Consider the following 123,609-nt stretch of genomic DNA (forward strand, 5'->3'; position numbering starts at 1 on the left):
TTGCGTCTCCCTCCCACCCTCCCTATCCCACCCCTCTAGGTGGTCACAAAGCACTGAGCTGATCTCCCTGTGTCATGCAGCTGCTTCCCACTAGCTATCTATTTTACATTTGGTAGTGTATATATGTCAATGCTACTCTCTCACTTCGTCCCAGCTTACCCTTCCCTGCCCCTCCCGTGTCCTCAAATCCATTCTCTACGTCTGCGTCTTTATTCCTGTCCTGCCCCTAGGTTCATCAGAACCTTTTTTTTTTTTTAGATTCCATATATATGTGTTAGCATATGGTATTTGTTTTTCTCTTTCTGATTTACTTCACTCTGTATTTCAGACTCTAGGTCCATCCACCTCACTACAAATAACTCAGTTTCGTTTATTTTTATGGCTGAGTAATATTCCATTGTATATATGTGCCACATCTTCTTTATCCATTCACACTGATGTTTCTTTTTGTGTGTTTTGATATATGTAGCTTGTCTTCATTTGCATAAAATAATTTTATAATTTCTTTGTAACCACCCACTTCATTTAAACTTTGTGTCCATCTCAGTAGCTGATAAATATTGGTGGGTTTCCTTAAAATCAAATCTCATCCCCTACCATTACTATTCATACTGCAAAAACAAAAATTCATCACAGCATTATTTCTAATGACTGAAAAAGGGAAACTAAATATTTAATAAACTGAACAAACAAATTTGAGCACATCTAGTCAATTAATATTGTGAAGCCATCAAAAATATTAATTATGCGGTGACACAGGGAAAATGTTGTAGACTTACCTAAGTGAAAAAGCAGGTTCTACGACTATATATACTATATGATTTCAATTTTATAAAGTTTAAAAATATGTGTAAAAAGACAAAAGAATATTCACCAAAATCTCAGCATTAGTTATCTCTAGGTAGAAGGATTACAGATTTTTATTTTTTCCCCTGCACTCTTTAATACTTTCTAAATTTAATCAATATTACTTTTATAAGCAGAAAAAGATTTTTAAAAATGCACTCTCTGACCCAATAATTTTACTTCTATTATTCTTTATGAAGGAAATAATCCAAAACACAGGGTAAAAATTCATAAAAACTGAATACAAACAAACTCAGTATTCCCATCCCTGCGAACATATCCAAAGAAGGGGAAAATTTCATGAATGTGGTCATTCAAACTTATCTACTCAGTTAAAAATAATATGTAAATAATTTCAATAGGGAAATGGTTAAGTATATTAGAAAATAATTTGAATGAATTTTATGCAGCTACTAAAATAATTGAGATTAGAACATAGGAAATATGTATTAAAAACTTTGAGTAAAAAGAATGTTTACTATGATCAACACTATGTAAAACACTGTATATCTTTACATAAATACTGGAAGAGGGAAATTTATGTTGGATGATGGGATTATGGGTAATATTTTACATTTTATTCAAGGATCTTATAATTATGTCCTTACAAATAAAATTCAGAGGAGGAGGTAGAATATATTGTGTGTGTATGGGTGTGTGTGGGTGTTTGTGTGTGTGTGTGTATACACCCACACACACACCTCTCTCTATCCTTAATGATAAATAGTAATCAGTAACTTCCAAGAAACAGGTACTCAAATGGCACTCAAGCTTATTTCAAAAGGACGCCATAGTTCTAGTCTTATCTAAAAGTTAGAATTTCAAATCTATTCCTTAATTAACTAAGACCAATTACAAAAAAAACTTACCATTTCAGTGATGAACTCTATGACAAGGTCTTCAAGAATATCTACTGACTCAGTATAAGGATTCTGGTCATCCCCAAACCCATACATCATACACCGTACTGTAAAAAGAACAATCATTTTTGTTTAAACAAACTTGACCAATATTTTTTCAAATTAGAACTAAACCAAGCTATAGAAGATATTGGTATAAAAGTATATTTACATTGTAGTTCTTGTCTCCAAGTCTGGATTTTGGTGTAAAGGGTATTAACCACTAGCTCATAACCAACTGTTCTTACCTAGCCTTCCCTAGGTAGGAACTCCCCTTCCCTCCTAGCTACTGAACCCTGATATCAATACTCCTTCCCTAATCTCTATTATCTACTCACCAACAACTCCAGAATACCTTTAAGTAGGAAACTTCGTAGCAGGGAACAGGATGAGTAGCAATGGTTTAGCCTTTACTGGGAGTGTTTTCAGGTGAGGGGGAGGTCTTGGAAAAAAGAAAGCAAAATCCTTTCTGATACTACCATAAGGAAGAGGACATGAGAGAAAGTGCTCCAATTACCTTCTTATAGGAAGAACAGGTTAATCAAAAGGAGAAAGCAAAGGGCTTACTATACAGAATCTTGACATTTTATTCCCTGGATCAAAGCAACTGCCAGCAAAGCCCTTTCAGTCTTCATCTGAAGGAACCATAGAAAATGCAAAAGAGAAGAAAGGTCTACAGAGTAATGAAAATAACTGCTAATAGCTAAAACTTATATAGCCTTTACTACATGCCAGGCACTGTTGTAAGCTCATTTAATCCTCAGGACAATCCTCTGAAGTAGAAACTACTATTATCCCCATTCTACATAGATGAGAAAATTGAGGCATAGAGTTTAAGTGATTTACCCAAGGTCACACAGATAGTGAGATGGAACTTGAATCTGAACCCAGATGATCTGGCTCCAGAGTCTATACTCCTACCCACAACACTTCTTGGTAATTTAGGGCAGATGGGATCCATATGGATTCTTATGCTATAGCCTATAAACTCCCAATCAGTCCATGGACAAGCTTTGAGAAGTCCTGGAACCCTACTGAAATTATATGTAAAAATTTTATACATTATTTGTGTGTGCATTTTTCTGGGAAGAAGAATCAACTCTTAGCAGATTCTCAAAGGGGTATATAAATACTGAGAAACTCTGTCATATGTTAGAAATGTTTTGCATCTTGATCTGACTGGTGGTTACAAGTGTATGTATATATGTAAAATTCATCAAGCTGTTCAATGAAGACTAGTGCAATTTATTGTATGTAAGTTTTACATTTAGAAAAAAGGAAAGAACTCCTAGAACACTTCTAAAAGTAGGAATGAGTACATTAAGAATAATTCCTATTTAGGAGAAGCAAAAGCAGGCAGAACTAAGAAGACAGTAGACCAGGCCTGCGGAAGAAAAGAAAGGGGTGACCTGGAAGCCAGTCTAGGATAGAGAAGTACCCCTAGGGTTTATTCTGGCAAGAGCCTTTAGGTCCAGATACAGGAGGGAGAAAACAAATACAGGAGCCAATATTTTCTCCCCTCTCTCTTTTTTGGATTCTGAAATTTTTTTGTTTTTTTTTTGTTTTGGTTTGTTTTTTTAGATAATTTCAGACTTAGAGAAGAGTTGCAAAAATAGCACAATGTTCCCGAATCCCTATATCCAGTTTCCCCGTATGTTAACATCTTACACAACCAAAGACATTTCTCAAAACTAAGAAATTAACACTGGTACAAATACAGAACTTATTCAGATTGTACCAGTTTTTCCACTAGTGTACCTTTTCTGTTTCAGGATCCCACAATATTTAGTTGTCATGCCTCCCTAGTTTCCTCTGTTCTGTGACAGTTCCTCAGACTTTCCTTGTCTTTTTTTTTTTTTTAATTTATTTTTGGCTGCATTGGGTCTTCGTTGCTGCGCACGGGCTTTCTCTAGTTGTGGTGAGTGGAGGTCACTGTTCGTTGCGGTACGCAGGCTTCTCATTGCAGTCGCTTCTCTTGTTGAGGAGCATGGGCTCTAGGCATGCGGGCTTCAGTAGTTGTGGCTCGCAGCCTCTAGAGCATAGGCTCAGTAGTTGTGGCGCACAGGCTTAGTTGCTCCGCGGCATGTGGGATCTTCCTGGACCAGGGCTCGAACCCGTGTCCCCTGCATTACCAGGTGGATTCTTAACCACTGTGCCACCAGGGAAGCCCTTCCTTGTCTTTTATAACCTTGACACTTCTGAAGAATACTGGTCAGTTATCTTGTAGAATGTTCCTCAATTTGGGTTTGTCTGATGTTTTCTCATGATTAGGTTGTGGTTATGCATTACTAGAAAGGGAATCACAGTGATGATGTACCTCTTAATGCATCATATCAGGGGTATGTAATGTCAACATATATTACTGGTGATCTTAACTTTGATCACTTGGCTAAAGTAATGTCTGCCAGGATTCTCCACTGTAAACTTAATATTTTTCCTTAAATATTTTGAGGAAGATACCTTGTCATTAACATTCTGATGGGGAGAATTCATCAGTAGGGAAATATACTTCACTGAAAAAGGAAAAACGTATTAGACAGGAAGTATGTAAACTGCATTTGGTTAAAGGGTCTGTAAAGACATAAACAAACAGAAGTGAATGCTTTGAAATTTTGTGTTATATTAGCAAAAAATTTTTTTAAAAAAGAAGGTCTAGGAGAACAGATCTTGGTCAGTAAGGCATAGGAAGATTCAGGTAAGACAAGGAAAAGGCTGTGAAGATTCCGAATTCTTGTCATCACTCTGGGATGCTCTGGTGTAGGAATCCCCTTCTTATGCCGACTTAAGTAAAACCACGTACAACTGGAGTAAATAACATCAGAGATGGAATAAGGAGTGGTCAACTTAAGGTGAGAAATTGAGATATAGAAAGGGATTTGAATGGCAAAAAAAAAGACATACTGACTCTGTAGTTTCAAGAGCATTTGGGAACTGCTTACATCGGAACCAGCATAAATAAACCAGGTGATGTGTCGCCTCATCAGGACTGGGAGATGGAGAGCACTTTCTCACGGTGCCTTTCAGGGGCTGTCCTCGATCATCAGTAGTAGCAGCAGCTCTCCTTGCTGCTGCCACAAAAGGTCTACTGAGGGAACAGACTAGACAACCAAAACCTTATAATCTCTATGCCACTGGACTGCCTCACATTGTTCACCATCTTCCTGCCTTGTCCATTGCCTTAGTCCAAAGCCCCAACTTAACTCCTACGCTCAGCACCTGTTCCAGGATCCAAAAGAACCTTCGGCTTACAGTCAAAGGAGTCCCTGTTCCTACTGCTGAAAGGTAAGGGACGGGGAAAGTAACAGAGGTATGTTCTTAGGCCCTGAATTGAAACACTGATCACATCTCTTTACTTAAAAAAAAAAGTATGGGGGTGTGTGTGTGTGTGTGTGTATACACGCATATATATAAATACATAAATTGGGGTTAGGATTATTACTATCTATGATTCTCAGGTTAAACAGAATTTATATGCAAGTCTGAGAATATTGTCCCTACAAGGAAACACATTCAGAACAATAAACCTTTGAACCGACATACCCAAAAGTTTTTATCTATAAAAAATCATTGTCAAATACTACTTACATTCTTTAGAAAAAAGTCTCTTTCTTTTACCCTGTCCACCTTCTGCACCTCCTCCAATTTCTTCATTTTCTTCCTCAAACTAGAAGTTAAAATGTATATATAGATACGTCAAGCACTGCTTTTGACTTTTAATAATTAACATTTTTTTCCATCTTCAACACTGATATCATGCCAGAAAGCCTAAATAAAGCAAGCAGCAAAAAACCATGAAAATCTTAGCATTTTAGGGGCCTTACAACTATCCTGTCCAACTTCAGACTCATACAGGAATGGCTTCTACAATGTCCCCAACAACTGTACTGCCTCTCCTGCAACAGTTCCAACGACCATACGTTCTTTTTTTTAACCAACAAAGTTGGCCTATTTCTAGACAGTTTTACTATTAAAAGAGTTGATACTGAATCAAAGTAAGCAAAACTAGTATTTACTAAGCACTGCTTACACAGTGCTAAGAACTTTCCTCAAGTAAGACTTAAGCCTATTTTATGACATGAAAACCGAGGCTCAAAGTTAAATAACTTTGCTCACAGAGAACAGAGATTTTGAAACCCATGTTCCCTGACTTTGAGTCCATTATTTTTCCACTACTTTACAATAAGTATATAGTTTTGTTAGCAGTTGAATTGTTGGTTCATAATGAGGGCTAACAAATACTAGCTTTGTCCTCTGATGATTCTCTAGGTGTTTCAAAGGGTGTCTGGCAAATATGGACCAAAAGCAAAGGGCAGGGGACCACCCTCCTACTCTTCCTGCCCCGCGTCCTAAGATTAATCGGAACAAAAAGCCTAGCACGGGGTGAAGTCCCCGATTCTCTCGGCTGAATTCACTAAGGAAAACAAACCCGATTCTCTACTCGGCCTCCGCTACTGTGCCCGAGGGAGTGAATAAAAAAGTGGGATGGAACAGAAGCCGTCACTCACGGTGGGGTCTTCTTCTTCATCTGCCATCCCAGCAGCCAGCCACCTCCAGGGCACGCCCGCCTCCCACGGAGCGGGTTTTACTACTTCCGCGGCCTCACTTCCGGTGACGCGAGGAGGCGGGGCGGGGCCTAGTTGGAACCCCGCCTGCGGAAGTGGAGCGTGCGCGTCCCGCCCAGCGGTGGAACCACAACAGTACTAAAGGAGGGAAGGGTGACGTCTTGGCAAGAAGGAATTAAAAATTAGCAACGAAAAGGAAATCACTGGCTAGGTGCCGTGTATCTCGCTGTCACCTTGAACTTGCTTCTGCGTTATCAGATCACCGCTTCCTGATTCGGGACTGCGAAGCTTTGGATCATTGAGGGGCTAGCCAGGGGTGTATTTAAACAATTTCAACAACTTAAGAGTTCCACTATGATTTATTGCCAAGCTTATTGGTTATTGGGGATATTGTACTTCGCTACCAGTTCTCAAGGGAATGTTATCTCCCCTTAGACTGAGGATTTAATTTTTGTGGGTTTGTTTGTTGTTTTTTTAATCAGAAAAGTGCTTGGGAAAACCAGGGACATTAGAAGGCTAAAGCTAGGGATATAAGGTGTTCTGCAATGCAAGAGATGATGTCACACAGGGAAAGATTGTTCCACAATACACTATTTCTGAATGTCCTGCTAAACATTCCTGTGAGTGAAAAATCTGTTCATGATTAGCTGGGCCTAGAACATAACTTTGTTAACATATAAACACAAAGCATTTTCCTATGCTTTTAAGGTACATTGAATTTTCTAGGAATGCAACTGTGAGATAGTAGAAAGTACATGTATTGGTCTCTGCTCACCCACCCTACCCCTCTTCCTGGCACAGAGCTCCTAAAACCCTTGTAATTTGCTAAGTGATAAGAGCACTAGAAGCAGCTCCTGTTCTAATGAGGCAACTCTAGGTGGACTTCTGGATGGCTCCTGGATGGGGGCTGGTCACCAGAAAAACCAAGCCATGATTAGAAGCTTGGAATTTTCAGCCCTCTCCAGAGCGGGGAGAGGAACTAGAAATGAAGTTAGTAATTAATCATGCCTATACAAGGCACAACAATTGCCTTGTATTGCCTACTAATTCCAACAGTAGGAGGTTCAGAGAGCGTTCAGGTTGGGGGGCACATCCACTTACCTGGAGGGTGATGCACCCCCAACTTCATGGAGGCAGAAGCTCTGTGCTCAGGATCCTCTCAGACCTTGCCCTATGTGTCTCTTCATCTGTATCCTTTACCATACCCTTTAATAAACTGGTAAACGTGTTTCCCTGCATTTTGTGAGTTGTTCTAGGAAATAACCAAATCCAAGGGGGAGGAGGTCATGGAAACCTCTGATTTTTAGCCAAGTCAGACAGAAGTTGTGGGTAACCTGGGGACCTACTACTTTCGATTGGCATCTAAAGATGGGAGCAGTCTTGCGGGACTGAGCCTTTGATCAGTGAGATCTAACGCTATCTCCAGGTAAATAGCATCAGTATTGAGTTAAATTGCAGGACACCCAGCTGGTGTCACAGAATTGTTTGGTGTGGAGGGGGGGAGGGGGACCCACATATTTGGTCATGAGAAGTGTCATAAGTGAAGTGTTCAGTGTGAAAGTAAAGGAGAAAGATACACGGGAAGGAAAAAGCTGAGAGTTTTCCTCCAAACAGTGACTACCCTGAAATTGGAGAGATATAGTACTTTGTTTTATTTGCAACTTACCAAGAGCTGTGAAACATTTCAGGAAACAATGTCATGAAAGGCTGTATCACTTGTAATAGTTTGGATAGCCAAAACTCACTGGAGTCAGTCTGCATTTTAGCTCCTGCATTCATGGTGACTCTACATATAGGTGCAAGCATCTGAAATCATTATACCCCCTAGTGTAGTCATACCTGAGCATTTACATATTGAAACACATATTATAATTTACTGTCTTTATTTTACTTTACATTATAGTTAGGACATTATATTTTATAGTTACGTGGGTAGTTAGGTTAGTTATTTATTACTGTGAAACAAATTATCCCAAAACTTAGTGGTTTAAAACAATGAACATTTATCACACAGTTTCTGTGAGGAATCTGGGCGCAGTTTAGCTGGATGCCTCTGGCTCAGGGTCCCTTATGTTGCAGTCGGGGTGTTGGTTGGGCCTCAGTCTGATCTGAAGTATTGATGGGGAAGGATCCACTTCCAAAATCACTCACGTTGTTGTCAGCAGGATTCAGCTACTTCAGGTTGTTACATTAAGGGCCTCAGTTCTTTACTGGCTATTGTCAGAGGGCTCCCTCCATTCCTTGCCATGTCAACTTCCTAGGGCAGCTGGCTTCTCTCAGAGCAGGTGAGGGAAAGAACCAGGAAGAGCACCCAAGAACACAGTTTTTTTTGTAACCTAACCTTGAAAGTGACATCCCATCATTTTTGCCCTATGCTATTCACTAGAAATCAATAAATGCAGCCCACACTCAAGAAGAGGGGATTACACAAGGATGAGAATACCAGGAGGCAGACATCGTTGGGGGCTATCTGAGAGGCTGCCTACCATAGTAGGTTATATTATTTGTGAATTTCATTTCAGAATAATAAAGGAGACATTATATTTGTTATTTAAGGAGGTTTGTTGGGTCTGAAAGGGTTGAGAACTGCTATGTTAGGTAGTAATGAAACGCTGGCCTTGTCCAGGGAATCAGGTATAAAATATTCACAGTGTCCATTATCAGGGGAATGGATAGGTAAAATGTGCTGGATGTATACCAAGGTGTACTATACAACAATCAGAAGCAATAGACTAGCAACATGGATAGAGCTTAGAAACATAGTGCTAAATTTAAAAAGTAAGAAATATGAGATCTATAACAAAAGACCATTTATGTATATTAAACACATATACACACGAAAAATACATATTTTACAGGAACATATAAAAAAAGCATAGACATAAAATACATTAGGAAGGTTACAGGGTAGGAGACATAAGAATAGGGATAGGGCTTCCCTGGTGGCGCAGTGGTTGAGAATCTGCCTGCCAATGCAGGGGACACGGGTTCGAGCCCTGGTCTGGGAAGATCCCACATGCCGCAGAGCAACTAAGCCCGTGCACCACAACTACTGAGCCTGCGCGTCTGGAGCCTGTGCTCCACAATAGGAGAGGCCGCGATAGTGAGAGGCCCGCGCACCGCGATGAAGAAACGAAGACCCAACACAGCCAAAATAAATAAATAAATAAAAGTGAAAAAAAAAAAAAAGAATAGGGATAAAGAGAATGCATAAGATACATAACAAGTGAAGGACTTGGGAAGGGTCAGTTACAATAGTATGGCATGAACTGTGGAGTGTGAATAATTCAACATTCTGAGCCTGAGATCCAAAATGTAAAGGGAAAAAAAAAAAATGCAGTGTTGTGAGCAGAGCAGAAATAAAGCCCAGAGAGTGAAAAGTCATGGTGTGCTTCTAGAGGATGTTTCAGGTGGGTTGCCAGAGTCAAGTTTGTTGGGTGGAGATGCAGAAAATGAGGTTGGAATGAAACTGGAGTTTGAGTTTGTGAAAGGCCTTGAATATTCTCTTCAGAGACTGAACTTCATTCAAAGTGCAGAGTGCCTGGGAGGTCTTTAAGCAGAAGAGTCACATGACCCATCTTTAAAAAAAAGATCACTTCAGCAGGGAGACCACCTAGGATGAGAGCTGATTAGAACATGAATTAAGACGAAGGAATTTTAGGAGCAGAAATCACAGGACTTTGTGTCTGGATGAATCTGAGAGCTATGGAGAGGTTTATATCCAGATGGAATGCTATTAATATGAATTGGAAAGTAAAATGGAAAAGCAACTGGGGAGGGAAGGAAATGAGTTCAGTGTGAGTGTGAGAGTCTAGAGGTGTCCTGTAGACAGATGGAGGTGCAGGTCTGGAAATCCAGAGAAATCAGAACTAGAGAAAATGGCATGGGAGACATCAACGCGGGGGCAATAGTTTAAACACTGCACAGAAACAAAAGTGAGAGAAGGGAGGCAACGGGCAGATCCTCAGAAAGAGTACATCACGGGACAGAGAGAGAAGAAATGGTCCAAGAGGCAGAAAAAGATAAAAGAAGAAAAATGAAGAGGAAGTGAGGGAGGAGGAAGGGAAGAATATACAGTTGACTCTTGAACAACATAGGTTTAAACTGTGTAGGTCCACTTATATATGGATTTTTCTCAATAAATACCTACTACAATAAATTACTTTTCAGCATTACCTTCATGAACTCTATAATCCAGTTCCACAAGGCCACTTTCAATTATTCATGCAACAAATATTTATCAAGCACCTGAACAGCACTTGCTATGGGACTGTTGATAAAATGATAACATAAATACACAGTTCAGGGTTCATGAACCTTACAATGTAGCAGGGAGACATGAATAAAATAGATATTGTATGCTTTGGAAGATTATGATGGGGAAAGGGGACCCAAGAAGGTCAGAGAAGACTTCCTTGTGCAAATAACATTTGAGCTGAGAACTGAGAGATGAATGGAGTTAGGCAGTGAATGAGGAAGGGGAAAGTGGGCTGTGCCCCAAACTTATACCATCTTCAAGCCTATGGTTACACTACTCCTTTCCCACTAGGATACCTTTCTTTTCTGTTGAAATGCTACATGCCTTTCAGGCCCAGCTAACATGTCTGCTCCTCCATCAAGCCTTCCCTGAGTGCTCCAGCTGAAAGCACTTTCTCTCTTACACTCCCACCAGCACTTACTTTTCATTTTCCTTCAACACTTCTTTCTAATGTATTTTCTGATTACTTATACACACAGCTTGCCTCGTACACTAAATCTTAAAACTTACTAAGAAAAGGGTCTGTTTCTTATTCACCTTTGAGCTCCCAAAGGCTAGCACATTCCTCAGACTCCCGGAACAAATATTTGTAGCATAAATTAATGCTTGTTTGACATCCCTTTTCAAATATGTTGTAATTCAATGAAGCTATTGTTGCAAGCTGTGCCTTTGGGACTGAACTTACTCTTTGGTTAAACCACAATCCCATAGTCATGGTCCCCATGACTGATTAGTGTTTGCCACAGGGACTGCAACAACCCTAACAAACGGGCAACTGTTCTTGACTGACAGGTGTTTGGCAACAACTGCCCGTCCTCCAGTGGAGGCTGAAATGAACTGAGGAAGGACTGTCCAAATTGAGTCCCCATGCAGTGGGGCTCTATTTATCCCTTGCATTTGGGCTGCGAGAGACAGTGACCCAGGCTTTGGCGTGAGGCTTTGGGGCTTTTCAGGACAACAGAAACACTAATGCTTGGAACAAAATCGTCAAAGATCAATATCAATGGACAGCATCCTAATTTGAGGCAGTGTGATAACAAGGGGAAGGGAGCTTTGAAGTCAGACAGACTAGCTCTGTGATCTCACCCATGTGCCTTCTTTGAGCCTCAGATTTCTCACCAAAAAACTATTCTGCAAAACAGTTGTGAAGATCAAAGATAACGTCTTTACACATACAATGCCTGTGCTCTACTAAAATGTGTTTATTCATCTATCTTCCCCAATACAGTTTGTACCCTGAGGACAGGGACTCGTTTTTTGCCTCTACGCCTGCAAAATTTAGCAAAGTGTGTAAATATTTTTGAAACAAATGAACAACAACAGTGATAGCTAAGATTTATGGAGCACTTACTTCACGCCAGATATTGTTGTAAATAGTAATTTATTTAATCCTTCAACAACCCTAGAAAGGAGCAACCATTATGACCCAATTTTACAGAAAGAAAGCAGAATATAATTTTTTAAAATATGAAATTCTTGGTATAACTAATTTTGAAATAAAAATCTGGTGAGACTCACTTTACTCAATAAAAAAGGTAAAAAAAAAAAGTTTTTTTTTTTGGCCACGGCACCTGGCTTCCCTCGCCCTTGGCGGTGAAAGCGCAGAGTCCTAACCACTGGACCGCCAGGGAATTCCTGGTAAAATACTTTTTAAAACCTGGAAATGAAAAAATACGGTGGAAGGAGAAAGAAGGAAGGAAATAAATGTAAGAATGGGAAGAAAGAGTAGGAAGAAGAAAGACAGACACATGGAAAAAGAAGAAACAGTAAGATACTGTGGACTATCACTGCCCTTTGAAATAATAAGTCGACAACTAATCACTCTTCCCAGTTCTTCAACTGTGATTTCTTTATTCTTAAACTCCGAGAGTGACAGGGGATGAAAGACTTATCTTTCAGAGCATGACACAATTGGAGTGGTTTCCATCCAGTGAAAAGATGAGGAGACAAAGTTATCTCCAAAAGAGGATGGCATGAGCAAAATGTGAAAGCAAAGAGTACATTTGAAGAGCACTGAACAGTGTTTTCACAGCTGAAGCTTGAAGTCTGCCTATGGGAACAGTGAAAAATTCTGCTGGAAGGCCTTGAATAGCAGGGTAAGGAGCTAGACATATGTTCAGCAGGCAGTCGCTGCTGTTAAAGGAAACAGCAGTTGTGGTCTGGAGCAAAATGTTCTAGTTCTGAGTTCAAAAGACCAGAATTATTGTTCAAGTCTGATACTGGTTAGTCCTTACCCTAAACCTTAGATTATCTCTAAAATAGGGGTGATAAGGCAGTTGTAAGGATTAAATAAGGTATTATGACAAGGTGTGTTCACTTTAAAAAGTAAAAATGTTATACAAAAGTAAGTTTTCACTGGACTTCCCTGGTGGCGCAGTGGTTAAGAATCCACCTGCCAATGCAGGGGACACCAGTTCGATCCCTGGTCTGGGAAGATACCACATGCTGCAGAGCAACTAAGCCCGTGAGCCACAACTACTGAGCCTGCGCTCTAGAGCCCGTGCTCTGCAACGAGAAGCCACCGCAATGAGAAGGCCGCGTACTGCAACGAAGAGTAGCCACCCCCCCCAACTGCAACTAGAGAGAAAAGCCCCCACGCAGCAACGAATACCCAATGCAGCCAAAAAATAGAAGAAATAAATAAATAAATAAATTGAGGCATAATTCAGTGTAAAAAAAATAAGTTTTCACTGTTGTGAGGATTTAATTGATGCTTGAAGACTGAAATGGTAAAATCACTAAAGTGATGGATGTAGAAACGAAAAGGGGGCAATTGGAACAACATTTTGGAAAAAAAAGGAGTTAATCGATTCGAAGATAATTTACAAATTCTAAATTCAGTGATTAGGGGAAAAGGAATATTAACCACAGAAACAGGGAAATCAGAAGGGGGTGAGTATGGCTTTAAACATTTCAGATGTCAGAAGAACATCTGCTAGAAATGTAGGACTGGAGCTTGGGTAGGACATCAACTTAAGACCTGTGCACGGGGAATTCCCTGCCGGTCCAGTGGTTAGGACTCCGCCCTTTCACTGCGGAGGGCTCGGCCACTTCGCCAAAAACAAAACCAAAACAAAACTCTTCGTAGAGGTGGTAGTTGAAGCCATGGAACATAATAGGTCACCAAGTAAGGGTTAATAATGAGAAAAAGAGGGTGAGGGTATCTTAGGAACGTCTATGTTTACGTGGAAAAAGAACCTGGGTAAAGAGAACAACGAAGTGCGGGTCAGGGAGGATAGCACAGTTCCATAGTATGTAAGAAAGGAGAAATTTTTTAGATGAAGATGAGCTACATGATTCAGTCTAAATTAGGGAACATTAATTTGTTTAGGACCTGGTTAGAGTAGCTTGGGGCTTTTATCCAGCTTTGGTGCAGGGAACTAACAGTTGCCAGTGATGATACTAGTGCTGATACTGTTTTAGATAACTATTGATGAAAAGTTCAAAGGCCAAGACAATTAGGGATTTTTTATTGTCTTGTTTTTGAGTAGTCCTTAGCAGTTCTTTTGGGCAGAGGGATTCGTGTATGTATTTGCAAACATTTATTTGCTTTGTCTTATTTTGTCCTGTATGTCTTCCCTGTTTTTTGTTTGTTTGTTTCTGCATTTAAGCACGTTTTCACAAGGAGTCTGTCCTGCATCAGACTTTTTTTGGCTTGCCTTTCTACTCCAGCTCCTAGGAGGCTTTGGTAGCTTTTCTTCTGCGTAACCAAGCAGGCCGCAGCCAGCAGATGGCACTATAGCAAGAGGGGCAGAGGGTCCCTTTAAGACCTGACAACAACTGCGGACTAGTAACTTTACAGTTTCAGCCTCGGACGATTCAGTTGCACTTTCGCCCGGACTCTAATAAAGCAGGTCAAGCTGTGTGCAATTAAGAATTTCAGTGTACAAAATGGGATCTGCGGCTTTGTCTCCTCCATCCTGCGCCACCATTAAACTGAAGGTATCGTCAAGTTGTGAAAGTGTTGTGAGAAGGGCTGTCCCGATATCGCCGTTTCCTGGTTAAAGTGGCCAAGGTGACCCCACTTTAACTAAATACAGGAGACAATCGAGACTATCCTGATAGTTTAAAGAAAAATTCATACAAATAGGCAATTACCTAAGCGTTTCCCGACAACGTGCAGCTTTTAGCATACGAAATTCGCGACTTGTTTTTGTTACAATGTTCCTAATTTCATTTCAAAGTTCAGACACAGCCTCACTATCCAGATTTCCATAAGGAGTAAGAAAGATCCGCTGCAGTTCCGGAGGCCGCAGGGACGGCCTCTAGACCGCTATTGTCCGGGTTCTCTTACGTGTAAGCTTGAGACGGAGGCCTCTGTTGCAGGTGGGCTGCTCCTTACAGACACACCAAACGCACACACACAAACAGAGCAGCCGCCATAGCGGAAAACAAAGTGCAAAACTGCAAGCCTTGGACTTCCCTGGTGGCGCAGTGGTTAAGAATCCGCCTGCCAATGCAGGGGACATGGGTTCGAGCCCTGGTCCGGGAAGACCCCACATGCCGCGGAGCAACTAAGCCCGTGCGCCACAACTACTGAGCCTGTGTGCCACAACTACTGAAGCCCGTGTGCCTAGAGCCTGTGCTCCACAGCAAGAGAAGCCACCGCAATGAGAAGCCCACGCACTGCAGCGAAGAGTAGCCCCCATTCACCACAACTAGAGAAAGCCTGTGCACAGCAACGAAGACCCAACCAGCCATAAATAAATAAAATAAATTTATTTTTAAAAGAAACCAAAAAAACAAAAAAAACTACAAGCCTTTACCTTTTTTTTTTTTTTAATTTAATTGTTTATTTTTTGGGCTGTGTTGGGTCTTAGTTTCTGTGCGAGGGCTTTCTCCAGTTGCGGAGAGCGGGGGCCACTCTTCATCGCGGTGCGCGGGCTTCTCACTGCTGCGGCCTCGCCGGTTGCGGAGCACAGGCTCCAGACGCGCAGGCTCAGTAGTTGTGGCTCACGGGCCTAGTTGCTCCGCGGCATGTGGGATCTTCCTAGACCAAGCCTCGAACCCGTATGTCCTGCATTGGCAGGCAGATTCTTAACCACTGCGCCACCAGGGAAGCCCAAGCCTTTACCTTTTCAAACACAACTCGAGCAGGTCAGGTTACACCCCAACACTAACTCTGCAGGGGCACCCAGAAGAGATTGGTTACCATGGCCACGTAGGAAGCCTCCCGGATACTTTTCTTAGCTTTCTTCTTACACACACCTACTCACGAGATCTCCACCCACGCAGGTCCCTAGCTCGGCAATCTGCTAGCCACGCCTGATTGCGTTCGGCGCTCGCCTCTCTGCCCTTGCACCTGCGTACTACGGCGCCTGCCCGTCGTCGCGGCCCGGATCGGGAAGTGTCAAGCGGGAGCTGGGTTCCCCCGCCTTTGCCGCTATCACCGCTGACCCCCCGGACCCCAACTCCAGGCCCGGGCCCAGCCGCCATGACGAACGGTGAGAACTAATACCCAGAGCCGAGGATGGGAGTGCAGTACGAGTGGAAACCTGGCGGGCGGAGCCGGGACTGACGTGGCCGTTCTCCCCGCCCCCTCCCAGCCCAGTTCCCCTTTGGTCTGTCGGTGCCCCAACTCCTGTCCCCTATACTCTTCCGGGGGTTCCCCCGTTCCGTGCCCATCTAGAACCCCCAGTGCCTCTTGTGCCCACACCCGTAGTCCTTGGTTCCCACACTGTGCCCTTCTCCCTTCCTAGAAGTTCGTTCTGACCCTTACAAGCCACTTCGCGAGGCCAGTCCCGGTTGACCTATTGCTTTAGCAGCAGGAAAAAGAGGATCCTCCTCACAGCCCTCTGTGTTCTCAGACTTTTGGAAAGTAGGCTCGTTGGGATGACCGATAAATCACACAGGATTTTAAGCCCCGTACTTTTGGGGGGGGCGGGGGTGAATGTAGATCCTAAAAAAAAAAGTTCTCCTTGTTTTGTTAAAATGTCGGGAAGCTTTCTCGTATTTGATTCTAAAGTCCTGCCTGGGCGATCCCATCTGGAGACCGTGGCTAGTGTTGCAGCGGTCGGATTTAGACACTGCCTCTTCTAAAGATGATGTGGCAGTTGCCACCCTGTTTATCTGACCTAATTTTCCAGGCCTCTTCAAACATTTTATAGACATGATTTCTGAATTCCAGGGAAGGGCAGGAAACGATGACTTTGTGGTCTTTGGAGTCGATCTTACAGGAAAAAAGATGTCAAGACCTCTTAGGCAGTATGATTTGAAGGGCATAGGAAAGCATTTCTCAAAAGTACCTTCTCCATAAGCCTGGTACTAAAGTTTCAAATTTCACCTTCTTGTGACTTTTGGCTTTGCAAAAACTTACGGGAGAAAAGACTAGCACGTATTGTTCATCATAAAACTTGGTGTATGTATTAATTTACTGGACCCTTTCCTATGTGACATCTAGTTGTGAGATAGTTTTACTGGAGGGAGAGAGGGAGATGGAGTGGCCCAGAACTGGCAGATGCCAGTTGTGTAAAATATCCTTTTGGAGCTTCCTGGGCAGTCAGAGGTCTGAGGTTAGTAGGCACAGTACAAGAACGGACATCACCCGGAGGAAGAAATCATCTGAACTGAGAAATAAGAGAGCAGTTGGACACATAGTAATTAATAAATAAGTTTTAGTCACCCTTTCCCCTTTCCACAGGTCTGATTTTTTTTTCCACTTAGGTGATTCTTTGTGCTTACAAGACATAGCTTGGTTTACAAATGTAAGAAATAGAACTAATTGTTCAAAGCTTTTTTCCTCACAATTGTTCCACCTTGTCGAAGCCTCAGATCTTTTTTTGCTTGTTTGTTTTCAAGAATCTGTTTACTCAGGCAGAAATTTGGTTTGTAAGTAGAGTATCATGCGTGAAGTGTAAGATAAGCATAGGAAAATTGTAGTCATATGGATTCTAACTCTTGCAATTTCCATTAAGCTTTCCTTTTGCCTTAACATATTCTTCACCAACAGATGCAGATCTGAGAGACTTGGCCAAATATCTACCTCTCCTTTATCACATGAGTGATTTATAGGAAGAACATGTTTCATTCTCTCAGCTCAGGCTCGAAGGATTCTTATGCCTCTCTCAACCTAATGCCAACACTGGCCATTCCTGGTAGGCTGATTCCACATAAAGTGATGCACTCTTCTCAGAATTTATACTTCTTGAAAGGAGAGGGAAGGGGGCAGTGAAATCTTTGTAAGGGGGTTGTCTACAGGTGATTTGGGGAAACAGAAAGGTAACCTTGTTAGTCCCAGGACCTTGGCTCCCTCTTGTCAGGGCTGGCACTGCAGTTGAGGTTATCATCTTGATATTATATCACACTCTGTTCTCCAGGGGGATCACCTGTCCCAAGCTGGATTAGCACCAAAGGTTTTCTTCTCTTTCTGTAACAGTGTACTCCTTGGATGGGATTCTGGTGTTTGGTTTGCTCTTTGTTTGCACCTGTGCCTACTTCAAGAAAGTACCTCGTCTCAAAAGCTGGCTGCTGTCAGAGAAGAAGGGAGTTTGGGGTGTGTTTTACAAAGGTAAGATCATATCTGTTCAGGGAGAGGAGATTGCCATCTCTGGACAGTGAGGTGCTGCAAGGTGGGGGTGGGATAGGCTGAGATTGTATGTGGTTCAACTTTTACATAATTGTTTATTTTAGCTCCAAGGTAATTTTAGTATTCTCCATGGAGTAAAACTATATAAATTAAACAATTTCAGACTGGACTAGAGTTGTTGGAAGGAATATTTTCCCAGTGAAAAGTTTTTTTCTGAATTTCTGGAAAGAATATATTGGAGTCTCTTTTAAGTATTGATTTTATTAACTCAGATGCTTTTTTACTTTTTATTTTGGGCATCTTCATCTGGAATCCTACTTACCTAGATCTTTTTTCAAAATAAGGCAAAATATAAACTAACAGTATATTCATCTAGAACCTAGGGCTTAAGGGTAGTATTTAAATACATTCCTGGGTGGGTTCTTGAGACCCTTCATAGGTCTCTTCATCTGTGATTAGAGATTTCAAATCTTGAAAGTGAGCACTTATATGAAGGGCAGGGTTTGATTTCTTTTCTCGTTTTATTTTTTCCTGCTAGCTGCTGTGATTGGAACTAGGCTGCATGCTGCTGTAGCAATCGCCTGCGTTGTAATGGCCTTCTACGTCCTGTTTATAAAATGAATTCCAAAGCATCCATTTCATCAACTGCCAACCAAGGGGACGAAGGTGAAGAGCCTGTCAGGAACCTGGGCCCAGCGTAGGAGAGTTCAGCTAAAATCATCAAAGTCCCCAGGATGACACCACAGCATCTGCCCCTACGTTATGTGGGGAAAACTCCTCGTGGTTACAAACATTATTTATGCTTCAGGGGACTACAGAAAGCCAGCTTCCTTTGACCTGTGTGTAAATCAGTCCTCAGCAGAGAGCCTATAATGTCCAGATAAATTACACCCCTCAGTGATACGATTACATACCTCCTGCTGAAAAATCTGTCACCTATTTTGTTCTTCAGCCCCTCATCAGGAACTTTTCACACTGAGGCTTATTAGGGGAGGATATAAGCTGTATTCAAACTTCTTGGAAGGAGAGATAATTTTCAAGACTTGACTTTTTTTTTTTTAGTGTTTGATTTGGATTTGGCAAATTGCAGGGGGCTGGGAGGCTGGGGTGGGGAGGCTGGGTGGGAAATAGGAGTTAAACAATGCCAAGGAATATTTTGGCTTTGGAAATTTATCTTTCATATACCCGTCTGGGCACATAAGAGAGAGGCATGATCCTCATTGCAAAAAGAGAACAGACGAAATAGCTGTGCTGTGTGCTGGTAGCCAGAGAGTTTTGCCAAGAGAATCTGGGCCTAAGTAAGATTTGGAAATTGTCTGTGATGAAACCAGAAAGGAGTAACTTAGACAAGAAACAATGTTCTATTCACCAGTATTCCCAAAAGGAAACTTCACCCCCTCAAATGGTATATTGAAACTGTTGCTATTTTCCTAAAGCTTTTTAAATATTTTCTAAATTACTGAGTGCTAAATACTGTTACTCAGTTTTAAATGCCACCACTAGGGGAAAGAGAAACTATTGAAGAAATAATTTGCAGTTGGGGTAGAAGAAATAAATAAATCTAGTATATTAATTCATATACTAGTAAAGTCATCTAGAATTTATTGTGATGTTAGATGGAAGTTCTGTCATATTAACCAAGATACAAACTTATTCTTTGTTTAACTCTGGGTTATTATGGCAATTTTCAGTCGATTACTTGTGTTTCTTGGCCCACTTTTAATTTTCTTCATATTGTAGTATTCTTTAGCTGTCTCTTGGAAATTATAAGAACATGGGAAATTTGAATGAGAGAAGTTGATGGCATTCATAGGCATGTTTGGACAGTTCAGAGAATCCATGAATAAAATGAGAGTGTTTTCTAAAGTAAAGGAAAGCAGAGGTTTGCAATTGGGATTGATGGGCTTTTCCATGGAGTATGGGAACTCCTGAGCAAATCATTTTCGATGACTCTACATTTGAAGGGAAGACTTCTCCATTCCCTCCTCCTTTTATCTGCAAAAGGATCAACTGTTGGATTTATGAAGCCTAGAACTTCTCTATTAAAAAAAAAAAGAGTTGGTCTAAAATTAAATTATCGTAAAGAGCAAGCAGAGACATAGGTCTACCAGTGGAATTGTTCACTAAGGTAAAACTTGACTGTGGACAAGTTGGCTGTGGTTGACCCCAGTGTGGCAGTAAATTGTCTTTTGTCTTATTCCAAAAGAACAAAAGCTGCTAGGAAGTTTAGGTTCTGAAACATGCAGTTTAGTGCTTTGACGGTTCCTAGAAGTATAGAAAGTCATCAAGTAAACACTGCATGTCTAATCATCTCAGAGTTATGGTTGTTATCTCTTCAGGAATTGGTCCACAGGGTAAATTTCAATGATTCATATATTTTTCATTGTCATTTCTGAGGATCTTTCACACAAGAGAAAGGAAAGCTAGTGGAACAGAAAGAAGAGTTACACCTTGTGGGTGTGAGTTTGGAACCTGTTGGCCAACGGGAATGTCACTCTCTGGAAATACAGGTTCAGCATGTTTTGCACTTGTTATTTTGTAGCTTTAATGACTTTTGTTTCCTAATAGGGCTAATATCTCTAAGCTTGGTGTTTAGAGCTTCTTCATATTTTAAACTAGTCCCATTTCACAGTTCAGATCAATTTTTACAGACTCCTGGGTGGGTCATCTTGACCTAAACTCTTGAACTGTTATATTTTGAGATGTTTTCATACCAGAATGTACCAAAAAGTACACAGAGTGAAGGTAATTTACAGCAAGAAGCAAATACACAGCTTATTTCATTTCTTGACTTTAGATAAGCAGAAACTTGTTTAATTCATTACTTTGGTTGATGTGTCATATATTTTTGACTGAAAATTGTAGGAAGTTGTTCCTCTAAGGGAGTCTTTTAGGGGTGGAAGAAGGGGGATAGCAGTGTTGCCTCAGATTCAAACTGGCATCACCATAAACCCTGTATGCCAGGGTGGAATGAAGTCAGCTTTTTATAGTTGAAATAAGACTTTTTATTCACCATTGTCTGCACAAATCCTTGAAAATAAAGTTTCTTTCCCTACTGTTTTTGTCCATTTTGTCACATGCATGCTGAATTATTGAACTTTGTTCAATACTCCCCTGGGTTCTGCCCATAGTATACCTTTTTAGTTTACATTAGTGAATATCATCAATCCTGTTAACCCCTTGTGATGGTCACTGAATGTATGATATATGTATGATATAGTTCAGAATCTATGAGGGTATAGTTTTCTCCTTTGAGGGAACTAATTTTATATATATATATATATATATATATATATATATATATATATATATATATATATATATATATAAATATAAATACATTTTGAGGTATATTAAACAATGTAGATAACATTCCCCAATAATTTTACCTACTACTGCTATTAAAAGTATCAACTGCCATTACAAGCCATAAACTTCTTCAGTGAAATGAGGTTATCGGGTTACCCAGCCACATACCTAGAAAATCCTTGGGCTTCTGGTGCATACAATGGACACTTTTCCCCAATTTGTTTATTCCAAGTACATGGTGGGACTGGCACAAGTACAAATGATAACTTCACAAAATTCTAATTTGTCTTCCCCCCTCACATATGTATTTCTTGAAAAAGGAGAAAGAAGGAACTGAGACATTCAAATTGTGCTTTGTGATGTGAAAGGAGCTAATTCTAACTTACATAATTGTTCCTTTTTTTCTTTTTTTCTTACACTCATTCTTGAAAGATTTATTTTAGCAGATATGAAAGTAAATGAAGATTCAGCAATATGACTGCCACAGCAAGTTCTGGGTAGCAAGAGGGCTCTGTGGGGACAGGGATACGTCTTCCTACCTTTACTTATTATACTACTACCTAGAGTATATTAGGTAGTATATTAGTAGTATATATAGTTACTATATTCTAACTACCTAGTCCTTGGACTTAAGTAATCTATTCTCACCTTTCCCTTTGGTAAAATGATGTTTGCCTTCTCCCATGGGAGAAGGAGCTCCTAGGGAAGCTGATGTTGGTAGTGACCAGAATTTGCCTTCTCCCTGGGAAAGAAATCATTTACCTAGAGGTCTCCTGAGATTAAATCATCTTATATCCAGAACTTGGATCAAAGATCAAAGAAAAACTACAGATATGGATATAAATGTGTAGCTGCACAGATCCAAAGACAATCACGATTCAGTATTGTGGGAATTTGTCCCGCCTTTACCTGGGCCCTTGGTTCCCCTCCGAGCCACATGGGGGCGGGAAAGTGCGCGTTCGGCGAGGGCCTGTGCTCGGTTGTTCCTCCCAGAACCCTCCGGGGCGGAGGCGGGGCGGAGGGCTTTAAAGGAGCTTGCGCACTTCCGCCCTTTCACCGGAGGGAGAGCGGCGTGGGGTGAGGCTGGGTAGAACTGTGGCGAGGTGTGTGGAAGGTGCCTGCGGGCTGAGTGTGTGAGTGGACGCGTGAATGTGTGAGTGCGCACGTGGTGCGTGCAAGGCGAGTGCGTGCGCCCGCCCCCGTGCCCCTCCCCCGGCCTACACCTTGATCTTATTTGATCGGGTTGTGACTCCAGCCCCGCCGGACCAACCCGAAATGAAAAGCTCCCCTCCTGCGAAGCCCCTTCTTCGGGGCGCTGTGCAGCGAGGCCCCTTGGGCGGTGGCAACGCTGCGGTCCCGGAGGTCCCGGAGCTGGTCCTACGGGGCCCGGCGCTCAGAAGTGATGAATTGATCAGATAGACGAGGCTGGGCTTGTCCTGGGCCACTGATTATCGAGGCGATTCTGATCTGAGCCCGGGCCCAGGGCACGGCCGCCCGTGGCGTTGAGGCTAACGTGTCAACGGTCGGCTGCGGGCCCCGGGCGCTGGCGGACGGAGGTTGAATGAGCCGTCGCCCCGCCCGCGGGAGCGGGAGCTGAAAGGATATGGAGGCCTTGTTCCCCGCTGCAGTTTTGTTTTGTAGCCGCCTCCGTTTTTTTCTTTAGACCCGACTTGTCATGATAACTCTTTTGTATGGTGCCAGCACTGGTGCCCACGGTCAAAAGGCACTATACAGCGCCTGCCGCGAAGGGATATATGTATATATGCATGTCTGTATACGTGTATATATCCGTAAGAGAACTTGGAGACCTTATAAGAATTCAGATTCCAGGAACCCGTACCGGATTTACTGAATTAGAATTATCGGGGGGGGGGGGGTCTAGGAATCTATATTATTTAAAGCCTCCATGCATGGATCGCAGTAATAAATTTTTTGATGTTCAGTATCAACCCACATGAGGTGATTATCCCAGAGAGTCACCCCCCTCTGTCACTTTCAGCTATTCTAAATAAAGAGAACTGAAACAATTTTGCCACTTGGCAGCAAACGCTATGAACAGATTGGAGTATCTCGGTGGAAGAGGGGCTGTAATAGTTTGGTGGTATTGACCCTGCACCTGAGTACCAGGAAGAAGCCCTTTCATATCTGATTTATTCAACAATGCATATGCTGTCCAATCTTAGAAATGGGAACTTTTAGTGTACAATATTCTAAAAGGTCTGCCATTTATTGCTCATTTTAACAGCAGGCTCCTGTGAGTGGCTTGAATTTTAGAAACCACATTACTGTATCAGTTTTTAGGTACCTTCAGACCCTAGGATCAGATTGTTGAACGCTGTTTCCAAGAATAAGGGGCTACATATCACAGCACAAATCAAGGCAAAGAAAAGAGAATTGACTCCCGGGCAAGGAGACAGCAGGGTTAAGAGAATGAACAATGGCAAGGAGCCAGGGAGATGGAGCCCTCATGGAAAAGTAGAGCTCAGCAGATGACTAAATCCAGAAGGTCTGAAATCTGTTAAGCGTGACCTCAGCATAAGTGTTAATGTCACAAAGAGCTACTAAAATTAGTGTTTGTAAGCTCAAGAGAATGGACTATGTCCATTCTTGTTTTCCCAACACTTAGCTCAGTACCTGACACATAAAAGTTTGCAAGAGGGGCTTCCCTGGTGGCGCAGTGGTTAAGAATCCGCCTGCCAATGCAGGGCACACAGGTTCGAGCCCTGGTCCGGGAAGATCCCACATGCCGCGGAGCAACTGTGCGCCACAACTACTGAGCCTGTGCTCTAGAGCTCGCGTGCCACAACTACTGAAGCCCGCGGGCCTAGAGCCGGTGCTCCGCAACAAGAGAAGCCACCGCAGTGAGAAGCCTGCGCACCGCAACAAAGAGTAGTCCCGGCTCGCTGCAACTAGAGAAAGCCGACACGCAGCAACAAAGACCCAACGCAGCCAAAAATAAAATAAATTAAAAAAAAAAAAAGTTTGCAAGAAATGTTGAATGGGTATGGTTTGAATGACTCCAGTTCACAAAACGTGAATACCTGTCTCCTGCCAAAAACAGTGCTGTTCTGTCCTAAATCCGTATCTTTTCAGCAAGATGACTTTCCGAATTGCAAATATGCCCAACAGGACTAGTTTCTAGAAGTTGAGAAACTTCCATATTTTAAGAGTAGTCATGTGGCAACTGGTAGTCCATGGGTAACAGATACTCCAGGCTTCATCTTACACAAATCTATTTAATGGAGGTGGGCGGCAGGATGTTCCAATATGATTAATTAGTCCAGGGGCCTGTCAACACTTAGGTGGAGAAGAAGCCACCATCATTCTTTCGGGAATACCCTCCATTGGTGGCTGCAGTGTGAGGGGACACTGTGGAGAAAAGAGGAGAGGGAGTGGGCTGTGAATTTCAGATCCTTTGCCTTTTCTGGGAACTTGTCGCCCATACATTTATGGGGACAATGAAGAAGGTTCTAACAGCTGAGGAAACTGGCATATTAGAGGACTGATGGGAGGTAGCTATAGGTCTTTCACTCCCCGGTTTCTGCCCTTTGCTGAAAATTTTTGTCCCCTAGACCTAAGGCTGAGGTAGTGGCTCTGAAAAACTGAATTCATTTCCTAGCTCTACAGTCAGCATGTCCCCTGGTTTTAGTCTGATATGTGCCAGACTCTCAGTTATCCCCGATGTTCCCTAAGAGCCAATCACCTCAACTCCCTGATTCCTGTGACCATTTAGAAAAACTCTTGCACCACCCATCTGCCTCCCACCCCTCAGTCTTCTGACCCTTACCTATGGATCCCTGGATGCTGTGAATAGACTCCTTCTTAGGGTTGATCCAGTGTCTGATGTTAGCTCGGGAAGTGACGGGGGGTGGCTGGGGAGGGGATAAAAATTCTCCAGGGAATTGGATCTTGATTCTAGAAGATGGTGTGGGGAAGAACATGGGAGAGTGAAATCAATCAGGAGAAGAAAGGTAAGGAGGGAAAGAGTTGCATGCAACCTTAAAAATAAAGCAGCCGAAGGCCCTTTTTACCCTCTGGAATTAACCAAAGATTTTGTTCTACAGATGAGCACAATCTTGGAAGGTCTCTGTTCATTTTAGAAAATAAAAAAACAGAACTTGTATTACAGAAGTAAAAAATACAGAAATCTATACAAACAAGAACCTATTGATTTTTATTTCCCAGGTGACACTTTACCTTACTTGATTGGCATTGTCCTTAGGGAGAGGCTCCGCCTCCACCACTTACCCATGGGTATCCTGAATGGTCTCCTGGTGTATCAGTGTCTCACTTTTGCTCTTGAACGTCCCTGTGTGGTGGTTGTACAAGGCTGCTAATCGGAAATCCAGATCATCCTTCGGTATCTACGGAGGAAGCCAACCCCGCCACCCCCAGGGTTAACTTGCCACATTTGCACCTGCTCCAGTCGGGTTCTGTTGGGATCTACTCTTCCCCCAAAGCAGAGTGAACCCCTTTTGGGCCTGAGATCCACCAACTCCCTACATACCAAATTACTATACATGATGACTTCTTAACTCTTGTCCATATAGAATTGTCTCATGGTTAGGTCTAAGGAGTGGGGAGCTCTCCTGGAGACATGAGAACCACTATATTGTCCTTGACTTGAGCTTAATGGGCCTTACCTTGTTCATGGTTATAATGAGAAGTCTGGTGAGAGAATGATTTACTCCAGATAATCAACTGCAGCAAAACCCAAGCCTTCTGACTTCACAGAGGAAGCTGATAGGTTTGTATTTGGTTTTAGATTTGGTAGGATCTTGGATTGGGGACAAGATAAAGATGCTAAGGTAGTCAGGGACAGACTACCTTTCAAAAGGGATATTAATTAGTCCTAAGTGGATATAAGGAGAAATAGCATTTCAGTGCTAGGTACCTCAGGATCAAAAAAATAAACATCCTGCCTCATGGACGTGATTGTGGGAGTTGAGCTGAGTCGACACCAGGGTTCCTGTTGCTGAGCAAGGTGAGTTGGGTTCTTATATGGCAGTTTCTGCAAAAGAGAAACCACACCCACTCCTCGTTACCAGAGGCCTTGCTGATGTGATGGCTTCAGTGACATCCATCCCCTTATCCCATCCCATTTTAATTGAATCGCAGACATCTAAAAGAGAAGAACGAAATGGGGCAAGACTCCCAGGCTTCTGATCCTCCTAAGGTTTTAATCTTAGAACTGACAGAAATGGGCCAGGAATACAGGGAAAGGGGTGAAGTGGGACAGGAAGTGAAGGGTGGGGAGCAGAGAGGCAAGATGAGCTCAGGTTTAGAAGTCCTGAGCTTGGAGAAGAGATAAGATATCCTAATGCAATTAACAGGTAGGAAATTGGAAGTGTGCAGTTGTTGGAGGAGAGCTCAGAACAAGTAGTAGCGATCTGGGGGTCACCCCCTGAAGTGGTGGTTGAAGCCTGCAAAAAGGCGTCTGACCAACAAGGAAGAGGTGGTTCATGAGGACTGCACAATATTATAATGGGGGTGGCGGTGGGAGCAGTCAGAGACAAGAGAATCAGGAGAGAGCCGTGTCTAGGCAGGTGAGAAAATTTCAGTAAGCAGGGAAGGGTCATTGTGTCTGCAGGAATGTCAAAAAGTTCATTGGATGTTCAGTCCTCTAATTAAAACCCCGCAAGTACGAATATGAAAAGCACACAGCTGATTTCTTCATTACATGTAAAATGCCATACTGTTCACCACTGTATCCCCAGTGCCTAGCACAGCGACCTAACACATGGTGTTCTAAAATGAAATATTGATTGAATCAATGACTGAATTCCAGTTAGTACAACTACAACCTAGTAGAAATCTCATTCAACCTATCCGATGTAGGAACCCTCCTCCTCCCCTGTATATAACACAGTGCTGTGTGACTCAGCTCAATTAGGCATTAATTGAATGGTGTGAACCAGGCACTATACTGTCACCAAGAAAGATGAAAAAGGAAATGGGAAAACTACAAATACATATGATGCAAGCATAGGCAGCTCTCTTCCCATTCCTCGAAGGCTGCATAAGCCTCATCATCTCTATAAGCAGAAGGCTGAGACGGTCTTTCACTTAGAAAGTCAAGCCTGTCAAGCGTGAGTGCCATCTTCACATCCATTTTCCTTCCATCTCAGAGAAAGGGAAGTCCCTTTTATTCAAGAATCACCCTTCCCTGAACCCTTCCTGGTGCTTTAGGGCCCTGCGCTATCCTGCCATCCCCTGTACCCGGCTTCTCCTCATTCCTTTGTCACTGTCTAGCTACCACTCCATGACCTTCCCTACCGAGCCAGCCTTCTTAAAGAGTCAACACTTGCCACCTCCACTTCCTCCCCATTCCCATTCCCTCTTCCGCCCACTGCAGTCTGGCCTCTGCCTCAAGCACCCACTGAAACTACTCTTGCTGGCAACCACTGACCTTTGCGGCTAGGTCAGGTGGATCCTTTTCAGTCCTGATCTTACTGACCTCTGCGGTTTCTGCACCACGACTCTGATTCCACGAAATGTTCTCTCCATCCTATGTGGGTCCAGCTCCTCCTGGTTCTCCTCCTGCCTCTGGCTATTACTTCTCAGCTTCCTTCTCAGCTCTGCTTTTTCTCTCTGTCCCTTAGTGGTATTCTCCAGGGGGTTTGTCTCTGCCTTTCTGACTCTCACATTCACTGGATGAGCTCATTCTCTCCTATAGCTTCAACCACCAGATGAATACTGTGGCTTCCAGACATCTTCAACCCACAGCTCTCAACCATGTTGCCTACTCTTCATCTCTATGGAAATGTCCCACAGGCACCACAAAAGCAACAGCTACATAACTGATCTCAACATCTTTCTCCCCAAACCTGCTTTGCCTGGATGCCTCATTCAGTAAATGGTATCAGGTAAGCCCTCAGAAACCTGGGAGCTCTCCTGGACTCATCCACTCTCTTGAGCCCATATCCAGTCAGCCACAAAGTCCCATCAGTCCTGCCCTTTGCCTCTTACCGCCATCCCCTGCATCACTGCTGTACATCTGTTACTCCTCCTGGAGATCGCTGCACCAGCCTCATAGCTGATGCCTCTTGTCGCACTAACATCCTGTCCAATCCACTGCCACTTGTGCTTTCTACGACACCCATCTAGTATGCCACTCCTGGGAGATGATTCCCCAGGATGAAAACCTAGCTCACTAGCGTGGTGTACACAGCACACCCAGCCCAGGAGGGTCACCTCTCCAGCTTCCACCCTCTCCACTCCTCCATTTCACACCGACGCTTCAGCCACTTTGGACTCTTTGGTCCCAAAGAGGCCACCCTCATCCTCCTCTCCATGTATGTGCACCTGCTGCTCCTTTTGCCTTGAATGTCTGGTTCCTGTTTCCTTCCTCCTAACTTACATTCCACCTCCTCCCTCCCCTGGTCCAGCTGACTCATATTTGGATGTCAAAACTCACCTGCTCTGGGAGGCTTTCCTTTAAGCTCCTGTGTCCCATGACACACCACATTTAACTGTCACAACACATGTGCTGTTGTGCAAGCACTTTTGCTGTTGCTGTTGTCAGTCTGGCTTTTCTACTAGATTTCCATGAGAACAGGAGCTAATCTAATGTGTCTATACATCCTCAGTCTTTAGCAGAGTGCCCGGCATACAGTAAATAATAAATGTTGAATAAACAAAAGGGAGTGCTTTGATTTTGTTATTAAGCTACAATTACCATTTAGTTCACCTTATTTTTCACCACTTCAAACATCTCAAATACTTCTACGAGAAAAGTGGAACCTGGGCCTGGGTAAGCCCCATTATACCAATCATTGCTTAGGGCTGTGAGTGCCTCTTGTTCCTCTGGACGAGGACGCCACTTGCCTCTGCTCAAAAGCACCTGTGAAATGTTGGCAGCCCTGAATATGGGGACATGGAGGAAGGCAGAAAACAGACTTCTCCGGTACCTGACTCAGTGTCCTCACCAGAGTCCTTTAAGTTACCATCTCTTCCTGTCGCGCCGACAGAAAGAAGAGTGCGGTCGACCCTACTGAGAATCTGCGCAAGAAACCTCAGTACCTCGGAAGCCCGCAGTTTTCCCAAGTAGGAATCATCGTTATCCAACGTAGGATTCTGGAAAGGGTCTCGGGTGAGAGGCATGGTAAAATGCCGAGCGAGACACTGTCAAGCGTGATGAGAGGCACGCGCAGCCGCACACAATCTTGCAAGCGGAGGAGCCGGGGTCCCAATTGTTTGGCACGCCCAATTTCAGTTGCCAGGCAACTGCCCCGCCGTCTATGACTGAGGCGAATTCCCTCCGAGAAGGGCGCCACCTGGCGGTCCAACGCGGGAGGCCCCTCGGGAAGAAGCTACTGGGAACGCAGAGGGAAAGCGCCGCTGAGTGTACCGGGGAGCCCTGGATTTGCACTCGTGAGACTTCGGTGAAAAACGCCGAACAGCTCTTCTGCAAAAGACTTCAGTTAAAGAAAGAATTCCTAAAAGGTGGCCCAGAAATGTCCTTCCTCCTGGCATCTAACCAAAGGATTTCTCAAAGCGATGAGAGAATGGGGATGTCAAGAGACAGAAGAGTCCAGGTGTCGTGCTTGGAAAATTGCCGGCTAAGGCAAATTCTCCTTGCTTAAACTCGGTTTAACTATACGAGTCTCAGGGCTTCGCATAGCGTCGGTTGTAAAGGCACAGATGGATTTGGCGGGGTGGAAGTAAGATCTCCAGAAGAGGCTGTTACAGTAGGTGACACGTACCGGGGCCACTCTTCCAGGCTATAAGCTCTGGAGAAGAGACGGCATCTCAATCATTTTTCTATCGCTTCACACATAGGAGGTGCTTAATAAGTATATGTAGAACGCCACGTCTGCAAAATTAAAGGTGCTCATAAGTAGCCGATGGCTAAGAAATAATGAATTTGGTGGCGATGGCTTGGAGGTTGTTTCCACCGCGTTCTTTACACGAGCCCTGTGCGCGCCTGTTGGGACGGTTGCAGACCCTGGGCGCTCGCATTCCCACGCCGCGCGCGCCAGTGGCGCCGGCTGCCATGGCGACCGGCAGGTGAGCGGCAGAGGAGCGAGTGGTCCCTGCCCCACCCGCGCGGAGGGAACGAGGAGGCGGTTGCCAAGGCGACGTGGGTAGGAGGAGGAGAAGAGGAAGGAGGGAGGAGGAAGGATGGGCGGCCTAGGCGTAGCCGCAGGGAGGTGACTGAAGCGAGCCCAGCCCCTTTCGTCCTCCCCCCTGTGAATCTCCCTCCCCTTTTTTTCCGCCTTCTTCCAGCAGTAGCTGCAGCCGCAGCACCTGAGCCGCTGCTGCCGCTCGCTCAGAACAACACTATGGCTGAGCCTGGGCACAGCCTCCATCCCTCTGCCAGAGGCAGGGGAAGAACTGAGCCGCGCACACTCCGGCTTCTGTGGCTGCTGCTCTGGGTTGGGACCACCTTCCAGGTGACTCAGGGAGCGGGACCGGAGCTTCACGCCTGCAAAGAGGTACTCTCCTCCCCGACCCGACCCCACTTAGGTCAGAAAAAGCTTGGATCCCGGCGGGGAACTTGGGACCCAGACACAGACAGTTTCAGAGGCCACGGAGTTTAGGTTTCTTTGGGGATGGGGGGGTGGGGGAGGAAGAGGAGCAGACTGGCGTCATGGAGAAGCCAGCCCACTGGAGGACTCACGAAATAGATCAGCCTCACAGCTTGGGCTGCTGAGCTCAGGGGAAAGGTCCCAGCTCCAAGGACCTCAGGAGGGACCTGAGTCCCTGGACTTGGGAATGAGGGAAGGAGAAGACATGGGTTGTTTCCCAGCGGGGATGAAATTACCTTAAAAGTGGTGGAAAACCAAAGATTATGTAAAGAGGGGCAAAATAGAAAGTGGGAAAAGGGAGAAGTGGGGTAAGAAAGGAGTTTGGAAGGCCAAAGGAAAATAATGGATCGAAGTGGGAATCCTTGTGATTTTATCATGGCTTCAAGAAAGTGTGAAAATGGGAGGTCTGCAAGGGGGACTGAAGGATCCCATCACCTCTCTTCCCTTGGTATTAAACATCCAGTTACCTTGTGGGCTGCTAAATGTGGATCCTGTTTATAGTTTGCCTCCCCCGGTGTGCTTTCTTTAGTGTACCTGGCACTGCATGACTCACCTTTGGCCAGACTTTGAGTTCTGTAGTATCTCACTTTCAGCCAATCTCTACTTTCCTTCTCTGGACTTTTGCTGACATATGTCGTAAGTCTTTTTCAAGGTGTTTCTAAAATGTTGCCAACATAATTCAGAGAATAAGTAGGGAATGTCTTCCAGTCAAAAATGCCTTTGAACATTCTTTTGGAGGGATACAAAAAAAGGAGTAACAAAACTCAGTAGTTTCTATGGTATTGAAATAACAATAATTGGTTGTGTTCTGAGTAACTTTTTAAAAACCATATGGCAGAGGCAGCAACAACATATTTACAAGAACTTCATGGCGGAAGGCAAATAAAAGTTGTTATCTACGTGAAATGTGAAAGACTTTGTAATACATTAAGAGTCTAGCCCTGTACAATTAATCTGAAATGTCATACTTGGCTAAGGTTTTGAGAGGTTGAAATATTAGTTGTAAGTTGTCATTGTTAACTACTGATTAGCAACCATAACCCCATCCCAAATGGAAATGTATTATTATGACGGTATTCTAACCATTAGACCATCTATAACAAAACAGATCATGAAGAAGTGAGGGAGGTGGGAAGAGAGAAGAGAATTTTTGTGTGAATAAAGATACTTCACTTCATTCATGAATATGAACAAGTGACCCCAGTCAGTGGACATTTTTGTAACTTTTATCAGTCCCAGCAGTGTCCTGCCCTGGGCCATCCACATTTTCACCCAGCCACTTTATGACCTGTTTTAAAGATGGCTGGGAACAGGATGATTTTGTCAGTGAGTGTTGCTTACTGGCCTTGGTGGCCTGTGGTCTAACCAACCAAGTGAGTTCCATCAAGCAAACTCACTTGCCTAAGAATCCAACATGGGAGTCCCCTGTATGGAAGGTAACAATCCTACAGTTCAACTACCACTTCTTGTTGAGATCTTTGTGGACTATGGAAAATATGAGACATTTAAGAAATTAAACACTTTGTATCATCTTGCTTGGGAGGGAGGGAAGAGTATTGATACTTGAGAGCTCTAACTTGTGTAGAAATTTTGCCTTTAGTCCTTTTTAAATGATTGGCATTTGCCTAAGCAAAAGGCCTTGCCACACAGCATGAGCTGAGGGCAGTGGAAAGCTGTGGAACTCAACATACCAGGGTTCCAGTCCCTGCCTGTTACTTACCACCCAGTTTTTGGATCTGTAGAATTGGTATTTCAATAACACCTACCTCAAAAAAGATTGCTTTGAGGACTGAAAGAGAAAATACAAATAAAACACAAATTAGAGTTACCTAACTCTCTTTCCCATTCAGCTTCTTTACCATTAGATCCACACCCCATGCCGGAGTAAAAGTGGCTTAAGAGTCATCTATGTTGGCCACAGGCGTCAGCAAGTCCTGTTTACACTCTTCTTGAGCAAACAGTGGCTGCTGAACACCCTCGACTCCAAAACAATAAGGAAGAGAATAAACCCATTATTATAATATTCTTTGTTTGGCAGTATGAATTGACCCAATAAGTTTTAGGGGCTTCCAATCCTAAATGGTGAAAAAACCAATTCAGGGTAGACTAACCCTTCCCTGTTCTTACTCTTCATATGAATTTCTTGTGAGTCTTTGCTGGGTATTAATGGCAGGGAGTCTTATCGGCCAAGGCTGACCCTAATGACAAAAATTCTGTTCCTGCCTTGTTTCTGAAATCTGAGGCATCCGTCTGGATCGAATCAGGGAACAAAGAGGTTTAGGGTAAAGCCTAAACTGAGGAGGCAGAGAGCTGGGAGTTCTAGATTGCTAAACGTGTGCTGGGGCTTGGCGTTCCTTTCACAGTTTTACAATAATCAGGGTCACCAGTGGAACTAAACATCCTGTGTGGTGTTTGTCTTCATGAATCATTTCTTTAGTCCTGTGCTAGCCCAGGCTAAGTGCTGACTGAGAGCCAAAGGAGCATTTTCTATAGCACAATGAATCTAAATCAAATGAGAGAGGAAGAGAAACCTGCCTTTCCCAGATCGGTATTGCCCTGAGGCTTCAGTGCTAATTGCCCCCAAAGGGACATCCCAAGCTATGTTGAAAAGCCCAGAGGGCTTAGGAATCTGGCAGACATGGATTAGAATAAAATTTGGTGAATGAATGATGACTCTGCCACTTAGTAAGGATGCTACTTCGAGCAAGTTAATTAACTTCGGACAGCTTCAGATTCTTGATCTGTAAAATGGGGATGGTAACACCTATCTCACAAGGCTATTGTGAGGATTGAATTAAATTGTATAACACATGTAAAATGCCTAGTATATATCCTTGACATGTCATAGGGGCTTCAGAAATATTGGTAGGCAGAAAAGATAAGTCCACAAATAATGACGTACAAATGATGACATAATGTTAACATGTGGTAAGCAATGCGGGAATGGCAATATAGAGGTTGATAGGAAAAGAAGAAAACATATTTGAACAGTTGACACTTGACCTGCTTCTGGAATAATCAGCAGAATTTCAACAGGCAGAGATGGAGGGAGCATGATTTCTAGATAGAGAGAGGAACCCAAGGAAAAGATCCTGAGAATTGCAAGTAGACCACGTGGCTGAAATGTGGAGTAGGTGTGGGGTACCACAGAAATCAAGATTGGTAAGTGGGAAACTAAGCGGAGAATCTCTGAAGGATTCTTAGCAGAGGTAATGGATTAGCATGAATATAAAGTAAATAAGGTTGAGATAGGCCAAAAGGTGAGAGCAGAGAGATGGAGGCAAGAAGACCAGTTCAAAAGATCTTACAGAGGTCAAGGAGGAGGTTAACAAAGGGACTGCACTGGGATGGTGGCAGTGGGATAAATAGAAAGGCGTGGATATGAAAAACATGCTGAAGGTAGAAGTTAGAGGATTTGGCAACTGATTGAAGGAGTCAGGTGGATCACTGGGAGAATTAGGCAAGATAATGCTTAAAGTGCTTTGCAAAATGCAGAGCATAGAGTAAGTGCTCAGTAAATATGCTTCTTACTGTTTTATGATCTGCTTTTAGAAAACGTAATGGAACATCATTCTAAGTCATTAGATGGCCTTGCATAACACCATTTTAATGAGGAACCAGATGAACTACCTATCCTGACTAATCCCTAATGTCAACCCTTTCGCTTTGACCATCCATACTAGACCCATCCCTTCTCACCTTCTTCTTCTTTTTTTAAAAAAATATTTATTTATTTATTTACTTGGCCGCACTGGATCTTCGTTGTGGCACACGGGATCTTTTTTTTTTTTTAGTTGCAACATGCAGGATCTAGTTCCCTGACCAGGGATTGAACCTGGGACCCCTGCATTGGGAGTGTGGAGTCTTACCCACTGGGCCACCAGGGAAGTCCCCCTTCTCACCTTCTTAATGTAGGTCAGCAAGTCTTCCCTCTCTCTGGAGTCATCCATTTTTCCCATCTACTGAATCATTCCTATCAATCTTCAAACATGCTATAATTTCTATCTTAAAAATAGGAAAAAAAACCCCAACTCAACAACTTCTCTTGAGTGTCACTTCCCCCTCCAACTGCCACCCTATTTTACTGCTCCCCTTTGTAGCAAAATCCTTTGAATTCCTGTAACGTCTATGATCACTGTCTCTACATCCACCCTTTCCCTTCTCTTTTTTTTTTTTTAATTTCTAGTTTGTATTTTTTAAAATTAATTAATTTATTTATTTATGGCTGTGTTGGGTCTTCGTTTCTGTGCGAGGGCTTTCTCTAGTTGCGGCGAGCGGGGGCCACTCTTCTTTGCAGTGCGTGGGCCTCTCACTATCACGGCCTCTCTTGTTGCAGAGCACAGGCTCCAGACGCGCAGGCTCAGCAATTGTGGCTCACGGGCCTAGTCGCTCCGCGGCATGTGGGATCTTCCCAGACCAGGGCTCGAACCCGTGTCCCCTGCATTGGCAGGCAGATTCTCAACCACTGCGCCACCAGGGAAGCCCTCCCTTCTCTTTTGAATCCACTCCAAGCCGACTTTCATCCCCACAACTCTACCAAAACTGCTCTTTCTCAATCAATGGTGATTTCTCAGTCTCAATTACACTTCATCCACCAGCAATTGGTAGAGCAGTGATCACTCTCACCAACTAGGAACACTTTCTTCTCTTGGTTTTCAGGGCACCAATTCTCTAATGGGTGGTTTATTTTTTTATGCCCCTGGTGTCCCCTTGATTGATTTTTTTCCCCTCATGTCCCTGAGTTCTAAATCTGGCAGTTCCTCAGGAACATCTATTATCTACCTATCTATCTATCTATCTATCTATCTATCTGTCTATCTATCTACCTGTCTATCTATCTACCTATCATCTCTCTTTCTATCCATCGTCTTCTATTTTCATTCCTTTGGTGATCTCATGCAACGCCATGGCTTTAAACACCATGTGGACATCAACAACTCCCAAATTCATACCTCCAACCTAGATCTCATCCCTGAACTCCAGACTTGTACACATAGCTGCATACATGACCTCTCTATGTACAAATTTGATTGGAAGCTCAGATTTCCCATGTCCAAAACATCTGATTTCTCCACCTCCATCAACAATGTGCTTCCCAGAATCTTCCTCATCTCAGCTAATGGCAACCCCATCCTTCCACTTGCTCAGGCCCCAAATCCTGACCTCTCTCTCTTACTCCCTATATCCAACTCATGAGAAACTCTTGTTAGCTCTACATTCAAAATGTATCCAGAATTTGATTGCTTCTTACACTTCCACTGCTACACACCCTTCTCGAAGCTGCCATCACCTCTCATCCAGAAGATTGCAAAAACTTCCCAACTGGTTTCTTTGCTTCCACCTTGCCCACATATTGTCTAGTGCTCAGCCAGAGAAAACCTACTGAGAATAAGACAGATGTTGCCCCTCCTCTGCTCAAAACCTTCCAAAGGCTTCCTGTCTCAAAGTAGAAACCAACTCCTTACACTGGCCTACAAGGCTGTAGGTACAATCCTCACCTCCTCCTCTCCAGTCACACCAGCCTCCCCACTCTTTCTCAGACCTGTGGGGTAACCTGCCCCCTCAGGGTCTTGGCAATTGCTGTTTTCTCTGCTTGGAAGGCTCTTTCCCAGGATATGCAGCTTATTTCTTAATCCCCTTCAAGTTTTTGTTGAAATGTCTTCCCACTTTCTATCCCATTTTCTGTTTTATTTTCTCCAGAGAAACTACCACTTTCTAACATGCTCTATATTTTATTTATTTTACTTATTTCTGTCTTTTCCCACTAACACGTAAGCTCCACGAAGGCAGGGCTTTTTGTGTTTCATTTCATGCTGTGTCTCCAACACCCAAAATAATATCTGGCACATTGTGGGCCCTTAGTAAATTAATGTAATAGATAAATAATATTCCACTGATGAAATTTATTTAACCAATCCCCCATCATTGAACATATATGTTAGAAACATATGTTAACATATGTTTCTAATTTTTGACTATTATAAACAATGCTAAGATGAGCCTCTTTTTACATATTCTTTCCAACACATCTGTCATTACTTCCTTGGAATAAATTCCTAGAAATAGAATTGCTGGATGAGAGAGTAAGATCATTCAGTTAACTCCTTAAGTTTTATTTCTAGAAATGGGGATTCCTTGATCAAAAGTCACATATACTTTATATTGTTCCATCCTCTTTTGGAGAAATTGCATCAATTTTGCTTCCCATTAACTTTGCACGTTTTCTCACATCCTTGGCAAAACTATCAATCCTGGGCTTCCCTGGTGGCGCAGTGGTTAAGAATCCACCTGCCAGTGCAGGGGACACAGGTTCGAACCCTGGTCTGGGAAGATCCCACATGCCGCGGAGCAACCAACTAAGCCCGTGCGCCACAACTACTGAGCCTGCGCTCTAGAGCCCGCGAGCCACAACTACTGAGTCCACGTGCCACAACTACTGAAGCCCGCACGCCTAGAACCTGTGCTCCGCAACAAGAGAAGCCACCACAATGAGAAGCCTGCGACCGCAACAAAGAGTAGCCCCTGCTCGCCGCAACTAGAGAAAGCCCGCGCACAGCAACAAAGACCCAACACAGCCAAAAATAAATTAAAACAAACCAACTATCAATCCTTTCAAACTCTGATGAATCACTAGGCAACACACACACACACACACACACACACACACACACACACACCCCTTCATTCTTGCTTGGCTCATAGTGGAGGGACCCTGTGTGTTTCAAGAAGGATCCCATCTATAGCTCCTAAGTGACCTCAGAGTGTTTTGGGATGCTCTTACTGTGACTGAGAAGTAAAATGCTTGCTCATTCTATAGCAAACAATATAAAAATCCCTACAGATCATTCTTATTCTGAATCCCTTCTCAGCTGCTTCCCCCTCCACCTAAACTGGAGTGAGAACTCTGCCCACCCACGCTATGCCTGGCTTCCCCTCTCCTCTCTTTCACATTTCCCCACCTAGGTGGTCACTGGGAAGGAGTTTTTTTGGCTTGAAAAGCAAAGTAGATATTCATAAATAACCACCCCAGCTGACCTATGCATTTGGTTAAGTGCTATGCCAGAAAAGGGAAAGATAGGCTGAGAGATTTTGAGAGGAGATCTGATTTAGATCAGGGAGGTTGGAGCAGGACTCTCTGAGGAGTGAGTTTAAGCGGCGAGCTGAGGAAGTGGAGGAGTTTGGTGGGTGAAAATGTGCAGACAAGCTTGCAGACAGGAAAGAGTCTGGTGCTTTAGGGGATGGGGAGAAGGCCAGTGTGGCTGGACCACATGATTTTATACTCATAAATGAAAAAGTATGTCCCCATTTTGAAGTTTCAGAAACTACTAAAGAAAGAGGTGAGATTTTAGTCAAAGGTTCCTGGGGGCATGGGTTTGTTTAAAAATTATCTTTAACTTTTACATGCTAAAGTAATATATGCTCATAACAATAATAATAATTCATATTTATTGAGTGTTCTAAGTGACCAACATGCATTAACTCAGTTCCTACAGTTACTCTATGAGGTAGGTCCTGTTAATATCCCACCCCACACCATTACCTCTCCTCTTTCCTGTTTTATTTTTCTCCATAACACTCTTTACTATCTGACAGATATTTTACATATGTACATATGTGTGCATATACATACATATATGTGTATATTTTAATTGTCTATCTCTTTTGACAAGAATGTGAAGTCTACGAGGACAGGTATTCTTTTTTTTGGTGCTATTCTTTTTTTCTTTTTTATAAATTTATTTATTTATTTATTTATTTATTTATGTTTGGCTGCGTTGGGTCTTCGTTGCTGCTTTAGTTGCGGCGAGCGGGGCCTACTCTTCGTTGCAGTGCTCGGGCTTCTCATTGCGGTGGCTTCTCTTTGTTGCGGAGCACGGGCTCTAGGTGCACAGGCTTCAGTAGTTGTGGCATGTGGGCTCAGTAGCTGTGGCTCACGGGCTCTAGAGCACAGGCTCAGTAGTTCTGGCGCACGGGCTTAGTTGCTCCACGGCGTGTGGGATCTTCTCAGACCAGGGATCTTCCCGGACCAGGGATCGAACCCTTGTCCCCTGCATTGGCAGACGGATTCTTTTTTTTTTTTAATTTTTAATTTATTATTTATTTATTATTTTTATTTTTGGCTGTGTTGGGTCCTCGTCTCTGTGTGAGGGCCTTCTCCAGTTGCGGCGAGTGGGGGCCACTCTTCGTCGCAGTGCGCGGGCCTCTCACTATCGCGGCCTCTCTTGTTGCGGAGCACAGGCTCCAGACGTGCAAGCTCAGTAGTTGTGGCTCACGGGCCCAGTGGCTCCGCGGCATGTGGGATCCTCCCAGACCAGGGCTCGAACCCATGTCCCCTGCATTGGCAGGCAGACTCCCAACCACTGCGCCACCAGGGAAGCCCCGGCAGACGGATTCTTAACCACTGCAGAGGGCAGGTATTCTTGTATGTTTTATTCATTTCTATAGTTCCATTGCCTGCCATATAGTAGATACTCAAAAATTGCCCTGAATGAATCCCCATTTTATAGATGATGAAACTAAGGCAAAGAGAGATTAGCCTGCCCAAGGTTACTTGGCTGGTAAAAGAGCAGGAACTCAGGCAGCTGAGCTCTTAACCACCATATTTCCTGCCTGTCCATGTTAACAATCCAAACTGTGCAGAAGGTATAAGCTGAAAAGTACAAATTTTCCCTCCCGCCTGCAAATCCCCAAAGGCTAACCTCTGTCAACACTTGCTTAAATATATTCTTCTTGAAATGTTTTTTGCCTATACAAGCACATCTGTGTATTCTTTTGCCCTTCCTGTACAAATCAGATCAAATATTTGTCCTATTCTGTATTTTATTGTTTTCATCACTATAGCTCTACTGTGATTCATTATATGTGTGTACCGTGATTTATTGAAACAGAAACTTGATGAATAGGTTGATTCCAGCCACTTATATGGTAACATTGCTGCAGTGAACATCCTCCTACAGGAGTACATACTGATGCATACTTGTTTGAGTCTATTTGCAGACAAATTTTTAAAAATAGAAATAGTGGGTCAAAGAGTCTAAGTGTTTAACATTTTGATTGATGTGTGTCAAGTTGGCAGCATGGATTTTCTTTTCTTTTTTTTTTAATATTTATTTATTTATTTGGCTGTGCCGGGCCTTAGTTATGGCAAGTGAGATCTTCGTTGCTGCACACGGGATCTTTAGTTGCCGCGTGCGGGATCTTTTAGTTGCGGCGTGTGGGATCTAGTTCCCTGACCAGGGATCGAACCCGGGCCCCCTATATTGGGAGGGCAGAGTCTTAACCACTGGACCACCAGGGACATCCCAAGCAGCATGGATTTTCAAAGAGCATTAGTCTTCTCCATCTGCAGTCAATGGAGGAGGAGGGAGGCTTTGGCTGTGAGGGTGGCAGCCAGAATTTATTCTCACCTGGGAATCACAGAGACCTGGAGGGCCCTGCCGGAGAGCCTGTCAGCCTTACCAAGCTGCCAGCTGGTCCCAGGCAGGGCAGCCGGGCCTGATGTTAATTCTGCCAAATTTTCTGAAAAGAAGTTGGTCAGACTCATAGCTTTTCCTCAGTCTGTATTGTCCCTCTGGTAAGTGATAAAAATTGGGCGATTTGTCACATTTCTTCTTAAGCTTTCCTTCTGTGTCATAGCAGGTAAAGTACAGAACAGATAATTATAGTTAGCGCTTGACAGCTGCTGAAAGAAAATATATTTATCGTACTTCCTAGGCTCTCCACTTTTCAAATTCCTTGAAGTCTGAGAAGCCTAATATGAGGTTATCACCTATTTTTCTTCTTTGATTTGTCATGTACCACGAAAGGCATGTAAAAAAAGACCCATAGAGCTATGCAGCGTGACAAAATAAATAAATTGAGTTTCATAGGCCTAGAATGTGATTGTCCAAGTCTGATTCTTACTGATGATACAAAATAAAAGGCAAAAAAATATATGGACTTTAATAAGGCTGCATGCTAATTGAAGCATCCTTCTTCTCACCCCATGCCAAACAAGAAAGGAAAGCTGTTTCTGAATTAGAAAGGAAACTGAAATTGGCTAACTTTCTGCTTGAAATTGATTACTTCAGTCTCCAACTCGAAACATATGACAATAAAAGGGTGGCTAGTAAGCCACTAAGAGAAAAGATAAAGGGAGCATCAGTTATATCTGTTCATCTGACTTTTCCTTATGAGAAACCATGCTTACAAGAATTTTAAGGATGGCTCTGGCTCAGGATAGCACTAGAGAAAAGTCAGCAGCATGTCAAGCACTGTGCTACACACAGACTAGATGCTCCATACATGTTGAGTTAATGGATCAACTTATTTTCCTTGTAAAGAAATTTTAAAAGATTAGGGTCAGAGCCTCCATTTACAAATATAAATTCAGCTGTGTAAATCATCTGTAAAAGAAAAGAAGGAGCTGTGCCCAAATATAAAATAAATAACAGGTTAGCAGGGCATGAGAAGAAAACAAAGAACTATGGTGGGGGGGAAAAGTCAGATTTTAAAAAGAACATACAGACTTTTAGTCCTGGACTGTCTAAAAGGCTACCCCCTGATTCTTGTATTCACCAGCTTATTTTTCCCATGTAGGGACAGATCATGTATGATTTCTGAGGAATGTGTGATAGTGGCCAGTGCACTTGGTTGTCTTTGATGCAGGAATTGCTTATACGTTCTTATGTTAGATGATGAGTAGCTGAAGGGCAGGGACGTGAATGTGTATGAGCAGATAAAGGTGATACCACTGGGAGGATGCAGATAGAGACTCAGGAGCTTCTCTGCAAGAGGAGACATCCTTTTAATTTTCAGAAAACTGAAAATCTAAGGTTTTTAAAAACCTTAGATTGCTATCATCCCAAATTTATTAAACTCTTTTTAAAATTGAATTATAGTTGATTTACAGTATTGTGCTAGTTTCAGGTATAAATCTTAATTTGATACTTGCAGAAACTGAGGACCAAGGAGATCCTCAGAGGATGCAAGGAGATCAACAGGTTGGTGCAATCTGTGTCATTTAGATATAAAATTGTGACCTTATAAAGTGCTGGTGTTAGGGTGGATCTCAGTGATCATTCACACATAAGGCATCTTCACCAGCTCCCTAACATAGCGGAGCGGGTGCCTATCCTCAGGTGTGTTAGGTTGCCTAGCAATTACAAATGTTGAAAAAGGAATACTTTTGGGAGTTCCCTGGCCGTCCAGTGGTTAGGATTCGGTGCTTTCACTGCTATGGCTGGGGTTCAATCCCTGGTCTGGGAACTAAAATCCTGCATGCCACGCAGCGAGGCCAAAACAAAAACAAAAACAAAAACTTTTTACCCTGGGTAATGAGAAGCTCACTATTTCTAGAGTTAAGCCATATCATTGGGGCAAAAAATATTCTTTTTTAAAATTTGTAACTGTTAAGCAGCATAACTGGTTACCTATCAGAAATGTCATTATTTCTGACATTTACTTCCTCCACCCTATACCCTTTCTGGTTTTTGTCTCTCTTAGGAATATTCACAATACTGTCCATACTGATACCTGGTCCCAGAAAGCAGGTATCATCACAGTACTCACAGTCTGAAAACATTAGTGACAGATTTCCTCTAGCTTGTGGGCTACTGTTATGTTTTCTGCACCAAATACTTACTTATTCTTTTCTCTTTTATTTAAATTTTTTAATCCACTGAAATTTAAAATAATTCATTCATCGAGTTTTATTGAACCTAATGGACTGAAAGAGACACAGAAGAATTATATACAAGAAACTAACACTTATGCACATACAGCCTTTAAAAGGACAAGCAGTTACAAATAGAGATCAAGTGCATGATGGAGTGAGGCCAGATAGGAAGTAGCAGGTGGGCAGAGCACATGTTCATAGCCCAGGTGAAGTTTTCCTGGCTGTGGCACTCATTTACCAAAGGAGCTAATCATATTTAATTTGAAAGATTGTTGTGGAAATGAGGAATGAGAAAGAAGATGTGAACATTAACTAGTTGCGTTAGTTTGCTAGGGCTGCGGTAACAAAGTACCACATGCTGGGTGTTTTAAAGCGGCAGAAATTTATTCTCTCACAGTTCTGGAGGCTAGAAGTCTGAAATCAGAGAGTCAGCAGTGCCATGCTGTCTCTGATAGCTCTAGGGAAGAATCTTGCCTTGCCTCTTTCCAGCTTCTGGTGGTTGCCAGCAATCCTTGGCGTGCCTTGCCTTTGCAGCTGCATCTCTCCAAACTCTGCCTGCATTGTCACATGGCTTTCTCCCTGTGTGTCTCTCTGTGTCTTCACATGGCTTTCTTATAAGGACACCAGTCGTTGAATTTAGGGCCCACCCTAATCCAATACGACCTCATCTTAGCTGATTACATCTACAAAGACCCTATTTCCAAATAAGATTATACATTCTGAGGCTTCGGGTAGACACAAATTTTGGAGGGACACTATTCAGCCTGGTACACTGGCACATAGTAAGGACTCCATAGGTGGGAGCAATTATAGTTATCAAGTGCCAAAGTATAAACAGAACAATTATTTCAGTGTGGGCTGGAGTGGTTAAGGAGAACTTTGCAAAAGAAGTGAGAGAGTCAAGCAGGGCTTTAAAGAGGTGGTAAAATTAAGTAAGAACTGAAGATGTAATAGGGTGTATCCGGTGAAGAGAAGAGCATATCAGTATTTTAACATAGAGTTATTAACCTTGTAAAATCAGGAATCTCCTTTGGTCCAACAAGAATTAAAAACTATATCTTTTTTTTTGGAATGGATTGTTATCTATTATCTATTAGGCAATAGCCTTATAATAAATTACCCTAAAATTTAGTGGTGTAAAATAACAAAAATTTTTTCTCACGGTTTCTGTGGGTCAGGAATTTAGGAGCAGCTTAGCCAGGTGATTCTGGCTCAGAGTCTCTCATGAGGTTACTGGCAAGATGTCGGCCAGGGGACTTCCCTGGTGGTGCAGTGGTTAAGAATCCGCCTGCCAATGCAGGGGACACGGTTTCGATCCCTGGCCCGGGAAGATCTCACATGCCGCGGAGCAACTAAGCCTGTGCGCCACAACTACTGAGCCTGCCCTCTAGAGCCCGCGAGCCACAACTACTAAAGCCCATGCGCCTAGAGCCCGTGCTCTGCAACAAGAGAAGCCACCGCAATGAGAAGCCTGCGCACCACAACGAAGAGTAGCTCCCGCTCGCTGCAACTAGAGAAAGCCCGCGCGCAGCAACAAAGACCCAACGCAGCCAAAAATTAAAAAAGAAAAAAAAAAGGATGTCGGCCAGGGTTGCAGTCACCCAAGAGCTTGTTTAGAACTTGAGGATCAGCTTCCAAGATGGGTCACTCATGTGGCTATTGTCAGGAGTCTGCTCCTCGCATATGGGTCCCTCCAGAGGGCTGCTTGAGTGTCCTTATGACAAGGCAGCCAGCTTCCTCCAGAGCGGGGAATCAGAGGGAGCAAGGAAGAAGCCACAACACCATTTATAACTTACTATCAAAAGTCACACACCATCACTTTTGCCATATTCTGTTCATTAGAAGCAAGTCACTGAGTCCAGCCTACACTCAGGGGGAGGAGAATTAAGCTCTATCTTCCTCTTGAAGGGAGAAACATCAGAGAATATGTGGACATATTTTAAAACCACCACATCACAGTGTATCATAAAATCATCCATTCCATGAGCTGTTGGACTAGTTTTCCTGAATTTGATGTTCCTAAATCTTCATGTTATTATTATTACTTATTAATACAGTAATTATTTTGAGCACTCCAAATGTGTCAGGCACTGTGCTTGCAGCTGCAAATGTGGAATGAATTGGCCCAATGCTTGCCCTCAAGGAGTTTACAGTTTAGTGGGGGAGAGGGATTATGTCCATAAATAGAGTGCACTTATATAAGAGATAAAACTGAACATAAACAAAGGGCTTTGGGTTTGCACTATAAGAGGGAAACTGAAGAAATCAGAGAAGGCTTTGGGGGTATACTGGTGGCATCTGAGGGCCTGTCTCAAAGCTTAGTCCTCACCCCAGTATAGAGTAGATCTTGGGCAGGTCACCAGGAAAAGACATTTGAGGCCAGGAGATGGGAATATGCAGGGCTTGTATGGGGGATTTTCAGGTTGTCCAGGGTGGCTTTAGTGGAGGAGAGAGGAAAGGGTATGGGAAGGTGGACTGAGGCCAGTCTTGGAGGCTCTTATAGAATAGACTGTGTTAAGGAGAAAGATTGAACTCGATTCTGAACACACTGGAGAAGTTTTTTGAGCAGCGTGGTGATATGCTCAGATACATGCTTTGGAAAACTGAAAAAAACTGAACCAGAGAAGCCAGTGTGTATGTACGTATAAACTCATTCATTCAATTCATTGCCTTTCAACAAATTTTATCACAGACCTACTATGTGCCAGGCATTGTTTATAGAGAACTTATAGTTACATATATATATATATATATATATTGCTGTATTTATATCTGAAATATAAATCATATATATATATATATATAGAGAGAGAGAGAGAGAGAGAGAGAGAGAATGAGGATGTTAGTTTTTATTTATCTATTTTTTAAAATAATTAAAAAATATATTTATTTATTATTTTGTCTTCTTTGCTGTGCATGGGCTTTCTCTAGTGGCGAACGTTGAGGTGCCTGGGCTTCTCACTGCGGTGGCTTCTCTTGTTGAGGAGCTCGGGCTCTAGGTGCGTAGGCTTCAGTAGTTGCAACTCGTGGGCTCAGTAGTTGTGGAGGACAGCCTCAGTAGTTGCGGCGGACAGCCTCAGTAGTTGCGGTGCACGGGCTTAGTGACCCACGGGCTTACTGGCCCCGTGGCATGTGGGGTCTTCCCGGACCAGGGATCAAGCCCTTGTCCCCTGCACTGGCAGGTGGATTCTTAACCTCTGTGCCACCAGGGAAGTCCCAAGAATCTTTTAGTTTTTAAACCAATTTCCTTTGGTCTCAAATTGAAATAGCCAGGAACTTGATGTTTAATTACTATCCATTAACCATTATAGAAGTTGGCACAGCTCAGAGTGGGAGAAAAAAATGAGACAGTTTATCAGTAGGTATAAAAATAAAGAAGTGGGAAGATTTGTCCTATTTCCTCCTGTGACTGCTAAAAAAACAGGAGGATCATCTGAGGTCTTCCTGAAAATTAGAGAGAATGGCATCCTGCCTTAATTTCTTCCACCAAATTTCACTCTTGGACTCAGGCCATTTCTGCTTTGGCAAAGCAAGAGGTGGTGATGTGGACTCTATTGCCAGTGATGGTGCCCCAGGCTGCCCCAGGGGAGCCTTTGGAAATGACTGTGTGCAGTGGTTGCCAGAGCCTCTGGCACTGTCAGGTGCATGGCTGTGGGTGGAGGACGTGGAAGGGGCCAGAGGAATGCTGAGACCAATCTTCGTAGCGCGTAAAGGAGCATTTCATTCTTCTATCTTGTAGAAGACACCCAAGAAAGTGAACTTAGGCAAATGGCTTGAAGTTGAGCATTCTGCTTTAGATCCTGTTCTTTCTTCCAGCTCCCCTTCCCCCAGCCCCACCTCCCCTTTTGACAATGGACAATATTACAGTTTCCCAAAGGAGAACCTTGCTGGTGAGTCAGCAGCACAGTTCCCTCCTCTTGCTTTAGCTGCAAAGCCTCCTAACCTTCTCCAGGCTGAGCCCAGTGGCAGAATCCTGGTTTGGGCCTTACACAAGCCTTCACCTCACAGGGCTCCGGGCCTCTCCCTTCCAACTGCCATCTAGCTGCCACCCTCTTCTGCCATCAAGATCCTCGGGAAGAAAAGTGCCATTCTTTAAGAAACAGGTCATTCTTGCAAACGGTTCCTGAGTCCCAACCCTCCATCCAGTGAACAGCTGGCTTAAAATTTATGACCGTCCCCTGTTGGTTTACAGATAAGAAATGGATATCTGCTCAGCCAGCTGCTGCACCTGCTGCTCTGGTCTCTTCTTTCATGATTGTGTGGATGAAATTCTGCAGAGCTGAGTTGATTCCACCTTCAATTACTTCATTCACCTTGGAAGCCCTTTGGCAGCTTTCAAAGCATCTTGCCACTTTATCCTCGAGAGGACTGTCAGTGTTCTTTTCTGGGTGAAGCTGAAGCTGAACTTGAGAGTTCTCGTGGTGTTTTCATCTGAGCTTCTCCCAGGGTGTCTCATCATTTGCAGCAGAGGAAAGAAACTGGAAGAAAGAGTTCAGATTTGAATACTTACCTCTGGGCACTCTTCTCTCTCTTTCCTCCCTCCTCTCTGAAAATAGTGGGGTAATGTAATTTTTCAGCATCAAAAAATAACAATGGTTGGAATAGAAGGTAAGGTTTCTGGAAATCCTGTAACTGCATAGGCAACTCAAAAAAAAAAGACCAAGCCAGTCTCTAAGGTCACACCCACTCTCGACTTCTCCCAGTCGCTTCCTGGTTTAACACAGGGGCTGCCAAACTGCAGGGGATCACCTGGAGGGCTTGCTAAAACCCAGAATGCTGGCCCCATCCAAGAGGTTCTGATTCAGTGGATCGGTGGAGAGGCCTAAGAATTTGTATTTCTTTTTTTTTTTTAACTTTTTTTTCATACAGCATGGGTAACTTGCAACTTTTTATTTATTTATTTTATATATATTTATTTTATTTCATTTTTTAAATTTTTGGCTGTGTTGGGTCTTTGTTGCTGCACACAGGCTTTCTCTAGTTGCAGTGAGCAGGGACTACTCTTCGTTGCGGCGCGCAGGCTTCTCATTGCGGTGGCTTCTCTTGTTGCGGAGCACAGGCTCTAGGCGCGCACGCTTCAGTAGTTGTGGCACGTGGGCTCAGTAGTTGTGGCACATGGGCTTAGTTGCTCTGTGGCATGTGGGATCTTCCCGGACCAGGGCTCGAACCCATGTCCCCTGCATTGGCAGGCAGATTCTTAACCACTGCGCCACCAGAGGAATCCTTTTGCATTTCTAACAAGTTCCCAGGCACTGCTGGGGCTGCTGGTCCTGCGAACATACTTCGAGAACCATTGGCTTAAGTTTAATGGAAATGACATGAACTTTGAAGAAAGGCAGGCTTGGGCTTGAGTCCCAAACCTGCAGCTTCCTTACCAGCTGTGTGACTTTGGGACATGTGTCTGAGCATCTCTGCACTGAGTTCTTCATCCTTAAAATGGAGGAAATAATGTCTACCCACAGAGTTCATTGACTCAAAAAATATTTGTTTTATAACTGTTGCAGCACCAGGTTCTAAGCTACACAGTGGGGATATGACAATGGATGGGGCAGTCTTTGATGTCAAGGAATTTTGGGTGTTTGTGAAGACTAAAGAGATGAAACTTGCAAAGTTTGAGGACCATGAAAGATGCATAATAAGCATTAATTTTATTTCCCTCGAAGGAGGCAACATAATTCTTCGTTTACTTTTTTTTTTTTTTGTCCAAGAAGGGAAATTTCTCAAATTTCACAGCATGGAACGTAGAGCTATGAATCTCTCCTTGTCTAGATGGAAAATTTGAGGTATGGGCACTGTTATGGGTTGAATCGTGCCCTCCAAAAATTCATGTGTACCTTAGAGCACCCCCTGTGTACTCTACCACCTCAGAATGTGACTTGTTTGGATATAGGGTCTTTGCAGATGTAGTCAAGTTCAGATGAGGTCATTAGGGTGGGCCCCAATCCAATATGACTGGTGTCCTTATAAAAAGGGGAATTCTGGACTCAGACATACACAGGGAAAATGCCATGTGAAGATTGGAGTTATGCTGCTACAAACCTAGGAACGCCAAGGATTGCTAGCTGGAGAGGCATGGAACAGATTCTCCCTCACAGCTTTGGAAGGAATCAACACTGCTGACACCTTGATTTCAGAGTTCTAGCCTCCAGAACTGTGAAAGAGTGGATTTCTATTTTTTCAGCCACCCAGTTTGTGGTACGTTGTTACAGCAGCCCTAGCAGATTGATGCAGGTCCTGTGATGGATAATATGGCATCATTCATGAGTGCAGTGAGGAGAGGTGAAGGAGGACATTTACTTTTTATCCATACATCTCTCTGTTATTTGAATTTTTATATAAACATGCTGATAATTAAAAGATTTTAAATTAAATTTAAAAAATAAAAAAAGATTTTAGTGTAGGTATAATTACTGCTAAATAATCTGAAGAGTACACTCCTTTGCCTCTAGATCTTTTGAATATCTCAGTTAACCAACCTCTCTAACCATCCGTCAGGTCACTCAGGGATGTCTGCACCAGGCTGGAGTTTAGATTAGTAGACCTCACTTCAATCTACAACAATATGAGATTTTCCAAAATGCCTGGGGAGTGTCTGTTGCAGGCAAAGCACAGTTATTCATTTAGGGGTTGTGACACAGAAATATGAGTCAGAGAATTTACCATCTAATTGGGACCAGATGAACTGAGAAGTAACAACAGAGCAAGGCAGTTGATGATCGTTATGCCATGAGTGGTGTGAAGGACGGAGGTCTCGCTTTCTAGAAGGATCGAGACTGTTTCTTGAAGGCCTGGGAAAGGGTGCTTCATGTGGGACTGGATGGGTGAAGAGGGTTACGCAGGGCATTCTGTGGGGTCGGAAGAGACAGTGCAATGCTCTCTTCTGACTCTTTTATTTGGAGATCAGTTGTAAACCCAGGCCACTCTGAAGAAGTAAGTGACAAAGGCAGGGTGATACATTTAAAAAATATTTTATTTTTAAATTTATTTATTTATTTTGGGGGGGCTTTTTATTTATTTATTTATTTTTGCTGTGTTGGATCTTCGTTTCTGTGCAAGGGTTTCCTCTAGTTGCGGCAAGTGGGGGCCACTCTTCATCGCGGTGCGCGGGCCTCTCACTATCGCGGCCTCTCTTGTTGCGGAGCACAGGCTCCAGACGCGCAGGCTCAGTAGTTGTGGCCCACGGGCCCAGCCGCTCTGCGGCATGTGGGATGCTCCGGGACCAGGGCTCGAACCCGTGTCCCCTGCATTGGCAGGCGGACTCCCAACCACTGCGCCACCAGGGAAGCCCTAAATTTATTTTTTTGAACAGGTAATACAGCCACATGGTAAGCAATTCAAAACGTATAAAGGGCACACGACAAAGATCTGCATTCTCTCCTTCACATGTGTACAGACTTTTCTGATTTCTTAGCTATTTCTAGAATGAAGATTAAGTTAACTGAGGCCCAGGATGACTAATTCCAGCTTTATGGGGCAGGGACTGGAGTCTGCTGGTGCAGAAACTTGGTCAGCTGCTGGGAGTCATCTCTAAAACCACCTGCCCGAGCACATTTTCAGCTACTCCTGCCCCCAGATCTTGACCCCGGGCTGCAGCCAAGTCTGCTTAAGCAAGAGCCAACATTTTGTTTGCTTTTAAGATCAGGTTGACCAGAGGAGGCCAGACGTTCTAGAGCTGATTCTCCCCTCACCCATCTCCAGTCTCCCCAGTGATGGCAGGAGGCTGGGTCAGAATCTCTCTGTTGGTGACACATGGCAATGACCTAGGGTGAGACTGTCTCAGAGAAGAGCCTGGGATTTTTATTCACAACTTTTGCAAACAGTACATCCACAGCTACACCGGTCACCAGCACAGTTTTCATTTTACAGGACAAGAGACACCTGCCCAGGTGTCTACTCAGCCTCTCTGGTTCTTGCATTCACACATCACACTCATCAGTGCCTGTAGCTGATAAGATCCCTGGGTGAGACACAGATAAGACGTCAAACATAATAAAAGAAACTGTTTCTGTCACCCTCCCTCCACCAGCAGGCTGAGACTTCCTGATTTCCTAATTTTTCCTCTAAAGAACATTTTCCCATGGGTCAGAGAAACACAAGGACAATGTCAGCTCCAGCCCAGGTGGTAAAATGTGGCTTCAGCCTCCGCTGCCAAGTCCTCCCTACACCCCAGCTCTAAGAATCCTGACAAAACAAAACAAAACAAACAAAAAAACCCCAGTTTCCTCTAAGGGAGGCATTGCTTAAGAAAAAAAAAAAAAAAACTTGATTAAATTTTTTAGCAGGTAATTCACCCACATGGTAATCAATTCAAAAAATTTAAAGGGGTACAGAATAAAAAGTAAATGTCCCTCCCACCCCTGTCCCCCACCACCTAGTTCTCCTGCCAGGAAGTGATCCCTGCTGCCTTCAGACTTACTACTGAAGTTAGTTTGCACTCCTGGGGCAGCCTGTAGCACTGGTGGCACACAGAAGACATGATGGCAGCACTGACCATAGGCTTCTCTCTCTAGGAGAATAAAATCAGGGGCATGAGAATGCTCATGGAACAACATGCTGGTCACAAAAGCAAGGTATCATGCAGGGTTCCTTTAAATTAATTTTAATTATTCAGAATGGGACCGAATGTCAGATATTATAAACCAGGAGATTATAGACATGGATTGGAGGTAAAAAGATAGGTAGGAAGCATTAAAGAAATCACTTCTTTTTTAGATTCTTAAAGCATGTTATTTCTCAACTGTCACTTTCTCCCTGATATTATGATTCTGTATATATTTAGAGTATTCTTACTTTGTTTTATGTATTTTATACACTAGTACCTTAGTAGACTATTATGTGAATAGCACTCCTGGGATTGTGCAGTGTACAACCTATTCAGCTGTACACAGTGGTCCCTGTAAATGCCAGGACTGCCTTGATCATATCTGTATCCCCTCACCATATTCTTAGTGAATATTTTTAGTTGAATTACTTTGAGGTAAAAAGGCACCATCTCAAAGTGTTATGGCTTTGGGAATAGAGCAGGAATAAACTGACAGATGGCTGGAGAAGTAAGCAGGGGCCAGGGAGTGAAGGCACTTGTATTTATTTTTATTTATTTATTTATTTATATATTTTTGGCCGTACCGCATGGCATGTGAGATCTTAGTTCCTCGACCAGGGATCAAACCCATGCCCCTTGCATTGGAAGCGCAGAGTCTTAAACACTGGACCGCCAGGGAAGTCTCTGAAGGCACTTGTAGACCTTGTGAGGAGTCTGGTGCCAACCCTGAGGGCAACAGTGGGGCAGTGACTCAATCTGATTTGGATTTCAGATGGGTCACTCTGGCTGTAGCCTGTAGAGTGTCTTGGAGGAGAGGAGGGAGCAAAGCCTTAGAGAACAATGAGAAGGCTCCTCTAGGCAAGAAATCACTGTTTTGACTTCATTAGCAGTGCGGGTGGGAGACTGATGCAAGAGATGTTTTGGAGGCGGAAAATAGATAGGGTCTCAGTGATTATACACAGGGCCTAAGAGAGAAAGGTGTCAAAGACATGGTTCCTGGCTTGAAGAGGTGCTAAAAGTAGCAGTGTCAAAACTACAATGAGATATCACCTCACACTGGTCAGAATGACCATCATCAAAAAATCTACAAACAATAAATGCTGAAGAGGGTGTGGAGAAAAGGGAACCCTCTTGCACTGTTGGTGGGAATGTAACTTGATACAGCCGCTATGGAGAACAGTATGGAGGTTCCTTAAAAAACTAAAAATAGAACTACCATACGACCCAGCAATCCCACTACTGGGCATATACCCTGAGAAAACCATAATTCAAAAAGAGTCATGTACCACAATGTTCATTGCAGCTTTATTTACAATAGCCAGGACACGGAAGCAACCTAAATGTCCATCAACAGATGAATGGATAAAGAAGATGTGGTACATATATACAATGGAATATTACTCAGCCATAAAAAAGAATGAAATAATGCCATTTGCAGTGACAAGGATGGACCTAGAGATTGTCATACTGAGTGAAGTAAGTCAGACAGAGAAAGACAAATAACATATGATATCGCTTATATGTGGAATCTAAAAAAAGGTACAAATGAACTTATTTACAACACAGAAATAGAGTCACAGATGTAGAAAACAAACTTACGGTTACCAAGGAGGAAAGGGGGGGAGGGACAAACAGGGAGATTGGGATTGACATATACATACTGCTATACATAAAATAGATAATGAATAAGAACCTACTGTATAGCACAGGGAACTCTGCTCAATACTCTGCAATGACCTATATGGGAAATGAACCTTAAAAAGAGTGGAGATATATATATATATATATATATATATATATATATATATAACTGATTCACTTTGCTGTACAGCAGAAACTAATACAACATTGTAAATCAACTATACTACAATAAAAATTAATTTCAAAAACCCCTGAAGACCAGTATTGCCATCACAAAGTGGCTGATGGCACCATTCAGTTAGATACAGAACAGCAGTGCGGAGAGCAGTTGAGAACTATTTTAAATGTTGGATCTGATGTGCTTGAGGAATCCCCCACAGGCAGTTACAGATAAGGACTGGGAGCTCAAGAGTAAGGGCTGTGGGCTTCCCTGGTGGCGCAGTGGTTGAGAATCTGCCTGCCAATGCAGGGGACATGGGTTCGAGCCCTGGTCTGGGAAGATCCCACATGCCGCGGAGCAACTGGGCCCGTGAGCCACAACTACTGAGCCTGCGCATCTGGAGCCTGTGCTCCGCAACAAGAGAGGCCGCGATAGTGAGAGGCCTGTGCACCGCGACGAAGAGTGGCCCCCACTTGCCACAACTAGAGAAAGCCCTCACACAGAAACGAAGACCCAACGCAGCCATAAATTAATTAATTAATTAATTAAAAAAAAAAAAAAAGAGTAAGGGCTGAGCTCCAGATAGAAACTTGGAGTCATCAGTTCATGAAGGCAATTGAAACTCTACATATAAGAGAGTTGAACTGAAGCTTAGAAAAGAAAGACTAGGATTTTAATTGAACTAGAGGATGTGTAGGGAGAAGGGTGGATTTACAAGCTGAAGAAAAGAGCAAGTCAAAGAGAGCTATGGAGTTTGGAGTAAGTGGATGCTGTTAGTGATGTGCTGATAAATGTTTAACAACTGGCTCTTTAGGGAGGGGAAGGGAAGTCCTACTTTTTAATGTTTGCTGATTTCCATGGTGTGAATACTTCCATCAGCCAATTTTAAGCTATCAGTGTCATTGAGCATGGAGTTGGGAAGAGATGAGCACAGTCAGCTCTTGCCAACTCAGACAAGTGAACTCGAGTCCACAGCTGCATGTGGCCCTGATGGAAACAGAGGATTCTGTCAGGCGGTAGTGGAGGATCCATTTAAGAGATAAAGTGGGGCTTCCCTGGTGGCATAGTGGTTGAGAATCCAGTGCAGGGGACACGGGTTCGAGCCCTGGTCCAGGAAGATCCCACATGCCGCGGAGCAGGTAAGCCAGTGCACCACAACTACTGAGCCTGCGCTCTAGAGCCTGCAAGCCACAACTACTGAAGCCCACATGCCTAGAGCCCATGCTCTGCAACAAGAGAAGCCACCGCAATGAGAAGCCTGTGCACCACAACAAAGAGTAGCCCCCGCTCTCCACGACTAGGGAAAGCCCGCGCACAGCAACGAAGACCCAACGCAGCCAAAAATAAATAAATAAATAAATTAATTAATTAAAAAAAAAAAGAGAGATAAAGTGAACCACTGGTGTGGCCATAAAGACAGATAATAACAGGTGTTGACAAGCATGTGGAGAAATTGAAACCTTCATACATTGCTGGGGGGAATATTAAATGGTACAACCACTGTGGAAGACAGTTCAGTAGTTCATCAAAAAGTTAGGCATAGAGTTACCTTTTGACCCAGCAACTCCACTGTGAAGTATATTCCCAAGAGACTGAAAACATATGTTCACACAAAAACTTGCATGTGAATATTCATAATAGCATTATTAATAATAGCCCCCAAATAGAAACAACCCAAATGTCCATCAACTGATGAATGGATAAATAAAATGTAGTACATCCATACAATGGAACATTAATGAGCCATAATATCAAGTACTGATACATCCTACAACATGATGAACCTTGAAAACAACACTCTAAGTAGAAGAAGCCAGATGGAAATGGCCACATATTGTAGGATTCCATTTATATGAAATGTCCAGAATAGGTAAATCCATAAAGACAGAAAGTAGATTTGTGGTATCCAGGGGCTGGGAAGATGGTGAGTGACTGCTAATGAGTAAGCGTTTGACGACTCTTAAACCCCAGTTTGAAAAACAGTGTACTAGGAGATCGTGGTGTTGCAGCTGCTCATGTGTATTTGTTCCACTGGAGTTACAGAAGCCTTGTCTGTCGACTTGGTTCTCTAGGCTAGAAGTCTGTCTTCCAGGTTCAAGTTCTCCATCATAAACAGTTAACACATCCAAACACCAAGCTATCCTTGGAGAGTTTTGCATCAGCCAGGACCTAGATGGCCTGTTTCTTTCAGGCGTGATTAAAAGCCCAGGTGAAAACATTTAATGGAACATTTTGATCTCATTAAAAACCAAGAAAGGTACATCTTTGAAATACAATCTCATAAAGCCCTGCCTTGTAGACAGATGTGTGTACCAAACTCTCACCTATCAGAAAGGGATTAGAATTTATAAAGGGACATTTTGTTTCCTGGCTACAAAGCCATTTCAATCCTAGGGATATTTACAAGCAATATGAAAAGCCCTCTGCACCTGATGGACTGCCCGCTGTTACCGAGTGTCATAAATGTCAACGACCAGGCTTTCTCTTGGAGAGATTAGCTTTGGGGGAGTTGCTGGGGGAAAAAAGTGGAAAAAGGACAGATGTAGTTTCATATGTATGAGTAGACTAGGATCAGGGAAGAGGGTGAGTCAGCGCAGGTGGTAAACATCAGGGGAACCGAGGAGGATCGAACTGCTGCTGTCGTCTTTGCCGTTAGGCCAGAAATGTCACCTGGCTCCTTTCTCCCTGTCCTATTGCCAGAAAGAGGAGAGAAGGACCTGGGTGACCCCTCCACGTGCCCTCTCTTCTTTAACCAGTAGCTGGCAGTAGCTGGCTTCTTCTCTAACCAGTTTACAAAGAGCATTCCTGAACCTAATCTCCTAATTGTCTTGATAGTTTGATGTTAGGCAGTTTAGAGGGAAGGAATCTGTTAACCTTCCTAGCAGAGTGTTAGCACCCCTGTTCTATGGGGGAGGGAACTGAGGTATGTGGAGATTTAATAACGGGCCCATAATCATATAGTTTGGGGGTGTCAGGCCAAGATGAGAGTCTAGATCTTTTGGCTGTAATCTGGAGTGTCTGCACAGCTCCAGAGCTACTCTCAAGTCATGCCTTTTGCTCACCATTCAGTCACTCAACAAATACTTATTGTTTTATATTTATCATTTATTTTATTTTTAAACATTTTATTGAAGTATGTTGATTTACAATGTTGTGTTTAGTTTCTGCTGTACAGCAAAGTGAGTATTTACACATATCTATATATTCTTTTTCATATTCTTTTCCATTATGGTTTATCACAGGATATTGAATATAGTTCCCTGTGCTATACGGTAGGACCTTGTTAACAAATACTTATTGATAGCTATTGTGTGTCAGGCACTCTTCTGGGCTCTTTGGCTGCATCAGTGAGCAAAAACAGAGATCCCTGTTCTTCTGGAGCTTACATCTGATCTGGAGTGAGGGCAGGGGCAGAAATAGATAATAAATATAATGAATAACTAAGTTATAAAGTGTGTTTGAAGGTGATACGTGCTATGGAAAAAAAAAAGTCATTCAGGATTTGAGGATCAGTGGGACTGAGGGGAGTGGATTACAGCTGTAAACAGGGAGGTCAGGGCAGTAGGGATAATAGCAGGGGGGCTTGTGGGACTAAAGGGAAGATGCATGTAAAGTGCCCAGTCCAGAGCCTGGCACATGGGTGGTCATAAGCCCTCATTAGCGGCAGCTGTTATCACGGTACCAGTCCTGTCTCCTAAGAGCCCCCAACCAAGACTGTGCCCAAAATGGACAAGCAGCTTAGTTACAGACAGGTTAGACCTCAGGGTCAGGGGCCTGTCTGGCCCAGAGCATGGTGCCACAAACTGCCCCAGCTGGGTGTAGAGACCCCGTATCTGCTTTGTGTGTTGTGTCCACGGCCAAACCAGCAGGGCAGGTCCTGCTGGGGACACCAAGCACCATCTCTGCTGTATTTGATCAGAATGGAATCTGGAATTCCAGAGTAGAATAGAAAACGTGAAAGAAGGGGCAGTGTAAGGCCAGGGCTCCCCCATACTCCTGAGAGCCCCAGGGCTCCTGACCCCATGTTGCTAGGCAACAGCACACAGATTGAGAACAGCTGGCAGGGGTCAGCCTGCTTGGGGTGTGTCAGCTGGTGCCTGGTCTGGGAGAGAGGGGGCATCGCTTGTAGGTAGAGGTAACAACTGACTATGTAGGGGGATTAAAGGAAGGCCAAAAAGACATCCTTAACTCTGTGATTCTGCCTCATGCCTGCAATTTCACCTTTACGGATTTGCTCTTTCAAGTAAAGATTGATGTTAAACTTTTTTTGAGTGTGGAACTTTTGATTCAAACAAAACCTAAACTGAGAAGAATAGCATGTTAAACAGATTTTTTTTTTTTAGAAGGGAATTTTATTTATTTATTTATTTATTTATTTATGGCTGTGTTGGGTCTTCATTTCTGCGCGAGGGCTTTCTCTAGTTGTGGCAAGCGGGGGCCACTCTTCATCGCGGTGCGTGGGCCTCTCACTGTCGCGGCCTCTCTTGTTGCGGAGCACAGGCTCCAGACGCGCAGGCTCAGTTGTTGTGGCTCACGGGCCTAGTAGCTCCGCGGCATGTGGGATCTTCCCAGACCAGGGCTTGAACCCGTGTGCCCTGCATTAGCAGGCAGATTCTCAACCACTGCGCCACCAGGGAAGCCCTAAACAGATTTTTAAAAACAACCTTGCTCCATTAAAGTGGGGAATCCCCACTCCCCTTTGAAGGGTCTGGCTTTCTAAACCCCTAGACTCTGGAGCAGAATTTGAAAGTGCCTGGGTTAAAATATTTCAGCCCCCTGTTAAAAAGTGAACAGCCTGTTGTGGGATAAAAATATTAAGCCATTTAAAAATTACGAATGCATTATTATAGATTTCAATGATTTTCCTGTGTGTGAGGGGCTGGATAACAGACTCCTTAGAGGATCTGATGAAAACAGTGCCCAGAAAAATGCATATACCTAAAATTCTGTATCTGGTTGTATGGGGAAAGTGGTCCAGGATCCTAGATTAAAGATCCCTGTCTTGTGTGAGATGTATTTATCTGATTTGCTTCCAAATGGGATAAATATTTAAGTCTTGAGGTATAGAAGAGTGAGTTTTGAAAGAGGGCGGAAGGAGAAAAAGATCTAGTGGGGAATCAGAATCTTGGAGGTAGAGCCCAGGAATCTGTATTTTTAATGTGATCTCCAGACGGTTGTGATGATCAGACAGATGTAGGCACCAGAGGCTGAGGGCTGGTATGTCTAGGCCTTTAGGGCCCAGGAGACACTGCTACTGAGTCAGCAGTCTTAAAAGGGTGGGAAGGAGGGAGGGAGAGAAGGGAGGAAAGAGGGAGTCTCTCCAGTCTGAGGGCTGGAGAACAATAGGAAAGGTCCTGAGAGGTCAAGGTCACTGTGTCTCTGAGCCTCAGTGGACCATCCACCCAAAACCTGAGTGAGGACACTCTAAAGCCCAAAGAACAAAGAACAGGAGTTTGGGAAACCATCCACCCCAGCTAGGGCTGGGCCACAGAGGAAGTCTCTTTGGGGCCCTGATGTTCAAATTCTGACATTTCACCGTGGTTTTCCATGTTCTGTGCTAAGTAGAGCTCACTCCTCCCTCCCAGTGAAGGGCTGGTCTCTCCTTGACAGTCAGGATTGTTTAATGAGATCTGCTCCCATCTAGGTCAGAGGCTTTCCAAGCAAAGTGGCATTTGCAGCTGAACCAACAAATACTTAACTGACCCCACTGTATCAGCTCAGGTGTTTGCCTGGTGCACCCGGCCCCCATACTGACATTCTCCCCAGAGGATCTGCCCTTCAGGGATGGTGAGAGGAGAAGGGGCTGAGCCTGCAGCTGGGGGAAGAGCAGGAGGGGGCCTCGTCCAGACCCCAAGGCCTCTAGTCAGAATCCGGGTTTACTTAAGAACCTGTTTCTTGACGCAGGTCCTGTCCCAGCCGAGACAAACCCAAGTTGTGTTGATCGCCTGCTTCCTTGGTGGCTGTGACTTTGTGCAGCACTGGCTGGGTGACTCTGAGACTCAGGATCTGAGACTCTGCTTGGCTCTGTCTGTTCTGTCTGTGGGAGGCGGTGGCCGAGGGGTTACCATTCTCCCCAGCAGTCTCTGGGCGGTGATTCTTTGTTTCACTGTCATTGTTTTACTCAAGTGTAGCCATTTATCCAAATTGAACAAGTTAAGATTTGTGCATTTCAATGTATATAAATTTTCCCTACAATTAAAAAAGACCTAGAAAAAATAACAACTTCGAGTGGGGAGGAGTGGATAGAAGTAAATGAGGACTGCGTAGAGGTAGATGAGAAAGAATGGCAGAAACTGATAAGTATGGAGGCTAGGTGATGGGTATATAAGGGTCATCATATTCTGTCATTTTAAAATATATATTTGAGGGACTTCCCTGGTGGCACAGTGGTTAAGAATCTGCCTGCCAATGCAGGGGACACAGGTTCGAGTCCTGGTCTGGGAAGATCCCACGTGCCACGAAACAACTAAGCCCGTGCGTCACAACTACTGAGCCTGCATGCCACAAGTACTGAAGCCCGCGCGCCTAGAGCCCGTGCTCCACAAGAGAAGCCACCGCAATGAGAAGCCCACACGCAACAACGAAGACCCAACGCAGCCAAAAATAAATAAATAAGTTTATAAAAAAATAAAATAAAAATAAAAATATATTTGAAATTTATTGTAGTAAAAAGTGAAGAAATAAAAAAGACTTAGAAATGTCTGTTTTCTCTTAGAAATATCCCTCCCCGATCAAGAATCTTAAAGAAACTCATACTCTTTACCCTAGTAATCCCACTTCTGGGAATCTCTCCAAAGGAAATAATCAGAGATACACATAAAGCTTCATTGTAGTGCTATTTAAAATAAGGAAAAATTGGACAAAACTCAATGTCTGACAACAGGAAAATGGTTAGAGAAATTATGGTGCAACCTTAAAGACACAGGAGAGTGCTTGTGACCTAAAATGTACAAAAAAGTCAGAAGAAGAAACCACATACCATATGATCTTCATTTTGTTTTTTAAAATGCGTATGCATGTATAGAAAATGAATTTGAAAAGAAATACAATAAAACGTTACAACTAGTGATCTCTGCTTGGTAGGCTTTGGGCAGATTTTAATTTTCTTTTTAATTCTAGCCTGTATTTTCAGCTTTTCTACAATTAACATTTATTACTTTGATAATTATTTTAAAAACTGAGAAGTGCCATTTTGAAGGAAGGGGGGAAAAGGTGGAAAGAAGAACAGATTTCCACGCACACACCAACCATAACACAATGAGGTATTGGAACTGGAAGGACTCTTAGAAGCTAGAAATCGCCTAAATCCAACTTCCTCATTTTACAAATGAGAAGACCGAGGCCCGGAGTGTCGAATGCCCAACTAAGCCATTTGTTCTTAGTCTCTCTGACTGCTTGTTTTAGTAGCTCACTGAGCTCTCATGGCCCCAAGACCTTTGCAGCCTATGCCATACCCACAATGTTAACAACTGGAGGCCCTGTTTGGGAAGCAGCCCTTGGACTCTCCAGTCAGTCTGGGCCACCTGTTGCCAGTGTCCTTGGCCAGCTGGGCTGGAGAAATGCCCTGGCAGGAAGAAGGCCAGTGGACTCTAGACCTCACTGCCACCCAATCACCAGTGCTTGTCCCTCGGACAGTTGTAGCTGGCCATCTCTGTCTTCTCAGCTCTGCTGTGGCAGAGGTTACTTCTAGGCAGCTAGGCTATTTTTTGTCAGGTCTGGCTTGTCATGACTTTCAAACCATCATGAGTTGAAAAAGAAACAGTGTGGTTCAATGGTTCGTATCAAGCTGGAGTCAGAGACATGTTGCGGTCTTTGCCAGAGTCCCTAGACACTGTCTTCATCTGTTCGGACTGCTAAAACCGAATACGATAGACTGGGTGGCTTAAAAGGTGAACAGTTTATTTCTCACAGTTCTGGAAAGTTCACAGTTCTGGGAAGTCCAAGATCAAGGTGCTGGCAGATCCAGTATCTGGTGAGAGCATTCTTGCTGGTTTGCAGACAGCCGTCTTCATGCTATATCCTTACCAGGCCTGAGAGAGGGCTAGCTCTGCTTCCCTTCTTCTAAGGGCACTACTTCCTTCATGGGAGCTCCACCCTCATGACTAAATTATCTCCCAAAGGCTCCACCTACAAATACCATCATTTTAATTTATTTATTTTATTATTTTTGTCTGCGTTGGGTCTTCGTCGCTGCGCGTGGGCGTTCTCTAGCACGGGCTTCTCGTTGCGGTGGCCTCTCTTGCTGCGGAGCACGGGCCCTAGGCGTGCAGGCCTCAGTAGTTGTGGCGCATGGGCTTAGCCGCTCCGCGGCATGCGGGATCCTCCTGGACCAGGGCTCGAACCCGTGTCCCCTGCATTGGCAGGCGGACTCCCAACCACTGCACCACCAGGGAAGCCCAATACCATCATTTTAGTGCTTCAACATATGAATTTCGGGAGGGACACAAACACACAGTTCATAACAGACATCAAGATCCTTCTCTGGAGAAAGCGGGGCCAGCAGGAGTGTACAATGACAAATAATTGTAGAGAATGGTGGAATACCGGAAATTAGCACGTGCATAAGTGTTTATAGTCTGTCTCCTCCCCACTGCAGCCCTGCCCCACATTCCCCACCTCATACACATCTACGCTCCTTGAGAGCTGTGACTTTGTCTCAGACACCACTGCTTCACCAGAACCTAGCACACAATAGGCCCTCAGTAAACACTTGTTGATCATGGAATGAGTGAACATCATTTTCCTAGAACGTAGAAGACCTGACATGTTCCAAGTTAACAGTATTTCCAGAATTTAAACATTTTAATTCGAAAAGAGCAGAATGTTTGAAAAAAAGTAGTTTTTAGCATTAATATTTATTTGCACAACTGCAATGCAATGCTTTCAAAGAGTTGTCAATGGCAAACACATAAGCTCCAAGGAACCACCATGGGCATCTCCAGGGAGACTGTCATGATGTCCACTCCAGTCTGTTGTCTTCCACTCCTTACTCCACTGCTCCCTCTTGAACTTGGCCATCCAATTGGCTGACATACATAATCTTATTTGGGGGATATTTCTTAAATTTAGACTACCAGATGATCCTGCTTCTACTCTCTGGAGGACTTATTAGGATAAGTCAGAGATTGGGCATGTTCCTGTAGCATAACTTTTTAAAAAAATTGTGATAAAATACACATAACGTAAAATGTACCATCCTAATCATTTTTAAGTGTACAGTTCGGGCATTAAGGACATTCACATTGTTGTGCTAGCGTCGCCACCATCCATCAACAGAATTATTTTCATCTTGCAAAACTGAAACTCTGCACTCAGGCGCCCAGCCGCTGGCAACCACTGTTCTGCTTTCTCTTTTCCTGAACTTGACTACTCTGCGCACCTCATATATGCGGAATCAGACAGCATTTGTTCGTTTGTGACTGGCTTATTTCACCTGGCATAATTTTCAGCTTTATGAACTGCTGTGGATTTTGGTTGGGGAGGGGCACCAACGCCAGCCCTAGGTAGAGCTGAGAAGTAAGGAGAGGCTTATCCCCAGCTAGCCCACTTTCCTGCCTCATCCTTCCCTGAGTTCCCACCGACTTCAGGTCCCTACTCACGGAGAAGTGGCCTCACGCCCTCATCCCATCTCCTGCTTACCTGGAGAGAGCCTCTGGTTTGCTTTGTGTGGGCCGTGTGTCCATGCCTTGGCAGAGGACAGATGGCCACCTCATCTGACAATCCCACCTAGATGGAATAGAATAAGGAGGGGATGTATCCTCCGAAGAGGCTCTGCTGCATGGGAGGGAGCTGTGGATAGTGGGCAGGCAAGAACCACAGGCGTCCCTGACGGGGAGGTCCTCCAACCAGGTTTAAGTGCCTTTCAGCCTTCCCATTCCACACGGCGCCAGGCTTGACTATTTCCCCTTTGGGTCCTGTTCACAAGGTTTTGATGCCTTGGCTTTTGTTGCAAAGTTTTCAGCAGCTTGAGTACCAGTGCCGGGCCCCAGACACACTTTCACTGAGTGTGACTGTAGCCCACACAGGCTGCCCTCAAACACCAGCAGCCTGGAACACAGGCTACGGACTCGGATTGCCTGGGTTCGGTCCTAGCTTGGCAATCTCCAGGCTATGTGGCCTTGAGAAGGTAACTTCACCTCTTGACGCCTCAGTTTTCCCATCAGTAAAATAGCAAAGTAATAATACCTACTCCATTAAGATGTTTTGAAGATTGAAAAACCTACTGCACTAAGTGCTTGACCTGTACCATCTTATTTATGATCACAACCAACCTACTACCCGTGGGAAAAAGGCACCCCCTTTCTGGGCACACTGCCTAGCATGAAGAACTTGAGCTAGATTTCAACTTTACTCACACTCTGAGTTGGGCAGCCTTCTGGAGAGCCTATATACACTGTACACAGCAGCCTTGCCATGAGGCAGGTACTTGTGTGTCCCCATTTTCCAGATGAGGCAGCTGTGGCTGAGAGAAGTTGAGCCCCGTGTGGTGATGGGGTGTGGAATCCCTTCTAGCTCGCCTATTTACTTAGTGCACGTGCCAGAGAAGCTAAGCACCACCTGTGCCGTGGACCACATCCCTTTGGCACCAGCTCATCATCTTACACCTTGTGCATCTTCCACAGTAGATAGCGACCACATGCCTCTCTAGCACTTAATCTGTAGACCGGTGATACCAATCTCTAGTCTCTAATCTATTACTTTGACAATCATTTAAAAAACTAAGACATGTTATTTGAAAGAAGGGGGAAAGGTGGAAAGAAGCACACATTTGCATCCAGGCACCATCCTGGCTTGGTGATTATTTTTTCATTTCAGCAGTCCACTCACTACCCAGACAGCAAGGACCCCAAACATTGTGGGTCTGAGTGAATCCTTCTTCTGGAGCTGAAAGATCAGCGTTACCAATATTTGGCAAAGCAGATTCCAGCTTTGGGGGTTTTCCCTCTAGTTTCTTGTGTTCCCTGGGAGCATTACATGTGGCTGGGTGATTTAGGGGAGGGCAGATTGACTAAGGTGCCCACCCCTCGTTTTCAAACCCTTCCCTTCTTTCCCCGATGAACAGGCAGCAGACACTGCTTCCTGTGCCCCATTTAAAATTGTGATTTGTGTCATATCTTTGTGAATGGGGAGAACAAGGAATTGTATGCTGGACATAACGAATTAAATCTGTTCGTGTGTCTCCTTTGTGAATCTGTATATTATGCAGACCGTATGCTCTCAAAGACAGATCACTGGTTAAACTGAGGTACTGTGGGGGAATTGATTTGTTCACAGAACTCTGAATATAATTGAGGAGCGCTGCCAGTTATGTCTCTGATTTAACTGTCTGCCTAAGCCTATGTCTTGGATGGTGAGATAGCAAAGTATAGTTCAGATTTGAAACAGCTGCAGCAGAGCCAGTCACATTGGGTAGTGTAAATATCCCCAACTGACATGACGTAAAGTAGCACATATTGAAAGGGAAACTTTCTAAGGTTCGGAACCACCATTTTCCCGGTAAACCTCCCACCAGAGCGGGACCCAGGGGACACCAAATGAAAGACGATGCAAAGAGAAGCAGGCTTGGCCCATGTGTCTCCAAGAGGCCAAATGCAGTCAGAGTGACTGAAATGATCTGCTCGAAAAGATTAGATGTTTTAACACCAATTCTCAGGCCTCAGAAGCAAGCCTGGCTGCTGGCAGACAACCAACACTGCCTTGCTTAATTTTTAGATTTGGCTGTTAAATTTCGCTCCGTGTGAGTTTGTGTTTGATGGGACTTATGAGGGTGGAAGATTCCTGGTAGCAAAGCCTGAGTTCTAGCTCAGTGACTTACCAGCTGTGTGACCTTGGACAAGCCATTTCACCCCATGGAGAGTGTTTACTCATCTGTGCAATGGAGGAAACACCCCCTGCTCTGCTTGCCTTCTGGGGAGTTTAAGGATCAAATAAGATGGTGTTTGGGAATGTAAAAGCACTGTGCAAATGACAGGCATAATTACGTTCGCGGGCAGAACATTGAATCCGTTCTGCCTGATTCACTCAATTCTCCATTTAATTTACATACTGTGGATTTTACCCCTCTTTCTTGCAGCAAAACCCTTTGGAGAGTATCATTTTTAGACCTGAACTGATATATGTGTAGTTGCCTTATTTATCCTCAGAGTCCTCTGGGATGAAGAAAAGAATGGAATTAAGAGGAAAAGTAGATCCAGAGTGATGGTAGCTCAAGGGCACAAAGAATTCCCACCCAGATGTTCTTTCTTTGCTAGATGACACTGACATCTAATCTAAAGCTAAAGCTTCTCATCAAAAGTTAGGCTCACAATTCCCCCAACTCCTCCTCCTCCTCCGCATCTGCTGCCTCTGGATGAAAGTGCCCAGTTTCTGCATCGCTGTCCTGAGCCACACTGGACACAACATCTAGTACCTCTAAGTGCTGGGCAGACAATATATATTTGGTAAATATTTATAATAGAAGACAATAAAAATGGAGCTCTAAAATTGTTCTCTCATCACCCTAAGTTTCTGAAACTACAAATCAAGAAACAACATGTTTACTGTGTTTCCACAAGTCTGAAATAACACTGCTTCTAAGACCAAAAGAAAGCCTATGCTTAGTAGATGGGCCTGGAGTGAATAGCATAAGGTACAGGGAACCCCTAGTGTGTCTAAGGTTCCATGGAAGCCACGAGAAGCCAAGCTAGCACAGGAGAAATTGAACTGTTTTTTATGTACCAAAAAGAAAGGAAAAACTCCATCGGTTAAAACATGACACGATGCTTCCTTAATTGTGTCAGTTATAAGCCACAACTTGACTTCACAGGTGTTAAAATGTGAAAGAAATGTGCATCTTAGAAGAGATGAAAGGCAGTTTATTTACCCCCTCCAAAAAGTAAAGATTTCTTTTTTTGGTTCTGATACATTCTTAGGTTAGCCAACCTCAAACTGTCTCAGTTTTAGCCCCAGCTCCTTGCCTTTATATATTATGCAATCATCCTTTCATATGGGTAGAAGGGGGACATTAATTCTATTTTTCTTATGGATACAGTAATACAAAGTACTTTAGGGCTTGAATATAGTTTTTGGTAAGTGAGGATTGTAAAATGCTTATCAGAGCCAAAATCACATTAATTCTATGGACTGTTGTTTATTATGAGATTTAAAAGAGTAAGAAGTGTTGAAGAGTATTTGGCACGTTTATTGTGCTTTCTTTTTCCCAAGTAGTGCTTTCGATGATTTTTGTTGTGGCTCTTGCTATTTTATTTAATGCTTGATTTGGCAGTTTTGTTGTTGTTATTCAGTTTATTCTTAGTTCAGGTAAAGCAACTGAACTGTGAGTTTTCATTGCACAGAGAAATTAGGCGTGAATAGGCTCATGTGATGAGAACCCATCACCTGCCTGGGCTAAATGTGACATTTTCATAAAATTCGAGGTGGGAATTCATAGTTTTTCTGGGCAGGAGACAGCGTGAAGAATGCAAGGAAATCAGGGAAATAGAAATACAGCTTTTGTGACAATCCTTTGTAAATTTTTCATGGACCAGTCCCTGCTCATAAATTCTGCAGTTTGGGACAAGAAAAATTCCACCTGTTTGTAGCCTGTTCTTTAGTTACCTTCTCACATTCCTCTGGCCTATCAGGACATTTATACACAACCGCAAAGAGAGTCATTTAAAAAAGAAAAAAAAAAAAGGGTTTCTAGGGACTAGACCATGGCCGGTGAAGAGGAATGATCCAATAACCGTAGCTCCTGTATGTGCTTGATAACAATCATTTGGTTCCATGATGCCTTGTTCCCTGCCGGGGTCCCAGGGCCCATTACTGTGATGATGAGTGTCAGTAGCCCTCGTACTGGGCAGGAAGTGGGTAGGAAGCTGTTAATGTTTGACCACTACTAATGCACATTGTGCCCACTCTTCTCTCATCTGCAGTCTGAGTACCACTACGAGTACACTGCGTGTGACAGCACGGGTTCCAGGTGGAGGGTCGCCGTGCCGCATACCCCGGGCCTGTGCACCAGCCTCCCTGACCCCGTCAAGGGCACCGAGTGCTGTAAGCAACCCTGCCTCTCAGCTTTGGCCTCTGCCCCAAGCCTCCTGCCATCCAAGTTAGGCCCTTCCTGACAGTGCGGCTGCCTTGAGGAATCAGATCTCACTCCGCCCCCCTCCCACGCCGTCAGTCCTCATCCCCAAACCTCTTGAGATTTGGTGCAGAAGTGTTATTTCGTGGATGCAAACTGGGTATCTCAATTTACTTTTGTTTTATTTTCAGATTTAAATCCCATCAGGGTATAAAGTAAAAATAATTCCGGCTGTGTGCCACTTAGATTATTTTCTCTGTTTACATACATTTTCTTTTTTTGGCTGTGCATTTCTCTCCAACCTACACTCACCAGCCATAGTCACTCATTTAGGAAAGATTGTGATTTGCAGTCATTCTTGAAAAAGAAGCCAGAGAAGATAACTTTCTGCAGAGACAGACCTTTATAATGCACTGGGCATTACTTCAAGGAACAAGAATCTTCCCTGACTGTGGAGCTGACCGTGCAGCCGGATAGGCAGTGACTTCCCTGCAGCTCCCACCCCACCTCTGGGACTCTGCAGCTACAACTTTTCTACCACTGGCAGCTATTTCCCCTGAGCTGTTCTTTTTAGAAATGCATAAGGGGGCAGTGGATAACAATAAAAATCAGGAACTAGAATCAAAGAATACTTGAAAATTTGGAAAGGAGATTGAGGGCATTTAAAATCTAAAATAAGCTTAGCCTGGTGCCTGGTTCAGCAGGTGAGCAAATAAATACTTGTTAAATCCATGAATGGATATTGCTAAGATCTGAGTAGAACTGAGGTGTGACTAATGGAAACAAATGAGCCATCTTCAGTAAACTTGGCCAGCGTTCTTGAGCACTATGTGAACCACAAAGATAAATAAGGCACAGTCTCCGCCTTCAGAAGCGTACAGCCTGGTGGAAGGAGCAGACACCCGTTCATCCATTCATTTTTTTCAGCAGACCTTTATGTAGCCCCTGCTATGTCTGCGCCAGTCGCTGAGCCACCGTCCCTAGAGGAGCTCAGAGCCTAGAGGAAGGCACACATCAATATGATGTGTTGTATGAGGTGAAAAGAATGGGAGTTATGGATGCTTAGGGATCAGGAACCGCTGGGAGAACCACTCGAGCAAAAGCTTGGAGGTGGGAGAACATCAGACACATTCAGAGAAGAGCATGTGGGCTGGGGTGGAGGCAACACAGGGAGGGGATGGATGGGAGTAGGGTGGAGAAAGGTCTGTAGTGGGAGATCAAGCCGGAAAGTTAGGTTGGGGGAAAATTGGGGAAGAATTTGAATGCCAGGCTGACAGCTTAATTCTATAACCAAAAGTGGGGATGGTGCCTGATTATTTTTTAAATAACAGAAATAATAGTACCTATGAGTGTTTTAGAAAGATACTTCTGACCACCGAATGAGCAAAAACAAGAAACAGGGAACTAGTTAGGAGGACACTGCAATGGTTGAGCTAACAGGTCACGAGAATCCCAACTAGTACAGTGGCAGTGGGACCAGAAAGGAGAAGACAGAGGCCAGAAACTCAAGGGGGAAGTTCAAGGCTGAAGGGCTAGGTGCCATTCAGAGGGGTCAGCCGAGAGACCATGCTCTTCACTGGAGAGCTCTCAGAATGGCTGAGGCTACCCCTTAGACCCCTTAGGAAACGAGACTGACAGGGACAAACCCAAAGTCCTGCAACAAGGCCCTAAATCTTTTTTTTTTAAATATCAGCTTTGGGAATTCCCTGACAGTCCAGTGGTTAGGACTCGGCATTTTCACTGTCGTGGCCCAGGTTCAATCCCCGTCAGGGGAATTAAGATCCTTTAAGCCATGTGGTGTGGTTTGGCCAATAAATAAATAAGTAAACAGATAGATAGAATAAATAGAATAAAATAACAGCTTTATTGAGATATAATTTACATCAGAAGATTCACCCCTGTAGGTTATAAAGTTCAGTGGCTTTAGAATATTCACACAGTTGCATAACTATCACCACTATCTAATTGCAGAACATTTTCATCACCCCAAAAAGAAACATATCCATTAGCAATCTCTCCCCACGCCCCCTCCCCCAAGTCCCTGGTGCCACAAATCTCCCTTCTGTCTCTACGGATTTGCCTATTCTGGACATTCCATGGAAGTGGAATCATACAAGATGCGCCATGGCTCCAAATCTTAGTGGGGGAAGCTCCCAGGTCTCCATCCTCCGGTCCTCCCCCTAGGATGCACACAACCCACCCACTTCTCCTGCGTGGCAGCAGCCTCACCACCCACCCTTGTCCCCACTCTGTGTTCCAGCCTTCTCTTGCAAAGCCGGGGAGTTTCTGGACATGAAGGACCAGGCGTGTAAGCCGTGTGCTGAGGGCCGCTACTCCCTTGGCACAGGCATCCGTTTCGATGAGTGGGATGAGCTGCCCCATGGCTTTGCCAGCCTCTCAACCAACATAGAGATCGAGGACAGCACCACAGATTCCACTGAGAACTGCACTTCGTGAGTCGCCCCTCTCCCCATACTCCGCGCCCACCCCCTTAGCCCCATGCCCCCCTTACCTCCCTGCTCCCCGTATTGGGGAAGGGGCTGCAGGGAGCACTCCACAGCCTCCTCTCCTGCGCCTGGGGGTGAGGGCTAGAGCAGGGCCCCACTGGACTGCTGGACGTGACATCCACATCAGCCCAACCTTACTGACCTAAGCTTCCCAGCGACTGACAGGTATTTGTGACAGGTGAAAAACACGGGGAGATAGAGACAGGTGGATAAGCTCAACAAGGGTTAAATGGCCCAGTCCAGTTAACACAAAATCCAACTGGATTCCACTATGGAATTTTGGATCAGCCAATAAACTTTCCTCAACTTGATTGCAAACACCATGTGCAAAGCCTTGGGTATCTTCCTGGCTTTGGTGCTAGCTTCTAAAAACTGGTCTGAGTTTATGGGTTTGGGAGGATAAAGTAGGACCAGAGCTTTGGTCAGTATGGCTGAGATCTTCCAAACCTTTGAGACCCTGATGACCAGAAAATTCTCCAGCTCAGAAGGAAATCTTTTCAGTAATTGAGAGGCTCAGCCCAGGGTGCTTACAGAACGGGTGAGCTATCCTTATCAAATCTCTGGATATTTAATTCCAGGGATGGGAGTATCCTATCCCTGGAATTAAATGATGTGCCTTCTATAGTTCAGGCACTATTCTGGATGATTTACGTATATTATTTTCTCTAATCCTCACAAGAACCCTTGTGACAGTGAAATAGGTATTATTGTTCCCATTACACAGATGAGGAACTGGAGGCTCAGTGAGGTTCAGTGACTTGTCCTTCGTTACCTAGCTTACAACTGGGGAGACTGGAATTCACACCCGGTCCAAGCTTTCCACTGCCCCATGCTGCTACCTTCAAATAACATTTAGTGCGTGCAAGGCAATATCCAGTCCTAGAGAGGAAAAGTAGGGGGATACATAGATGTAAAAGACAATCGTCCTCTGCTCTCTGTTAAATATTGACAAAGAATACAGGAGAAAAGTACATGAAAGTTTCTCTTATACCCAAGCAATCAAAAGGATAAAAAAGGATTAATTGTATTACACCTGGATTTCTAAAGGTGGGAGCAATGTCTCCCATTCCTATACTTAAATCTCCTAGAAGCGCCATTGTCTGAGCCAGGCAGGAGGCCTCTAACAGTCCAATTTTAATGTTATTTTGGAGTTCAATATTATGAGTCAAAATCATTAGCATGACAACGTTGGCAGCAGAGATAAAGCTGGAGAGGATTCAAGCTGGAAGGAGAGGGAATGTGTGAGTTAAGACAAGCAACTCCCATTTTAGTCCTAACAGAGAATGTGACTGACCCTGGACAAGGCGCAGGCCTGGCTCAGTGGGTCAGTCCCCACGTGCCTGAAAGCAGGGTTTCTCCCTGTCTGGGGAAGCAGTGAAAGTCCAGAAATCATTCTCTCTCAGCGAGGCCGGATGTGGGTCTGTTCAAAACGGCTTGTGTTTCCACAGCACAGACTGCTTCAGGGCCTGGATCTTAAGGCATCCCACGACATTCCCGGGAGGGGGAAAAAGGAGAAATGGAGAGGAAATGGCCACCTAGAGAGGGTTTGTGATTTCCCCACCGTGCCCCAGAAAGGCAATAGCAGCTGCTATCAGGTCACCAAGTGTCCGGCTTTCCTGCTCGACTGTGTATTTACCTGAATCCAAGCCCACTGCCCCCAAACTAACCCCGGCCAGTGGCGCCTCCCACCTGCTCTGCCTCTAGCGCCTCCCAGCTGGTCCCCGCTTCCAACCCCAGCTTCCTCCAGGCCACCGTCCACTCAGCAGCCAGACTGATCTTCTTAAACACAAGCCCAATCACAGTACTTTGCTGCTCAGAACTCTGGATTCTGTGGATTCCCACTGGAATAAAATCCAACACGTTGTCACAGCCTGCAGGGCCTCTGCCCCCTGCCCCTTCTTCCAGCCTCTCCTCCTGCTTACAGAGCGCCAGCCATGCTGGCCACCATGCTCCCGCCCTCCTGGCGCCTTTAACACGCTCTTCTGCAACTCTTCCCCCAGCTGACGCCTGCTTCACCCTCGGGTCTCTGCCTAAAAGTGACTGCCTCAAAGAAGCCATCCCTGACCCCACAGGCCCCTGTTACACACACACACATCATCTTGTATTTCTCCTTATGGCACTTACCATGGTTATTACTATGTGATTAACTGTGTGATAAGTTTCTGTCTCCTCCACTAGAAATAGAATGCAAGCTCCAAGAGGGAGGGGGTCAGGGCTGTCTTGTGCTTTGCTGTGTCTCCAGTATCTAACACCTGGCACAAAGCAGACACAAAATAAATAATTGGAAACAAAACAGGCCAACTGAATGGAGTCTCCATGGCAGGATCCTGAGCCTTCAGGGGATCATCCTTGGTCCCTGGGTAAATGTCCCAGGACTAAGGTGAAGGCAACAGTCCTCAGATCCAAAACTGGGATAAGCAAAAGGGGATAAGAGTGAAAAGGGAGTCATGGAAAGGATGCTGTATGTTCATGGAGGAGAAAGAACAGAAGACCAAATACTGTGAAGGTGAAACAAGAATGAGAGAAAGCATTAAAAAGGGTCTCAAACTTTGGAAGCTTCTAAGTTTTCCTGTACAGTTTCTTCTTTCTGACCTGAATTTATAAACAGTGCTACCCAGTGTGAGCTTGGCAGTGTGTCTGGGTGGCCACCATGTGAGAATTCCTCTTTGAAAACTTGCCTCCCTTTTCCCCAGGGCCATGGCAAAACAAAGCAGGTATAAGCAGATCACAGCTAAACGACTGAGGGCAGGTTCCTAATCTCTTCCATGCCTTGGTGTCCTCATTCTAAGAACCAGTGATAAAAATAGTACTCTTCTTAGAGGCTGTGGTAAGGATGAAATGAAATGATACTTGTAAAGATTTGGAGCAATGCCTGGCACTAGAAATCAATCAAGACATGTTGTTATTATTGAACATGAAACGATCTCCACCAGGGACAGCTCTGACAAAAGTCAGAATTGTGATGCATTTTGCAAATGTAATCCACTTACGGGCATCCTTTTAATTATTCATCCACCTTCAGGAGTTATTTATAGCTGATGCTGTGAGCACATCAGCTTTAAGTGCTGTCTCTTTTAACAAGGAGAAATCAGTATTGTTATGTTAGCTGGGTATCTTGGATGAGCTCAGCTTAGGTATTTTGGATACGCTTCCATTTGAGAATAACACTAACTGTTGAAGAGCTGGAAGTACCATGTTATTCTGACAAACACAGGGGGAAAACAGTGGACTAATCTGAAGTCCCCTGAACTGACCATTATTAATCACTGGAGACCTGGGCTGGTCTCAGGCACAGCAGTGAAATAGTGGGATTGTCTTTGATCACCCATTTCCCACATTCATCTGTTTAATGCCCTGAGGCCCTCTTATGTGCCAGGTCCAGGGCTTAGTGCTAGGGACACAGAAGTGAGCAAGTTAAGTTTGGTCTCTGCCCTCACAGCATCGACAAGACAGGCAGGAAGACAGGCAATTCAAGAAGAATTAAAGTATGACCAGAAGAGGAAACCAAATTGCAAATAAACTACGAAAAGATGCTCAACCTCACTGATAGTTAAGGAAATAAGATTTAAAGCCCACTGAGACACTCTGTCCTACCGTATCATATTGGCAACAATTTTAACGTCTGACCATTCCAGATGTGGGGAGGATGTGGAGCAAGAGGAACTGTCTTTCGCTGCAGGTGGGTGCAGTTGACGACAGCCACTCTGGAGCACAACGTGGCCATAGCTGGTAAAGTTGGAGGTTCACATACCCTGTGACCCAGCAGTTCTACCCCCAGGCTTTCCACTCAAATATGCATAGAGGGAGACGTGTGAGAATGTTCCTAACAAGAGTGTGCACAATAGCAAACAATTGGAAACAATCTAGATGTCCGTCAACAAGTAATGCATAAATAAATATGGGCGAACCATAGAAAGCAATCTTATATACTGGTAACAGTGAAAGAAGAGCTTTTGTTCACGTGTGAATATGGATATGGATGAATCCCACAATCATTATACGTGTTGAGGGAAAAAAAGCAAGTTTCAGAATCCATGAGCACATAAGATATAAAAACATGCAAAATGGGGCTTCCCTGGTGGCGCAGTGGTTGAGAATCCGCCTGCCAATGCAGGGAACATGGGTTCGAGCCCTGGTCTGGGAAGATCCCACATGCCGCGGAGAAACTAGGCCCGTGAGCCACGATTGCTGAGCCTGCGCATCTGGAGCCTGTGCTCCGCAACGGGAGGGGCCGCGATAATGAGAGGCCCGCGCACCGCGATGAAGAGTGGCCCCACTTGCCGCAACTAGAGAGAAAGCCCTCACAGAGACGAAGACCCAACACAGCCATAAATTAATTAATTAATTAAATTAAATAAGTATTTAAAAAAAAATGTCCTTTAAAAAAAAAACATGCAAAATGCTATCATACAGTATATTGTTTAGAAATACATAACATAATTAGTGAAGGGCAGAGAACCACATGGGGACGTCAAGCACCAAATTCAGGAAAGTGGTTACTTGACAGTGGGGAAAGGTGTGTGTGATGCAGAGGGGGTTGAGATTAGCCAGGGGGTACACCAAGACTTCTGCTGTGTTGCATTTCTTAAGCAGGGTGGCGGGTCTTAAATATTTCATAACATGTTTAAATGAAATACAGGAGGATTGTGATTTTGAGAAAGGGAACAGTGAGAGCTGAGGGCACACGTAGCAGAGGCAGGTAAAGGAGTCAAGGAGGACTTCTCAGATTAGGTGACGTTTGCTCTAAGACACGAGTAGGAATTAAATAGATGGAGGGAGGAGGAAGTTTGTTCCAGGAAGAGAGAACAGTGTGTGGGAAGAGCCAGAGGTGAGAGAAAGTTTGGCAGAAGAATGGAAAGAAATGCTGTAGGGCTGGAGCATAGAGAGTGGCTGAGGAGTTTGTAACCCCATCCTAAGGGCAACAGGGAGTCAGAGTTTCAAGCAGGGAAGTGACAGGGTCAGATTTGTGTTCTGGAGGCTCTCTCCAGCCACACTGTGGAGAAGGGATTGGAGAAAGCAGAGGACTGGATGCAGGGAGGCGAGCTGGGGCTGATTCAGAGCTGAGGGACATGCGGGGAGGAGAAGGAAGAGCCCTTGGGTAGGGTAGACACAGTAGAGGTATTCAGAAAACAAAATCAACATGCCTTCTCCCTTCCCCCTTCCCATAAAAACCAGTTCCTAGTAGCATCTAAAAGTGGACATTTCAAAACAAAAACAAAAACCAAAAAACAAAAAAATGGGTGGATTAGACTGGATGGACTTCTGAGTCCTGAAGAATAGCTTTATCTACTAACTTTCTTTGACAGCTTTGAGTTAGGCAAACCTGGGTTTGAATCTCAGCCCTGTCACTTGCTGGCTGTGTTATACTGGGCAAGGCACTCAACAAGCCTCCGTTTTATCATCCATTAAATGGGGACAAAATTGCATTTCCTCTTACTGATAGAAAGAAATCATGAGTGTAAAATATGTAGTTCATCATCTGGGAGATAGTAAGCAACCAATAAATATTATCTACCTCCCCCCTATCCACAACCTTACCTGCCGTCTACCTTCTGGGTAGTTCTGCATAATGTGGAGGTACACCTACCTGTCCTCCTCTTGGCTGTACCTCCAGGCTCCTTGACTTGGGGGTCATTCTTCACTGAGCATTTTCAGGTGTAAGCTTCCACTTGTGAATCACAAGTCTGGAATTCTGCAGAGACCTAGCAGGACATGAGACCTGCATATCGCACAAGCCCTGGTGGGCTGGGCTCCTGACTGTGAACTTGGCTCCTGTTCCCTCACAGGTCCAAGTGGGTTCCTCTGGGTGACTATATCTCCTCCAACACGGATGAGTGCACGGCCACGCTGATGTACGCCGTGAACCTGAAGCAGTCTGGCACTGTTAACTTTGAATACTACTACCCAGACTCCAGCATCATCTTCGAGTTTTTTGTAAGCCCCTGGCTGAGGGGGAAGGTGGGAGGTAAAGACCCTCTGAGGCTCAGACTCATTTACAGGAATCACACGCATAGTCCTGCTTGGGAAGTTTTCACAGTTGTTTTCCCTCTGGAGAGAACTGTAGTCAAAGTGAGCTGAGGCTTCAAGAGGCAAAGAGAAAGGCAGAAGTCTTAGGACCCTGGGGGGAAGAGTAGATAGAGTCTGGGAGTTTCCTAGGTGTTCTGCCCTGTTCAGACATGAAAACAGCACGTAACAGCTCTGAGTTACGCATAATTTCTTTAGTGTCAACGTACTGACATTTTTTGTGTGTAACTAGCTCTTGCCATACTTCAAATCTCATGACTTTTGAGCTCAGTCCTTCTCCCATAAGAAGGGCCCTCTGGAGGGCTGGGGCATCATGGGGTAAGCAACTCATTTCCTTAGAAAGCTGAGAGACTCTGATCTCAAATTCCTGCTGCCTCAGGTTCAGAATGACCAGTGCCAGCCCAATGCAGATGACTCGAGGTGGATGAAAACCACAGAGAAAGGATGGGAATTCCACAGTGTGAGTATCAGAGCAGCCTTCTCCCTGGAGATTCCAGAAAAGGGACCAAGGGCCTTTCCTCCAAAGAGTGCTTCCTCCCCGTCTGGGCCTCCACTCTTCTCTCCCTAGAGGGCAGTTGTCTGACAACATGAGGATGCTATAGCTTCTCTCCTCTTGAGTTGACATAATATGGATGTGAACTGACTCGCTCCTCTGGCTTGACCCCAAGGACCAGCAGCTTTCCAGCTTTAAAGGGCCCAGTCTTCTGGGGCTGGGGCATGGATAAATAGAACCAGAGAAGAATGAGGGAGTTTCAGCCACCCTGTTGTCAGGACCTTCAGGTCCCCGCATTGGTCTCAACATAGACATGCTCACGGTATATGTGACTGAGGGAGAAGTGGGAGAGGGCATGAGAGGGTTGTAAGAGGAGCCTTAGAAGGAGAGAGGAGGGCTCCCCTGGTGGCGCAGTGGTTAAGAATCCGCCTGCCAATGCAGGGGACACGGGTTCAATCCCTGGTCCGGGAAGATCCCACATGCCGTGGAGCAACTGAGCCCGTGCGCCACAACTACTGAGCCTGTGCGCCTAGAGCCCGTGCTGTGCAACAAGAGAAGCCACCGCAGTGAGAAGCCCGCGCACCACAATGAAGAGTAGCCCCTGCTCGCCGCAACTAGAGAAAGCCCGTACACAGCAACAAAGACCCGATGCAGCCAAAAATAAATAAATTTATAAAAAAAAAAAAAAGAAGGAGAGAGGAGCTGAGCCAAGCTGGGAGGAAGGGCAACGCTGAGGAAGTTGAGGGAGAGGAGCAGAATAGGCACTGCCATGCAGACTGCAAGGGGAGGGATCCCAACAGGAGGCTAATGCAATGGATTAGCAATACCTGTCTCTGTGACTGAACTAGCTCCTCCTGTTTGTGTGGTTTTTAGGTCGAACTAAATCGAGGCAATAACGTCCTCTACTGGAGAACCACAGCTTTCTCAGTGTGGTCCAAAGTTTCTAAGCCTGTGCTGGTGAGAAACATCGCCATAACAGGTACGGAGAACGGAGAATGGGGTTGGGTCTGGGGTCTGACGCTGACTTCAGCAGGGAGGGTGTGGGTGGGTCCTCAGGGGGCTCAGTCTCTAGGCTCAGTTCTTGCTTTCCTATGTTGTTCTTCCTCCCTAGGAGTGGCCTACACTTCAGAATGCTTCCCCTGCAAACCAGGCACATACGCAGACCAGAAGGGCTCCTCTTGCTGCAAACTTTGCCCAGCTAACTCTTATTCCAATAAGGGAGAGACTTCTTGCCACCAGTGTGACGCTGACAAATATTCAGGTGATGTTTCTGAGGGTGGGAAGAGTTTGGTGGGGGGACCAACATATACACAGGGACAGACAGGAAGTGGAGCCATCCTTTTGGCTAAGCTGAAGACGATTCTTCTTAAGCCCTTGCTTTCTGGGCCCTGGAAGAGCCCAGCTAATCCACCAATCACTCTTGAAATGAAATCATTCAGTAAGTATTTATCAGGCCTCTACTATCTGCCAGGCCTTTACTCTAGGTGTTTGGAATACATCAGTGAAAAAAATAGGCAAGGGTCCCTGTCTTCATGGAATTTACATTCTGGAATGTAAATGGAATACGTAATAACTATAGTAACTAAATAATAAATATATAATAAATTATATAGTGTATTAGATAGCAAAAAGTGCAGGGTACCATGGCAAAAAGAAAAAGCAGCTCAGAATTAGAGGAATTAGGAAAGCTATGGAAAGGGGTTGCAATCATTTTTTAATGAAACCTTAAGATTATAATTATAAATAATATATCCAGTAGATAAAAGAGGTATAAATTTATACATTTTAATTTATAACAATTATTATCAAAGTTAATTTAGAAGAGCCATGAGGTCGTATTGTTACGCAAAACATTTTGATAGCAAGAAGCTATAATCTTTTATCCACTGAATTCAAAGCATCCATTGAATTGAAAGCAGGCCTTGTCAGGAAATCCAGGGTTCCTTGGAACACAGTTGGAAAACCACTGCTCTAAGGGAAAATAAGAGGACAGTGGGAAGCAGCTTATTTCTGCAGTCCCTGGATAATTTCCTAAAACAGCCCAACTTGAGAAACGGGACCTGGTTATCTGAGAGGATCTCGGGAGCAGCAGGGCTCTGGTATAAGATGGGTAGTGTCCCCAGAGGGCCCTGTGCTTAGACAGTCCAATGACTGGCACAGCGACCAATCTCCAAGACAGGTTCTGAAACAAACAGGTAGGGAGAGAGAAAGAGTCCCCTCCCTTCCCCTGCAAATGCCCATAACTATTCCATTTTTCCTTTTTTACACAGAACTGTATACAAACCCGGCTCAAGGCCCTCTCTTAATCAGACACCCCCATCCCTACACAGACACACCCACCCTTCGTCACACAGGCGTCACAGTACGCGTTTGCTCAGCCAAGACCCACCACTGACCTTGTGAGCTGCTTATTTCTACACCATTCCTAAAACAGAAGTTCTATTTATCTACACAGATCTTGCCAAAGGAGTGTAGCTTTCAGCAAGAACAGAGATTTTTAGATCTTGGGGGAAGTTTTTACCTATAAGTCTAAATTCCTGTTTTTCCACTTGAATTTCGTATTCCTCTTCCCTGCTCTATCAATAGCAGCCTTTGTTAGTCTTTTTCTCCAGCTCCCTTTCCAGCCCCGCTGTGGTACAGGGTTTAAATGGCAAGGTGGTTCTAGAAGAACTGCCTGCAGAGTGTTTTGATCAATGCTATGTAAATTGATTTCTATCCCGAGAGCGGTTATGAAGGTATTAGTTTGGGAGTCTGAATTCTTGGAGTCTCTTCTCCTTTTGCTACTGATTTCTCCATCCACCTCTTTAAATGGAAAGTGAGATTTTACTATGAAGAATATGTTCAGCTTGGGATACAAAGAGTATCACATTTCTTTGGGACTTGATTGTTCCAGAATACAGGGTCAGTGGGAGACTGGGAAAATGCAGAGAGAGTCTGATGAGAGCTTATGATGTAATGTACATAAAGGGAGTGGCAGGAGGCCCTGTGACCATTTAGTCATTCATTTGTAAATATATTCTTAGTGGCCACTGGGTGCCAGGGCTTGGGCTTGATGCTAGGGTTACAGCTGGTGCTGCCCTCCAGCTTATGTCAAAAGTGGAAATGTGGTTATAGAAACACCAAGTGTAATAACTCCACGGTACAGGAGGTGCTAGGATAGGAGTACTGAGTGTAATGTGCGGTGGAAGCAAAAGAGGGAAGTGGTCAGTCCTCTCTGGGGAGGGAGGAAAGGCTGCACTAGCTGTGGTCTTGAAAGATAAGCTATCTTGAAAGATGAGTTGGTGATTTGATGGGGACAGGATATTCTGGAAGAAGTGTGAGCCAAGGCCAGAAGGCTCAGGGATCCAGGAGTAACTCAGCACTGCTGGAGCTTACTTAGAGAGAATTAGCATCCAAGGCTAGGAGGTGGGCAGGGAACAGGTTGCGGTTAAACCCTTCTGTGCCATTGCTACAGAATTGGGATTTGATCCTATCAGCGTTTGAAGCCATTAAAGAATTTAAAACTGAGAATGACATGATCTGGCTGTGCCTTTGAAAGACCATTCTGGTTGCCATTTGGAAAATGGATGAGGAAAGGAAGAGCTGGAGGCAGAAGCTACAGTCAGAAGATTTTGCATCAGGTGCCAGTGCCCGTATCCAGGACCTAGACTAACGAGGAGCTGATGCGCATGTGGATGTCAGGGACAAAGGCTTGACTGAAAGCATCTTTCTCATTGAGAGATTAAATTTGATCATTAGGATTAATTCCTTTGTGTTATGTTTAATATTAGGGATTCATTTCCTAATAGAATAGCACACGGTTTAAGGGCATGGACTCCAGAACAAAATCACTGCGGTTCAAATACTTGCTCCACCACTTCCTAGCTGCGCCATCTTGGGCAAGTCACTTGTCTGTGCCTCAGTTTTCTCATCTCTAGAATGGGAATGACAATAATTGTATCTACCTCATAGCATCATTGTGTGCACTGATTAAAACAGGTAAAGATTTAGAACAGTATCTGGCATGTAGTAAGCACTAATTTTATTTATTCATTTACATTAAGGCCTGTCCCAGCAGTCTTCTTGTGGTGTAAAACCACTCTGGGCATAGGTAACAATAATAAGTCACTTGTACAGTACTTTACAGTTCACAAAACATTTTCTCATTGCTCATAGCATAGTGCAGGGGTGATTTCCCCATTTACAAATGAATTAGGAGAAGCTCAGAGAGGTTAAGGGATTTGCCCAGAGTCTGTGGTGGTGTTGGAGCTGGGCATTGGGTTCATTAGGTACTTAAATCTTCAGGGGAAATGTTTTCCTTGGATAAAAAGGATCAGAACGAGAAGGCTGTATTTCCGGAGGCAGGGGGAAGATACGGAAAGGAGGAGGAAGGTGCAGAAAGAGCAGGTGGAGCCCCCAAGATAAACTTTATCTTCATACAGTTTTACCCAGGGCCAGTCCTACAGGAATCACTTTTCATTTTCTCAACAAATATCTAGGCCAATCCTTCAAACATGACTAGTCTCCAGCTTCAACACCTTGATGAAACCTGAGCTGGGAAAGTGAGGTCTGGCTCAGCATTTGCGTTAATCATTTATTGAAACCAGTTTAGAAGTTGTCATTGTGTAAACAGCTGGACCCTTTTTGCTGAAACCCGGAGCTGGGGTGTCAGGTTGAACAAATATTTGACAAGCAGAGAAAGGTCCTTGTGTGGAATGCACTTTCTAACACATAACTTGCAATTTGCTACATCTAATATGCAAGGGCCTGGGAACTGGCTTATTTTCAGCATCTCCCCCCAAATTTCTCCTGGCCAAGTCTGTCAAAACCAGGAGTCCCTGGATCCCTCTATGTTGAAATAGGCCTTTGTCTGTTAACCAAGTAAATGAGCTGAGAAGACCCCAGCTGTTTCTCAGCCAGTAGTTCCCTCTTGCCCAGGCTAATTAAGATGGGGACAGAAGAGGCATGGAAATGTGTGATTGAGGGAACTCCCCAGTGCAGGCCAACAAGGCGGTAACTAGGAGATTCTCCGATCTAGCAACTCATTTGGTGCCTTGGGAAGAAGAAGGGACCAGTTGAGAAATAAGCCTTAACTGGAAGAGAAAGGAGACTTTTAGTCCTTACTAAAAATCCCATGATAGTTACCAAATAAAAATAATTCCCACAAACCCAGGCGATAATAGTTACCAGCACTTAGCAAATTCTTACTTGCAATGTGTCAGGTATGTGCTGGCTCCAGTAAGTAGATATTATTATTCCTGCTCTACAGGTGAGAGCACAAAGGCTCAGAGAGGTTAAGTAACTTGCTGAAAGTGACACAGCTACTAAATGATTAAGCAGGATCCAAACCCAGATCTGTCTGACTTAAAAATCTCATTCCATTCTACCAAACTGCCTGTCAGGTAATAGAGAGAAGCGGTCTCACCATTATCACCTGCTTACCTGCAGGTAACACAGTAGTCATATTAGAAATAGTGGTGACAGTAATAGTAAGCAGTGTTGTACTGGCACTCTGTAAAGCAGTGGTTTTTATTCTGGAGAAAGTAAATCTCCTGGAAATTAAAAAAAATTATTTGCATGAAGTATGTATATTTTTCAGGATACAGGAAACAGGTCTTTTTTTCAAATTCTCAAAATGGTTTGTAATTCAAAAAAGGTGAAATCCATTGCTTTAAAGAGGGATTCATTGAAATAGTTCTTGCTATCCAGGGGTTCATAGGGTTAAAGCAGAACTAACCTAGATATAAGAAGAATATACAGAGGGACTTCCCTGGTGGCGCAGTGGATAAGACTCCACACTCCCAATGCAGGGGGCCTGGGTTCGATCCCTGGTGGGGGAACTAGATCCCACATGCATGCCGCAACTACGAGTTCTCATGCTGCAACTACGAGTTCTCATGCCGCAACTACGAGTTCTCATGCCGCAACTACGAGTTTGCATTCAGCAACTAAGAAGCCCGCATGCGGCAACTAAACGTGCCGCAACTAAGACCTGGCGCAGCCTAAATAAATAAATATTTAAAAAAAAAAAGAATATACAGAGAGTAAAGTAAATAAAATGATAATAACATTTTTCATTAAGTTCAGGTCAAGGCTTAGAGATAGTGCTGTGAGGCCTGGGGGTGGGGAAAGTGGAAAGAGTTGGATTAAATCGTCGCCTTATTTGCATAGGATCGTTGCATGGAGAAGGGGAAATACAGAGGTGGAAGGCCTTCATTCTAGGCATATATTAAGAGACAATTCAGAGACAGAATTGGAGTAAGAGGATGAAGCACTGTCCTAAGCTTTCCTGTGTTTTGCTTCAACCCTTCAGGAGTAGAAAAACCACCTGCACAGTCAGGGTTCTGAGGCACCTGGAAGATGGCGAGTTCCAGGGAATTTGTGGTAAACCTGCAAGATGCTCCTTCTAGCTACCTCCCTCCTTGCTGGTCCTTTGGCCAGTCCACCTCTCCATGCCCTGCTCCACAGGGCAGGCCCAGTGGTTTCTCATCAGCACCAGGGAGAGGCGCAAAGGGTGTATCTGAGCAGGGTTTTAGGGACCGAAAATGATGCCGCTCAGGCAAAGGGAAGGTGGGTGTGCAGGATTGTCTACTTTCTGCAATGTCTGTGTTGTGCCTCACCCCAAGGTCTTGGGCATTATAGCATCGTGAGCAAGTGGTCAAGAGCTCTGCTTTTTTAACTTCATATATTTGTCCTTGCGTCTGCCATTTAGAAAAAGGATCGTCCACCTGCAGAGTGCGGCCAGCCTGCACAGACAAAGATTACTTCTACACTCACACGGCCTGTGATGCCAGTGGAGAGGTGGGTAGCACGGTCACGGGGCCCCTTTGCCTGTTCCTTGGGCTTTGCCGGATTCGGACCTCCAGTGGCCAGTGAAGCTGGCACCCAAGAAAACCCCACCGACCTCTGCAGTGACCCTGGGGCCAGTGGGGAAGCAAAACGATATGACCTCATTTATTTTCAGGTCAGAAGCTGTTTTTGCCACATTTGTTCCGCTGCTTATTCACATATGCTCTGTTTCAAAAAACACCTTCATTTTCTTTTCCTTGGTTTCTTCCATTTGCTTCACCCCCTGGGCAATGGCTGCCTGTCCACGCATACTTATTTCTTCACAGAACTCATCAGACTTGTCCCCTCGGCGCTGCTCTTGTGGGCTGGCAAAGGGGATGATTCCTACTTCCTGGCTCACTGGAGAGTGGCCTGACTTGTTCCGTCTCTGCTGGCTCCCTCTTTCCCCCGAGGCTTTCTGCCTCAGAAAGATGTTCCTTTGTAGTCTGCTCTGCCATTGAGTCAACAGGCATTTTTTGAGTTATCAGCTGTTGTGCCTGACACTGTGCTCCAGCTGGGGAATCAGAGACAAGCAGGACGGGCTCCTGCCCTCAGAGGCTCCCTGTCCTGTGGGGGAGGGCAGGGACAAGGAAGGTGGGCCTGACGGTGTGCAGGGCACTGGGGGAGCCCAGAAGAGGAGTGACCAGGACAGGGGGTGGCGGGCAGGGAAGGTGTTTCAGAGGAGGCCATTTGTTCACATGTACAACCAGCCACCGTGCTGGGCGCTAGGTGTGCAGCAGCTCACAAAACCAAGAGAACGTCTACTCTCGTGGAGCTTAATTCTTGTTGGGGAGCAAGTGGAGGGAGAGACAACAGACAGACAACAAATGGGTGTATAATAATACATCAGATGGTAGTAAGTGGTAGGAAGAAAAACATAAAACAGGATTGGGAGATAAAGAATGACAGAGCTATTTTAGAGAGGGTAAGGATGACCTCTCTGAGGAGGTGACATTTGAGCAGAGACCTGAGTGAGGTGAAGGGCAGCTCTCCAGGCAGGGGGCACGCAGCAGGTGTAGAGGGGGCAGGTGTGTGCCTGATGACTTCGAGGAACAACAGGAAATGAGCAGGGATGGCTCAAGGGCACAAGTGGAGGGATCTGTCTCAGATTAGACATTCTGAATGGACTGCCTATATCCCTAAATCAGAGCCTCTCAAGAAATAGGAGTGGGGAACTCTGCATCATTCAGCACTAAGCATATGCTTGGCTATTAGGACGTATAAATGTTTCCTGGCTGGCTGGCTGGCCGAATCCTCTTTTTGCTAATTAAGCGAGGGATAAAGTCCAGTCCTTTACGGTGATTGTTTCTATAGTCATCTCTTACTGACCAACCCCCCCCCCCACCCCGCACTGCCCCACCCCACCCTCATGTTTGGAACAAAATCCCCTTCCCTAGCAGCCAGGCGAAATGATACATCTTGTCAGTTGCACCTTAGACCCAGTTCTATAGTGTCTGGTGTTCTGCATGACCTTGTAAAAATTACTGTCATTTTCTTGGCCTCAGTTGACCCACTAATTAAATGAGGACAATCCGGCTCCTCTTCTCCCTCCAGGGCATAACATGTGGCCGATTGTGGCTGTCTTTGCTTCCTTCTGCCCCACTCTTTCCCCTCCCGGCTTAGACCAAGGCATTCTAGATCCGTAGTGTGCTCTGATGCCTGCAAGCCTGGGTGTCTGCCCTCCCCTGATCACCTTGAGGGTCTTTAAATGCTGAGTGGGGCCAGAGTCAGTGCTCCCACCTTGCAGCCCCGCCAAAGCACAGCTCAGGGAGGAGCCCTGGAGTATTCATGGTAAGTAGTGCACAGGAATATGCAGTCACCAGGAGTGCTTTACAGAAGTCTCAGCCCTCAGGCCCACACTGGTTCTGCTCGGGATTTTGTTTTCTAAGCTGTATTTTAAAATCAAGGGACTCCTATTGTTGCCTTTATGGCCTTTGCTGTGCCTCAGGGCTTTCTCAGGGACCAGGATGGCCGATCCACTGGGGCTGCTGTGTGTGCTGCTCCAAGAGATGGCCTCAATCAGTCTACCAGCTCCCCAGACCTTTCTCTCTATGAGACTCAAGGAGACAAGCCAGGTGAGATAAGGTTAGAGCACTAGTCCAGGTCTCTGGTCACTGGCTGCTTTTCACAGGGAGAAAGGCTGAGCTGGGCGGGGAGAAGAGTTGTCTGTCTCAGGGCTCACCTTCAATGAAGGCAGCATGGGACCCTTTTAAGACCCTGTCATTTCTTATCCTTAATAAAATGGACCGATGCTTTATTCACCCACCCTTTCACATGTATGGTATGCTACACAGAGCCTTTGCATCATCACCTCAATGCAATCCTTCTGTTTCTGACTTGCCCGAGGGCCACACGGGAAGCTTGACACTGCCCAACCTCACCCCTGATTCACCGAGACCTCCTGTAATTCATCTCCTCTTCTCTATCCAATTTCTCCATCAAAAGACTAGGGACGACCCTAGTAAGTGACAGATACAATGCTCTCTTGTCCACTGACTTGGTGGCTGACCGTTCCTCTTGCCTTTTTCCCCTGGTTTTTTTGAGATATAACTGACACATAACATTGTGTAAGTTTAAGGTGTACAATGTATTGATTTTATACACTTACATACTGCAAGATGATGACCACCATAGAGCTAGCTAACAGCTCCATCAGGTCACATAATTACCATTTCTTTTCTGTGATGAGAATGTTTAATATCTACTCTCTTAGCAGCTCTCAAGTATATAATACAGTATTATTAACTCTAATCACCTGTACCTTAGATACCCAGAACTTACTGATCTTATAACTGGAAGTTTGTGTTCTTTAACCAACGTCGTTCCTCTTGCCTGGATGTCCCAGAGAACGTAGAGTCCATACCCCCATGGGGATTGTTATTATGTGCTTGGTGCCCTTGCTAGACGGTGAGCTCCTTGAGGGCAGGGGCCACGTCATTCATCTCTGAGTCACATAGATGTATTAGACTTGCTATAGATGCCTACTGAATAAGTGAAAAAGCAAAGACAACACTTGGAAGACAAATTGGGACACCTCAGCCATCCTCTCTTCCCCCCAGGGGTTACATAAGCCACCTCTACTCCATGCCTTTTTGTGTTCTGGGATTTTCACCAGCTGCTTTTCCTGTGACATTGGTAGTAATAAGATTCTACACTGGAATCAGAGCTTTCTCTGGAGGCAACTGGTCCCCCCATTCCATCCGACACACGAGTCCTCATTAGGTCTATCCCTCTTCATCCAGTCAACATTCATTCAGCAGATATTTATTGAGCACGACCATGTGCCAGGCACTAGGCGACGGGCCTGGGATATATCGGTGACCAAAACAAAGTGCCCCACCGTGGTGGAGCTTTCATTGGAGCCCAGAATCCCCCCACTCTCAAGGTAAATTCCTGAAGATGTGCTAATCCCACACAGGCAGGCTGAGTCATGCTTTGTTTCTGCAGACACAGCTCATGTACAAATGGGCCCAGCCGAAAATCTGCAGTGAGGATCTGGAGGGGGCAGTGAAGCTGCCCGCCTCTGGCATGAAGACCCGCTGCCCACCCTGCAACCCTGGTTTCTTCAAGACCAACAGCAGCACCTGCGAGCCCTGCCCTTATGGCTCTTATTCCAATGGCTCCGGTAACCCCTCCCCCCGCCCCAATCCCTGCCTCGCGTCCATTCCCACACCACCCACATGGGTGGGCCATGTGGGCACTCCCAGTGTCAGCTGAACGCAGGCTCTGTCCTTCCAAGGGAGGCAGGGAGGGCCAGGCCACCTCTGAGGGCTATGTTCAGGAGAAGAGAGGTCAGGGTGGGCCCTGTCTGTAGGTCCGAGTCATACTTGAGAACTGCCGGCCTTCCTCCTCATTCCAACTTTGAATGGGACTCAGGCCTGAAGGGACCCAATCCTCACATCAGAGGCTTCCAGCATGTGGCGGGGACGCTACCTAGAAGGTTTAGGGAGCTGGGATGGCCACACTGACACAACCAGAATTTGTAAGCCACTCTGCAAAAAAGGAGTTGGGGGGATTTGTATACCTATTAATGTGAAGGCATTTGAGGATAACAATGTGACAAATAATATTAACGATATGTATCAGGCCAGAGGATATGTTTAGGCTTTAAAATGAATAATTTGACGGGCCAGTAGCCTAATTGGAATATGAGAATGAAGGGTCAGTGTTTACACCCTGAGTTTGTTAAATACATTGTCAGAATGCCTTCGAGTCAGCTTGATGTCACTGTGCAACGGTGCTCAGCACCACTCTTGTTGGGCTGCCCACCCCTGTTGCCACTTGTCTGTGTGACAGCAGCTCCAGTAAGGGTGGCTGTGGCCTTCCTGCTGAATGCGTGGATCTTACGGCTTCCCCAGATTGTAGCCACTGCCCAGCGGGGACCGAACCTGCCGTGGGATTCGAATACAAATGGTGGAACACGCTGCCCACGAACATGGAAACGACCGTCCTCAGTGGGATCAACTTTGAGTACAAGGGCATGACAGGTAACTGCCTCCCTCCTGACTGTGAGCTTTCAGCTCGCTGCACTGCCACAGGGGCTCTTCCCACCTCACGTTTCTTCATAGTAGGGATGTCTGGAGAAAAATGAGCTAATCATGCCATGCAATCCCTTGCATGCTCCACTGCCCATGGACATATAATATATATTCTGCCAAGCCTCTGTTTTAGAGACAGAAACAGAAATAGAAACAATGTGTACACACTCCAAAGGCCGTGTGCTCTGAGAGTTTCAGAGACTTTGACCAAAGTAGCCAGACAAGTAACATGGTTTGTTTGGCGGTGATTCTGAATGCCTCAAAGGATGGTGTTATCTCTCTTCCAGAGTGTCATCTGGGTGCACATTTGCCCTGCACCCAAGACCACTGGGCATTAACTCTTCCCTCTCCTTTTCCAGGCTGGGAGGTGGCTGGTGATCACATTTATACAGCTGTTGGAGCCTCAGACAATGACTTCATGATTCTCACTCTCGTTGTGCCAGGATTTAGGTGAGGAGTACAAAGCTAAAGGGAAGCCCACACCACCCTTGGCCACATCCAAGTCCCACATAGCTAGGAGTGTTGTAGAGGAGAGGGCTTCTGGCTGGTGGAAATGTCAGTTCAGAACAGAGGAGATCATGGTTATGGTCTGATAAAGTTAACCTGAATGCTAACACTCATTCTTAGTTGCTGCCCATGCTGATTACCTACTGCTCTCTCATCCCGTCTAGCTTCTCCCATCATTTGGCCACATGCTACTTGAATTCCTCCTCCTCACAGCATCAGATAAGATGTTAAAAACCTGTAAAAAAAATAGGGCCAGAAGTGCCCATAGACAGTTCATCTTTATTTGGGGCAAGAAGATTGGGAGGGATTGTTCTTATTATATTTATCCCCATATCCCAAGAAGACCTAGGATAATAAGCAATTTGTTTGCCATTAAAAAAAATACAGGCAGGGTGGTACGGTGCAAAGAACACGGGACTGGAAGATAGGGCACTTGAGCTTTGCCACCTACCGGCTAGGTGAACTTGGGAAAGCCATTGTGCCCCTACAGGCTTTAGGCTCCTTGTCTGTAAAACAAGAGGGATTGACAGTCTGTGATTTTGGACTAACTCAGATGGAGATGATTCTTCTAGCCCATCGGTTAGCACCACTGTGTAGGGAGGAGCTGGGAACTGGAGGTCCTCAGAATTCAAGCAAATGGCCAAAGCCAAAAGAAAAGCCATAAATGGATTTCCAAAGCCAAAGTGAACTCTTCTGCCTATATGTGCTTTAGAGGTCAGGGGGAACCACTGAATCGGCATCCCGGTTGCAAATTTGGCTTCTCCATTCCCTCCTTCAAGATCCCTCCTTTCCATCCCTGGCACAGTGCTCAGCCACAGCGGTTGCTCAAAAGGTTTCCCTTCCCTTAATTTACATTACTCAGAGCCGAACAGCTATATCCCATGTTTATGAGGTAAGCAAACTTTTTAGACTTTTGGGAGGTAACACTCCCCAAAGTACTTTTCAATTTGCAAATATGATTATAGCAGTAAAGCACTTCCTCACCCCACTCATCGCCCCCGCCATCCCCACCCATCGGTCATGGCTGTCTCTTTCTCCAAAGAAGGACCAGCCTGAGAACCTTGTTAAAGAAACAAGTTGAAGTACCTGCTAATTCGATCCAGGCAAAACCCCCACTATCCCTGGAAGAGAGATGCTGAGCGAATGCAGACAATTGACATCTTATGATAGTGATGCTTCTCAAACTTTAACGTGTATATGAATCACCTGGGAATCATGTTAATGCACAGATTCTGATTCAGTGGGTCTGGAGACCACACTCTGCTTGTGAGGCTATACAGCATTTTACAAAGCACTTCCACATCTGTTATGCCTTCGGATCTTACCACAATGATGGGAGGTAAATAAGAAAGATTATTACCTCCGTTTTACAGATGAGGAAACTACAGTTTGTCTAGGTCAAGTTCACACAGCTAGGGTGGCCGAATTGGACTTAGTCCATGCTCTTTCCAACATACTCAGAACTTAATCCTGTCCCCCAGCAGACCCTTTGCTGCCATCTGGGCTCTTCAATTAGCACTGTCTACCTCTGGAACCGACTTTTGATTTCTGCCCCACAGACCTCCACAGTCAGTGATGGCAGACACAGAGAATAAAGAGGTGGCCAGGATCACGTTTGTCTTTGAGACCATCTGTTCTGTGAACTGCGAGCTCTACTTCATGGTGGTACGTTTTCCTTTCTTTGCCTGCTTTGGGGCTTCCAGGGACTATTGGGAGGGTTGGCCCCTCTGCCCTGTCGGGGTATCAACATAACTGACACCCTTGCTTTCAGTGATTTCGCAGAGGAAGGGCCTGACTGTCTGTCAGGGACTGCACCGTTTAATATGGGTCTAACCCACTGTGATGGCCCCCAGGATGGCATCGGTATGGGCATCCTCTCCCCACCAGCCACCCAGCCATCATGCCTTCTTCACTTCTCTGTCTTGGGTTCAGGGTATGAATTCTAGGACCAACAGTCCCGTGGAGACGTGGAGAGGTTCCAAAGGCAAACAGTCCTATACCTACATCATTGAGGAGAATGCTACCATGAGCTTCACCTGGGCCTTCCAGAGAACCACTTTTCATGAGACAGTAAGCTTACTGACCTTACTCAGATGCTCAGCGCCCAGAAGAGACCTCTGAACCTGGAAGGAGTCCTGCATTAGCTTAAGTATGAGGTTGAGCTTCAGAATCCAGGGATTAGAAGACTCCTACGGAGTCAAGCAAAGAACGCCTATTCCAGCCCCTGAGGAGCACCTAGCCTTGTCCAAATGACTTCCAGGGGAAAATGACACTGTAAACTCCTAAAATGACCTGTCCCTCCTCAGCAGACCTGCCCTGAGGACATGTGTGGTTCCTGACCTGGTATACCCTGTTCAGTCCTGCTCTTGTTTTTAATAATAATAACTCCGGTTTTGTTGTATTTTCTTAACTCAAAATAATGTAGGTTCATTGCAAGAAAACTTAAAAGATAGAAGTAAGCAAAAAGAAGAAAATCCCCCATAATCCTACTACCCAGAGATAACCCAGTTAACATATGAAGTACCTCCTATACAGTCTTTATTTCTCTACAAATACTCTTTTTTCTTTTATAAGGAAAAAAACTGCTTTTTTAAAAAATATGAGCATCTACCGCATATTTCCCCACGGTACTTAATATTTTTATATGTCATTTAAATTGTTCAGTCTTATTTTTAAATGACACAAAATGTACATAAAGAGCTACTGTTAAGTGAGTAAAAAGAATAGGATGTTTCTAAAGATTTTTCTCAAGTATCACGGGATAAAAAATATTAAGTCATACTCATACTATTTCCAGAGCACTCAATTGCTACTGCTCAGGACTTGGCCCACTCTCCTCTTGTCTCTGTTTCCAGGGAAGAAAGTACACCAATGACGTCGCCAAGATCTACTCCATCAATGTCACCAATGTCGTGGATGGCGTGGCTTCCTACTGCCGTCCTTGTGCCCTGGAAGCCTCTGACATAGGCTCCTCCTGCACCTCTTGTCCTGCTGGCTACTATATCGATCGGGATTCAGGAACATGCCGCTCCTGCCCCCCTAACACAGTCCTGAAAGCCCACCAGCCTTATGGCGCCCAGGCCTGCATGACCTGCGGTCCAGGAACCAAGAGCAACAAGGTGCCAGCAGTTGGCCATGCATCCTAACCTTGGCCCTCTGAATGGGCCACCTCAGAGGGTGCCGGGTCCTGGGTGGGGTTCTTGAGGGGCTGATACCCAAGGACTCCCCCTAGTATACTCCCAGGTTGGCGTCCTAGAGGATACACATCCAGGCTATGACCATAGATGGAGAGTTCTTAGCTGTAGTGGTTGGTTTTCAGGGTCTGGGCCTCAGTCATGAGCGAGTCTCATCTTCAGGGGATGGGTAAGGGAGATCTGTGACCATCTGGTCCAGAGGGTTATTTGACATCTGTGCAGACACCTGAAGGGAAGGAGTAGTGGGACTTGTGGCTCAAATTCAGCCTACTTCAGTCCAGCCCGTTATCATGGGAATTTGCCTCCTCTTTGTGGGGAGGGTAACCCACCTTTGCTGGGACATAGGTTAACTGGCATATTGCTGTCTCCTTTCCCAGGGGTTTCTTCTAAAGTGGAGCAGCAGTGCTGTTTCCCCCATGCACTTCCTGAATCTAAGAAAATACTATGACCAAAAGGTCTTAGTTATTCATTAATGCTTTTAAGTGAACTTGAATTTTACTAATCACAACCACATGGACACACATTTGTAAGACATTGTTTACACAGTCGGCAGATGCTGCTCAGTTTAGCTGTGCAGTAAGTGCATCAATTCTGCAGGCCCCTGGCAACCTCTCTGGGGCACCCTGGACTTTTGCCACAAAATTCCTCCCCCAGGGCTCCCTCTGCTGCTATGGGAGGGACTGACAGTTGTGTAAGGCCGCTGCTGCCTGGGGACCTTAAAATGAGCAAGAAAGGGGTTTATGGCTCAGTTTACTACAGAGAGCCTGGGAAAAAGTAATCTGGGGTTCAGTGAGTTTTAAATGGGGGAGGGGGACCAGGCTTGTAGCTTCTCTTCTGCCATCTTGGACACCCTTCTTCCAGTTAGCACCTTGTTTTCTTTTGCTTGAAAGTAAGAAGGGCTATCTCATGTCTTGAGAGAGTTTTATAATCTAGGCATAGGAACAAGGCTACAGAATCTGACCCAACTACCTACTGAAAAATAAGAGGTTTGGGTTTGCACATCATATATGTGCTAATAACTGAATGGCAAGATGTACATAAACCACACTAGCCCCTGTTTCGCATCTTTTAATGCCCACCCCTAATCCATACTTCCTCTTCTCTCACCCTGCGTGGGCTGGACCAGGCTGGGGAGAATGACTGCCACTCTCCGTGGGGCCTCCTCAAGGCCCTGCCTGCGCAGCCGGCCTGACGGACCCCTTTCCCCTCAGATCCACTCCCTGTGCTACAATGACTGTACCTTCTCAGTCAGCACTCCGACCAGGACTTTTGACTACAACTTCTTGGCTTTGGAAAACACCGTCTCTCTGGCTGGAGGGCCAAGCTTCACTTCCAAAGGGCTGAAATATTTCCACCACTTTACCCTCAGTCTCTGTGGAAACCAGGTAAGCTGTGCAGGCACTGACCATGTGAGAACAGAAAGGGGGCGCCAGCGGATCAGAGGCCAGAGGACACGGGAGGTTCAGATCGCAGAGGACTGGGGAGATTCAAAGGTTTCTAAATGATTATTATTCTCCCTGAGGACTTTCTCCTCTAAAATCAAATCATCTGGATTATAAACATTTAGGAAAATGAACGTGTTTAAAATAAGGTGTAGGGAATTCCCTGGCGGTCCAGTGGTTAGGACTCCGTGCTTTCACTGCCAGGGCCCGGGTTCCATCCCTGGTTGGGGAACTGAAATCCCACAAGCCGTGCGGTGCAGCCGAAAAAAGTTATTTTAATTTTTTAAATTAAAATAAAATAAAATAAGGTGTAGATTTACTCCTCCCTGACCTTTATTCCCTCAGAATGATTATATAAAAACTATGCACATACATCAACTATATTTCAATTAAAAAAAAAAAAACTATGCAGGAGAAAGATTTTTTTTCCTTAAAAAAGCAGTCTTCAGTAATCATGACACTTGCCTTTCGTTTTCTAGAGGCTGAATAAAATAAATTACTCTTTATTTCATCTACATGTATCTTTGCTGACAGTACATGTTACCATCAGCATTTCAGGCTGCTGCAAATATTTTGGATGCAAAATTCAAAGGCAGAAATGTAAAGGGTAATCACACCACCACTGCACTTGACTAAATTACAAACAAGCCAGGATTAGCGGCTGGAAAGTTAATTTCAAATGTTGCAAAATAAAAAGCGTCTTGAGCATTTAGTCTGTGACTGTGTGTGGAGGTTAGGCCTTTATTCCACACAGCTTCTACCCATCTTCTGCAGCATGCAAAAAAGTTGATTTGTGTTTATAGAGGGAACATGCCAAGAAATAAACTAATCTGTGAAAGATTAGAGACAGATGTCTCGATCTCGTTTTTAAGAAGTCTTTGAAGAAGTTAAAGTCTCAGAAATGACAGTGATAACTCAGGAATTGAGACTGATTAAAGCAAGCCCCATGCAGCAAAAGTTTCAGTCAGTGAGTTGGGAGAGAGAAGATGGGAATTTGGAGAGTCTGTGAGTTTTCTTTTCTTTGCTCCCTTATTCTTATCTAATCTAAAGGTTCCTTTCTGTTCTCATGTTCTTTACCTATTTTTTACAATCTTGAAAATAAACTGAGATAACAGATTTAGCAACTTAGCTCTATTTGTAATAAAATTTATCATATTGAAAATCCTACATTCTAAATGCTTGGTCCACTTAAATTTAAAATATTGAACAAATGATCTTATATTAGCAAACATGTTATATATTCATATTCCATAAATTTGAAGAATTTTTAAAGGAACAGTATCTCAATATCTCTTCTATTACAAAATCTCGAGGAAGGAGTTTCAATTACCTCCATCTTCCAGAGTTCTATTCTATACAGTATGGGTTGTTAAAGACTGGAGGAGAAGCAATCTTTCTTCTGTTGATAGATATTTTTTAATGGAATAGGATCCAGTAGGTCCTAAGATGTCCTACCTCAAGGCAGGGAGAGAGCTGGTTATGGGGTCTGTTTTAACCCCCAGGACACTCTGGAAGGTGCTTCCAAAGTAAGAATGGTAGAATCACAGCTCCAAGGAAGACACAGAAAGGGAATGGGAAGCAGGCCAGAGGTCCAGATAAATTTCATGGGATTAGTTACACATTTCAGTATCTGCCTAGAAAACTGACTAGGATAAGGAAGGCCCTTAACTGGTGGGCTGGTAGATTAGATCTCCAAATCGGTTGCCACCTTCACAACCCTGCTCCTATAGGGCTCCCAAGTGACTCCAAGGAAACAAAAGACTGGGGATCCCTGAGCCAGAGTTCCGGAAATTAGGACACCTAGGCCTTATTCTTAGCTTCTTTATCTTTTAAAATCTGTCTTGTAATTAGAACTGGGATGAATCCTTCCACTGCAACACACTCTTAGAAGGTTGAAATTTTAGACACGGAAGAACTGTTCCCTGTTCCCTTTTGGGAGTTCTTCTGTGATCACTCATTCCTTCCCACTTCCTCCCCACATCCCCCTGCCCAGGGTAAGAAAATGTCCGTGTGCACTGACAATGTCACTGACCTCCGGATTCCTGAGGGTGAGTCAGGTTTCTCCAAATCCATCACAGCCTACGTGTGTCAGGCGGTCATCATCCCCCCGGAGGTGACAGGCTACAAGGCCGGAGTGTCCTCGCAGCCTGTTAGCCTCGCAGATCGGCTTATCGGTGAGTAACACAGCTGCTCTCGCCTGTCTGAGCGTGTCTGTGTAAGAGAGAGTGAGCCTACCAGGCTCTGAGGTAAAAGGCCCCAGGTGAGGGGCCCAACCTCCTGACCTCTGTTTCCTATTCCATCCTGGGGTACGAAATGCCCCTGGGGCCACTGACAAACCTTTGGTTCACCCTTTCATGAGCCACTTAAGGATGTGATGAGATGAAGGAAGGTGGGATGTGGACAGGTATTGAAAGAACAGAAGTGGTTGCCAGCTAAATGCTACTAATTAGGAGCTCTAATTTGGCAGGGGTGACAACAGATATGACTCTGGACGGAATCACCTCCCCAGCTGAACTTTTCCACCCGGAGCCCTTGGGAATACCGGACGTGATCTTCTTTTATAGGTGAAAATGAGAGGCCAGGCTAATGCAAGTGAAACCCAGGGCTCCTCCGCAATTTCTGTGGTGTCCCTCCCTCTCTAGCCACCTACTACTTATCAAGCCAGACCACTTCCAAGGTCTAGCAGACCTGCCCAGCAATGAGCACTAAAGGCTGGGAGTTACCCATCCTAGCTTCTTGGGTATTCCTGGGGCAGGTCTGCCCCTGGTGGCAGGGAGGAATACTGGATGACCTGTGGCCGACTACCCTTCCTGCTTAAGGGAGGCTCCAGTGTTGTGCATCTGCTAGCCTTTCCTAGACCAGTGCATTTCCCCTTGACCAGATCTCCCTGACCCCAACACTCTCCTGTGTGTCAGGCCACAGCTCATGTCCAGACTTCCCCAGTGAGGGAACTGTTCCATGTTGACTTTACTTAGTGGCTCTCCAATGACACAGATGAGTGACTCGTTCCCCCATGGGGGCTGCTTTCTCTGCAGGTCCAATGATGTGACCCAGTCCTGCAGTTCTGGGAGATCAACCACCATCCGCGTCAGATGCAGTCTGCTGAAACCTGCTCCTGGAAGTCTGTCGCTGCCAAGGTAAAGGGATGTAACAAAGTCTCCCTCCCTTGGCCTCATAACGTCCCAAGAACCAAACAAAGAGTACTGCAATAGAGAAAACCATGTGAGATCCATTAATGGGTTCTTGGGGACACAGTCATGGCTCCAAACCCTCAGTCTTTAGATGTCAAGAATGGAACAGAAGGAAGAGTCAAACTACCCTCACACTCCCAGACCATTATGGGAGCAGCTGCCTAGCAAAGTGACTAACTGCTGGGACTGAGAGCCAGATTCGATTCCCCTCCTCCACTTACCAGCTCTGTTAGGGATACAGTTCTTATCTTCTCTAGGCCTCTTCTTCCTTGTTTGTAAAATGAGGATAGTAATAAATTCCCTCAGGGGGCTGTTACGAGAATTAAATGAGATAATGAGACTTGAGGACTTCACCAGATGTGGTTACTTCCTATTATCATTAGGATTAGTAAAGGTTTAGGGAATCCTAGGAATCTCTCTACAACTGGAAGACCCTATTCTGAGTTTAATAGCTGAGTGCACTAAATTGAGGGCTCCTGAACTAATTTGATTACAGTACCCTTCCCCACCCCCCAACCTTCCTTTTTTTCACATAACACTAACATCTTGAGGGGTACCAGTCTTGAGGAAGATGGTTTGGGAAATGCTGCTCCTAGACAACAACTGATCAGGGAGATGGGGAGCCAAGCAGCACATTTTGACCCAGCAGTGGTGTCAAAATGTAAGATCACTATTCTTGTTGCAAACGTTACAGTAAAGTACACTGCAGATAGCAGTGACCTGAAGTTCATTCCTGAACCCTTCCCCCGACCTCCACCCTCTGCAGGAAGCTGCATATGACTTTTGCAAAATGTCACATGTCCATGGGTTGGACAGGAGCTTCTGAGGGGTTAGTTGGGCAGCCATGCTAGAGCTCAGACAGCTTACATTAGTTCTCATCTGATGTCAGCAGAAACAAACGGGCAGAGGGTGGGAGCCCTGGTGAAGGCCGGAAAGGCCTCTTATCATCAGGGAAGTCGGAGAGCAAAACCTGGGTTAAGGACTAGTTGGAAGGATCCTGATGGAGCTAACAGTTTGGCAAGAAGAGCACAGATCAGGCAAGTTATGAGATGACACGACTCCAGCCAGATCTTCCCAGCAGTCCTGCGAGTGTGCGCTCACGTCTCCTTTCTGCTCTGCTAGCACATGCTCCGATGGGACCTGTGATGGTTGTAACTTCCACTTCCTGTGGGAGAGCGCGGCCGCTTGCCCACTCTGCTCGGCTGCTGACTACCACGCTATCGTCAGCAGCTGCGTGGCCGGGATCCAGGTAGGTGTCTCTGCTCGGGGACTTCCCAGGAGACAAGGGAATGTGATATCTGAGTTCCTTGTTTTTCTCCCCGATAGAAGACTACTTATGTGTGGCGAGAACCAAAGCTGTGCTCGGGTGGCGTCTCCCTGCCTGAGCAGAGAGTCACCATCTGCAAAACGATAGACTTCTGGCTGAAAGTGGGCATCTCTGCAGGCACCTGCACTGCCATCCTGCTTACCGTCTTGACCTGTTACTTCTGGAAAAAGAATCAAAAGTACATGTTGGGGTATTGCAGTTTGGGGATGGCCAGGGTTGGATCATTGAGCTGGGAAGAGAATATCTGAGAGTATAAATTCATGGGGCTATTCTCTGGCATTGGCCACAGTCCCTGTGACTCTGGCCAGAGACGTGTTGAGCCACTTATCCAGTGTATGCCTTGGTTATCCTGACTCCTAAATAGGGATGGTATCACACGGCAGTCTGTGAAGGGCTGTTAAGATTCTCAAAAGAAAAGCAAAGAGAATTCTTAATTTGTTATTATTAATGATAAAAATAATGACTTTACAATTCCATTATTTCTATTAAGCTTTGAGATCACAGAAACACCTCTACTTGAGGAAAAAGATCCCTGACTTGGGAGTCGGATTCCTTAGCTATATGCCCAGCCCAACACCATTTTGCTATGCTTCAGTTCCATTACCCATGGTATGGGGATATCTCTTTACAGCCCAGCCTTTCTCCCTCTTTCCCTTTTATTCCACATGTTGGTGTCTTGTCTTTCCCATCCCCTTGTTTCATAGGCTAGAGTACAAATACTCCAAGCTGGTGATGAATGCTACCCTCAAGGACTGTGACCTGCCAGCAGCCGACAGCTGTGCCATCATGGAAGGCGAGGATGTGGAGGATGACCTCATCTTTACCAGCAAGAAGTCACTCTTTGGGAAGATCAGATCATTTACCTCCAAGGTAGGGAGGCTGGCCAGTGCACTGAGGTCAGCCTGGAGGGCTGGAGAAGATACCAGTGCTAGGATACTGAATGACCCCACACTGTTCAGGGACCACTACTCTGCTCCCCATCCTCCATACTATTCTATCCCCCCACCCTGTGAATCCTGGCTTCTGCCTTCTGTATTTCCACACCAATACTCTTTCCCCTGGGGCCCAAGGCTGCTATTGACTAGGCTCCTTCTCTCCCGGCATGCACTCCAGTGGATGGACTGTTTGGGCCTTTTAACTTCCAGAAGTACTGAACCACCCATGTTGTAAGATTCATGACCCCCTCCCCCCTGCCCTTTTTTTTTTTCTTTTTTGGAGGGAGGGGAAGAGGTGATCTCTAGGATCAACTTCCGATAGAAGTGCGGCTCTCCTTTGGCCATTGGAGGGTGCTGTCCCACGGATGTCTGGGCCCAGTCCTTTGGAGGCTGAGTCATAGCTTAGTCTAAGCTGTTCACCACTGAGCAACTCTGAGCTGGAAGAGCTGACTGTGTGGGTGGGTGAGTGAGTCTGGAGCTCATAAATGTAATACAGACAACACTGTCGCTGGGCCTGGGGCAAGCAGAGAACATTCAAGCAACTCTTCCAGGGCCGCTGCCCTCTGCAGCCCCACTCTGCCAGTGCCCACAGCTCACTGCTGCCCTGAACCAGTTCATCCAAACGGGGTGGGGAGGGATGGCGAGGAAAGGAAGGTGGGGAGGTGTTTACTTGGCCGAATCTCATGCCCTTTGTGCTGATCTTCCAGGGTGACTCCCTTGGCCTCCTTAGACCTTGAATTTTTTTTTTTTTTTTTAACCAATGGGAGAACAATTTTATCCTGGGATGCTTGAGTCTTTCTGGAACTTCTAGAATTCAACACAGATGCAGAGCAAGGGGTTTTAAAGATATTTCTTACCCTCTGGCTGGCTGAAAGGAGCAAGAAGAATAGAGGATATCTTAGGTCCATGTCTCCACAAAGCCACTGAAAGCAGGAATTTCATGAGGGTTCCTTCTGTCACCTATTTTCCATTTCTCTCCTTTGTTCCCCAAACTTGCCCACGTGCAGCAGCCAGCTCCTGTCACCATCTCTCTTTCAGAGGACTCCTGATGGATTTGACTCGGTGCCACTGAAGACATCCTCAGGAGGCCCAGACATGGACCTGTGAGGGGGCGCTGCCCTACCTCACCTGCCTCCTCACCTGGGCACATCACCTTGCAAGCCTGTGGCAATGTGGGTGCCAGTTTCCTGCAACACCCACTGCTGGAAATCTCTTCGTTGTGGCCTTATCAGAAGAAGTTTGAATTTCAGATCTTTGTTTTTTTATAGAGTACCCAAACCCTCCTTTCTGCTTGCCTCAAACTTGCCAAATATACCCACACTTTGTTTATATATTACTCCCTTGCTTGCATCTTGTTTCCCAAAATGGACCAGCCATCGGAGCCATAGCTTCATCTGCTCATCTTTCTTATAGCTCTGGAACAAAAGTATTTCTCTCTTTTTAAGTATAGAAACTCCTTCCCCTGTCCTCTTACTTAAGGGCACAAGCAGCTGGGAGTCTCCCTGATCATATGCCCTCAGCTCATGATCTCTTTAGGAGAGAGGCTGGGTGCGGAGGGTACTGGCATCCCCTGATGAACCATCTTCACGGTTGCCTGGATTCATCTCTCCTGGATAACCAACTCAAGCTGGTATAGTGGATAGGCTGAGGGCCAGATGAGTAAGCCCTGGGTAAGAAAGGGCTTGATAAGCACAAAGAGGCAATAAAGGAAGGTTTTATTTTGTTTTTTAAACTGGGGACTTCATTCCCTTTTCTTGAGTAAGCTATAACTATTCTCACTGGAGCCAAAGGAAAAAGTTCATTGAGAAAATGGGAAAAGCCCTGATGGATCTATTCTCCCCTCAACCCCCTGCCTTTTTTTTTTTTTTTTTTTTTTACCTCCCACCATCTCCCTATGACACTAAAGGGAACCAGGTAAGCCCCAATCCCAGATGTTCTAGCTTTATTCTCTCCTTGCTTCTACCCAGAAATGACAAACATTGCCAGTGAGGAAAATTCCTCATCCTTGAGTGCCCCATTCCTAGAGGCTTGGGCCATATTAGGGAACAGGTGTGTCATATTTTGAAAGAACACAAGGAGGTCAAGATTTTAACGGGGCCCTACTAGAGAGCCAGCCCACTATGGGATGGACCTGAGGTGGCCATGATGTCTGCTTCTAAACTTAATTCATCTGCTCAGCCACAGAATAAACAACCTCTAGGCTGGCCAAGAAAGGCATGCACTTGTAGCCCATGCCCCAGCAGTAAGTAGATCCAGATCAGTCTTCAAGGAGGAAACACTAGGGGAGTTGGACAAGGTGTTCACCAAACTGGGAACCCTTGCACTTTCATGCCCCTGTCCTTCCCTTCTTCCTGTTCTCATTTCCTTTGTGTGCTGAAAAACTAAAAAGACTTCAGCCCCACCTTCTGGCAGCATCTGTTTTGAAAGGTGAGTAAAGTGAATGTCCTCTGTGCCCCTTTTCTCCACTTTCACAACAAGTATAACTGATGAACTTTAAGTAACTAGAATTGGTAAAACCAGAGCAAGAGTTTAAATTCTCTTTTTCTTTCTACTAATGGCTATTCTCCTTCCCTCACTGTCAGGCTAGAATGACCATCCTTGTTCAAGGGCCCTGTTGCCCATGGTTTGTGCCTGTCTCCTTTCTCAAGTGACCATTTGGTGACCAGATGGTAGGTAAAGAATGGAGACGGCACTTGTAAGTGGTTTGTCTGCCACATGATGGTTTGCTGATGTGACTGGCCACTGCTGCCTTGGCAATGGTCTTATAAAAGGGTCAGTGAGAATTGGAACCCTGCTGTGACTTCTGGCCAACAACAGCATCACTGAAGACAGGCAGTCCCTTTGGTTCAATAAATCTAGAAGCTTCTCTTTGGTATCTAAGTTCTCCCTCCTCTTGTGGGACTCAGGCTCTCAGAACCTGTGGCTATGCTGGAATTTCTCCCAGTGTATGCAGATAGCCAGCTTCCAAGCTCCAGCCTGAAGTTTTCTGTAGCCTCAGCAATACCCCGGGCAACCGCTTTTCCACCAAATAAATTTCTTTTGTGATAAAGGCCATGGAAGATTCTTAGACTATTCTAGAATCGCTCAGAAAAAGTACGTACCCCATTGACTTCTTTATTCTGACATCATGAATCTGAGTGCCCCTAGAGCAAACTCAAACTCCATTGACTTAGTCATAATATTTTAAGGATTTCCTTTCTACACCCCTTAGTGTACCAACTTCTGCAGATCTTCCCTGCATCCTGCCAGGAACTCCTGAGTTATGCTATCGGGGTCACCTGTTGCTCCCCTAGCAACTTAGACACATGTTAGATATTTTTTAATAGCTCTATTGAAGTGTAATCCAAATACCATACAAGTCACTCATTTAAAATGTACAATTCAATAAATTTTAGTATACTCACAGAATTGTACACCCATTACCACAATCAAATTTAGCACAGACACATGTTATTTTATATGGGAAAAGCTTTTAGCAAACTAAGGCTATAGCATTTTGCACAAGCTATTGGGGGAGGGAGTGTGGGCTCAGGAGACAAAATACTTAAATCCCATTTGGTTACTTAGAGTCCGAGAACACACATGTAACTCTCATCATGTAGGTGTCACCTGTATTTGTCTGGGAGTACAAATGAAGACTGTGGTGTATTCAAGGACAGGGATTTCTTATGCCAACAAAACTTTTTTTTTTTTTGTCTCACTCCACATTAAAGATAAGACTGACTATATTTATACAACAGAGACTTTGTAATGGATTTTTCAGCTTTGCGAAATCAAGTTTTTGTCTCATCAAGACTGGTTGGATTTCCTTTTTACTCTGTATTCCAAGAGTTTGTAGATTGTTAGGGGATGGGTATCGCATGTCATACTTTTTTGTGAAATAAAAACATACCTTTCAGCTGTTTTTCTTGAACATAGGTTGGATGGCTGGATGGGTGAGTGAGAAGTGGTAAATGTCCTTGAAGCTTAAACTGAAGAGAAGGACTCTGGAACCCCAGAGTGACAGAGAAAAGAGCATACTTGGGAGCAATAGGGACCTATGCTAGAAGCCTCTCACCACCTGTTGAAGAATCAGCCATCAATCAAAGCCTCAGTTTCCACAATAATAAAACACACCTGATGATGCCTTACCCCCCAAGATTGGGTGAGGATCGAAAAAGAGAACACATAAAACACAGTTCCATTCCGTTCCAGTTCAGTTTTCCCTTGGGTGGCACTGAGGCCAGCCACATAACAATGTGCCTACAAAGACAGGTAAAATTAGCTTATTTGGGTATGACATGGATTATTATGGACTAGATGTGGATAAAACCCTAGAGGACATCAAGGACCCACCATTTCCCAGAGCAGCTGGATTTTCCTGCTTCCGTGCTTTCCTTCACTCTAGTTGAGGGCACTTAATCCCCTACAAAGAATTCCCTCAGCTGATTAGTTGTGACCCAAATTTGTTTTGACTGGGTGGTACCTGGGTTGTACTGGTGCTTAAATATTTTAAATATCACCCCTGCTTATAGGATCAAGTCTAAACTCTTAAGAAGGAAAGTAGGAAGCTCACATTAATTCGGCATTTCTATGTGTCAAGCCTGGACTAAGTTCTTTCATAACGTTGCTCACCTGGTTCTCAGAACAGCGCTAGAGGCAGGTACTAGCCCCACTATAATGGTGAGGAAACTGCATCTCCAACAGATTTAGTAATATGGCATACACACTAACCCTAACTGCACATCCTTATACTCTAACCACACTGAATTTTTTACTGACCCTCAGTCATAAGCTCTGTCATTCTATTATGTTAATTTGTTATATTTATCAGGTAGCATGAGCATTTTAAAGGAAGATGTCTGTAATCTAACGATAAAACTAATGGTGAAAATTCCTAAGGAAATTTGGAGAGGTCAGAATTTTAAGGCCATCCTTCCAATTACACTGATGACCTCCTTAAAGTATTAGCTCAGTGGCCCTCCTCCCCTAGGCCTGGGCCCCCTGCAGCCTCAGGAACACCCATCACTGTTTTGAAACTTAGCAAACAATACACTTTGGCACTGCCTTCGTTGACATGGAAGCAGTCAGCTACCATCACAGACTTGCCCTCAGAAGATTTCAGGGAACCCAACCCTTTGAGGACAGTCTTCTTACATGCTTTCTTCAGAGCCTGTAGCTCCCAACACTTCCTTTCCACTGGTTTTATCTTTTTTTTTTTTGGCCGCGCTGTGCCGCATGCGGAATCTTAGTTCCCCCAACTAGGGATTGAACCTGCACCCCCGGAACTGGGAGCACGGAGTCTTAACCACTGGACCGCCAGGGAAGTCCCCCTTTCCACTGGTTTTAAATCTGACATCCTTGGTAAGCGCAACCTAGGGGGACCAAACCCAGACAAATGCCTTTCCTAAGCCTCCCTCTGGGTCTCTACTAGTCAGCTCCAGCATTGTCATTGGCCCTGTTCTACACCTCAGAGTTGGCTTGGCAGAGCCTTGTTGCGGAGTAGGATAGCAATGCCATATCCTCATGACAGGTGCACAAGCAAGTGGCAGAAGACCAAGGTCTTAGCACAGTTAGCTTTGGGGCATGGTGGGTGGGTCTCTAAACTCTTGGTAAAGTGGAAGGATGGGGAACAGTATGCCTATTCCCAAATCCTTCAAATAAGCTCTTGTTATCAGGGAGATTCTTGGATAACTTTGGCTCCAATCAGCAACAAGAATATTTCACTGTAAAGGCCTGAACATTATAAAACTAAAATATGATGAAATCTTTGTTCTAGGAATTTTCAAATAGATCCAAGACATGACCTCAATATCTTAAACTGCCTTCAAATCTCCTAAATATTTTCCCCTTGGAAAAGTCTACTCAAGTGTCTCTCTAAAAGATTCTCCAACCCTGTGATCTTAAGGGTTGATAAAGGGACAATTTGGTTCACCAAATAATCAGATTAAGAAAGGTATCCTAACTCTGAGGCAGGAGAGCAGGTATTTTGAATTGAGGTAATCTGGGGACTAAAACATGTAGCCACACTCTTGTCTCAAGATGGAGAAGAGAGCGGAGGTTCAGAGAGAGGGTCCAGTCTTAGGACCCAAGCTTGTAAGGCGGAAACTGGCATCTATTGGAGGTGCCAGCTTCCAAGCCAGTGATTATACTGACAGGCCTTGTCTTAGATATGCCCTTTAACATGAGAAAAAAACAGGCACTCATTTTTCTTCTATGGGTCAATTACAGCCCCTAGAGAAGCGGTCACAGCTGGGTAAAACGCACACGAGGAGGCAAAACCCGCTAGTGGGACGGACCTGAACACATCCGGCAAGTCCACGCCCACCCAACCCGTCCTCCTCTGCGCGGCCCCGCCTCCTACGCAGCCGCTTCCGGCCCAGAGGAGGGCGGGCTGCAGGCTCCCGTAGCGCCTGCGCGGGAAGGGCGGGGTCAGCGCGCCGATGCAGTGCGGCAGTCACAGGGCGGCCGCTGTGGGACGAACCTCCTCTCTCTTAGTGTTGGCCCTGGAGAAGGAACGATGGTGCTGGATCTGGATTTGTTTCGGGTGGATAAAGGAGGGGACCCAGCCCTCATCCGAGAGTCGCAGGAGAAGCGCTTCAAGGACCCGGCACTGGTGGACCAGCTGGTGAAGGCAGACAGCGAGTGGCGACGATGTAAGTACCGGGACGCGCGGAGTATCCCCGGCTGCCAACCCCAACTTCGTTTCTTGGACCTCGTTACCGCTCCTGAGGTTCCACCCTTCATAAGACCCCCTCCCAGGCTGCGTGGCTCCGAAGCTCTCCCTGTCCACCCGGGGAGCCGGACCGACCCACTTTTCTCCTCCGCTCGGGCCCTGCGACCTCCCTTCCTGGCTAGCTGGGTGCGGGTTGCTGCTTCTGAGTCTGGGAAAGGAGCATGGCGCATTCGCATCAAGAGCTGTCAAGCCTTCCGGCCGCAAGGATAGCCGGAAGAAATCCAGGGCGGGAGGTTTGGGGGTTTTCCCTTTCCTAACACTTATCTTTGGTCGCCTCCTGTCTTTTTCTCATCTTCAGCAAGGCCAGAGTGGTCTCCCTCTATCTTGATAGAATCAAAGGTTCCAACCTGACTGAGTCACATCTGCAGCACAGTAGGTTCACTCCGTCCATATTGGAAGCATTTTGGGACTGTGGAGGCTGCTCCTGGCTAAAAACAATGATCCCGGAGCTTTTGGGAAGGCCATCCCCCTGAAATGTGGGCAAACTTTTAAGAACCGAGAATAGTCTTACGTAGTAGCTCAGACATGGGCAGAGGGGTGCTGTGAAGCAAGAAAAATCTTGTAATTATTGAGGCTGTTTAAAGTTTTCCGGGGAAGACATTGGCAGAGTTGGGCTGGAACCTGGAACTGGACCGGGCATCTTTCATGAGGCTAAATAAAACCATAGAACCCTCTGCCTATCAATCTCTGTCTAGGCTAGCTGGAGTAGTCACTAACTGGCCGGATGCTGTCAAACACGTGATTTATTGTCTGATGCAATAGGTCTGCCACCCGCTGAGAGACAGGTTTATGGCAGCGCACTGCAAAGGCAGTTGCTGTCCAAAAATGTGGATTTCTATTAGGAAACTTGATTTTCCTAAATATATAAGTATCACCCGTGTAGGGAGAGAGTCGAAGGAAGAGTTGGTAACATGAAGGTATTGGGTACCAGGAGAATATTTGTTTAGCTCAGGTTGTTTGCTGATTCTGCACATCACGGTCAAGCCCAGTGTGGTGGTGATCCCACCACCTGAATCTGAATCTGAAGTTTTAAGTTGCAATGGAATTAAATTAAATGGGAGTGAAAAAACTAGACTGGACAGTGTTTTACTGAGTCAGAAGTCAGAAGTATCAGATTTTTGTTTTGCCCTAGCCATTGCCCAGCTGCTAAATGACTTTGAATGTGTTATCTAGTCTCTTGGGTATAATGTACACCTCTGTAGGAAGTTCTGTCTTTTACCTGAGGAGTGGATATGTAGTGAGGGGATGAATTCTTCAGGGACAAGGTTGTGTTTTAATCATCTGTGTGTCAGTACCCAGGGGATACATATAGATAGAGGATATACATATACACATGTGTACATATAATCCCAGTACCTAGCACTGCACCTGGTCATTGTTAAGGGCTTGACAAAGGTTTGTTGAAGTCATGAATATCTTCTGTGTTCAGGGCACTGTGCTCTTCCATATGAAAAGCAGTTGATGTAGTTTATTTTCAACATATTTATTGATTTGATTCTTTTCTACTTGACATCCCTAACCAGTATTCTGTTTGCAGCTAAGGGGAGTTAATGATTTTTCCCATTGCTGGCTGCTGAAGGTGGACATTGACAGATTTTGTTTCAAGATTCTTTTACATCTGAACCTCTGATCAGAGTTTAGGGTTCTTCTATCCTTAGCTGCAATGAGGAGTTGCAACCCAGAGCCACATTAAGAAATCAGACCATGTTCCCTGAATGAGGATACAGCAAGCTTCAAAAGGCCCTCCATTACAACTATACCCATTTGTCTGTCTGTAGACCTTCAAGGTTTAGGGCTCTGTGTAGGACACAGGAGTCTGATATGACTTGGAGTCAGAGCACCACATCAGAGTTTACCACAGCTCTTGTAACTTCAAGGATTCGAACTGTGATTTCTTTTTTTAATTCAGAGTAATATAATGAGGACACATTTAGGCATATAATAAACATTTGTCTTGACTACTTCCAAAGTCAGTAGATTTCCATGTATCTTGAAATCTGCCACTAACTGCAGGAATTATCAGTTGAAGTTGTTACTTCCTCTTAACCCTGTTGCACATGCCTTAAACCAGGCCCTTATCATTGGAAAAACTTTCTAACTGCTTCCTTTGACCCCAATCTCAGCTAGTCCAGGGCCACACCTAGGACATATGATCCATATACTATCTTATATATTTCTGTTGTGGCATTTATATTATTTTTATACACAACCTTTTAAAACTTATTGAGATGTAATGTATTCAGTAAGTTCAGTAAAGTGCACAAATCTTAATGTGCAGCTTGATGAATTTTACAAATCCATACACCCATGTGACCACCATTCAGATCAAGATCTAAGACATTTGCAGTTCTCCGGGGAGGCTCCCTCATGCCCCTTCACTGTCACTTCCCTCCTCCAAAAAAACAGTATTTTGTCCTCTATCACCATAAAGGACTTTTGCCTGATTTTGAACTTCATATAAATGGACTTAAATAGTATATAATTTTGCATGTGACTTCTTTCTCTCAAAATTATGTCTGTAAGATTAGTCCATGTTATTATGTGTAGCAGTGGTTGGTTCTTTTTCATTGCTGTGTAGTACTCCATATATGTAAACATACCAACCAATTTCATTGATGGACTTTCAGATTGTTACCAGTTTAAGGGTACTATGAATAATGTGCTATGAACATTGTGTCTTTTGGTGGACGTAAGCACTCATTTCTTTTGGGTATGTACCTAAGAGTGGAATTGCTAGGTCACAGAGCAGGCACATGTTTAGGTTTAGTAGATATTACCTAATAGTTTTCCAAAGTGGTTGTAATAATTGATACTCCCATCAGTAATATATAAGAGCTCCATTTGCTCTACAACCTTGCCCTTGATATTGGCAGTCCTTTTAATTTTAGCCACTTATTCACACTGATTCCAGAGATGGAGAACAGATTAGTGGTTGCCGAGGGTTAGATGGGGCAGGGGAAAGGTAATGGACTACAGAGGGATGATAACAAAAGGAATCTCTGTGGAGATGGAACAGTTCTGTATCTTGAGTGTAGCAGTGGTTACACAGATCTACACATGAGATATCACACAGAACTACAGGCACACGCAAATGAGTACATGTAGAACCACTCATCTGTTCTCCATCTCTGTAATCAGTGTGAATAAGTGAATGAGAAAGTAGTTATATAGTTTGTGCTGAAGTTTAGTTTAAATTTAGTTTAGTTAAAGTTGGCAAAACTTTAAAGAATAGCCATGTCTAGGCGCTGTCTCATCTCTAGTCATCATTTTACCTGTCCAAAGCTTAATTTTTACCATATTGTTGCTAAAGCTTAGATTCAGGAGGTCCAACTTTTGCTAATCAAGGTTAGACTGATGAATCACAATACCAAGATGTTAATTTGGGCCAGAATACCTATGCAGGCTGATTAGTGCACTGTCTTCCCCCAAAGAAACCGAAGTGTAAGAAATTGAATTCTTCTCAAGGCTGCCAGATGAGCGTTGTATCAAAGCAAAGGAAATAACATTAACCATTTCTAGCATAGAGAAGTAACAACCAAGTTCATGGGAATAGAAACTTGACTGCGTGCCTTGCGTGCCTTTTTTCTAGATCCTGGTGCATACCACATAGTTTCTTTAAATGAATTTTAAGGTAATTGAACAGGTTGTAGTTACATGAGTATTTTCCAGTTTTCTCAGATGTGTTACTCTGTCTACAGTGGTACCGTCCAGGTTATGATACTTTTTTTTTTTTTTAAGTGTTTATTTGTTTATTTGGCTGCATCGGGTCTCAGTTGTGGCATGTGGGCTTAGTTGCCCTGCAGCATGTGGGATCTTAGTTCCCTGACTAGGGATCGAACCCACGTCCCCTACATTGGAAGGTGGATTCTTAACCACTGGACCACCAGGGAAGTCCGGTTGTAATACTTTTTAATTTCAGTCCCAGAATGGCCTTTTCATTGTCACCAAATGCTGGGGAATCCTACTGTAATCACCAATATATGCCATCTAAATTTGAGGCCCTAAAGCTATAAGATTTCACAATTTTGTGAGGCAGATCCTTTAGCTCTGCCTGCATTTTGGCCTTGGGCTGAGATCAGTCCTAAGGAGCCAAGATTAGGAACAAGGTATCTTAATTATGTGCCTATCTTTGGTATATTGGGTTCTTTATTCTTCAGGCAGATTTCAGGCAGACAACTTGAACAAGCTGAAGAACCTATGCAGCAAGACAATTGGAGAGAAAATGAAGGTAAGAGAACTGAGTAATACCCTTGAGAGCTTGAGCAGAGGTATTTAATCTTATTCTTAGTTAATTCATAATTTCTAACGTAGTGTTTAATTCCATGAGCTACTGGATTTCTTACCAGAGGGGGAAAGTTATTTTAAAAAGAAAGGGAGGAAGGCAGGGAGGGAACTAAGAGGCATTTTCAAGGATCAGTGAGTCCATCTTCTGTCTGCAGGTATGTTTTAGTCCGTTCTTGCTGCTGTAACAGAATACTGTAGACTGGGTGGCTTATAAACAGCAGAAATTTATTTCTCACAGTTCTGCAAGCTGGGAAGTCCAAGATCAAGGCACCAGCAGATTGGTGAGGGCCTGCTTCCTGGTTAATAGATAGTCTTCTTGCTGTGTCCTCATGGCAGAAGGAGCAGGGAGCTCCCTGGTGTCTCTTTCATAAGGGCACTAATTACATACATGAGGGCTCTGCCCTCCTGACCTAATCACCTCTGAAAGACCCCACCTCCAAATACTATCACGTTGGGGATTAGGTTTTAACATATGAATTTTGGGGGGCACAGACATTCAGTCTGTTGTAAGATAAGATTCTTGCCACACAAGTCATTCATTGTCTGTTCTGTTCTTAATAATATGAATTCCACCAGTAATCCTTTCCAGTTATTTCTTGAGCTCAACCTACAGTGCCAGAGAGGTTTTCCTGTTGTAGATTTCAGATTCTTTATCCCAGTGTAGTCGTGCTCTTTATTTAAAAGAGCACAGATATTGAGTCCAAATCCTAGACTCTTGGTTATGTGACTTCAGGCAAGTTAACTTATGAACCTCAGTTTTCTTGTCTGTGAAATGACAATTCTAACACTAACCTTTAGAATACAATTGTGAGAACTAAAAATTTGTAATATCAGGCAAGTTAACTTCTGAGCCTCAGTTTTCTTGTCTGTGAAATGACAATTCTAACACTAACCTTTAAAATACAGTTGTGAGAACTGAAAATTTCTAATATAGAAAACCTGGCACAGTGCCTGGAACATTGTAGTTATTTAGCAATTGAGAGTAACAATGAATGGCAAGTAGTTACTGGCCTTCATCCAGTATATCCTTCCTGTCCTTGAAGAATGTTAAGTTTCAGCTCAGCTTTACTTTGGTAACCAGATTAGTTTTTAATCTTTCTTCAAAAATACCCTCTTAGCCTCTTAATCATTTTTTTTAAAAAACATGTTAAATGCACCCTACAGTCTGTCTCATTTTTAAGTTGTAAACCTCTAAAATAAACCAAAAAATTATGAAATTTAGGAACCTGAACCTGGAAAGACCATAACAAAAAGATTCCCTTGGATTCTAGCACCTTATCCTTCATGATATTCTGTATTCTCTTTAACACTATTTTGTTACACTTTCAGCATGTGACAGGCTGTAGAAATTGATATTGATGATAATCATACTGTTTTCTTCCTGTGGAACTCTTGACACTAAGTCAGGTGCACGTCAGCGACCCCATAATTATGTTAATTTCCATGTATACTTCTGCCTGAGTGTTCTTTGGGGCATATATACAGATAGTGCCAGCCAAGTATTTTTCTTAGCAAGAAGATGGGAGTATTTTCATTTGCGTTAACATTCTTAGATTCCCTTGACTGCTGGCCCTGCAAGGAGTGTTCTCTCTTGCTATCCATTGAGATAGTACTAGCAGTGCTTTAATTTGTATAGCACTTGAAAGCATTCAAAACCCTTTCATATACGTCTCATTTTGGTTTTGATCTTTGCTGTAAACCTGGAGTGTAGGTAGTACATTTGTTAGCCCTATTAAAAGGGTAGGGTAAAGAGGCCTAGGAAATTAAGAGGCTTGCCTAAAATGGTGCCATAAGTTAGTTGCAGAGCCAGAACTTGGAACTCAGAACTTGAATTTGCTGCCCTGAGGGATTATCAGAGAGGAAGAGGGCCTCAGCTATCTTGGCTACCAAATAGAACATCTTGAGATTTAGGCCATTTTTTTCTACCTCAGTAGTCTATGCCTATTCTTATCAAGACTCATTCTGATATTGTTAGATTTTTCCAGCTTTTAAAGATGATTTTCCTTGAATCACTGTCTTCTCCCTTGCTCTGGACAAGGATTAGAAATGATGATTTGGCAGAAGATCATAAAGAAGGGTGAGGAGAGAAACTGGAATGGGAAAAAATCTAGTCCTGGGTATACCCTTGCTGTTTTGCCAAGTTGCATTGATTGCTCTAAACGTGGCTTTTTTCCTCAAAAATTGTGTTTCTTTGGCTTCCTAATATTCCTCATCCCATCCATTTTTCCTCTTAGCCGCAGGCCTAAGGGCTGGGTTTGTTCTTAGAAGGTAGATGGGGATTCACAAATTGACACACAGGTGTCTGCCCAGCGCTGGCTCCTGACCAGCACTGAGTGTTTTCACACATTCTTGGGGTCATAACATTCTATGCCCATGTCAGACATTTTTCTTCTCGAGTTCCCGATGGTGTCAACCCTCTGACTTGGATTGGTTAATCAATCTGTCCAGGATCAGAAAGCTAGAAAGTGTCAGGACAGGGACTTGGAACGTTAACTTCTTGCTTCCAGTTCACTAATTTTTCTCCCATGTGTTGCATCTTTTAGAGACTAAGTTATGTAGAAAGTTCTGTAATTAGTTTATATGATATATTAGTTTGGTGTACCCTTATAAAACTATGTCAGAAATTTTCCTTTATAATTAATTATGTTTTTGTTGTTGTTTGTTTGTTTTTCTTTCCCATAGAAAAAAGAGCCAATGGGAAATGATGAGTCCATTCCGGAAGATGTATTAAATCTCGATGAGCTCACTGCAGACACTTTAACTGTAAGTTATTGTCCTTTTCCAGGTTGGGATTTCTGTTCTTTTAGCTTTGTTTCTAGACAAGCAAGTCCTGACACTCTGTTCCACACAGCACTGTGGCATCCTTGAATTTCTGCAGCTGGGACATGTCCCCATCCACTCTTGTTAATCTCAGTACTTGAGTATTAGGCAGCAGAGATGGAGACAGGTGGAATGGAAAAGTCAAGAGTAGGAAGAAGAGAAAAAAGGAACTGAACTATGTTTGGTTTAATAACTCCATTTCCACAGAGTCAGTAATTTTTCAGTTTTTTGTAATTCAGTAAATATTCATTACAATGGGCCTAGAGCAGGAATTTTCAAGTTTTTTAGTCACTGAACCCTTTCTTAAAACCTGCAACACAGGGACTTACCTGGCGGTCCAGTGGTTAAGACTTTGCTTTCCAATGCAGGGGGTGAGGGTTCGATCCCTGGTTGGGGAGCTAAGATCCCACATGCCTCACAGCCAAAATACTGAAAAAGCATAAAACAGAAGGAATATTGTAACAAATTCAATAAAGACTTTAAAAATGGTCCACATCAAAAAAATCTTTAAAAAAAAAACCCTGCAACAATAGCAAGAGCATTAACCCAAAAAAGCAGAGTTGCTGTGCTTGAAGGGCAAGGTTGGGGTGCTATTCCTGCCCTGCCCTACCTGCTAAGGGTCCCCCCAGGAAATCAGAGTACAGTTTGAAACACCTGCAATAAGGAATACAAAATGAGCTTAAGACAAGGTCTCTTGCTCCTAATAAATTTATAATCTTCCTAGAGAACAGTTAAATATAGTATATAATAGCATGCCGAATTGGTTTAATCAGGAATATCAGAAAGTGCAAGTTAAGCTATGGTATTAACACTCCAGAGATATACAGGAACAAGAGGAGTGGCCAGAATTTATCCATCTCTGCCTTAGGCACCCTGAAAGAAAATGCCAACGGATTTGTCAGGCAAAACTGTATATATCCCTGTGTGAAATAAATCTCAGTTCTTTGAAAGCCTCCAGTGTCAATTTTTAAAATGCTATCACAAGAGTTATCATTAGAGCCCAACAAGGTTGGGGCAACAGTCTTTTTCCTACTCTGCCCTTGACTCGCTGTGGCCTTGGACGGGCTTGGCCTTGTTCATCTACAGAACCTGAAAGTCTCACAAATCAAAAAAGTCCGACTCCTCATCGACGAAGCCATCCTGAAGTGTGATGCAGAGCGGATAAAGCTGGAAGCAGAGCGATTTGAGAACCTTCGCGAGATTGGTAACCTTCTGCACCCCTCTGTGCCCATCAGCAATGATGAGGTAGGCGTCGGTGCCACAGCAAGCGGCTGCCTTGCGTCGTCGTCTCCCCTCTCCTTTGGGAAGGGGGCGGAGTGGGAGGAAGACAGTGAAAGTCTGGCACGCTCTGTATAATAGAAGCAGGCTCTTTGTGTATTCGCTCTGCCCACCAATTGAGAATTGAAAGAGTCAGATCCCTGCCTGATTGGGAAGTAGCAGAGACAGCAGGTAGGTGGAGACTCCTGGCATGGAAATCTCTTCTAAATCAGGCTGCTGTCCTCCATTTCGTGTTGCCCGTGGTAGCAGCTTGTCTCGTGGGAGGGATCTGCAAGATCAGCCTCACCCCTCACCCACACCCTGCTGAGAAGCTGCAGGTTGAAGGGAAATCTGCATGATAAAAGTTTCCTGCCGAGCGGGAGCTTCCCCAGCACAAAGCTGCTCTGAGCCCAGCCTTTGTTCCCTGACACCCCAGCCGTGGCAGGGCCCATCTGTGCCTCTTTCATTCATTCCCTGGTGAACCGACATTAGACTCACTGAGGGCTGGGGTGGCAGACTCGAGAGGTCAGGGCCCCGAGCCCGCCCTTGTGTGGCCCTGGACCAATGAGAGCCTGGAAAAAAGAAAATCTGCATTCCCCTCCGTACCCCAGGCAGTGCGGATTGTCCAGGGAAGGGTTTTCTCTGTATAGGATTTTCAAGGAGTCATTTAAAAGGGTATAAAAACGAGAGAATACTACAGATCTTTTGGAAAATCATGATTTCAGTTCCATGGCTAGAATTGCCTCTAGGACTTTATAAATTATTATTTCTCTATTGAGCGCAGATTCTCTAGCAAATTCCCTTCTCTAGTCTCTGTACACAAGGGCCAAAACCTAGTGTTTGAGTTAAGCAGTGACTTCACAAAGCTCTAGGTCGTTCTTGGAATAGGGTTCGGAAAGATGGAGGTGGTAGAATTCAGAGCTCATGCATCTTTGTCTCCTGGTCTTGTTTCCTTAGGATGCCGACAACAAAGTAGAGAGGATTTGGGGTGATTGTACCGTCAGGAAGAAGTACTCTCACGTGGACCTGGTGGTGATGGTAGATGGCTTTGAAGGCGAAAAGGGGGCTGTGGTGGCTGGGAGTCGAGGGTACTTCCTGAAGGTAAGAGTCAGCAACCAGTGAGGTTGGTTATAAAGAAAGAACTGAAAAAAAAGTGCAGAAAACATAACCCACTTAAAGAAGCCCACAAATCCGCCTTTCTACTACAAACTTACTGGCAATTAGATGCAATTCTCTTTCTAAGGCAGGAGAGTGCTTATCAGGATTCCCTGGAACAAAAGCCACTGAGTGATCCTCTGTAATGAATATGTTTTGCTGACTGAATTAGAACAGTCTGTGCCTTTAAGGAGCTCTGTGTAATTGGACAGTCAGACAAGTAACAAAGAGTCAAAAACCCTCTGTGATAAGTGCTCCGGTGCGAGTAGCCCAGGGTGCTATAGCCCAGGGTGCTATAGGAACGGGTAGGTGGAGGCAACACACCCAGATTAGCTGGGCAGAGGGCAGATGCACTCAGGGAAGCCTTCCAGAAGGACATGGTACAGTAGTTTTGGAAATACTGTCCATATAGGTATGTTTTGCGTAGACAAATAAGTCCAGTGTTTTACAGATTAGCACAGGAAGACTCTCCCATGCACCCTGGGTGAACAGTCCTTTTCCCTTGATTGGTACCTTAAAGGGAATGCTCTTCAGATGATGTGCTGTTCATGGCTGTTAAGAAAGAGTCTCTTGAGTCAGTTGTTGGATCCATGGTCTTTGTGGCCTCCTGTGTGCCCCCAGTTGCCTCTGGGGGTAAATGCTAGCAGATGAACGTGATGGCAGCAGAACCCACTCACACAGTGCTGTGTCTGCTCCTTTAGGGGGTCCTGGTGTTCCTGGAACAGGCACTCATCCAGTATGCTCTTCGCACCTTGGGAAGTCGGGGCTACACTCCCATTTATACCCCCTTCTTCATGAGGAAGGAGGTCATGCAGGAAGTGGCACAGCTCAGCCAGTTTGATGAAGAACTTTATAAGGTGAGTAGCCTGAGGCAGTGTGGCAGAATGACTCCTTAAGGTATGAAGTTTAACTTCAAAGACACAGCAATGCTGTCCAGCAGAACTTCCTGCGATGATGAAATGTTCTATATTGTGGCTATTGAGCACTTAAAATGCGGCTAGTGCAACTGAGGAAGTAAAATTTTAATCTTTATGAATTTTAATTTAAGTGGTCACATGTGGCTGGTGGCTACCATTTGGACAGTGCAGACATAGAGCCTATTTTATCTTTCCCCAGATAGTTTATGTGATCTATCTAAATTGAGCATGCTTTGGCACCATGAGCTTAGAAAAGAAGCTCATATATTATTATTAAGCTTGGACAAAAGGAAATTGTAGAAGTGGCTGATCTTCCCGTGTCCTCCCACTCCTGACCCCAGACTGGAAGCTTCCACAGGGGGAGACATACTTTCCTTTGGATGGATGTGGCTTCCAGTTTGTGGCTCTTTCTCAACCATGAACCATCTCGGGGAGAGCCAGCGGATTTGAGTTGAGGTGCAGAAGGTCATTCTGAATCAACCAGCTTTAACATCAGCTGTAGCTCCCCCCCACCCAAAGTCTACGACCAACACTCAGAATTTCTAGTGTCTCTGATAACGGCTGCCCATCGCAGCTGAGTCCACTTCTCACCTGTCCCTCTTCTTCAACCCTGTTCCAGGGCAGGGGGGGAACGACTTTTTTCTTATTGGCTGTTTCCTCCCAAAACCCATGTAGCAGGTAGTTAGACAACTGCTCCTGGCCTCATCTGATTTATCTTATGTAGAGAGATGAGTTAAATAGTCAGAACCTTCTTCCCACTAGGTCGTGTTGGTGAGTTCAAAGGTATGTTTTAATTCAATCAAGATGCAGTGGGAAACAAAATGCTCTCTCCAAACCCTGAGCATTGGTACAACCTTGGGGTCCTCCTCTTCTTCCTTTTAATGAGAGGAACATGTGCATTATCAGATGAGACCTGTTTTTATCTTTTCCCTTTTTTTCTCATCTCAACTCCCAAGATTGGATGGATAATCACTGGCAGAACTTTAGAAGGATGCCCTGCAGGTAACACCAGGGAGAAGCTTATAGGGAAGATTATGAAAAATATTAGGTAGCAGGTGCTCCGTGTGTTCGCAGCATTCTCCATCTCTCATCCAGATGCTTCTTGGAGCCATAGGCAGGGAGAATCACAGGTCTCCATAGTGAGGAATTTTGGCTGGCACTTTTTGCCTAATAACCTCAGTTTATTAATTCTCTAGAGCAGTGCTGTCCAACTGAACTTCCGGCAATAGTGGAAATGTTTTGTATCTGTCCTATCCAGTGTGGCAGCCACCAACCACATGTGGCTGTTGAAATGTGGCTCATGCAAACCAAGGAATTAAATTTTAATTGAATTTAAATAGCCATGTATGGCTAGTGGCTATACCATATTAGACCGCAAACTCTATTGTTTTTACGTTGTATGTGAATAGCCTCACACGGGGCTAAATTCCCACTGTTAGGTAGCAAGGTAGTTTTCCACATTTCTAAACACTGGCCCAGAGGAAATTTCCTCCCCTCTCTTTTTTTTTTTTAGTTTTAATTAAAGTAATATCGCATGACAGAAAATTTGGAATTAGTGGGGGGAAATCATCTTCTTTCCCATTACCTACTACAATTGTCATTTTTAATATTCTTGTGGGAGCTTGTTTTATACATGTATCATTTTCTCATACTTCCAATCACAATATATATAGATTGCCTTTTTACTTCACATCATATCAGAAGCATTTTTCAGTGTTACTACACGGTCTTCATAACCATCATTTATTAGTGGTTACATAATATTACATGGCATGGATATAGACTACCCAGCTCTTCCCCTGTTGAATATTTAGGGGGCTTCCTTTTTTTTGCCATCAGTAAGTAATGTTACAATGAACTTTGTCCTGTCTATAGCTTTTTTTTTCTTTGCATTACTTTCTTCAGCTGAATACCGAAGTGATTCTTCAGGGATTACAACCCTAGATCAACCCATAAGCACCGAGAGAGCAGAGACTGTCTCCTTTTGCCCCGCATTGGCAAAAAGGACTTGGCTCTTACTAAATGCCTCACAAATATTTGTCAAGTGGATTAATTTATACTGCTACCAGCTAAGGTTTTATTGCACGCCTGCCATCACTGGCCACTATACATCATTTATAAGTATTTCATTTATTAGATAAAGTAAAAATAGTATCAGAGGGAATTCCCTGGCGGTCCAGTGGTTAGGGCTTCACGCTTCCACTGCAGGGGGCCTGGGTACTGATCAGGGAACTGAGATCCCACAAGCTGCATGGTAAAGCCAAGGAAAAAAAAAATAGTATCAGAATATTTTATCTTCTTTTAATTTGCATTTCTTTGATCTCTAGTAGGGACCCATTTTGGACTGACCCATTCCCTCCCATGTCTTTTTAGCATCTCCTGCTCACTCCTGGGAAGGGATTGAAGAAAATTTGTCCTCCCATCACTTAGATCTTCTCTATGTGATCTGTGTGATCTCTGTGATTTCTTGCTCGAGCTGAGGTCGTACTCCCTCACTCTTAACTAGTAAATATTACCCTCCTCTGACAGGTGATTGGCAAAGGCACTGAAAAGTCTGATGACAGCACCTATGAGGAAAAATATCTGATTGCCACCTCCGAACAGCCCATTGCTGCTCTCCACCGGGACGAGTGGCTTCGGCCAGAGGATTTGCCAATCAAGTATGCCGGCCTGTCCACCTGCTTTCGCCAGGAGGTGGGCTCCCATGGCCGTGACACCCGTGGCATCTTTCGAGTCCATCAGTTTGAGAAGGTGAGTAGGCAGGTCAGGGTGAGGGATGGGACCCTTCTCTCTATCTCTCCAGCGCTGTTCTAGAAGAGATAGAATCTGTGTTGCTCAGGCCCACCCCAGCTCCAGTCTTTCCTCTCGTTGCCTCTGTCTGGGTTTCTAGGGAAGAGCCTGAGAGGCACATGGTGGAGCGGCTAGAGCATGGACTCTGGAACCAGGCTGCCTGAGTCCAAAGGCCAAGTCTACCACTTACTGCTGTGTAACCTTGAACAATTTGCTTAACCTCTCTGTGCTGTTTCCTCCTCTGTCAAAGGAAGATAATAGTAGCACCTACCCCATTAGGCTACTGTGAGGATTAAACCAGTTACCACGTGGAAAGTACTTAGGACAGTAGGCGCACGTTACGTGGGACGCTCTCTGCACAAGCATTCGTTCCTGCTGCAGCCCCAGCCAGTCCAGTTCAGCCCCGATCTCTCACCAGGACCCCAGCCCCGCCTGACTCTCAGTGGAAGAGGAATAGGTCTTCATTGCTAGGATAATTCCCACTTCAGCCTTCAGTTTATTCACCCCGTCCCATTGTCACTGTGCCCTTGGGTCCCTCTTTGCAGATTGAACAGTTTGTCTACTCATCGCCACATGACAACAAGTCCTGGGAGATGTTTGAGGAGATGATCACTACCGCAGAGGAGTTCTACCAGTCTCTGGGGATCCCTTACCATATCGTGAATATTGTCTCAGGTTATCGGCCTCCCTCTCCTGCATCCCACAAACACCACCCTGACCAGTTGAGCTGCCACACAAAGAAATAGCTCACAATCCAATTAATTGCCCACATTAATTAAAATATCACACTCTTTTCCCTTGGGAGTTCTTGGTGATAAGAATATCTGGGCATGATTTCCCTCCTGGGGATAACATGTGAATTAAAGAATTCTTTGGGTTTGCTAAAGGTTAGCCTTCTGAAATACCATCCCTCCTTCATGAATTCTAGGGGTTTTTCCTTACAGGTTCTTTGAATCACGCTGCCAGTAAGAAGCTTGACCTGGAGGCCTGGTTTCCGGGCTCAGGAGCCTTCCGTGAGTTAGTCTCCTGTTCTAACTGCACAGACTATCAGGCTCGCCGGCTCCGAATCCGATACGGGCAAACCAAGAAGATGATGGACAAGGTAGATGGCCCCTGGGGAGGCAGGAAGCAGGGCCTTCAGCTCAGAGTAGGTCCATCTTATTTCTCAGCCCTTGGAGGACATTATTTCCCGGCGTCATGGGAAAATCTGAGCTGCTCAGTCTAGACCAAAAAGGGAATCTGAAAATGACTTCACTGAATCAGGACTGAGTCCTTTTAGATAGAAACCTGAATCTAGCTCTATTCTACAAGGTAATTCTAGCTTTTCTCTTCTTGGCTTTGTTTCCCATAACTCCAGATAAAGAGTAATCCCCATTTGTCTACACAGAACAAGTTGGAGGCAATTGTCTTCCCTCTTCTCACCCAAGAAGGTCTGGGTTGTAAGCTTATCTGTTCAAACCCAATTTTCAGGCCCTAATCTTTTCCAGGTCAGGGACTTGAAAGGGGTTAAAAGGAGAGGCCATTGAGTAGTCACTTCCCTCCCTCAAAGGGCCCAACTCTCCTCAAAATACTGGGACCTACCACTTGTCACTTATGGAGACATGAGGAATCTTCCTGGAGTTATCTAATAAGCAATAAATACCAAACAGAATTCAAAGGTTTAGAGATCATTAATGGGTAGAACCTGTTTTTTATTTGATTTTAGATTTGGATTTGGATAGTTGCAGTTGGGGGAGTCTGGCTGAGTGGATGGTTCCTGGTCATCAGTAAGCCCAGCTAGGGGTTGAGTATAACTGCTCCCTCTGGGGACCCTCTCCTCGCAGGTGGAGTTTGTCCACATGCTCAATGCCACGATGTGCGCCACAACTCGCACCATCTGTGCCATCCTAGAGAACTACCAGACAGAGAAGGGCATCCTCGTGCCTGAGAAATTGAAGGAATTCATGCCACCAGGTGAGACTCCCAGCCCAGCCCATCTTCCTCCTCTTGTCTGTCTTCCTGCTCTTCTAAATAGTAAGCCCCTTTCAGAATGCACCAAGTTTTCTTGTTCATACACAGCCCCCAAAACTCTGCCTGTCCTCTGGTGCTGGGCATTGCAAGGGGCAAGGTTGAAAAGTAGCCAGTGCCGGTATGAGCTTCTATTTAAATGCGGCTAAAATTCAGGCTGGGAAAAAAGGAATAAATGAAAGCAGTGCCTGCCTTTGTCTTGTGGAACTTTCCCCAGAGGTCCCTGGACTTTGACTCTTGAGGAATGATGGGTTGTTCGGTTGGCTGTTCCCTTTCAGGTCTCCAGGAACTGATCCCCTTTGTGAAGCCTGCACCCATTGACCAGGAGCCATCGAAGAAGCAGAAGAAGCAGCATGAGGGCAGCAAAAAGAAAGGGGCGGCGAGAGGTGTTGCCCTGGAAAGCCAGCTGCAGAATATGGAGGTCACTGATTCCTGAACATTCCTTTCTTCCACTTTACCAGGCATCCATTTCAATTAGCTGCAATCTCAGAGCCTGCCCGCAGGCAGGGAAGCCGAGCACGCACCCATCGCCCACCCCGTGTGACTGCATTACCAAAAGGGGAACCATCTGCCCTATACAATGCAGTGTTCCTCTTTTCTCGCTTGGGCATAGGATCTAATCACCAATGACTGATGAAACCGTGTAATAAAGCATCTCTGAGGGAGGCCAGGGCTCTTCCTCAGGCTTCTGCCCAGGGCTTGAACCCTGTCTCTGACAGTTCTCCCTGGAACCGTATTCACTTTTGTTTTTCCTGCTATATCAGGCAGGTTGTTCCATTTAGCAGAGAGCCTTTGAGAAGGTAGGTGAAGGCAGGGGTAGATTTAGTAAAGTCTCAAGGGGAAAGTGAAAACTGAGTCTTAGACACACAGGCTTGCAGGGCAAGGGCAGGATCCTCCTTTGTAAATTTGCTTCTGCTTTGTTAAAGCAGTTAGGTAGGACCAGCTTAGAGACCTGAGTTGATATAAAAAGCTTCATAGCGGGACTTCCCTGGCGGTCCAGTGGTTAAGAGTCTGCATTTCCACTGTAGGGGGCGCAGGTTCGATCCCTGGTTGGGCAACTAAGATGCCACATGCCGCACAGCGTGGCCAAAAAAATAAAAGCTTCATAGCACTTCTGTTCCCTAGGAAAGGCTCCGTGGAGAGGGAAGGAGGTGGTGAGACATCAGGGTAGATGAGACTACATTTAATCCAGAAAAGCCCCTAGATTCAAGAGCACAGGGCAGGGCCTTATTCACAGCTGCTTCTCTCTTTCCAGTCATCCCCAAATGGGAGACCAACTGCCTGGCAACTTGTTGCTCAACTCTAGAGGATCGATATAGCCCACAGGGCAGGGGGCTGGTGGGAACAAGGTTTCAGTCCTTTCTCTGGAGCTTCCACCGTTGTCCCAATAGCCAGTTCACCGTTCTCTGGGGAGGATGATGTTGAGGCTCTTTATTTACATGCTGTCTTTCATCTGCAATCTACAAACACTTTAATAACACCACCTGTTAGTTTAGTGCTTCTCCCCTAGGAGTCTAAAATACTTCCTATAGATGATCTCTTTTATCTTTGTGACAGTCCCAGACAGGAGGGTGGGGACATGATTATACCTCTTCCATCATAAGGAAGAGAGTACAAGGTGGGTAAGGGAGTTGAGAAGCATGGCCGGGTGGAAGCCAGGAGTCCTGACTCCTCAGCAGGGCTTGATGCTTGCTGTGTTTCTTTGGAAGGATGAGAACAGGACTCTGAACTGGCCTGTAACTTAGGAGCTTGATTTCGTCTTCCTTAGTCCCTGAGCAGCAACTTCCCCAGGCCTGCTGGAGCTTGCTTAGCACCCAGGAAAGAGGCCATGTGCTTGGTTTTCCACTGGGAGCTTGGGCTGATCCTGTGAATCTTGCGACTGTCAAAACTGGGGCACCTGGAAAGGTGACCACAGTGACTCTTCTGCCCCAGGCAGGCTCACCAGCCCGCCTCTACTCTAGCCAGTGCCCCAGCTCTGGGATAACAAAGCCAGGGCAAGAGAACAAAAGAGCAAGCTGCTCCCATATACTTGGAAGGATGAGATTCACATTCCTGTAGCCTCAACTATTTGGTTTGAAGAAAGGCAGTTTACACAGTGAGCAGGAGGCTGGTTTTGGTCACCACCACACACCGCTCTTTCCTGTTTGAAAAGCTCATTGGGCTCTGGGATTAGAAACTTTCAAGTGGCCCTGCACACCCCCGCCTAGCCTTAGGGGTCACTACAGCTGCCTCCTCTGCTCCCCACTCCTACCCTCTTGGCTGCTGGTGCCTGTGACCTTCCACCAGGAGGCACTGTATTTCTCTTGCCCTGAAAGTGCTGCAGGAGGAGGAGCTGGCCGCCTTCTTCTCACCCGACTAGTTTTCTGGACCTGGCTGCACCTGGGACCTGGACTCACCCTGCTCGTTTATCCAGAGAGCCTCCCACCCTGTGCTGCTGGCGGCCCAGCTCCCCATGCCAGCCTTCCCTGTGGCTGGTCAGTGTGTGGGCTGGCTTGTAAAAAGGAGTGAGTGGAGGCCTGGAAAATTGCTGCTGTGTGGACCAAGTAGTCTGTTAGCTGAAAGTCTATACCTCCTTGAAGCCACAAGACAGAAAAATAGTAATTGTGAAGGAAAGGATGATCCCATGGCTGAGGTCCCTCCCTGTGTGTGGAAAACACGCGAGCAGGAGACGCACATAGGCACTTATTTACTGAGTGCTTGCCCTGTGCTAGGTGTGATCAGGAGCAGGGGTTACAGAAAGAATGGGACACAGTCCTTGCTCTCAAGGAACTCCCAGTCACTGGGAAAGGTGTGGCTTGCCTTCCTCCAGTGAGCTGAAAACCAGGCTCCTTCCCTCCCTGGAGCAGTGGGATGGGGCTGATGTGAGCCTTGTTTAGGATAGGCCGGCCGGCCTGGAAGCTGAGCACCAGGAATGGGCCCAGATAACCTTGACCACCCTGGCAGTTGCCTCCGCAACCCACGGCTGATGCCCTCATCCCTGGCACCTTGACCTGCCGCATCTCCAACCTCAGCTGACCCGGTTACCTCAGCAAACAGCCCCCACGGGCGCCAGGGAGTGAGTCAGAGCCCTGGGTCTCTTACCAACCCTTGGTTCCCACACCCAGGAGTTCAGGGACCAAGATGCAGGTCTGGGTGCTTCAGGCAAGAGAGAGGAGCCACCAGGCCTTTCTAGCAAGAGAGAGACAACTAGAAGGCCAGCTTCTAGAGAGAAATACCTAAAGAGCCAGGCAACTGTGGGGACCCAACGTGAGACCAAGGGGCCTGCCCGAACTCACAGTCTGCTGGGAAGTTTAGTTTATCAGCCGAGTACCGCCAATGCGGAAACCACACCTGGGGACTGACACCTTCCCTGTTACCCGTCCTGCTTTTCCTTCCCTGAAGCGGTTCCGGTTTACCCAGGGTCCTGAGAACGCCGCCTCTCGCCATACCTCCCTCTGGGGGCCTGGGGCAGCCCTGGCTGCACTCCCAGGAGGAGTCTGACAGGCAGAGCTGGGACGGACCCTGGAGAAATATGCTGCAAGTCAGAGCCTGCGCGTGGATGAGGGGCGTGCTCCACTCCCCCAGCCACCTCTCAGCAAAGGGTTCCCCCGGAGCTCCTCCCAGATACACACAAAAGGGGGCGCCACCCTGCATCTCCAAGGAGGGCGGTCCTGATGGTGCTGACATAGCCGCCTCTGACGTTGCCCTTTTAAGAGACCCCCCCCCCACC

The 123,609-nt window shown here is 44.9% G+C and overlaps 5 protein-coding genes and 1 non-coding gene across 10 annotated transcripts in view; 4 read left to right on the plus strand and 2 right to left on the minus strand.

Moving 5' to 3' along the window:
• Positions 1-6,336, minus strand: part of TAF13 (TATA-box binding protein associated factor 13) — a 7,939-nt gene extending 1,603 nt beyond the window's left edge. The window contains exons 1-3 of the mRNA XM_036830081.1: positions 6,251-6,336; positions 5,331-5,409; positions 1,716-1,813 (exon numbers count right to left, since the gene is read on the minus strand). Coding sequence (XP_036685976.1) covers positions 1,716-1,813; positions 5,331-5,409; positions 6,251-6,277 — 204 coding nt within the window. The 5' untranslated portion in view covers positions 6,278-6,336. The remainder of the gene's footprint in view (positions 1-1,715; positions 1,814-5,330; positions 5,410-6,250) is intronic.
• Positions 6,337-14,418: 8,082 nt separating this feature from the next.
• On the plus strand, positions 14,419-21,146 carry TMEM167B (transmembrane protein 167B). Of its 2 annotated transcripts, XR_005016490.1 has the most exons (5): positions 14,419-14,507; positions 15,801-16,009; positions 17,515-17,659; positions 17,941-18,072; positions 18,629-21,146. XR_005016490.1 is itself a non-coding variant. In XM_036826012.1 (3 exons), the coding sequence occupies exons 1-3, from the start codon at positions 16,000-16,002 to the stop codon at positions 18,709-18,711; spliced, it is 225 nt and encodes a 74-aa protein (XP_036681907.1). In that variant the 5' UTR covers positions 15,859-15,999; the 3' UTR covers positions 18,712-21,146. The 2 variants fall into 2 exon arrangements, 1 of the variants encoding a protein (XP_036681907.1); XM_036826012.1 differs by lacking the exons at positions 14,419-14,507; positions 17,515-17,659 and having other exon boundaries at positions 15,859-16,009.
• A 1,304-nt stretch (positions 21,147-22,450) lies between these two features.
• LOC118887465 lies at positions 22,451-22,870 on the plus strand. The gene has a single exon (XR_005018009.1).
• A 1,745-nt stretch (positions 22,871-24,615) lies between these two features.
• C1H1orf194 (chromosome 1 C1orf194 homolog) lies at positions 24,616-29,572 on the minus strand. Of its 2 annotated transcripts, XM_036829771.1 has the most exons (5): positions 29,422-29,572; positions 26,294-26,410; positions 25,648-25,763; positions 25,187-25,314; positions 24,616-24,768 (listed from the first exon to the last, which is right to left on the minus strand). In XM_036829771.1, exons 1-5 carry the CDS (start codon positions 29,500-29,502, stop codon positions 24,698-24,700), a joined length of 513 nt encoding a protein of 170 aa, XP_036685666.1. In that variant the 5' UTR covers positions 29,503-29,572; the 3' UTR covers positions 24,616-24,697. The 2 variants fall into 2 exon arrangements, with proteins under 2 accessions (XP_036685666.1, XP_036685667.1); XM_036829772.1 differs by lacking the exon at positions 26,294-26,410 and having other exon boundaries at positions 24,698-24,768; positions 29,422-29,502.
• A 1,038-nt stretch (positions 29,573-30,610) lies between these two features.
• On the plus strand, positions 30,611-99,950 carry ELAPOR1 (endosome-lysosome associated apoptosis and autophagy regulator 1). Of its 3 annotated transcripts, XM_036841272.1 has the most exons (22): positions 30,611-30,836; positions 66,842-66,962; positions 69,251-69,443; positions 75,284-75,431; positions 75,901-75,981; positions 76,888-76,993; positions 77,126-77,275; positions 82,706-82,794; positions 86,269-86,446; positions 87,180-87,308; positions 87,719-87,809; positions 89,426-89,531; positions 89,799-89,936; positions 90,722-90,985; positions 92,272-92,445; positions 94,496-94,676; positions 94,970-95,066; positions 95,538-95,639; positions 96,816-96,942; positions 97,020-97,198; positions 97,725-97,890; positions 98,994-99,287. In XM_036841272.1, the coding sequence occupies exons 1-22, from the start codon at positions 30,684-30,686 to the stop codon at positions 99,060-99,062; spliced, it is 3,042 nt and encodes a 1,013-aa protein (XP_036697167.1). In that variant the 5' UTR covers positions 30,611-30,683; the 3' UTR covers positions 99,063-99,287. The 3 variants fall into 3 exon arrangements, with proteins under 3 accessions (XP_036697167.1, XP_036697176.1, XP_036697186.1); XM_036841281.1 differs by lacking the exons at positions 30,611-30,836; positions 66,842-66,962 and adding an exon at positions 67,075-67,150 and having other exon boundaries at positions 98,994-99,950; XM_036841291.1 differs by lacking the exons at positions 30,611-30,836; positions 66,842-66,962; positions 75,284-75,431 and having other exon boundaries at positions 69,369-69,443; positions 98,994-99,950.
• A 4,354-nt stretch (positions 99,951-104,304) lies between these two features.
• Positions 104,305-120,604, plus strand: SARS1 (seryl-tRNA synthetase 1). The gene is made up of 11 exons (XM_036862889.1): positions 104,305-104,590; positions 108,828-108,898; positions 111,637-111,717; positions 112,861-113,019; positions 113,989-114,132; positions 114,888-115,043; positions 117,633-117,854; positions 118,439-118,568; positions 118,838-118,995; positions 119,717-119,846; positions 120,179-120,604. The coding sequence occupies exons 1-11, from the start codon at positions 104,455-104,457 to the stop codon at positions 120,334-120,336; spliced, it is 1,545 nt and encodes a 514-aa protein (XP_036718784.1). The 5' UTR covers positions 104,305-104,454; the 3' UTR covers positions 120,337-120,604.
• The last annotated feature ends 3,005 nt before the right edge of the window (positions 120,605-123,609 follow it).

This window comes from Balaenoptera musculus, chromosome 1 (genome assembly GCF_009873245.2).
Source record: "Balaenoptera musculus isolate JJ_BM4_2016_0621 chromosome 1, mBalMus1.pri.v3, whole genome shotgun sequence".
Taxonomy (NCBI): domain Eukaryota; kingdom Metazoa; phylum Chordata; class Mammalia; order Artiodactyla; family Balaenopteridae; genus Balaenoptera; species Balaenoptera musculus.

Coding starts and splice junctions, on each gene's coding strand:
- TMEM167B (XM_036826012.1), top strand. Junction 18,073..18,628: donor TTGGGGTGTGTTTTACAAAG/GTAAGATCATAT, acceptor TTTTCCTGCTAG/CTGCTGTGATTGGAACTAGG.
- C1H1orf194 (XM_036829771.1), bottom strand. CDS start 29,502: ATGCCTCTCACCCGAGACCCTTTCCAGAATCCTACGTTGGATAACGAT. Junction 26,411..29,421: donor GAAAACTGCGGGCTTCCGAG/GTACTGAGGTTT, acceptor TCTCTTTTGCAG/AAACTGCCATATAAGAACCC. Junction 25,315..25,647: donor ACCATTCAGGATACCCATGG/GTAAGTGGTGGA, acceptor ACCATCTTCTAG/AATCAAGATCCAATTCCCTG.
- ELAPOR1 (XM_036841272.1), top strand. CDS start 30,684: ATGGCTGAGCCTGGGCACAGCCTCCATCCCTCTGCCAGAGGCAGGGGA. Junction 77,276..82,705: donor TGACGCTGACAAATATTCAG/GTGATGTTTCTG, acceptor TCTGCCATTTAG/AAAAAGGATCGTCCACCTGC. Junction 97,199..97,724: donor TTCTGGAAAAAGAATCAAAA/GTACATGTTGGG, acceptor CTTGTTTCATAG/GCTAGAGTACAAATACTCCA.
- SARS1 (XM_036862889.1), top strand. CDS start 104,455: ATGGTGCTGGATCTGGATTTGTTTCGGGTGGATAAAGGAGGGGACCCA. Junction 111,718..112,860: donor TCACTGCAGACACTTTAACT/GTAAGTTATTGT, acceptor GTTCATCTACAG/AACCTGAAAGTCTCACAAAT. Junction 117,855..118,438: donor GAGTCCATCAGTTTGAGAAG/GTGAGTAGGCAG, acceptor CCCTCTTTGCAG/ATTGAACAGTTTGTCTACTC.